The sequence below is a fragment of the Diabrotica undecimpunctata genome, chromosome 6, assembly GCF_040954645.1.
Source record: "Diabrotica undecimpunctata isolate CICGRU chromosome 6, icDiaUnde3, whole genome shotgun sequence".
In the NCBI taxonomy this organism is placed as follows: domain Eukaryota; kingdom Metazoa; phylum Arthropoda; class Insecta; order Coleoptera; family Chrysomelidae; genus Diabrotica; species Diabrotica undecimpunctata.
In genome coordinates, this window is record NC_092808.1 from 82,497,260 (window position 1) to 82,641,438 (window position 144,179).

The 144,179-nt window shown below is 31.4% G+C and overlaps 2 protein-coding genes across 2 annotated transcripts; one reads left to right on the plus strand and one right to left on the minus strand.

The window, feature by feature from the left end:
* Positions 1 to 29,504: 29,504 nt before the first annotated feature.
* On the minus strand, positions 29,505 to 95,337 carry LOC140443514 (facilitated trehalose transporter Tret1-like). The gene is made up of 3 exons (XM_072534826.1): positions 95,135 to 95,337; positions 41,814 to 42,215; positions 29,505 to 30,585 (listed from the first exon to the last, which is right to left on the minus strand). The coding sequence occupies exons 1-3, from the start codon at positions 95,202 to 95,204 to the stop codon at positions 29,591 to 29,593; spliced, it is 1,467 nt and encodes a 488-aa protein (XP_072390927.1). The 5' UTR covers positions 95,205 to 95,337; the 3' UTR covers positions 29,505 to 29,590.
* A 31,434-nt stretch (positions 95,338 to 126,771) lies between these two features.
* LOC140443515 (trehalose transporter 1-like protein) lies at positions 126,772 to 143,145 on the plus strand. The gene is made up of 2 exons (XM_072534827.1): positions 126,772 to 126,935; positions 135,006 to 143,145. Exons 1-2 carry the CDS (start codon positions 126,866 to 126,868, stop codon positions 136,343 to 136,345), a joined length of 1,410 nt encoding a protein of 469 aa, XP_072390928.1. The 5' UTR covers positions 126,772 to 126,865; the 3' UTR covers positions 136,346 to 143,145.
* The last annotated feature ends 1,034 nt before the right edge of the window (positions 143,146 to 144,179 follow it).

A 144,179-nucleotide genomic window follows, 5' to 3' on the forward strand; every position in this document is an offset into this window, starting at 1 on the left:
AATGAAAAGAAGATAATAATCGACATAAACGAAACTAAAATAATGCTTAATATTTCAGATTTATCGTCGGAATCTTTGGAGCAGTCAACTATATCAACGCAAGAGACGACTTAGTCAAGTTTGAAGATGTAACTACATATCCAGGACTCCTACCTTTTAGATTAGGTACCTCCCAAATATTTTCTACACACTGAACATTTATACAAATTTACAATGTAACTTCTGTCATACAAGAATTTTATTTATTGAAAAATGAAGCTCAAAGACTACACACAAGTTTCAAAAATCAAACAAGTTATTATCGAGAATTAGAAAACTTATTTATACCTTTAATTATGTTACAAAATAAAATAGAAGAACAGATATATCAAATTAATCCACCTTTTTATAAGGAAGAAAAAAGAATAAAAAGAGGACTTCTAAATCCTCTAGGAACAATAATAAAATGTATTACAGGAAATATGGACTAAAAAGACGCACAAAGAATAGAAAAGAAAATAAAACAATAAAAAGATAATCAAAATAATCTAAAAGTCAATTCGCTAAGACAAATATCTTTATTGCAAGATTCTATAAATACTTTTAATAATGCTATAAATAATATTTCCCATAATCAATTGATTTTGAAATAAAAAAATAAAGCTATAGAGAATAAATTAGCTTTATTTAAAAAAAGTATGTATACACATATTCAGTCATTTATAGTAATAAAACAAATTACTTTACTTTATCAAACAATTTATGATATTTTTGAGAAAGTAGAAACTGCAATCTCATTTGCCAAAATAAATACCTTGCACAATTCTATAGTAAATCCAATTGAACTTTTAAATGAAATTAAGGAAGCATTAATGCCTTTTGATACTACACCAGGAAAAATAATTCAGTATGAGAAAATAATAAATATTAGGAGCTATTCAGTAAATTCTATAATTACATTTGTATTCGAGATTCCATTAGTTGAATCGGAAATATATGATTATTACCAACTATTCCCTATTCCTATTCCTAGGAATAACTGAAATTATCTTATTCATTTACCTTACAAACCTTTCCTTGTACTTAATGAATTTAGCTATATCTACATGGAAGATATATGCACAGAAATAGACTCAGAAGAGTACATATGTAAAGGAAGTAATAAACTAACGATAACCGAAGAAGCCCCTTGTGCAGTCCAATTAATAAATTTCAAGAAAAAAGCATTGTCATGTGAACATTTCGAAGTAAAGATAAAGAAGATAGAATCTACAAGAAACAGCGACGAAAAATGGATAGTTACAGTTCCAGAAGAAGAATTAGCAATTATCGAGTGCCCAAACTCAAAAGAAAATTTACCAATACATGGAAGCTACGTTTTAGAATCAGTTCCCGAATGTACGGTGAAAACCAAGAATGAAGTCTTCCAAACACAAAAAAATTAGTAAAAATCACTTTGCTCATATCGCACTAATAATACAATAGTGTCGCAACTCAAAATGTTTCGAAATTGACATAACACTATATTCAAACGTAAAATTCAATTCCCTATAAGTCAATAAAACTATCGTTTTAATAGTACAATAAATAAATAAAAGATGGAGCCATAAGACGGTATTCATAACTGACCGACTGTCGTCACCCTCCTCACAATATCGCGTCATCTTTAGTTGCGACCAACAGTGATCGGGAACGCACGTGTTGCTTGGCTCATCATTTCGAGTTTCCACGGTATTGCTGAATCAGGTATGTAATTTTCATAGCTATATTTCGAGTTATTACATTCTTGTTGATTTGAATCTAACCATAACATTGTTATTTTTCTAGTTATTACACTATTACTGGTTTACACCAGCACTTTTTAAATTAATATTTTTACTAACGACACTATTATTGGTTCAGTTGATTATTTTTGACATGCTACATTATTGTTGATTTATCACTTTAAATCATTTTTGTTGTTGTTTGTAAAACATTTATTAATCATTATCTATTTGTCGATCACCGGATAGTAATAACTCATTTACAATATGTAGCAGTGTTATTAACAAAGCTTACCAACAACTTTATTTTATAAATTTAGAGTTACTACACTCTTTGTGGCATTCTTGCATCATTTACTTAATCTAATATTATTACTTGATCCATTTTTAGGTTTAATACCTGAGTCGTGGGCGATTGCTTGTTGCTATGGCAACAAATACTGAGGATTGCGAGCAGAAAATCTCTTCACCGTCGTTATTGTCACTGGAGAGTACAAATAATGAACCTGGTGCTCAAATAGAAAACAGTGACTTTGGGAAACTACAACCACCACCTATACCTTCACCATTTACGAGTCATCAAGTACTTCAAGAAATTGACGCAAACAGTGAAATAGAGAATGAGATTGGGAGTTGTACTCTGTAATATATAGAAAAAATTATACAGGCTAATCCTCGTAGAGAACTGGACTTTATATTTTATTCTAGTAATTGTTGTGGGCAGCAAAAAAATTATTACGTGCTTACAGCATATGCGTACGCAGTACAGAAAATAAATGTCAAAAGCATAAACCATAAATTTCTGATTTGCGGTCACTCTCAAAACGAGGGTGACAATGTGCCTAGCGTCATAGAAAAGCAAGTAAAGCGTTTTGTAAAATCTGGTCCAGTGTATGTCATAAAAATTTTACAATAGGAAAATACTTTAAGAAGAGTAGGTTAACAATTTAAATGTTAACGAGGAGAAAGACAAAATAAAATGGCATGAAAGTGTTTCGTACTTAGCTTACGGAGAACTGAAAATCAGACTTCTTTATTTGCTAATGGTTTGACACGAGAGTACACAAGCGAGATACCTTTAACTCAAAATAAAAAAAGGAACTTGAAGGAATTACTTGACAAAAACGAATACCCAGGAGTTATCGTGAAACTTGCTATAAGGCTTTGACCGATTAAACATTAAAATTGTATTTAATTGTAATCAGTAATCATTTATTTTTAGACTGATTCAAACTAAGTTTAAATAATTTGTTTTTTTTAAGTATGTCTTTTTAATTGACTACAAATTACTTAAATATGACTAGATTTCGTGTTCGTTTTTTGGAAGGTTTATTTTGTTAAATATATAGATTAAGTACATAATGTTCAAGAATACTGTATTTTGTTATCTGTATCTGAATTTGTTTGATTATAATATAAACTTAATTAAAAACAGTCTTGATTTATGTATTAATATCAAAAACAATAGTTCTAGGTAATTATTAACGTGTAATACAATCTCTTTAGATCCAATGTTAAGAAATACCAGGAATTAGTTCCCAAAATTGTTGTTAAGTCCAAAAACTAACGTAAACCGCAGAAAAAAATAGTAAATCAAATTGTAGTAACACAAAATATTGTCACAACTAAAAATAATATTTCATTTCGAACATTTTGCCTAGAGCAATACAGTGTTAACTCAAAATTTTTAAATAACTGCACTGACAGTATTTTTATTTAGCCAAGAGTATAAAAGAAACTTCCTTTAATATTAATTAGAAACATATTATGCATTAATTTTTTTTACCTGCAATAGGAAATGATAAATGAGTTTTTTGTTGATTCTGAAAAATCATCTTTTTTGAGTTACGACACTATCGTATTATTAGTGCGATATAAATCTTCCAAAAGTTATTTCTTCTATTAATATTTTTCAAAATGAAAGTTCAAATTTTTCACCAATAAATCTTAATACAATTAACCTTAGAAAGACTAAATATATTTTAGAAAAGTTAGAAACACAAAAGTATAATTTAAAAGATAATACATAATTCAATTTATTTTAACCAAACAAGTTTTTGGACAATCTGTATATATATAATAATTTTTATTTTAATTTTATATTATTTAACTAAATATTGTAAAACTGTGCGTCAAAGAAAACAAGAAGAAACCCAAGGATTTATTGTGTAAAGAAGTACATCCCAAGGATATGCTTCTTTCTAAGGGCGGAGGAGTTACGTCCCTGGATTATCCAATGTGTGACGACATATAGAAAGACTATATATACCAGTATTTAATTAGATTAAGAGATTTTTGTTTTGTAGTTTTTACCATACTTGTACGTTCTCAATAAATAAATTTTGTTACGAAAATAAATTTTTACAAAATCTGTTTTCGGCTTTGAACTTCGTAACTCTACTAGCGGGTAGGTATTTCCTGGATTTTAGAGAATATAAACAAAACAAAAAAAACTTGCTTCTTGCTAGGGTAAGCAGTACACTCGTTGGCACTCTTATAATGATTGGCACTGCTAGAATAAAATTGTAAAAAATAAGAATTTTACTCGATACGTGAATGTGTTAAAGACGACAAAACGTAGCATGCAATATATATTACACATGCGTAGTGTTGGTTGCGTTTTCTTGTAAACAAGAACAAGATAGCAGGTAATATAGTAATATTGTACTATATAGTCGACCTGTTTCGAGGCTGTCCAATTGTTAGTGGATTTTAAAAAAAATCTTAAGATCTGGTATGTCACACTGGTGTGTGTATTTGATGACTAGAACTACATATTACTTAAAATAAAAGGTTAGTATTGATTAGTATCATTACGAAAACGAAAATTTCGTCAATATGTGTATATTTCGGATTGTTTTAAACGTTTAACCGAAGTATAAATTGGGGTGCTAACTATAAGACCTCCGATTAATTGCAGTTACTTGCATAGGGTGACAATAAATGCAATCATTGTTAAACATGTAAAGTGCATAAGACCTGGTTTAAGGTGCTTAATAATTAATTGTTTTATCTGAATTATACATGTATTACAATGACGTAGTGCCAATAACTGTATTGTACTGGTGCCAATCACTAGGTACTCTAAAAATGTCCATTTTATTTTACAGAAATCATAATTTTGAATTTTGTTCACCGTTTTACGAGACAATATAATTAAAAGTCTAACTGACGCGGAGTAGAAAAGTTTGCTTCAGCTCCATTGTTTACAATATTTCACTCTTATTTCAAGTCGCTTTTAACCTCCTGACCGCAAATGTACTATTGGTAGAACCTTCTAAAAATAATGTATTAAGTTTATTACTATTTAAATGGGAATAAGCCCTTAATTGTGGCTTATTCCCATTTAAATGGTAATTACTTTAACATGCCACAAGAAAATAGCTTTAGAACAATATTAAGTTTATATCCCTGTGTGGCACTCTATTGGAATACAATTTTGAAACTACGAAACCGACAGCACGTGCATAATTTCATTTGTTTTGCGACGATGGCACAAAGCAGTCGTAGTGAGCGTGTTTGGAGAAAAAAGGGTAAGTACTATCTTCAAATATTGATTTAATCATAAATAATTTGCAGCAAATTTTTTATTCACTGTGTTCTTAAAAGGTTGCAAATTAATGTAAATAGTAGAGTTTTTCAAAAAAATAAACAAATAATGAGTAATAACAGATAAAATGTTTATACCCTTTATGTAGACATACGGTGGTAAACACTCTATTTTTTTATGTACTTCGTAAGGGACATTTGTTGGTTGCAGTTTTTATTTTCAGAATTATCAGAGGAGGAATTATTAGAGTTGCTCAATATGTAATTCAGATGCATCGGATGATGACTTTTCAAGTGATGACTGTGACAATGATCCAGATTTCGAAAATAACAACGGCACATCCAGTTCTGATAAAGCAGGAACAAATTCTGAAGATATATCTAAATCTATTTGGCCTATTGTAGACGAAAGTGATTCAGAATATTGCTAACAGTATGGAACCTGTAAAAGATTTTATTACTAATAAACTTATAACACCGATATTAAACTTTGAACAACTAACTGATTTTATTGAAAATGCATTAGGATCTCCAAATTAATTTAGTCTATCTAAAACGTATGCAGAACACATTAGGCTTACTTAATCTGTTAAAAGAAATCTATCCCCACATTATATAAAAACAATGAAATCGCGATGTACTAAAATAATTAATTCAATTACTCGACTACTAAAACCTCAACTCGATAGCGACTCCTCCATAGAACCTTCTACATAAGCTCACGTTCAAGTCTATTCTACAGTGGAATTTGAACGGTTAGTATACCCGTTTAGAAATGTTACAATTAATAATTACTCAAAATTCACCTTCTATAATTTGTCTACAAGATACTCATTTTTAAAAATTTCAAAATTTGAGAAATTATACAAGCGTATCTAAAATTAGGCAAAATCAAAAACATGCCAGTGGTGGAGTTTCAATTTTTATCGAGAATTCCTATGAATATTGCAGTATTCCTCTAATAACAAGTCTAGAGGCTATAGCGGTGTGCTTAGTAGCTCCACTAAAAGTTAACATCTGCTATCTTTACATCGCTTCTAATTCTGATCCAAGTATAGCAGACATTTCTAATCTTTTATGTCAGATTCCTACACCTCGAATTGTACTGAGATATTTTAATGCACATAATTTATTATAGTGCTCAAAAAAATTGACAAAAATGGGGAAGAAAAATAGAAAATATCCTAAATAATCTCAATTTAAATCTAGTTAATGACGGCAGGAATACTCGATATAATGCAGCATCAGGAGAGTTTTCAACCACTGATTTGTCAGTTTGTGAACCAAACTTGCAACCTAGTTTATCGTGGGATACTTTACCTGATATATATGGAAGTGATCACTTTTCCATCTTAGTTAACAATCTGTTGTACCATAAGCACAATACATACATCACCAAATGGTCCTTAAATAAAGCCAACTGGACACTGTTCTCAACATTAATTTCTTCATCAGCTATAAATATTAGAGAAATGTAAGTCTCAGAACAAGCTATTTACGAGAAAACATTATTTTTCAATAAAGTAATTATTGATGCAGCGAATAAATACATTGGAAAAACAGCTTTTCATCCAAAACATTCACCTGTACCGTGGTGGAACGATGCGTGCAAACAGGCAATAAGAAATCTGAATCGGCTTTAAATAGATATAAACGATATATAACTACTGAAGATCATTTGGAATTTAAAAGAATAAGAGCTAAGTGTAGATTATATTCGGCGTCATCTCATAAATAAATAAATTGTAGTACCTCCGCCTCTTTTTTCTGTGATGATTACTAGACACACAGCGCGTAAAATTAATTCGGCAACGAATTACCGGGAAAAACGGAATATAATTTGATCATTAGATCGGAGAAATATACAAAATTGTAAAGTGTCGAAAAGAGATTGGATTTAATTAAAAATCGTTCACGGCGTCATTCATCATATCAAAATTCCCAACACCCAGCTTGAATAGTGATACCCAAACAGAAATTTCAGATAATGAGAACGATGAAAGTGTTTCAAGTGTTGGTTCAAATTGTTGTCTCAGAAGAGAATCAAGATAAAAATATACTATGGTCTGTTTTTTAACCAGGAGGAGTAATTCAAATTTTCCGCGCCGTAATGCTTGTTTGTAATTGGTCCAACCGCAGGCAAGTTTACTCCACTAAATTATAACATTTTGACACTAATGACATTTGTGAAATTTTAAAATTCAAAATTTATATCGACGATTTTTTGTGTTCTCTGCGTTATTCCTTACATTTTTAGATATTTCGTTTGTATTTATATAAAAAGAACTATTTAGCGATATATTAGTGTTATTAAGATAACAATATGGATTCGATGCCAAGTACTAGTGGTAATTATTCCTCTCCACTTAAAAAACGCCGTGTAGATTTGGGTCATTTATCTTCAAATGAGAAACAATGGATTATAACCATGTATAAACAAATCAAAATTGATAATTCTGGAATGAAAATAACAGCCACGGTAGCAAAAATAAAACAGGCAACAGGTTAGTTTTGCAGAATAGTTATTGTTAAAATCAAGACTTACTAAAGTAATGTGCTAATTTTATTAGCACATTACTTTAGCTTGTATTAGAATATAAGCAGACTGGAACAGTAATATTGTAAAATTCCATTGGATTTTAGATATCATTTTATCACGAATATATCGCTTTCGTATACGTTCCGGACGATTTTCTTCTACAATGTGATAAATAAACTCTAAAAATTCTTCAACTTCTTCATAACAGTCCAACATTTTTTTATTGTTATTAGAAATACTAAATAATATATATTGGAAGTTAATTCAAAAAATTATTATTCAAACAAAGTTATGACAAAGAAATGACAAAAACAAAGAATCAACGTGTGAAGGTGTCCGATACTGATTACTGGATTACCGCAAGGCCGAGATAATCAACAAAAAAAGAAGATGTATTTGGTAACTTTTCTAGTAACTTTCTTGGGTGTGAATCTGTCTTTTTAGTTTACTCCTCCTGGTTAAAAAACAGAGTATAGTACATAAGGTAGGTGGTAATAAATTCTATCACAGGGTTGACACCTGACCGAAATATTCACAATTAACATTTGCCTGTGATGACGAATATTAACAATATTGGAATACTTAATAAAAATTTTTAATTGTTCTTCTTTCTCTTTGTAAATTATCCAAATAAATATTTGTTTGTGATGACAAATATCGTCAATAATATAGTTGGTAATACCATATATATAATATTATCACATGTGTAAATAAAAACTTGTTACTAAGAATAACAAATAAACGTACTATAGGTGTTTGTGTTGACACCTGACCGAAATATTCACAATTAACATTTGTCTGTGATGACGAATACTAACAATATTGGAATACTTTATACATTTTTTCTTTATTCACTTTGGAAAGTATCCAAGTAAATATTTGTTTGTGATGACAAATATCGTCAATAATATAGTTGGTAATACCATGTATATAATATTATCACATGTGTAAATAAAAAACTGTTATTAAGAATAACAAATAAACTTACCTACTATAGGTGTTTGTGTTGACACCTGACCGAAATATTCACAATTAATATAATTTGTCTGTGATGACGAATACTGACAATATTGGAATACCTAATAAATTTTTTCATTTTTTTTTCACTTTGGAAAGTATCCAAGTAAATATTTGTTTGTGATGACAAATATCGTCAATAATATAGTTGGTAATACCGTGTATATAATATTATCACAAGTGTAAATAAAACATCGTTATTAAGAATAACGAATAAACTTAGCTATTATAGTTGTTTGTGTTGACACCTGACCGAAATATTCACAATTAAAATTTGTCTGTGATGACGAATATTAACAATAGTGGATTACTTAATAATATTTTTCATGTTTTCTTTTTTTACTTTGGAAATTATCTAAGTAAATATTTGGTTGTGATGACAAATTTACGTCAATAATATAGTTATTAAGACCGTGTATATAATATTATCACATGTGTAAATTAAATATTGTTATTAAAAATAACAAATAAACTTACCTACTATAGGTGTTTGTGTTGACACCTGGGGTCGTATTTTCGAATTCGTTCGAGCATATTTCGCATACGAAATTAGAAGAAATTCGCTCGAAATCCAGTTTTTTGTATTTTCGAATAGTACGTATACGAATTTTTTCGTATAGGGCGACACGAATGGGTATGAACCATTCGAATTTCGATGCTAGTATACGATCAAAGTAATTGTTGTCATTTCAGTTGTCACTGGGCCCGTGTACGTCAGATAAAATTTCAGCTGATAGTTTTTAATCGTTGTTTTAGATTGAACAATACAATAAAATTTACATTAATACCACATTTTTACATTGAACTTTGTTTTTAATGGGTGGTTTAAATAATTTTTTAATAGAAAGAAATAGTTAACGCCCTTGCCGAGGCGATAATATTAGCGGAACGAAGAGGCAAGTTTACCAACCCATTCTTAACCCTCTAGAGGACTATTCGGATGTACAATTTCAAAAATTGTACAGATTAACAAGGCCCCTCACAATGGAGTTGAGAGACTTGATAGAGTTGATAGAATGCCTTTTTTTTGTTCGGCCGACACTAAACCACCATATTTCATGCCCTTTTTTACTTCTTGTTTTAGATAACAAATTCACCATAAACTAGGTTAAGTAAAACTGTCAATTATTCTTCTTTTTTTATTATTTAAGTTTTGGTTGTTCGAATTTGCAGTGTTGCCGGTGCAAATTCTTTTAGTATACGTATAAAATTTCGAAGGACGTTCAAAAATACAGATTCAAATTCGTATACGAAATTTTTCTTTCGAGTTAACTCGTGTACGAAAAAATTCGATTGAATTCGAAAATACGACCCCTGACCGAAATATTCACAATTAATATTTGTCTGTGATAAGGAATATAATCAACAGTAGCTTACTTAATAAATTTTTTCATTTATTCTTCCTTCTCTTTGGAAATTATCCAATTAAATATTTAGTTGTGGTGACAAATATCGGCAATAATATAGTTGTTAATACAATAAAAAAAATATTTGTTTATGATGACAAATATTCAGGACAAAATATTTGTTGGAATAACAAAATTTGTAGAGGAACTATTCGGCGAACTTATCCTGATAATGAATATTGTTTGTGATAAAAATAATAAGGTGAATAATAATACCTACAATACAGTTGTAGTAACAAACTTAAGCATATGGTTTGAAATAAATAGATTTCAGGCCAGATAGAATGTAGTGCCTTTTTGGATTGCAAGAAGACATTTTATCAATTCTGGATGATGATAATAAAGTAAAAATATCAGTTGCAAGCTCCATACAAACAGATATTGCCGCTCGATGAGCTCATATTTTAACTTCCGGACTAGAAGAAGATATCTGCAAGCTAGTGGCTCCTCTAAATATAAATCCGGATGTAAAAATAGCAGTAAGTGACTCCACACTTCGCAAAGATGCTCGTTTGGTACTGCTCCAGTAATAAATGGATGCTAGTATGGCAGCTATAGGAATAGCTATAACAAACATGCTTGGTGAAAAGGAGGGAGGAAATAAAGAGTAAGCGATGCCAGCCGCTTATTGACAAACATTCATTATTCAGAGTCAGTATTGCGAAGAGAACTAATAGCCATTAATTTAAATAAAGAAATGGCAGAGGTATTAAAGGATACACCAATCACTGAATCGCCTTATGGCAACGATCTTAACAATAAGGTCAAGACGGCGAAAGAATTGGAGAAATCAGGGCAACAAAAAGGTATTAATACATAAGAGGTACTTGCAAAGAAACCAAAACAAACAGTTGTAGCGTCTGAAGATAAAAGGTCAACTAAAGAAGTAAAAATTATTACAAACCTTATAAACAAATTAATTCTTAGTGGTGCAATATCTAATGTTGATCATAGTGATGATAAGTATATTTCCAAGATTTTTGCAATTCCAAAATCTTAAAAATTTTAATAAAATTGTTGGAAATGCACATTTTAAGATAGAAGACAATAAAGTGGTCAGACTTATATCTCAAGGTTGTTCATGTCAAAATTGATTTAAAAGATGCTTACCATTTAATAACGATACAAATATCTCATCGTAAATATTTAAGATTTTCATTTAATGGCACTTTATACGAATACAACTGTTTTGCCTTTTGGTTTAAGTTATGTACCTAGAATATTTACAAAGATATTAAAATCTATTGTAGGAATTCTAAGAGAAAAGGGGGAAAAATCTTTTAACAATATATTTGGATGAATTTCTGATTCTAGGGAAATCATATAAAGAGTGTGAACATAATGTAAAATTAACTGTAGAAATACTAACACATTTAGATTTTTAATTAATCATACTAGAAGCAAAATTACTCCTACAAATGTGTGCACATATTTGGGGTTTACTTTTGATTCAAATAATTTGACAGTAACATTACCTAACAGCAAAAAATTGAAGATTCTAAAAACGCTTAATATTTTTTGCAACTACCCAAGTATAAAACTAGAAAATTTGAAAATTTTTTGGGAACTTTTGTATCTGCTTGCACGGTTATAAAATTTTATTTTTTACACACAAAAATTATTTGAACGTCATAAATATTTAACATTGAAACAATCATTTGAAAAAGACAAAAGATTTAAGAGGATCATGCAGAGCTTTATTACTGACTCATAAGAAACCTTTTCATAAGGCCACTCCACAAACCATTGGTAGATGGATCAAATTTATTCTACAACAGAATGGCCTGGATATAAGTCAGTTTAAAGCACATAGCACACGCCACGCCGCAACATCTGCGGCAGCTAAGAAAAGGGTCAGTTTCGACACTATAAGTTGGCGGCAGGTGGGACGAAAAATTCTAAGAAACTTGCGAAATTTTACAATAGGTCCTTAGTTTTTAATAAAGAATTTGCAATACAATTTTAAATAGATAAAAAGAACCTGGATTTTAGAATATTCATTTAGTTAATGTTGGATTGTGTTATGTAATATGTTAACTAATTGCTTTAGGGCATTTTTTAGATACAAACTTTACATTTTAGGAACATATAATATGTTGGGCATTATTATAATAAAGTTGTTGCAACGACTTTAAACATCTACAATTTATTAATTTATGAGATGAGGCCGAATATAATCTTAAGATCAAACGAACTTACCTGAAGTTCAATCTTGATTATATGAGGCCTCATCGAAATAAATAAGTCCCAACCCACCCTAACATTTTGGAAAAATGCCCATAATATGTTGCAACAACAACTTTTAAATAGACTGAAGATTATGGACCGTAGACGATGCGAAAAGGTTTCGTGTGGTTGTGTTTATACTTTAAAGTGTGAGTAATTAGTCAGAGGCGGAGGTACTACAATTTATGTATCCAACAGCCTAGATACTTAAAATTTTTCACTTGTTTAACTAGATTGTTGTTGACTAGTATGTTTATAACTGGTGTGTGTTTTTTTGAAATTACCACTGTCTTGGTTTTTTTACATTCACCTTAAGGCTGTATAGTTCTCCTTCTCGCACTTCTTTGGTTAACAGAATTTGTAGTTCTTCTTCACTGCCCGCAATCAGTACTGTATCATCGGCATACCTGATATTGTTCACGATTTTTCCATTGACTGTTATTCCTTTTTGTGCTTCATCTAGAGCATGTGCAAAGATGTCCTCTGAGTACAAGTTGAATAATAATGGTGATAGTATACAACCTTGTCTAACTCCTCTTTGGATGTTTATGGTTTCAGTATCACCTATTTCAGTTCTGACAGAGGCATTTTGGTTCCAGTAGAGTTCACGTATTGTATTAATGTCGTTTGAATCCAGATTCTTTTTTTGCAAGCATTCGATTAGCTGATCGTGTTTGACTTTGTCAAAAGCCTTTTCATAATCTGTAAAGCACAAGTAGACATCTTTTTTGTTGATCCCGACACTTTTGCATGAGAACAATGAAACTGAACAAAGCTTTTCGAGTTCCCATACCGTTTCGAAAGCCAAATTTTTCCGAACCCATATCTTCTTCGCATTTTTTGTAAATTTTGTTTTTAAATTCTGTAAATTCTGTAAATTTTTAGAGATAGCTTCAGAATATGGGGCATGAGACTTATTAATCGAAAATCGTTACATTTTTTTGCGTAGTTTGATTTAGGTATTTAGGCACAAACGTAGACGTTATCCAATCTTGTGGAATTGTACCAGTCTTGTATATACTATTGAAGAGTCTTGATAATAGTTCTAAATTGTCTTCTTCCAAAAGTTGTATAATTTCACTATAAACGTAGTCAGGTCCAGAGGCTTTTCCGGTTTTCATATTTTTTAGTGCGTATTTTATTTCTGATGTTAAGATGGGCAAGTCGTTATTTTCAATATTTGTTTGTTCAATATGTATTGTTCTATCGTCATAAAATAGATTTTGTATGTATGTTCACCATTCAACGCTTATTTCTTTTATTGTGGTCAGGACTCTATCATCCGTGCTTGTTATTATGCCACACTGCCTAGCGTTTTTGATCCCTCACATTTCTTTAATTTGCTTATGGAGAAGTCTATCATCATGTTTATTCTGTAGGTCTTCTATCTCTTCGCAAATTTCTACAAGCCACTGTGCTTTTGCTTCCACTTTCTTTTTTCTTATTAGTCTTTGTATTTCCCTATATTTATTCCAGTCTTTGTTCTTGTGTTGTCTCACATTCATCATTTCTAATATTTCATTAGTTATCCATAGATCCTTCCATAGATCTTTCCATTTTTGGTTTAAGTCGTCGGATTCTTCTGGTACATCATTTTCCCTTTGTCTGTTTTTAAGTTCTCGACATTCGTGGTTAAGTCCTTGTGATATCTTCTGTCTGGTTTCTATATCCTTGAGTAAGCTCATGTCTGATTTCTGTTCTCTCTTCTTTCTTTTTATGCTTTTTAACGTGTTTTTGGCGACGAGCAAGGTGTGGTCGGAAGGGACATCTGCACTAATACCATTGGAATCAGAAATTCACGAAGCATTTATATGTAATAAAGAATGTTGAGCCATATTCTTTGATGTAAAATAGGCTTTCGATACAGTATGGCGCTACGATATTTTAACTACACTCCACAATTGGAAGATTCACGGTAACATGTTTGCTTTTATTTCAAACTTTCTACGACAACGATATTTCCAAGTTCGAATCAATAACCATTTGTCTAAATCTAAATTACATTATGGAATCGAATCTAATATATAAATATATATCTAATATATCTAATATATAAATCTAATTACAAATGGAATCCCACACGGCTCGAATCTAAGCGTAGCGCTATTTTTAATTGCTATTAACAATATTGTGTCGTACTGCAATGGCACAATTAAAACTTTTTTGTATGCTGATGATCTGGTACTTCTAGCAAGAAATAAAAATATATTATCTGCTCATAATCGTATTGCTGCAGCTCTTAAGTCGATAGAATCGTGGTCTAACAATATTGGGCTCCAGTTTTCCACCACAAAAACAAAAGCTATTCATTTTTTACGAAAATCAAATCGACAAAAGCTCACAAATCTATTTTTAAACAATTCTCCTATAGAATATACAAAAGAAATAAAATTCCTAGGGATGCAACTAGACCCAAAATTAAGTTGGACAAGTCATATACACTCGCTAAGACTATCGTGCCAAACTGGACTAAACATTATGAAATCTGTATCACATAAAAATTGGGGAGCAGGTTTTCCAACTCTAATAAATTTATACAGAGCTTTAATCAGATCAAAACTGGACTACGAATGTGTTGTGTGTAACACCGCAAACCAAGCATTGCTCAAAAACTTTGGATACTCTTCAGAGTTCAGCCGTTAGACTTGCTCTAGGAGCATATTGCACCAATCCTGTGGACAGTCTACTCTGTGAAGCTGGAGAGCCACCCTTAAACCTAGGAAGAAAATGCTTAACTCTATCGTATGTCTCGAGTAACCCAAAAAATCCAGCTCTTCATCATGCTGTTGCTAACAGGTCCCAGGAGGTTTATCAAAAAAGAAATAGCTGTACCTTTTTATGAACGAGCTAATAGATACTTATTCGATTTTAATATTGACATCCTATACATGATTCATTATTTTAAAAGAATAAATTTCTCACGAATAAGATCTGCATTAGTATTCCCTATGCCTATTTCTTGCAGCTTTTAAATAAACTGACTTTATACACCTTTGTCACAGAAAATTTATGTTTTTTTGTATACCAACATAGTATTAGTGTTAATTTACAACTTTCATATTGTAAGTTAAAAAACATTAAACAATTTAAAAGATGCCATCAAAGAAAATAGGCACTAGACACATTTTTTGATTTTCATTAGTAGCTCTTGATATTGATTCTCCATATATTTCTTTAAAATCTTAAAGGACTTTATTTATCATATCTTTCTTAGCAGTGACAGGTTCAGAGAACACCTGATCTTTAACATATCCCCAAATATACTAATCTAACGATGACAATTGTGTGGATTTTGGTGGCCAGAGAAACGGATCTTCATTAGCTATCCATATTTCGCTAAATATTTCATTAAGCAATGTGCCGACTTCTCAAATATTGTAAGTCGATGCACTATTTTGCTCGAAACCAAGCCTCATTAGCCTCATTATTATATAAAGCGTACAGTGCTGTTACTATGACTTTCTATAAAATGTTGCAGTAACGCTCTCCGTTCAAATTTTCGTCTTAAGTTATGAGAGCAAATAACTTATTATTTTTCACAGTACAAAAAATATTAAACGAAAAGGTCGCTTGAAATTTGCAATTACACGTGAGCTATGGATTTTCGTCAATCCAGAAGTGACTGTTTTTCGATTAAAAATACCATTTTTTGTAAACTTCGATTCATCACACCAAATAATTTTTTTTGAATATTTTGACTTTCTTGGCATCTCATTAAAACACATTAAAAAAATTCTACACTTCTCACATAATCTCTAGGATATAAATGTTAATCCAGTGTAAACGAATAAAGCATTCAATAGTGTTTCTTTTTTCAAATTCTGTGAATTGTTCTAGTCGATACCTGTAACAAATTATTGGTTGCATTCCCGTAAATATGAATTTGGATTAGCTGCAAAATTCCCCGAAATTCTATTTGTAAGTCTTTATTATCTACGTGGGTTTTGGTCTTGTTTCTTTTATTTATAAACTGACCAAACTGGGAACAGTTGTTCAACAAACGTCTTACAGTTTTATGATTTGATCGAGGCTTCTCAGGATATTATCTTAGCAAACACACGGCAATTTCTGGATAGTATTATGTTACACTCACCGTAAATTATGATTAAATTTAAAAAATCGTCATTTGTATATCCTAAATTAGTCAGTATTATTTTGTTAAGAACAGGAGGTAAATTATTATTATAACTGTCACCCAACGGCATACAACAAAAATACTATTAAACATTAACAATAGAATAATATAATAATAGAAAACAATATTTAGAATATTCCATAGGATACTTGATATATAAATTTTTTTTGCCAAAAATGTATAAAGTTATTTTATTTGAAAACTGCAAGAGATAGGTATGGATACTTATACAGATCGATACTGAGAAACGCATTCTTCTAAAATAATAAATCGTATACAGGGTGTCCCATTGAAAAAAAAAAAACAATTAGGCGAAAATTTATAATCTCGGTTTTATGCCTATTTTGACAGTACGAATTATGATTAACAAGGCAACTTTACACTGTAAACGATAAAGCTATATCTGTTTAATAAGTTCTTAAGGAATTTATACTTTATTTAAACAACATTAGCGTACATTGAACTTTATATACATGGTAGAATAGTGTAATTTTTATTAAAAACTATTATAACTCAAAAACGGTTTACAAAAACGGGAATAAGGTAAGTAAAAATGTTCAAAATAACGTGAACATTGTCCTATTGAAACCATTAAAACAACCAAGTTATAAGAAACGTCCAGTATAACCGGAAGTAGCAAATAGATAAAAATATTTTCGTTAAACGGTTCATACTTTAAAACCGCTTATATCCAAGTATCATAATTTATTTACCTTTAATTCTCAAGATATTTCTAATTGGCCGTTTATCTGCCATACCCTGGATATATTATAATATTTTTTTCTATACAAAGCAAAGTCAAGTCGTAGGTATGTTTATGTACTATATATACGTTCTTACTTATTTTGCTTTTGGGAGGATATTTTCTGGTCCAGCTTGTATTGGAAGGTAGTTTATTTATTTAGTTTCAGATCCTTGTTTTTTGATTCATATAGTTTTGTTGTCATAACTTCTCTTTGTCGTATACAAGATTGGGATTAAGAATCTAGATCCGACTCAATGATAATTTTCAACTATCCTTCAAAAAAGTCGTTCTGAGAATGGAGCTATTTAATGTCTTTCACGCTAAACTTATAATGACAACTATAAATTGTTAGTATATCACTAATACGAAGGTTTACTAGGTGCAACCATCAACTTCTTAACTTCTCGTAGGAGTTAAATGAATCAAGAACAAACAATATAAGTGCGATGTGGCTCAGTAAAGTTCAAAGTTCCACCTGTCCAACATAAGCGGCTCAGCTAGTAAAAGATTTAAGTACCTGTTGAAGTAAGGGATAGATCCAAAGGAAAATTGAGACCAGTCGTTAAGGTCTATCCGAAAGCTACTAATAGCGTATGCAGTGCATATACAAAATATCGTTCACCTAATAGAGTGGAATATCTACAAGGCCAAATGGTTTCTCTATCTTATATCTACAATGTTCAACGTAATAAAACAAGATAGTTTTGTTAGTTAATTTTTGTTAATAAACAAATTTATAAATATTTCCAATCTGCAAGCAGAAATTTAAATAACGAGCCAAAAAAAAAACAAAATTACAAAAAAAAAAGTGATACCGAATTATCTTTAAAATTAAATTAATTAACGATTATTATAACTCTAAAAATGTTTAACAAATGTTGGCATATAAGGACCAAAATAATTACCTTTCGCATGAATAATCTGAAGTAGGTATTACAAGCAAGAATTATATAGTTTGATGTTCACAATCACTGACATTTGATGTTACTACTGGTTTTCAGAAACAAGCGTTTTAAAACAGAAACGGTAGTTTTTAATTACTGTTTTTAAACAAAATGTTTACTTAATAAAGCCATTAAGTTCATTACTAATTTAAAAAATAATTATTTTTCAAATATTCTATTATGGTAATAATTTAAGTTAGAAGATAGCGAATATAACACCTTCCCTCAAGGTTGCTGCAAGTACCTTAAAACAATTATAGTAACACAAAATATTTATAATTTTGTTCCTGATAGAGTTTGGAAAAACGCAAACCAGTTCGAATTTTCGTTTCAAATTGCAATTTTGTTGTTGCACATTAATTTTTTTAGTTATGACGTCGAAATTATGAGATATACCTGTTTACCTGTTTTGCGAGTCATGCCATTACATATATATATATATATATATATATATATATATATATATATATATATATATATATATATATATATATATATATATAGATATATATATATATACATATATATATATATATATATACATATATATATATATATATATATATATATATATATATATATATATATATATATATATATATATATATTGATATGATATAGGAGAAAGAAAAATAGTGATTAAAAATAATTTTACAAGTTATATATTAGATAATATTAGATATTAAAAGTAGTTGGTTATTTTAATAAGTTATATACTAGAGAATTTTATAAAAATTATTTATGTGAGGGCATTTTTAAGAAATTAGCATATAATAATTGTAAAAAGTTGTATTTTAGTAATTATGATTTTGTAGATATATTTAAGTGAGCCATGTGACTAGGCAACCAAAAATACTCTTTAAATTGACAGACAGGAATTAATAATTTGCGAATTATAAAGTGGGGTTATAATAATATGATGTTTAAAATGTGTAATTTAATGTGTTAAATATGCATATATGTGTTAATGCACATTTATAATTATACACAAATAATTATTGAAGATTAAAAAAGTATATTAGAAGAATATTGGTTGGATATTGGTATATTGAAAAGAAGAATAAATATAAATGCTGTTTGCTGTTTTGCTTGTTGATTTATAAATGCTGGTGAAGAAAAATATTTTAAATTGGTAGAAGCTGATAATTGGAAAAAGTAATTTCACAAAAACAAGGATAACCGAAGAAGACATTGAGTGGTGATTAGAATCTATATAGTGGAAAACAGTTCATTTAGGCATTCAGTGACAGAAAGGTACAAAATTTTGTTAATATAATTTAGTTAGTGTCATAACAATTTCAATTTTGAAGATAGTTTGTTTAAATTTTACATTGTTTATAGAATTTAATTAGTTTCATAAGAATTTCAATTTAAAGATAGTTTATTTTAAATTTACATTGGCTAGGTTAAATATATATGTTTGTTTCATAATAGATATAATAAAGATAATTCAAAAAGTACTTACAAACTAATTCTTTGAGAACCGCGATAAAAACCCTATATTATTAAAAACACTCATTGCTCATCATTCAAACAAACAATACATCATAACAATATATATATATATATATATATATATATATATATATATATATTATATATATATATATATATGCATATATATATATATATATATATATATATATATATATATATATATATATATATATATATATATATATATATATATTGCATCTATGAATCGGCTCGAAGCTTTCGAAATGTGGTGTTATAGGCGCATCTTACGTATATCCTGGGTTGACAGAGTTACTAATGTGGAGGTCCTGCGTAGAATGGGGAAAGAATGTGAAATTCTCATGACTATCAAAACTAAAAACTTGGAATATCTAGGACATGTAATGAGAAATCAAGAACGTTACGGCCTTCTCCAGCTGATTCTCCAAGGGAAAGTAAATGGTAAGAGAGGACCGGGAAGAAGACGCATTTCTTGGATTTAAAATTTACGAAAGTGGTATAACACGACTACCACTGAACTGTTCCGCGCTGCAATAAACAAAGTAAAGATAGCCGTGATGATCGCCAACATCCGGAACGGATAGGCACTTTAAGAAGAAGAAGATATATATATATATATATATATATATATATATATATATATATATATATATATATATATATATAGCTTTGAGGTTTATTGGGATTTGCAGCAGTGAAATAAGTGTACTCTTTTAACTAAGTTTCAAGCTTTCGAAAATGTTTATTTTTATCATCAGGAAAAACTGAAATAAAGTGCTACTGTTAGTAAAGCATCCTCGAAACCTATTAAGAGTGTAAAAGGTTATAAAAACTTACGTTATTGAGATTTGTCTTTCGTGGATGTTCTACTCACATGTGACAATTTTACGCACCACTCATTGATTGAGTCAATAAATAAAAAAATATAAAAATTGCATGGTGTAAAAGACCAAACTTGATAATTATTTTTACTTTTAACACATAAGAAAAAGACAATTACAACGATTTAAAACGGCCACGTGTGCCGACCAACAGTGGAGTGTTAGGTTAAGGGTAGCTGTCATTCCTGGATATGGCAAATGACAGTACTTCTACTTGTTTTCTTTGTCTTATGTAGCACTACTAATATTACACACCAAAATTTAACAAAGATTGTATTTAGGTTGAAAGAACAATTTTTTAAGATGAGAAATATACTAAATGAAGAAACCTGGAAACTTTAAAATGACTTAGTTGTTGAAACATCATTGAAACGTGAATGTGTATCCAAATATAATAGGTAGGAGTAAATGGTGCTTAACTGATTAATGTCACTCCTTTTGTTCATTGCGTTTGAATTTTTGAGCAATGAATGCCATTTCTAAGAAGAGTCTTTTTTTGTAATTGGATTCAGTAGCTAAAACTTTGACTGATTCATAATTCATTATGTGATGTTCTTTATTTACATATTCTGCAAGGGCAGATCTTTCCGGATATAGTCTGATGTCGCTTCGATGATTGATTAAGCGACTACCTAGGCTACGAGTGGTTTGTCCCACATATACCAAATTACAATTGTTGCAAGGATCTGGTAAACTACGTTGGAACAATCTTTGATGTCACTTTTATTTTTGACTTTGGAATATATAGATCTTGCAGTTAATAAAGTTTTAAAGGCTATTTTTAAATTAGTGAAATTTTTAAAAAGTCTTGTCAGTCTGGGTGTTATGCCTTTTATGTATTGTAATGAAGTATATGAGCAATTGGCATTTTGTTCTCCACTTGTGACAATAATTTGCACCTCATCATTTCGACGTGTTCGGGGTCAAACTAAATAAGATCTTGGTGACTAGGTGTTTTGGGTATGAATTGTCGATGAAAAGGTTAGACAATATTTTCAGGTTCTTCTGATGGAAAGAAGGATCACTGATTGCTATGATTCTAGCTTTCATTTGCTTGAGCAAATTGATTTTTATTGAATGTCTATGATAAGACCAATAGTTAAGGAAGCGTCCAGAACTATGAGGTTTTCTATGCCAGTCGATAATCAGGGAGTTGTTCTGGGCTCTGGGAGCAGATAGATATCGATATAATAGCAATAGTCGGTTTTTAATAAGCAATTATGTCAAAGGCACAGGTATAGGAATTCTTTGAATACAAAATAGATACTTGTAAACAAAAAGAAAAGAATTGTTCATGTAATTGGAAATACCAAATGATATAAGGTCATGACGATAGCAAGTTTGTTTACTGAGAAAGTATTGAATATGATTGGTTGGAATTTAAGGTGTTGAGTGTATGATACTGAAATGTATTTGGTAAAAGCTTAAGGTAGAGGGAAACGACGTCAAGCCAATTTTGCCGTACCGGAGATTTTACGGTGTTCTGAAGAAGCTGTTTTTTTTGTTGCTTCATTGTCATCGAATGCCATAGTCTGTGGACTAGTACGCATTTCGATGCGCATCGCCCCGCCTCGAATTTTCCCATTGGCTCTTGACCTGGAAATCCCTATTTATCGCTCGAACAGCACATATAAATATTGGCGATTTTCAGGTCAGTCCCTCACGGGCTCTCCGAGAGCTTAGTGCTCTCGGGGCTCTGCTTCCTGCATTTATTTTCCATACTCTGTGGCTGAGAATTGTTTCAACTTAACTTGGTGTTTTATTTCGACGAAGAAATTGTCATGTAAGAAATATCTTGCCTTTTTCAAGGCAAGACACCGAAGATAAATATTTTCCAAGTCCATAACCCGAAAATGGACTTAAGTAGAGGAGCTCTCGACAGTATATTCGAAGCCCCCTACAGAGCACCCGGAGACAACAGAAGGTGGTTAGACCCTTATTTGTTCCCCCGAGGTGACATCATAGCCTGCAGTAAAAGTGAGTAGAGGTGCTTGTAAATAAAAATTGTGTATAGTGTTTAATGTGTCTGTGGAACAAGCCAAAGGAGTCGTAGCTGTGCAAAGCGGAATTTACGTCCTGTGATAAGAAAAACAGGTGTATCATATATGTAGTGCTAATCGGTGAAGTGAAAATTCTTTCGATTAGTAAGAAAGTGGGTTCCTGAAACTTTTACTTTGTGGTTTTACGTGGTTATGCGTCATGATATTTCAGCAAAACAATACAATTATTTTTTAATTGTTTACTTACAATAATTGAAACATAATGAAGTACCATTACCATTATATTGGCAATATCCCTAGTTTATATATATATATATATATATATATATATATATATATATATATATATATATATATATATATATATATATATATATATATATATATATATATATATATATATATATATATATATATATATATATATAATTATGCACAGATATCAAAGTGAGGTCCTGACAATACACGCACTTAGTGAGGACCGGTAGAAAACGTAGACATAATCGATTCAACTCTTCATAGTGACCTTGACAAGTAAATAGCAATTAAAAAATGAGCAATATACACAAAAAAAATTACGTGTATGTGTCCCGTATTGTTCAAGTATATTGCCACCCAAGTGAGGCCATTATATGCAGCTGTTAAAGTGAGACTGTATATATTTTTTAGTTATGCACACAAAGAGAGGACAACTTTACGTGTATATTTCCTTACAGCTCATCAAGTGAGGACCCTACAGTGTTGTCGATAAATATGAGATTAGTGGTTTCTACCGCCTTTTTCTGTATAACACAGTAAGAATTATTGTTTAGATGTTTCAGTATAACTTGTAGTTATAAGAAGGATTTCGCTTTGTTCTTGCTCGTACTGTTTGTTAATTTTATATTTTAGTACCTAAGCATCAAATCACGGTAGAGTTGTCGGAGACTAGCTCAAAGAAATAGTTTTATATTTTTCAATAATTTACATTAAAGATGGATAGGAAATCAAGAATTTTGAAAATGGCATTAGTTGAGAAAAATAATAATCAAAATGGAGGATACAGTGATAGTTCAGGAATGCGAAATTTATATTGCAATATTATGTGTTACAATGTGGGCCAAGGAAAACAGTCCACTTCGATATTTGGCAGTATTTATTATATTTTAAGGAAATAACGAAACCCCACCGTTCCACTTCCCTCTCCTCTTATTTTTAAATAGAGAATAGGGGTTGTCTGCATTTGCTTTTGTACACTTTTTCATTGTCGCTTTTAATGCTCTATTAAACCGTTATAAAAAATTTTATATTCGACCTTTCGTCTTTTTGAACCCATCATCAACTTTATTGTTAGACAACGTTTCGACTTCATAAAACCATCTTCAGTGAAATTAAATGGAAAAATAATACACAGGGTGAGTCTGTTTTTTTGAAGTATGATTTTACACTAGACCTCATTTAGTGAAAAAAATTTCATATAAACAAAGGTCGTATAATGCTTTGTTTCTGAGATACGGGGTGATAACATATAAATCATTTTTTAGTTTTTCGCAAATATCTCAAAAATAGTATTTACAATTGACTTCTAATTTTACAGTTATTAAAGGGCCATTCATACTTATCGAAAACATAAATAAACTCATAACATTATCAATCAGTGACGTGCACTGAGGTTAATAGTTGCACTATTTTAAATAGAACTCCTAGGCCACTGCATATTTGGCAACATTTCTATAAATCTCCATGAAAAGTTCCTGTTGTTTAAATATCGTATCTTTTTAGTTTTTGAGAAAAACAGCAGTTAATCATTCTTTGCAGTGTTTTTTTTAATGCTAAAATTTATCGTTTTTAATATTGGCTGTTCATAGAAGTTAATAGTAAAAATCATAATATTCTTATGACATATAACATAATATGTTTATGACATCCTGTTTTTGCCGGATAGGCCACAATTGACGAAATGCCCCTGAAGATGATCTAGGGATCGAAAGTACTTGGGCAAGATTTAATTAAACTGTGCTCGATATATGCCTTTTATCTGATCAAAGTTCATTTATTCGAGCATTCAACCTTATATTTATTAATTGTAAAATTGGTCAATTGTAGATACCATTTTTGAGATATATGCAAAAAACTAAAAAAATATTTATACTTTATGACCCTGTATCTCAGAAAAAAAGCATTATACAACCTATGTTTATATAAACTTTTTTTCACTAAATAAGGTCTACTATAAAGTCCTTATAGCCATAAAGTGTTATGGCATCGAAACGTTTTCTATCAATAAAGTTTTATATATCGTTGAATTTCTAATAAAAAGATAATATCAAATCTGCAGAAAACTGAATTTAGTACTAAGGGAAAAAATGAAGTTGATGATGGTTCCAAAAAGACGAAACGTCGAATATAAAAATTTTTATAACGGTTTAATAGAGCATTAGAAGCGACAATGAAAAAGTGTTTTGTTCTTAGTCTGTTAATAACTCCAAAAATAAATAAAAACCGAATTGCAAAATTTTGGTTTTTTGCGAATTTTTTCAAAACGGCTTAAGATATCCTTGATTTTTTAGTGTCAAATTATTGCGCTTTTGATTACGCAACTTTGCCCCAGTTTACCCTTCTCCCTATGTTTTACCGTTTACGAGATCCCCATACTTTGCATCTAATTTGACTCACCCTGTACAATACAATTAACTTTTTGCATAAATATTTTAAAGTTTCTGAAATGCTTAATGTTTATTATTTATCAAAAACATTTTCTGTTTTTACCATTTTTTTAGGTAATGAGATCAAAAGAAAAAAGATTATGTAATAAAAAAGACTATTGATTTTTTTGCGATACAGAAGTTCTTAAATTTTCTCGACATATTACCAGACATCATGAAGCCGAGATTTAAGTTCAAGAAATTTTGTCATGTTCAGTTGGTAATAAAAAAAGAAAAATACTTTTTAATAAACTCAGAAGCAAGGGAAATTTTCTAAAAAGTTGTACCAATGATCGTGTTGTCCCTGTGCGAAAACCTTTATTGGGAGAACTAGAACCAGCAACAATATCATCCTATTTACCTTGCAAATTTTGTAAAGGTTTCTATAAAAGAAAATTTCAGGTGACAGCCATAACTTTGATTTTCTAAATAGGAAAGTACATCATGTGACACCTTATTTAAAAGCTTTTGAAATACTGATTACAAGAATGTATATTATTTTAAGCCTTTCTGAGAACACAGGCGCAAAATTTCGCTCGAAATGTTTTTAAATGCGTTCATTTTTTTCGAATCCTGAGGAAACTATTAAATATTTTTGAAAAATTTAAACGCAGAATGAAATATTACTGTATTATCTATGATCGAAAGTCCCTGAGAACTTCTATAATATTTATTTTAATAAGTCACAGAGGTGAAAAAAATTTTAGTCTGATTTTTTATTTTAAATATATCATTCAAAAGAAACTTTTTGTTTATTATAAGGGACTTTTTGCCCTCGGCAATACTGTAGTCTTTTATTCTGAGTTTAAATTTTTTTAAAATATCTACTTATTAGTTTTCTCACGATTCGAAAAAAATAAATGCGGTTAAAAATAATTCGACCGAAATTTTGCGCCTACGCTCTCAAAAAGGATTAAAGTATTATACATTTTTGTACTATTTGAATTTATTCGACGGTCCACTGTTTTAAAATAGGTTGAACAGATGTTGCCAGCTGTATGGTCCTCACTATGTGTATCGTATGTTATTCAACAGGGCATAGAATATACATGGTTAGAAAATATACGCCAAAGTCAGCGCCTCTATGCGGAAAATCTCTGAACTAAAAATTGATGTGGACCATACAAAATGAGGCCCCACTTTTTTTTGTAAAAAAACAGTTTTTGCCATCAGTACATGTCTACGAAAAAGTCTTACATTGATTGACCAAGTGAGGTCCATATACTGGACCTCACTTTGTACAGGACCTCACTTCAACCGCAGTTTCTTTTGATATGTGGCTCACTTCATACGCTGGGAGAAAATATATATATATATATATATATATATATGTATGTATATATATATGTATATATATATATATATATATATATATATATATATATATATATTACATATATATATATATATATATATATATATATATATATATATATATATATATATATATATATATATATATATACAGTGATGTTAAAAAGTCCTGCATCCCTAAGCACCTTATAGTTTTTGAGTTTTAACACAAGGTTTTTGTATATTTTCGCTAATTCATTTTAAGTTTGTGCTTGTAATTAGCAATATCGGTATACTTACTAATGTTTTTTTAATTAGTAGCTCAAAATTCTACAGAAAAGATTAAAATAATCTGACTGAAGGGATTTCCCATAATCCGAGAAAATTATGAGGTGGTTATTAAGTCGTTAAAGTACTATTAAATTCAATCTGAATGACAAATTTGTCACATATTTTGTACACTGTAGTTACCCTAACACATTTATTTGCTCTTTGATTTTTGATAAAAAGGTCAAAATGTCATTCCGGACTAAACAAATTAAATTATCGGACGAAAAGCGTTTTGAAATTATTTTTCACCATAAAAACGACAAAGCTAGTCGCGAAATAGCATCCGCAGTAAACTGTAATCAATCTATAGTAATAAGAGTCATTAAAAAGTATGCTGAACAAGAAACAATTGACGACAGACCGCGTAGTGGCCGACCAAAGAAAACTTCTGTTCGGGATGACGCTGCGTTAAGAAGAACAAGTCTGGCAGACATAAGCCTTAATTTCATCCAATTGACGAAGCTGTGGTCTGAATCTGCAGGTGTAAGCGTGTGCACTTTCACTGTGAGAAAAAGACTGCTTAGTTTTGGACTTAGAGGATGTAAGGCGCCATAGAAACCACTGCTTTCAGAAAAGTAAAGATTGCACCGTTTGAAATGGGCCAAGAAACATCGAATCTGGACAGCAGAGTAGTGGCAGAGTGTATTGTTTGGTGATGAATCCACTTTTAACATTTAAATTCATGCTGGAAATGCCTACGTCAGAAGATGTCCTGGAGAAGAATTTTCTCCAAAATGTGTTCTTTCCACAATTAAACATCCAACCTCCGTTATGATATGGGGTTGCATGTCCGCTCAAGGAGTTGGTCACCTACACGTTGTCTCTGGGATGGTGAATGCTACCAAATACATTGAGGTACTACAGAATAAGATGCTGCGTAGTGGAAAAGCCCTGTTTGGCGGAGAAAAATTTATTTTTCAGGATGATAATGCTCATTACCATAGAGCAAAATTGCTTAAAGCTTGGATGAGGAGTAATGAAATTGATAGGATGGACTGGCCAATGCAATCCCCAGACCTCAATCCTATCGAAAATTTGTGGCAAAGGGTATCAAACATCATTTCCAAGAGCAAACCCACAAATAAAACGAAATTAATCGAATCTCTAATCCACGCTTGACATTACTGTATTTCCATGGAAGAACTGCAAAAATTAATAAATATCATGTACAAAAGATGTAAACTAGTTCTTAAAAACAAGGGCTTGCCAAATAAATATTAAAATTAGTTTAAATTACTTCAATGTGATGTACAATGTCGTCTTGATGTAAATAGCCTAACTTTTCTAATAATGAATAATTAAATTAATTAAATCTACTATTGAATCATTTTCCGTACTACATTTTTTTAACCCAAATTTTTGCTGTGTTTTCATTTCATAATATTATGTTGAAGTGCTTGTTTGATGTAGATAGTAAATGGTTAAAACATATTTAAGGTAAATGCCTTAAACTTCTATTTTCATGTATTTGGTAAGGTGATGCAGGACTTTTTAACACCACTGTATATTATTAATGCGATAGCGAATGCGATTAATTGAATAATAATATAGGCAAAATATAATGGCATATCTCGCTAAACAGGAAAATAAAAAACAAAACAGGTATGTCGATGGAAGGCAACCGTAAATACGTATTTCTGACTATTTGGTCGGTATCAGTTTGGTCAGAAATAGTCTGCAATACGAAATAGGGCTGCTTTCCATTGATATAACGATGATAAAGGATTACATTTTTTAAGGGAACGTACAATTTCCCAGCTCGAAAAAGGGAACCTTATGCTCTGAGAGGTAATGGTTGTTACATCTCGGGGTTTTTAGGCTTAATTGAAATATTTCACATTTGTTGCCAAAAATCATAACCAAAATTTCATGCTATAGGTTTTTGAAAAGTAGGCGCTAGCAATCTAAATTTCATAAATGTATTACCACTGACACTCCACTGACATTAAAAATCGCAAGTCAATTCAAGTGTTGTTTCTGAGAGTATGGAGATTACCTCAGGCTACAATTTTTATTTAAATTATTTCTAAGACGTTAATATTTTTGGTAAATTGATTTTTTCTGTCCCCCCCTCCTTTCTTTCGAGTAGTGGTGCCCCAAAATTGACATTTTTAGCGCAAAATTCAGCTTGTTTAATTTTTAGAGGGTCAGTCGCATTTTGTCTCTGACGACTGGAATAAACATTGTCTTTTTTATTTCATTTCTGCCTAATTTAATGTCTATTATTTCAGTAATTCTGAAATTAAAATGATCTGAGTTCTGATCATAATTTAAATCTCTACAATATCTTTAAAAATTTGCAAATATCTAATTGGGACTCTTGTTTAATTTCATCTTATTTAATTGTCTCGTTGTGCATTAATTTTTGTTAAACATGTACTCATTTCTACTTTCTGTATATTGTTTGTCTAGATCACATTCATGTCAACAATAACCGAAAAAATGGCTACATTCCACATGCCATACAATTTATCAATTCGATTATATTCGTATTTAGTAAAATATTTTTTCAGAATAAAAAATACACTATGTAAAAACAGAATAAAATAATTTTATTTCTATGTAAATACGTTATATTAATATTTTTAATAGATAAAAAATGCAGTACAAACTTAGTACAGTATTATGGTATAAAACCTTTGTTATTATAAGATTGTTTATCACATTTTTGCTGTTTTAAATTCTCATTAGGTAGTGAAATATTTGATACAACTTCGCCTTTTAATATCATTTGAATTTCTTCCAACGTTTTTCCCTTAGTCTCTGGTATATAACATAAAGTAAAAATTACTGTACAAAAACAAGAACAAGCAAATATAAAGAATGGTACCTGTATACCAAACGCATGCCTTAAACCATGATAAATTTGAAGACTAATGACGCAAAATCCTACGTAGCTAAGATCAGATAACGTCATTCCAAATGCTTTAACTTTAGCCGGAAATAGTTCAGCTGTCATAACTACGGGAACTAAGCCAATACCAAATTTAAAAGATGCTGCGTAAACTAGTACCATTGCGAGTGGTAACCAACTGAAGGATTTAGTATCTACCCCAGAATTCTTAAGTGTGAAGTAGATTCCTATAATTATAAGAGTAGTGCCAGCCATTACGCCAGAGATACAAAGTAACATTCTTCTACCAAAATTATCAATAGCTAACGAAGCGGACATTGCTGCTATAAACATAGTTGCAGAAAAAAGTATAGCTCCTGTATATGCTGGAAGGTACGTAGAACCTGCTTCTTCCAAAATAGATTGAAGATTCATTAGCATTACGCTGATACTACTCATGTGTTGAGAACTATTTAGCATTACCATTATAATTAATGCTTTTCTATTGCTGGGTATTAAAATTAAATCTTGAAATCTACCCTTTTCACTTTTTTGACGTTCAATGGCTACAGTTATATCTCGTAATTCATCTTCAATATCGTCTCTTTTTCGAAGTTTTCTAAGCGACTGCTTAGCTTCTTCATATTTATTTTTGTATAAAAGATAATATGGCGATTCTGGCTGAAATAGGAAAATGGTTAATCCGATAAGATTTATTAGGATTCCTAATAAGCATGGAACCCATATAGGTACGAATGGTCCAACGCAGTAGACAATTAGTATTCCTAAAATAAAAAAAAATAACTTTAATTACAACTAAACTTAAAGCTAATACACACACACATATATATATATATATATATATATATATATATATATAATATATATATATATATATATATATATATATATATAAATAAAGATATTTAGTTTCATAAGAATTTTAATTTAAAGATAGTTTATTTTAAATTTACATTAGCTAGTTTAGATATATATATGTGTGTTTCATAGTAGATCTAATAAAGATAATTTAAAAAAGTACTTACAAACTAATTCTTTGAGAACCGCGATAAAAACCCTATATATTATATTATTAAAAATACTCACTGCTCATCATTCAAACAAACAATACATCATAACAATATATATATACATATATATATATATATATATATATATATATATATATATATATATATATATATATATATATATATATATTGTTATGATATGTAAAATCGAGAAAAATATTGGTTTGTTTAAAAATATTTCAAAATTCAATAGCATTAAAATAATTCAGATAAGTAGGATAATATCCAACAAACATTTCGAAGAAGGAGAGTTATTAATTTCTTGAATTACCTGTACCAAACAAAAAGTAAGCTTTGCATAAATTATTTCTTTGTTATACTTGAGTGACCCGCATAATTTTAAGTGAAAACAAAAAGACAATTGAACGGGGTTTTCCAAAATACATTAATGCAGTGATTAGGGACAAATAGAAGAGATTTTAGATAGAGGTTTTTGTTAGTTTTTAAGAATTATAGAAAATATTATTTGTAAATAAGTTTTAGGAAATTTTATAATTATAGGTAAAAATTTGTTTGTTATCGAAATGAAAAATGGGGGAATTGTGACGAGTTTTGATTGGCGGAGATTGAAAAAGGTGGGATAAGTATGTAGGAAAAAGTTTAGAGAGATTGAGGAGGAGAGAGAAAAAGATCAGTGGGTTTCCAAGTCTGTGAGAGGAACGGTGATTGTTCTCTGGCGGTTCCTGAAATGTAGCAAGCAGTAGTGGAATGTTAGTGAGTTTTTGTGGAGTTAGTGTATCTGACAGAGGCTGAAGCAGCAAAATATTGTAAGTCATATTTCTCTACTTATATTCCAAGAGTCACTGTTCAGGCCAACGAGAGATTCAGTTTATCGTAAAGAGAAGATATTCCAAGAGTCATTGTTCAGGCCAACGAGAGATTCAGTTTATCGTAAAGAGAAGATATTCCAAGAGTCATTTTTCACTCGGGCCAATGAGAGCTTCAGTTTATCGAGAGGAGAAAGGCTATCATAATTTGAATGACTGTTGCTTTTGAAGGAGATCATTAAGGACGATATATTTGCAACAATCTGTTGTAAGATTGCTGATTACATAGGGAGCGGTTGAGAGGAGATAATACAGTCTACAAGGAACAAGGATTTGGACCACTCATCATCAGAGAGAGATATTTTTGTTTTCTGCAGTTTTTTTTTCTTTTATTGATAACAAAATTTTTACACGTAATTGAGAAAGGATATAAATATTTTGATTAGGAGAGTTAGAATAGTTTGGGATTTTGAGATTTCAATTAATATTGTTTGTACCATTAATTTTGATTGTTCACGTACGGAGAACAAAATTTTGAGAATCCTTATATGAGATTTGTTTATTGAAAACCTTTGAGTGTGAATTGTTTCATTATTTTTATTTCAATATATAGTGTTAGATCATATGTGTTTTTTATTATTCCGGTATTCTCTGGACCTTACCTTTCACATGTAATAGCCTAGATATTGAAGCACGAATTTAACCCTGAGATAAAAGAATTAAAAATTGTGATAGAGTCATAATCATATCATTTAAATAATTTTAATTAATCAAAAAAATTAATTAGCTAATTATTGCTTGGCGCACCAAGACTTTAAATATCACAATAACTGGCTTCCAAAACGTGGGGCTTGAAAATATCGCAGCTTTACATTTGAAGGAAGGGAAAGAGATCTGGAATAAGTACAGGTGATCCAGAGATAAAAACATATAACATTGAGGGAATTTGAATTTGAAAGTATTTTGACAATTTTTCCAGAGAATATAAATTTGATTTATTGATTGATCGTAGTTAGTGGATATTTACTGCTATTGAATTATTTGATTTAATTTCTTTACCAATCGTACATTTGATATTTATTTTGAATTATTTGAATTTTACTGATTGCATATTTGATATTTGTCGTGAAAATTTAATACATTTGGGGAGAAATATTGTCGTGTTCTGAAACATATAGAGTGTTGTAAAATTTCACATTTGGTGGGGACAAAAACAGTAACGAAAAGAAACAACATGTCGACCACAAGGAGTCAAAGCAAAATGCAAGAAAGGAAGGAGGATAACAGAGAAGAGGAAACAATTGTTGAAGAAGGATCGGATAATGAAGGAAATGTTACAATAGTTGAGGAAAAAAAAGAATTATCAGGAATAGAGAAATTATTAGCAATGATGCAAATACAGACACAAACAATGAATGAAACATCAAAGAAAATGGATAGAAATCAACAAGAAACAAAACAAACAATGGAAGAAAACCAACGGGAAACAAGACAAGCAATAGAACTAAATAACAGGAATATAGAGCAGCGTTTGGAAAACTATGAACAAGAAATTAAAGGATGTGTTGAGGGGATAAAGAAAGAACTGATACAACAGATAGAAGAAATAACCATAAAGAATGCAAAACAAGAGACAGAGATAAAAGATATCCAAAATACGATGAAGGAAATAAAGATTGTCCAGAAAAAGGAATTAGAACAGTTAGAAGAAAAATTTGAAATGGCGCTACAAGAAGACAGGAAGGACGTAGAAAGAAGATTAAAGCAAAATGAAAAACAAATGGCAGAAATTGAACTAAGAGGGGTAGAGAGAAAAGAAGTTATCATCCATGGAACAAGCGAGGCGAAAATACAATTTGGCGGGGATATTCGGAAAACACACCCAGTACCGTTTGTTAAAAATCTGAAAACCAAATTACAACATATTAGATATTTTGACGATTGCAAAGAAACAACTAGAAACCATTTGAAAGAAGGAGCAGCGTTATGGTATGAAAGCAAGGAAGATGAGTTTGAAAATTGGACAGATTTTGAAAATAAATTTCTCAACTATTTCTGGGGGAAAAATAAACAGAGAGAAATCAACCAAGAGCTACAGAATGGAAAATATCACGAAAAAATGGGAATATCTGAAGAAAGATATGCTTTGCAGATATATAACAATTCAAAATATCTAGAATACAAATATTCTACCGAACAGCTGGTAGAAATGATCAGCAGACATTTTGAGGAAACGTTGGAAGATCACGTGATTTTGAGAAACTATCAAGATATTGATAGTTTGTGCCAATTCCTTCAATTAAAAGAAGCGAAAAGAAAAGAAATGAGAAATAGAAGACAACATGACCAATATAATGGAGCGAAAAGAAGGTATTCATCAAATTATGACCAGAGAAACCGACATCCCAGATCAACAAACGAATATAGGCCGAGAAATTACAATAATTACAATAGACAACAAAATTACGATAACAGGAATGACACACAACAGAGAACATATGAAAATCACAACAGGAATAGAGATGCACAAAATCCTCCAAATAGGAATACTAACGAACAAAGGGACGATAGAAATAACCAGAGCTTCCAACAACAAAATAGAAGGGAGATGAATCATGTAGCAATAGGAAACGACAGACAAATTTCTAATTCTAATCTAATATTTTTAGATGCATTTATAAAACATAAAGCGATTAAAATTGTGATTGATTCTGGATCGGAGATATCGCTAATCAATAAAAAACTAGTAAAAGAATTAAATTTGGACAGATTTGTGTATAAGATTCCTAGGGTTGATTTAGTGGGTGCAAACAATAAAAATTTGACGACAGTAAACGAAGGCTTGGGAGTACAGATAAGAGTGGGAAACAAATTCCATATTATGAAATGTGTGGTGATTGAAGATTTAAATCATGATATGATAGCGGGAATTGATGAATTGAGGAAAAAAGATATCACCATAAATTTTTCGGAAAATAAACTGGAAATCAGAGCAGAACCAGACAACACAGGAGAAGAAAAGCAAACAGATAGGAAAACAAATTCTGGAAGGATCAATGCACAGGAAAAACGCAAAGAAATCGATATGACTGTAGAGGATAAACCGAAAGTACAAGAACAAGATCTAACAGAAAAGAAAAAAAAAAGGAAGAAAAAGAAGAAGAGTTCGAAAAGAAAGCAGGAAATAAGATGGAGACCAGAGAAAAACAGGAAATAGAAGGTACAGAAGAATTGTTGGCAACCGACGATAAAACAGAATGGAAGCAGGAAGAAAAAGAAGGTATTATCAGAGAAGTGAAAGGAATAGAAACATGGTGCTCGGAATACCAAAGGGAATTAGAGGATAAAAAGAAAACAGAAGAAAAAATGGCACTGATGGACGAGAATCCAGAATTTTGTGAAGAAGTATTATGGACAGTGAACACATGTGAACAAAAGGTGGATGAAAGAAAAATAAATTGTGGAAAAAACATGGAGAAGGAAATAGAGAAGATTTTAGGAAACCATGGAGATTTTGTTAATAAAGTAAATCAAGTGGTTAAAAATTATGAACTTTCTTTTAAGGGAAAATACTTGGAAAAATTTAAAACGAAAATATATCCAATCCCGTATAAAGACAGGCAATATACGGGGTATTTTAACATTCACGACATTTGTCAGTATCATAAGTAGATTTTAATAACATAGTGAATAATTTGATCCTAGAAAACTTTTGTCATTTTTAAAATTTAACAAAGAGTTTTCGGCAGATCAAATGGCGGGGATTTGTTATGATATGTAAAATCGAGAAAAATATTGGTTTGTTTAAAAATATTTCAAAATTCAATAGCATTAAAATAATTCAGATAAGTAGGATAATATCCAACAAACATTTCGAAGAAGGAGAGTTATTAATTTCTTGAATTACCTGTACCAAACAAAAAGTAAGCTTTGCATAAATTATTTCTTTGTTATACTTGAGTGACCCGCATAATTTTAAGTGAAAACAAAAAGACAATTGAACGGGGTTTTCCAAAATACATTAATGCAGTGATTAGGGACAAATAGAAGAGATTTTAGATAGAGGTTTTTGTTAGTTTTTAAGAATTATAGAAAATATTATTTGTAAATAAGTTTTAGGAAATTTTATAATTATAGGTAAAAATTTGTTTGTTATCGAAATGAAAAATGGGGGAATTGTGACGAGTTTTGATTGGCGGAGATTGAAAAAGGTGGGATAAGTATGTAGGAAAAAGTTTAGCGAGATTGAGGAGGAGAGAGAAAAAGATCAGTGGGTTTCCAAGTCTGTGAGAGGAACGGTGATTGTTCTCTGGCGGTTCCTGAAATGTAGCAAGCAGTAGTGGAATGTTAGTGAGTTTTTGTGGAGTTAGTGTATCTGACAGAAGCTGAAGCAGCAAAATATTGTAAGTCATATTTCTCTACTTATATTCCAAGAGTCACTGTTCAGGCCAACGAGAGATTCAGTTTATCGTAAAGAGAAGATATTCCAAGAGTCATTGTTCAGGCCAACGAGAGATTCAGTTTATCGTAAAGAGAAGATATTCCAAGAGTCATTTTTCACTCGGGCCAATGAGAGCTTCAGTTTATCGAGAGGAGAAAGGCTATCATAATTTGAATGACTGTTGCTTTTGAAGGAGATCATTAAGGACGATATATTTGCAACAATCTGTTGTAAGATTGCTGATTACATAGGGAGCGGTTGAGAGGAGATAATACAGTCTACAAGGAACAAGGATTTGGACCACTCATCATCAGAGAGAGATATTTTTGTTTTCTGCAGTTTTTTTTCTTTTATTGATAACAAAATTTTTACACGTAATTGAGAAAGGATATAAATATTTTGATTAGGAGAGTTAGAATAGTTTGGGATTTTGAGATTTCAATTAATATTGTTTGTACCATTAATTTTGATTGTTCACGTACGGAGAACAAAATTTTGAGAATCCTTATATGAGATTTGTTTATTGAAAACCTTTGAGTGTGAATTGTTTCATTATTTTTATTTCAATATATAGTGTTAGATCATATGTGTTTTTTATTATTCCGGTATTCTCTGGACCTTACCTTTCACATGTAATAGCCTAGATATTGAAGCACGAATTTAACCCTGAGATAAAAGAATTAAAAATTGTGATAGAGTCATAATCATATCATTTAAATAATTTTAATTAATCAAAAAAATGAATTAGCTAATTATTGCTTGGCGCACCAAGACTTTAAATATCACAATAATATATATATATGTATATATATATATATATATATATATATATATATATATATATATATATATATATATATATATATATATATATATATATATATATATAAGTAAAAAGTAATGGCATGTCTCGCAAAACAGAAAATCAAAAATGGTATATCGATGGAAGGCAACCGTATATACGTATTTCTGACTATTGGTCGTCTTCAGTACGGTGCAGCCAAGTTAGAAAAGGAGCATATTAACTTGGGAAAGGATCACTACAGGAGCAATGCAACCAATTTGTGGCATTAGAGTTAGAAGACCCTGATGGTTTCCAGGGCAACAACTAACACCAACCACGGAGGAAGCTACAGCTACCTGGGGAAAGAAATGCCAAACGTTGAAACGTTTAAAACAAATGAAAAAGGATAATGCGAGTGAATAATAAAAGTAAAAAGTAATGGCATGTCTCGCAAAACAGAAAACCAAAAATGGTATATCGATGGAAGGCAACCGTATATACGTATTTCTGACTATTGGTCGTCTTCAGTACGGTGCAGCCAAGTTAGAAAAGGAGCATATTAACTTGGGAAAGGATCATTACAGGAGCAATGCAACCAATTTGTGGCATTAGAGTTAGAAGACCCTGATGGTTTCCAGGGCAACAACTAACACCAACCACGGAGGAAGCTACAGCTACCTGGGGAAAGGAATGCCAAACGTTGAAACGTTTAAAACAAATGGAAAAGGATAATGCGAGTGAATAATAAAAGTAAAAAGTAATGGCATGTCTCGCAAAACAGAAAACCAAAAATGGTATATCGATGGAAGGCAACCGTATATACGTATTTCTGACTATTGGTCGTCTTCAGTACGGTGCAGCTAAGTTAGAAAAGGAGCATATTAACTTGGGAAAGGATCACTACAGGAGCAATGCAACCAATTTGTGGCATTAGAGTTAGAAGACCCTGATGGTTTCCTAGGCAACAACTAACACCAACAACGGAGGAAGCTACAGCTACCTGGGAATAACTTTCCTTTTCTAACTTGGCTGCACCGTACTGAAGACGACCAATAGTCAGAAATACGTATATACGGTTGCCTTCCATCGATATACCATTGTTGGTTTTCTGTTTTGCGAGACATGCCATTACTTTTTACTTTTATTATTCACTCGCATTATCCTTTTTCATTTGTTTTAAACGTTTCAACGTTTGGCATTCCTTTCCCCAGGTAGCTGTAGCTTCCTCCGTGGTTGGTGTTAGTTGTTGCCCTGGAAACCATCAGGGTCTTCTAACTCTAATGCCACAAATTGGTTGCATTGCTCCTGTAGTGATCCTTTCCCAAGTTAATATGCTCCTTTTATAACTTGGCTGCACCGTACTGAAGACGACCAATAGTCAGAAATACGTATATACGGTTGCCTTCCATCGATATACCATTTTTGGTTTTCTGTTTTGCGAGACATGCCATTACTTTTTACTTTTATTATTCACTCGCATTATCCTTTTCCATTTGTTTTAAACGTTTCAACGTTTGGCATTCCTTTCCCCAGGTAGCTGTAGCTTCCTCCGTGGTTGGTGTTAGTTGTTGCCCTGGAAACCATCAGGGTCTTCTAGCTCTAATGCCACAAATTGGTTGCATTGCTCCTGTAGTGATCCTCTCCCAAGTTAATATGCTCCTTTTCTAACTTGGCTGCACCGTACTGAAGACGACCAATAGTCAGAAATACGTATATACGGTTGCCTTCCATCGATATACCATTTTTGGTTTTCTGTTTTGCGAGACATGCCATTACTTTTTACTTTTATTATTCACTCGCATTATCCTTTTCCATTTATACATATATATATATATATATATATATATATATATATATATATATATATATATATAATTATATATATAAATACATATATAACTACATATGTAGTTATATATGTACATAACTACATATGTATATATTGTTACGAAAGATTTATCCCACATAGGAAAAGTCCATTGACGAAAAAGAAGAAGTAGTTCGATGTCATCTTGAATGTTTTCGAACTACTTCTTCTTTTTCGTCAATGGACTTTTCCTATGTGGGATAAATCTTAAATCTCTCGTAACAATATACATACAGGGTGGTCCTTAAGTAATTGTACAAACAGAAACCGTAGATTCGGCACTTCATAAAATAATATGATTTAAGCCAACTTGTTTTAATAAAATGTTAATATTAAGAAAGATACATGGTGTTAAAATGGAAATTTAAAATTTTGTTTTTTGTTATAACTTTTACGTTTGTAAATATTTTTAAACAAAAATTTACAACTAGATGCTTTTGAGTAGCATAAATTATATTGTTACACATACTTTAATGTAACTGATAGAGGGCGCCACATATGTCACATGTGTGGCATAAATTTGTGCTAAACTTTTTTGCTCTTTAAGTTAGCTCTATTTGTGTTAAAAAATATTAAAGATACATTATTTTTACAAAGAAAAGGTATACTTATTAGTAACCTCAAATTTCAACCGTTTTCGAGATAATCGCATTTTTTAAGTCAGCTGCATAATAATATTTGTGCGGTAAAGCACTGAATATCTGTAGATAAGCATAATTCATAGTTTATTCCTATTAAAACAACTCAAAGATAATAATGTTATATCACAAAATGCTTTGTTATGGCTGCTAAATGTCTTATTGGAGAAAAGATTCTTCATCTTCTTCTTTAGGTGCCGTGTCCGTATTCAGGCGTTGGCCGTCATTATGTTTACAATTTCCCTTTTCTATCGCTTCTTAAGTTTCTATTCTGGCGTTGTATTACTTTTTCTCTATTGTAAAATGCTGAAAACTTAAAATATGTGGTTTATGCAAGATGATATACCTTCACATTCTATTGAGAAGGCAGTGAGAACATACTTAAATACAACTTTTCTGAACTTTGAATTGGTCGTGGTAGTCATATGCCTTGGCAATGTGATATGATATTCATATAATTATTTAATTCATGAAAGTTTAATACATTATTTAACTGTTTAATACATTATTTAACCTCTGCGACAAATAAGATGTAGTTCCACATTATACCATAAGATTTGGATATGTAGCCAAAATAATATATTCATCCATTATAAACTATAGCCACAACATAGCCCAGAATTTAATCCTCTTAATTTTAGTGTATGGGACGCACTAAATTAACGTGTTTAAAAGAATCTCATAAACATCGCAACCAACTATTGGCAAAAAATAAATACTGCAGCAGTTTTTTAAGAACCAATGATGCTATTTAATATGAGACGTAAACGACAAAATATAATGGTATGATATGTATGTTGTCTTAGTGTTGCATTATAAAATTTGGGCTAAAAGGAATTAAGCTACACAAGGATATGTAATATTATGAAAAAAGTATATCACTTTTTATTTATCCTAGTGTTACACTCAACAGAAGGGTTTATTTCGAATCATTTGACATGAATACCACAAAAGTCATTTTTTTTACATATCCTACTGTTGGTTTGAGGCGACGATATAATTTGAAAGATGTGCGCTTAGAAAATTAATTTTTATTTATTTCTAATATTAATGAATTATAATAAACAACTTGAAAGTAATCCAGTAATTAATACACCACTTTATCTTAAATGTTCGAATTGTAGCCCTTGTTATATTTGACAGTAACCCAAACGTTGTAGAAATTCTTGTTGCACCTTGTTTATGGTTTCTTGAGAAATATTGTTTATTTCTTTACGAATTCTTGTTTTTAAGTCTTCAATACTTGCAGGTTTCGTTTTATAAACAGCATTCTTTAAATGAACCCACATAAAATAATCCAAAGGATTGATGTCTGGCGACCTCGCTGGCCATTCAATATGGTTTAGGTCGAACATCTACAGCATAATGCGGAGGTTGACGTACACCATTATGTTGAAACTATAAACTTTCATCAAAACCTCCACGATTAATTGTACTGGAGAATAAATTAACTAAAGTAGGTACGAGATACCACCTTAAAAACTTAAGGTATGCTGGTCCGTTTAAATTACCTTCGAAAAAGTTTACCTTTAGCGGGTACTGTATATGATGTTTCCGCATCCAGTTGAGGTTTTCTTTTGCCCAGTATCTACAATTCTGACAGTTGACCTCGCCATTTAATGTGAATGTAGCCTTATCAGAAAAAATAATATTTTGAACCAAGAGAGGGTTTCGGTGGCAGTTATCCATCATTGTTTCGCAAAATTATATTCTTTTATCTTGATCATCCTTGTTTAACTCCTGTACAAGTTTGCATCTAAAGAGGTGCCATTTTTCAACTTTTATTACTTTTTGTACCGTTGTTTTGCAAATATCGAGATCACGACTAACCTTATGAACAGAAGTGTGCGCATCTTCTTCGAGAGCAAGTAGAACATCTACTGTTGTATCATAATTTACAGAGGGACGACCTGATTTGGTATGTCTCCATACCCAATCATCATGAGTATTTCAATTATTTGCTTTACACTCAAATTCACTTCTACTTCAAATTAATTCTAAGCAATAATACAGAACACTCACGAATTAATACAATTATCGTACTACTTAATTGTTATTGAACGTTACTAAAAATAATTACATTTCACTAAAAACTAGTAGTAGGCTACTTTTTTATTTTCTAAGCACATATCTTTCAAATTATATCCATTAGACCCCGAGTATTATACTTTTTTGGAATCAGCTCATTTTTTTCGATCTAAAATAGTCATAAACTATTAGGTGTTACATTTAAAAAAAGAGCCGATGACGTCATCACCTTAATGTGTATCACCTTTTATAATGAAATTTTGTTGTAGAATGTAAAACATTGAATCTAAAAATCGACGTGTTTTAGATTTTTTTAAAAAGGCTTTTCATTTAGGAAATATCGAATTTAGATATAAAAAATAAAAATAAACATTTATATTTTCTTAGTTAATCCTACCTGTCAACATCATGATATATATAAGACTTGCCAAAAATCCTCTAATTTTTTGATCAGCAATTTCGGCAATGTACATGGGAGCTGCAACGAATGCCATATCACCAGCCATTCCAGCACAAAATCTGGCAACATAAATATATTCAATTTTAGGTGCTGTTGCCATTACAATCCAAGCCAACGCAGTCCCAGTAATTGACGTAATAAGAGATTTTTTTCTGCCTATTTTATCTACTAAGTACATTGTAGCTGGCAGACCACAGCACGCTCCAATCATTAGAACAGACTCTAGCCATTCAGCCTGCTCAGGTGTTACCTTCAGAGGCGTGTCCTCAGAGAGAAGAACTGGAATTGTTGGGGACGTCCAGCCATATTGCATGCCATCGGATATGGCCGAAATTGTTCCTATAAATGTAAATAAGTAAATTAAATATTTAAAATGTTTTAAGTATTATTTGTAAAGAAATATTAGGAATGTGTAATACATGGTATATACTAATGTATATGGGTAGTACACATTGTTTTATAACGTTTGCTGATGGCATATTATGTCGAAAATAATACCATTTTTGATAATAAATTTGTGTGCACACTATGACCCAACAAACTTATTTCACTAAATAAAGTCTCACTGTGTTCTGATAAAAATTACGAAATAAACTGATATAAATGTACTTATTTTATGTTGTCTTTAATAATTTATTTCTGGAAAAATTATTATTTTTGGGTACAAGTTTAATTGTCTCATTTCTTGAGGGCAGGTTCATTGGTAACTTGACACATTGACTGAATTTGAAAATTTTGGGTTTAAAAAAATTCTGCAAATTTTGACTTAAAATCATCATTTTTTCATCCGTAGAACAAACAGTATTAGTAGCTATATTGATGGCAGTAATTTATAAATTACCATCAAATTGGTCTGTCATCAGGTATCATCCCCTGCATCATCATCTTCATTACCACTGTATGAGATTTTTCTTCATTAAGATTTTTTATATGTATTGGACTAATTGGATCTTCTTCCTGTGCCATGCTCGAGTATCGTGAGTTGACTATCAAGTTCACTATACTAACTTTGTTAACGGCAGCTTGGGAAAGAGACGAAGAAGATCTGTTAAACCATTCCCTCAGGTTTCAAAGCCATGACGTTTTTCTTCGACCTGCCCTCTTCTTCCGTTTATCTTGCTTAAATATTATTAAATAAGTATATTACTTGATCATATATATTTCAATACTAATTGGGTAGGTCTACAAAAACTATATTTTTGAAAAAATAGAAACATTCAGATATAGCTTATTTATATTGAGACATAATATATACAAATGGTAACACAAAGACTTATACAGACCATGATTCCTAACAAATCTCATAATATGTAAAATTATGGAAAAAATGATAATCCTTAGACTCCTCTAGTATCTTGAGCAAAATAAAGTACCAGTTCTTATACAAAATGATTGTAGTAAACATAGGTGTGGCATATTTTATACCGATAATCTAATTGACTTTAAATCAATTTTTTTTTTTATTTCTTAAAAGAAGTATTGACACATGCAGATTGCTTGATGGCTGCTTTGTTAGAAATTTGAGAGCAATCGTCATTTTTTTGGGAACAAAGAACATTGAGGCCCTTTTTTATAGTGCTAGGAAGAGAGAAATAAAATTTATTAAACTTCTTGCAAATAGCTATAATTCAAAGAGAACCTTTCCCTAAATATAGTACAGTTATTTGCCTTTTTGCTTCCCTTTTTAAAAAATACCGTTATGTTTATATGTTTCCACCAAAAATAAAAATAAGTCGGTTCTTGTTAAGAGGAAGTTCTTTAAGTGGGGATAATCCTGTTCTAGGCGATAATTTGTGAAATTTGAGAAAAAGAGGATCACTTTTAGTTTCGTAGTCTAAGCCATTAAACTGACTTTTGGTTGCGTCGTCTAAGAGTTTGGACGTATTTCTTTCTCTGGGAATTTATCTATAAATGTGTATATACACTTCTATTGTATCTTAAATAGTTTGATCTAACACCCGAGTAAATCAAATATATATTATAAATTAACATCAGTGTTTGATACTAAAGTTGAGTACAGTTTAAATTCAGTGCGATTTAAGAGGCAATATCATCTAGAGTTACTGTAAGTGGTCTTACGGGCTATCTGCGACAACATTTTCCTGATCGGTGGTTAAAGCTAACTACCATTGCAATAAATTCCTCTAAAGAACAACGATTTCATCAATTGCGTTTTTCTGAACTTTCATTAACTTTCATGTCTTTTCATTATAAGCAATATTAATTACAAACATTTATTATTTAACTAACAGCTGTGCGACTAGCTTCTCGTAAACCATGTGCGATTTGGTCCTTATTTTAATTTTTGGTAAAACCGATCTTTATAATATTGTCCCTGTACTTCTGCAACTTTATTGTAAATTAATTTATTACTATTTTGAACTTGCTATAAATTATTACTTTTATGGCCAATTATCTCTAGATAAGCTTAAAACATTAGAGAGAGATATTTATATGATATGATTTATATGATGATTTATTTATATGTGCATGTGTCTATGTCTATAACATTGAAAGATTTTGAATTTTTTACATGTTATGGTAGATTTATTTGTATTTCTTGTTTTTGGGATTCACCCGTTTGCTGATTTAGTTATTGAATATATTTTGTTTTGTTTACCAACTGAATTTTATTTATCTACTCCCAAGTTTCCTGATAATAGAGTATCTCTGAATATTTACTAATAAAAATATTTAACTATCACGATATCTACGACCAGGAGAAAGATCAGGCTGTATATGTTTGTAGTTAAGTAGTTGGACGAAGTCCACCGAACATATTATTTATTATTTGTTTATGTAGTGTGTTGACCGCCTTTATTTATTAATTAACTGTTAATATCTTTTCTTGTATTTGCTCTCAGAACCTAATTATCTCTCCTTATCTCTTTTCGTTTCTAAGGTTTCTTAATTTTTCCCTTTGTAACCCCAAAAAGTTAAGTGGCGCCCTTTTTCTTATCTTCTCTTATCTTTGATAATTTTACCTATCACTCTTGTTATCTACTTCTCTATCTTTTCTAATCCATTTTATCTTGTCTTATCCTTATTATTTATTCTCAATATACGCTATACATACGTTACGCAGATGATACTATCATCATCAAAAGTACTAAGTATATAGTTATCTCTATAAACAAAATTATACCTGAACAAGTGTTAATTAACCAACAACCAATACAACGGGTCACCAATTACTGCTATCTAGGCACAACTTTGAATGAGCAATGGGAACTCTCGACGGCGATAAAAGTAAGGTTGCGAAGGCAAGATCCGTATTTATCAAAATGAAAACGATTTTCAGTAATCACGATCTACAACTCTCAATCAAGGTCCGCTTGCTAAGATGTGAAGTTTTATCTGGCCTTTTGTACGAAGTGGAATTCTAGACCTTGTACGAGGTATTTATGGAGTGTCTTAAAGCATTTGGAACGTGGTGCTACAGACTCATACTGAGAGTCTTGGATATACAGAGCTAATAATAGCGAGGTCTCCTAACGAATGAAGATGGATCGCGAATTAAGCATAGTTATATCAACGACTACAGAACGCTTAGATCAGCAATGATTAAAGTTAATGTAACCAGTGTACAAAAGAATGCTCCCTACGTTGAACGACTAGTGGGAGGATATTAATGCAGCTTCCTGATTAATATATCAACAACCGACTAAATATTTACAGTGTGGCAGACTGTTGAAAAAAACCCTTAATTTGACATCGACACCTAGCACATCTTTGTGGATTTTAAAGTCGAACATGACTTAGTTAATAGATATAAACTTCTCCTGGCTATGGTGGAATTCCAAATACCACTTCATCTTATTCAACTCATTGAACTTACACTCACAGGAGCAGCAAGCATGATTAGAATCCAGACCAATATTTCAAGATCCTTTCATTTAAAAAATGGACTAAGACAGTATGATGGGCTATCGTGTCTTTTATTTAACCTTCCTCTATTTAACTCTAGATAAGGTAATTATAGAGTCCCAGAAAAACACAGATCCACACTATAAGGTTTGGACACATTCATATACCTACGCAATAAGTATCCCAATGGCTGGAGAGACAGATGGTCTCAAAAGTACTCAAAAAAATTTAAATGATCGCCTCTAAAACACTAATAAGACGTATAATAAGACCAGTGATAGCATATGGGGCAGAAACGTGGTTACTTACACAGAACGACCAAGAACGGCTTAAACGTTTCTAATGAAAAATCCTAAGAAGAATATATGGAGGAATAAAGGAGCAAGGTTTGTAGTGAGGGCGTTGCAACTTTGAATTGTACAGAAGTTTCGGGGAACCTGACGTTGTACAATAGATCGATAGGGCATGTAATCAGGTGAGAGAAAGGTGCATCAGTCAGAACAGTTTTTGAGCAAAGAGCAACAGCATTAAAAGAGAAATTATTAAGAAATAGTTTAAATAGGAGTATAAGCACAGTGTATTACTAAAGAATTCTTTTAAACATTAAACTCTGGTATAGGGTTGTAGGGTGGTTCGGTAGCTCAGCGGGATGTTAATAGTCACTTTATTGTGATCGATATAGTGGTACTGGCACCGATAAATGAGTAATGTGATGAGGAATATCTACTAATAGTTCGATAACATTATTCCATTATGACGCTAGAAGCTAACGGCTGATATCATTTCTGTATTATAAAAAGAATTTTATTTAAAAAAGTTAGTAGTATGCACAGTAGTGTTAGTAGTAGAAATCGGGAGCACCGATTTGAATATTAGTGAGAGTTGGATAAGTAATCGGAAATATTGATACCAAAAATTTGGAAATAAAACAAAGTAACATAGATACGGGATAAAACCATATCGAATAATTACAAAACAACAAAAAAAAAGGAAGGGCAATGAGGTCAAAAATAGAAAAGAAAATGATACCAGACATTTGTTATCAGTAATTAGTAATTTAGTATTAACTACTTATTATTAAGTGTCATGACGAATACCTTATTATACTGTAATACCTACTGGTTTTGACTTAAAAAGTTTAGAATTCTTCATCAATCAAATTAGAATGAGGCAATTATGGTATCGATTATTATCTGAAATTTTCAAGTTTTATTTTGTCGTTGTTTCTTACGGATGCACTTATTTAAACCGGATGTAGATAATTTAACAGATCTTATAACGAAAGTTCAATAATCCGTAGAGAACGCATTTGCATCATTCTAAAACGGATTTAGTTAATTCCACCAAACATTTTCAAAACAATATTTTAAATTGTATACCGAACTAGTTAATTATACTAAAAATAAAAATAATGGTGTAGTGAATAATAAATAATGTAGTATATTTAGGGTGGAAATCACTTATGGAATAAAATTATTTCTGCCCTTGTTCTAAAAAGTCATAAAAAACGCTGGGACCCGTCGACTTTTATCCATACATATGCCCTTTTTAAACGTAAATTTAAATGTACAGGGTGATTCATGCAAGCCTAGCATAGTCCCAAAGTTTTATTTTCAATGCAATATCCTGAATATTTTTGAAGCGAAGCTTTGATACTGGTATTGGAGGGTATTGCACTACTTTTAAATAACCTATTTTGTGGCGCTATTAAATAGTTTATTTTGTGGCGCTAATTCTACTGCAGAAGCGCCGTGGTAAGGCGCTGTAAACAGTTAGAAGAGTCCATTTACGCAATTAGGGAAGTTCGATATACAACATGTCAACGTAAACTTTTTTAATTTAAATAAAATCTATAAAGAGGATAGGTATTAACCAATAGGGGTTTTATGTAATTCTTTAATAATATTTTTTTCGTTTCTTTGAAGCACCTATTACTTTAAATCATGTATAGATTCACCACGTGTTTATTAAAAGAACACGTGTAGTTAAAATAATATATAAATAATGAAATCACTTTATTATTCTTAAAAAACACTTTGTTTGTGCAAGATAAAGCTTACCTTGCATTTTACAAAGTTTCGTATACAATATTGAGGTGTTAAAAGGCTCACACCACGGTCAAAAGACTTTATTTTGCCATCGGCGGTGGAGACCGTGGAAACTATGTTTGGAGGTAATTTTGCCCAACAATTGCAATCCAACCTTTGTCAAATGATACTGTTACCCGCAAAATTGTTGATATAGCCGAAGATGTAAAGAACCAGCTTCTTGAAGAGTTCCTGCCAATCTTTATTGCATTCGCTTGACGAGGCAACAGACAGCACTTAAGTCGCCAATTCGAGAAATTAAATACTTGGAATCTACAACTCCGATGAGCAAACAAACATTATATTGGATACCAGCTATGGAGTTAGTGCTTTTCATAGAAAGATAGAGCTGTGGAACAGAAACGTGAAACAAAAAAAAAGTAAAAATGTTTGCAAATTTAAAGGAGTGTCAAAACTGTTAGCGCAGTCTGACTATTTTGAGAAAAAGCGCATATACAAATTTCTGTCGTAATACTTGTATCTAATTATACCATGTAAAAGTTTATTTCATTTCATACATAAAATTTTTTTCATCGTCACAAAAGTATTAGTTTTTGTTACTTAATTGATACAATACGTCTTGTATAACAATTTTATTTCATTAGATTTTGTCCAATAAATTTATTTTTATTATTATTTTGTTAATTATAACCGACCATCGGTATTTCTTCTTAGAGTGCCGTCTCCCTACGGAGGTTGGCAATAATAATGGCTAATTTTAATTTTGAACTTGCTGCTCTAAAACCTCAATCTTATCAAGTGGCCTAGGTATTCCAATTTTCTTATTTATATAGTAGTGATTAGTTCTGTTTCTTTACTTCTTTATTTGTAATTCTACAGTCCATCAGCCCAGAAGTGGTTAAATATTTTATTTTATTTTGTTTACCTAATTAATATACTCATTCTTATAAAATTATTTAATTTATTTTAATTTATTACTTTATCTTATTTCTTTATTACTGCACTTATTGTGCAGTTTCGGCTGTAATTGATAAACTCAACAACGTCCCCATTACAAACAATCCAAAAATTGCGACCATCAAACACAAAATCTGATAACAAGTGTAATAAACAATTTAACTAGAAGAATGTTTACTACTAAATCCAGTCATAAGTCAACATTAAGCGCCTCACCAAACCGTAAGCAACAATAAGATTCTCTTCTGATTTAAAAGTACTGGAAACTGATCAGTACCCATTGACAATCAGTAGATATAGGGAAGAAGAATTTCAAAATCTCTGCAAAAGGTTTAAGCTTAACAAAACTAAAATAACAAACTGCTTTTGAGATTATATCGAGGACAATTCACCTTCAAGAGTACCAAAAGATTTCATTCCGTTGTTGAACTGCTCTAAACTGATTCCATGTAGTTCGTTAGAATGTGAACGAGGTTTTAGTCTCATGAACCAGATAATAACTGATTTGCGAACTAGACTCTTAACCAGACATATTTCAACCTTATATTTGTAAAACTACATGGATCGAGTATAAACGAGTGGAATGTGGAACCCTATGTCAACACCTGGTTGAGGAGACAGCGCACTGCAGACGACACTAGGACACGCACGGCAAAACCTTCTCCGGAAGAAAAAAATTCATTTGTTCAGTTTTTGTAAATTAAATTACTTTTTAAACTCAATTTCTTAAAGTTAAAAAAAATTATTATGTTCAGATATTGTAATTTTGACCGAATGTGAAACACTTTCCTTTGTATATTAAATACCACCTTTCGTTCTTATGTTATATTGTCATGTAAATAATAAAACTGGTTCATTATAACTTTGTGGTTTAATTGTACAATAAATGGTTACATTTGTGTCTCCAAAACATTTAAATTATTCTATGTTGTCTTCCTTTTTCACAATTAAAATAAAATAAAAAAGCAACCAATCCATAATTTAATATTTTTGAATTAAGCAAATGCATATACATTTTAAAATCTGCAGTCGTAACTTATATTAAAAAAAAACATAGAGTAATATTTTACTTGTAAAAAAGTTAAGAAAAGTACCTTGCGGCACTACTAATTTTGCCATGACACCACTGTTTGCTTTATGAAGATCCTTCTAATAATCAACATTAACAAAACGATAACTCTGAACTGTATCTTAGACTTACTCTAATATATATTCTTGACTTGCGCCTGTATAAAGATATTAACATGAAGAAAGTATTCCCGTTATAAAGATTATTTAGTGAGTACATTATCTTTTTTTCTCACATAGTCTAAATCTAATGTAACCGATATAATTAGATTAAATGTAGGTATAACTAAGTATGTTGTAAAATAATACTTTTGTTTTCGATCAAGGCCGAAGTGCCTGGTTTTATATATCACTTGGAATAAGCATTTTGTAATCTATTCTATTCCTATTTAATCTGAATAAGTACATAATTGGTATAAATATTTATAACATATAAATTTATATGCATTAATTGTTACCGTATATCTTACTTAACAAAATTAGCATTTGTTTAATAAGTGGCTTTACTTTTAACAAGATAACAAAGGTGCGACTAGATTAAAAAAAGGACACAACACTATAAAGTATCTTGATAGAATACACACATATGTAAAAAGGCCTCATAGCAACGAATGTATTCTACAAATACCCATTTTTGACAACTTTTTTCCGTCGAAACATCAATAAAGGTACGGTTTCGTTGCTGCGGCTTGCGACTGCGATGGACTTTAGATAGTTTTCATGTTCGTAATAAAAAATCAACATATATATCTAAACTACTTTTACCAATATCTCGTCCTTATTTGCAATGAATTTCGCCATTTTTACTGAACGACTGCAATTTGACTGGTTTATCTGCAGCCCAGTACTGATCGTACTGGCCTGCAAATGAACGGCGACTAGCAAAACCTATACGCGTAAATTATATAAAACCAGTGCTGCGACTGTAGTTGCAGTTGCTATTGCGACTCAATCGCAATCGAGAGCCGCACCGACTCAACCTTACCTTTAACAAAGAGTTTATTTTACAATTTGTAATTTATACCAAAAAGATATTTTTAATTTAAAGATTCCACAAACAGTTAGAATAATAGTTGTATTTATGTATTGGTTATTAACGAGAAATTTAAATATAAATTCACCTTAATTATCTTCGTCTTCTTTCGTTCTGTTTTACAAGATCAGTTTCATTATTGCATTTATTTATTGATTTCTTTCTTCTTCTGTTCTCATGGCGCTGTCTCCTGTCCAAGGTTGGCGATCCAAATGGCAATTGTAGTTTTGGAAACTGCTGCGCGAAAGATCTCTGTGGATCAGCGGTGAAACCATCTCCTCAGGTCTTTCAGCCACGAGTTCTGGCGTCTTCCTACTGATCTTTTGCCCTGTACTTTTTCTTCCAGTATATCTTGAAGTAATTCATATCTTTTGCCTCTCAACACATGACCCAAGTATTGCATTTTTCTCTCTTTGATTATTCTTAGTAATTCTTTTTGTTTACACATGCGACGAAGTACCTCAACATTAGTAACTCTTTGTACCCATGGAATTCTCAACATTCGTCTGTATATATACATCTCAAAGGCATCTATTCTTTTTTTATTTCAGAGTCCATTGTCGAACTTTCACAGCGATACAGTAAAACGCAACATCTGATCATTCGGATTCTAAGCTGTAGACTAAGGTCTGATCTTATAAAAAATATTTTTATGCTCATGAATGTTTTTCTTGCTTGTTCGATTCTTGATAGGATTTCTTTTTTTGGATTACACTGACTATTGATATTTTACCAAATATTTTATGGAATTTACCTGTTCTATTATTTGACCCTTGGCCTACACCAGTACGTTTATTGGTGTCTTTGAAAATACTAATGTTTTAGTTTTGGAAACGTTTAGATGTAAACCGAACATTTCGCTGTGGTGAACTACCGCATTTATTCTATTTTGTAGTTCTTGTGCGTTACTTGCTATTAAGACGGTATCATCAGCATATCTGATGTTGTCTATGCTGATTCCGTTAATCTTAATTCCGCCTTGGACCTCGTCTAATGCTTCTCTGAATATAGACTCTGAATACAAATTAAACAGTAGCGATGATAAGACGCAACCCTGTCTCACTCCTTATCGGGTTTGTATTATTCTTTCTTGGGCTATACCAATATTAATTCACATCTTTCACACGTTTCATCTAACTATAATTTTTTTATGTATTCTTGGGTTTTGGTTTATCTTTACTTCTATAGTTCTTTACTTCTTATAGAAACTTGTCAGTCAACGGTTTTTTGGCATAGGAAATTTATTATTCCTGCACCGTATAAATACATGCTCCTATATTGGGGCATTAATTAAATTTTTCTATAATACTGCCTTTAATATATTTTAAATTTTACCCTTTTTTGTTTACTCCATTACTTCATCTATGCAGAAATTTTCATTTCTGTATCAGGCACTATTTGTTTATTTGTATCATTTTTCAGTTGTATTGAGTCATTTGTTTCTACATATTTTATTTATTATGCTCTAATTTTACTGCACTTATCTATTCTTATTTTCTACCATTGCACCGATGCTAGATATCTGAAAATTTTCAAAAGTTGAATTATTGTATGTTAGCATCCAAAATTACTAATTAGTTTGTGGACTAATTTTTTTTTTTAATGAACATTCGTGATTTTTTGTTTGTTTTTTCTACTAAGTTTTAATTTTTGTTTTTCGAGAGGCTGTTTTGATTGTTGCAATCTTATTTTCTTTCCGTACTTTTACTTACAACATCTTATCAACATATCATTATTCATGTAAAATTAATTCGTATATATAAAAATATACCAATAAAACAACCAGCCAACCAATAACACAAAGGACCAATAAAAACGTGGAACAGCGATATAGCAGAGATCAAAATCTTGGCAAGAAGTAACACTGATGGAAAGGGTAAACTTTGTTGCCAAACTATCCACATTTAAGAGAGGCGTATTTGAACACCTAATTGCTTCAAAATATTTATAAAGGACCACTGAAGCAATAAAACAATTAAGAGGTATTTTCCTTCGATTTATTTACACAATAGACTTAAGGGCTGGTTCAAACATTGACAATTATCGCAATTCTGACAGTTACATAAAGAGTTATACAAATATTAGCTTTACAGTGAGTGCGGGGAGGCAGTAACAGATATACATGAAATGATAAAATTGAGAGAGACCAACTATATACGTTTTAACACAAAACACCGGGTTTACAAGCGCATTTATCGCTTACGCACCATGCACATTTTCGAGATCACACACACACACGGCCTTTTCTTGCCGAGAGGCAAATTGGCACTGTCTGTCTTAAGTTACATATCGAGGGGAGGACGGGTCCCTTATGAAGGGCATCAGTCGCACACACGTTAACACGAGAGCTGCCGACCTGAGCTCACAATTTGATAAAATAACTATACTACGATTACAATATTATACAGGTTGTTTTTACAACATACTGCCCCCAGTTGAAGCACTAGCTTTAACATTATAAAAAGCATTAAAAAGAAAAGAGTACATAAAAAAAAAACAATATGAGTAATAGTATACAAACAACATATGAGTAAAAGTACTAAACCTAATAACATTAACATAATCCTTCACTAGGAAGGGGACACAATTTTGTTATCGTGCGTTTGAAAATCCCATCCTTAGTTTTAACAGATGCAATTCTCACTCGGCCATCTTTACCCGGAAAGACATCCATCACTCGTGCCAATGACCAGTAGAGAGGAGGGAGATTATCTTCTTTAACTAACACAAGGTCATTGGGTTCTAAATTTTTGAATGGGAGAAACCATTTTGGACGATTTTGAAGTCGATTCAGATAATCAGTCGACCACCTTTTCCAAAAAAGTTGCTGGAGCTTAGAGAGATTTTGCCAGATGCTAAGTCGATTTTCCGGGATAGATGTATACTCCTGGTCGGGTAGCGAGGTGAGAGACCTTCCAATCAGGAAGTGACCAGGGGTAAGATATGTGAAATCGGAGGGATCATTAGAGAGGGCACAAATGGGCCGAGAATTAAGTACGGCTTCAATTTGGGTAAGCACGGTACTGAATTCCTCGAATGTAATTTTGAGATTGCCCAACAATCTATAGATATGATGTTTAGCGCTCTTTATAGCGCTCTCCCAGAGTCCTCCATGATGAGGAGATCGAGGTGGTATTGTTTTCCACCGAATTTGAGAGGAGGCTAAAAATGCCTGAATAGAAGAGTTAGGTTCCTTATTTTTCAAGAAATTATAGAGTTCGAATAACTGATTTTTAGCCCCAAGAAAGTTTGTCGCATTATCAGAGAATATAGTCTGAGGGTGACCTCTTCGACTGATAAAGCGCTTGAGAGTAAGAAGAAACGCTTCTGTTGTGAGCCCACTGACTAATTCTATATGAACCGCACGTGTGGACATACAGACAAATAGAGCTATGTATGACTTTATCAAGGGACTTTTACGAAGTTTAGAGGCCTTTATTAGAAAGGGACCACCAAAATCCAAACCTACATGAGCAAAAACTTGAGCAGAGCATAAGCGTTCCTTAGGTAAATCAGACATGATTTGAGCTAAGGGTTTGGCATTAAACTTGAAACAAACATGACATTCGTGGACTATCCTCTTAATCTCACGTAGACCATTCAAGGGCCAATATCTGAGGCGAACTTGAGAGAGAGTATTCTGAGGACCTGCATGATGGAGCCTGAGATGTTCTTTTTTGAGAATTAGACGAACAACATGATTTTTCGAGGGGAGGAGGAGAGGATATTTTTGATCAAAGGTAACTTCGGAATACCTAAGACGTCCACCTACACGGAGCATTTCATTTTTGTCAAGAAAAGGAGCAAATTGTAAGAGAGACTTATTAGAAATAATCTTATTGCCTTTGAGATCAGCAATTTCTGAGGAAAAACATGAGTTTTGCAATAATTTTATAATTTTCATTTCGGCATTTTGAAGTTCAGATACTTCAAGTGCACCGGATAATTTTTGAGTGCCAGACTTTGCGTTATTACCAAATCTGAGTACATAAGCTATAGTCCTTACATATTTCGTGAAACTGGAGAACCTTTCAGAAAGCATGACAAAGAAATCAAATTGAGCACTTCGAGTGTGAAGAACAACTTTTCTTTCTTCAGGTAATTTATTAGAATTAAACTTCGGACTATATTCAGACAAATTTAGGTCAAATGTTTGCAAAAACTGAGGACCGTGAAACCAAAGAGTGGAGTTGAGTATGTTAGAGGGCATCATTCCTCTGGAGAGGATGTCAGCAGGGTTGTCTTTAGACTTTACGTGTCTCCAATGAGAGTGAGAAGAATTTTCTTGAATTTGAGCTACCCTGTTGGCGACAAATTGATTCCATCTGGAGTGATGTGATCTGAGCCACGCCAAAACTATCTCAGAATCGCTCCACATGTTTATAGAGGTAACAGAGGGCAATTTATCCTTTATGATATCAACCACCTTTGTGGTGAGCTTGCTAGCCAATAAAGCACCCATAAGTTCCAGCCTTGGAAGCGTTATGGTCTTTAAAGGAGCAATACGACTTTTCGAAGCAATGAGAGAGCACGAGACATTTTTTGATTTGGAGATAACCCGTATATAACAACAAGCAGCATATGCTTTCAAACTTGCGTCAGAAAAAGAGTGAATTTCAATAGAAGAAATTTCATGACATGAGAAAAGACATCTGGGTATGCTTATGTCTTTGAGAGCAGCGAGATCAGTTATAAACTTCAACCATTCATTTAAAATATTTGAATCCACGGAGTCATTCCAATTAATTTTAGAAATCCAAATTTTTTGCATAATAATTTTAGCAAGAACAGTTACGGGATTAATGAGCCCTTGTGGATCAAAAATTTGAGCGATAATAGAGAGTACTTCCCTTTTTGTGTAATTATCCTTTATTGATAATTGAGGTACAGAAATTGAAAATGTATCAGTACTGGGGTTCCAACAGAGACCTAAAACCTTATTAGAAGCATTCTCTGGTGAAATAATATACGCAGAGTTTGTAGAGAGAGTAGAAACATTTTCCAAAAACATTTTTGAGTTAGAGCACCATTTATGAAGAGAAATGCATGCCTTGTTGAGTAGGTCAGTTATCTCATTATGAGCCTTAAGAAGAGTTTGCGTGTCATTGGCCCCATATAGAATGTCATCTACATAGCAGCCTGTTAAGAGAGCATCGGAAGCCAATGGGGAGTTGTTTTGATGAGTTTTAGCTAATTCCATCAAACAACGAGTACTTTGAAAGCTTGCGCTTTTTGTTCCATAAGTTACGGTTTGAAGCTCAAGACATTCGATGTCCTGTTCTGGAGAATCCCGCCAGAGGATATTCTGGAGGAATGTGTGATCAGGATGAATTTGTACCTGCCTGTACATTTTTTGTATGTCGGAAGTGAAGACATAGGTATACAATCTAAACCGAAGGAGAATGTCGAAAAGTTCAGGCTGAAGAGTTTTTCCTTTCAACAGGATGTCATTAAGAGAATAGCCACTGTAACTTTTCATGGAGCCATCAAAAACCACCCGTAATTTGGTAGTTAATGATTCTTCTTTTATGACAGAGTGATGAGGTAAAAAGTATTTATTTTCTAAGTGCACATTTGTGAGAGAAAGAGGAACCTTTTTGGCATGTCCAAGAGAAACATATTCATTGATGAATGCTTTATATTGAGAGTATACATTTTCGTGTTTTAAGAGTTTATTTTCTAAACTAATAAACCTTTTCCTAGCCATATTGTAAGAATTGCCCAGCATTTTATGTGCTGTTTCAGAAATGAGAGGAAGCTTTACCTGAAACCGACCAGAAGGTAGAATTTGAGTTGTTTCAGTAAATATTTGTTCAGCCAGATCCTCAGAGGAGGAGATTTTAACAGAGGGGGTCACTTCTTCGACTTCGAAGAATTGTCGAATTATATTATCGAGCTTATCTTCCTCAGATGTGGACTGGACAAATAAAGCGACATTTGACTGTGTAGGGGACAACTGTGAGCTATAAATTCCTTTGTGAAGTGCGTAAGGAGGTAAAGAACCAAACATAATGTACCCTAAGTGTGTGTTCTGGAGAACAGGGAGTCCTTTACCTAAACGTATTAAACCATCCGATAACAATTCGCTATATATGTCACTGGCAAGAAGAAGATCTATATTTCCAGGGACAGAGTAGGTGGGATCTGCGAGAGTGACTGTAGAGGGGATATTAAATTTACTTCTGTTTATGGATACCTGGGGGAGTCTACAAGTTATGTTGTCTAAAATAGCACAGGAGATTTTGAAACCATTACCATTTCTTTTGTATGGAAAAATTTCTAGATCGACCATTTTGTTCGAGAATGAACTATGTTCAGAGATAGTAGAGATTTGTAACCTTTTGCTGTAAGGAGAGAGATTTAATTTTTGAACCAAATCTTTAGAGACAAATGACGACTGAGATCCACTATCTAAAATACATCTAGCGTGTATGGGTACGCCATGCTTTGAATAAATAGTGACTAGAGCGGTTGCCAGCAGAACATCCTGCTTTATTGACAGAGCAGAAAGAGAAGTCATTACATTTGACACCTGAGAGGTTTGAGATTCAGAGAGAGAGACAGAATTACTTGGACCGGCTTCACCATCAGACCAAGTGTTTTGTACATTGCGAGAGGTTGCGTGATTTTGTCGTTGAAAAGATCTACTAGAAGAAGAGCTATTTTCATGGTCATTGTGCAAGAGTGTGTGATGCCTTTTCTTGCATATACCACATAAACGTTGAGACGAACAATTTTGTGAAAAGTGTTTAGTTCCTAAACAGTTGCGACATAGTTTGTTTTCATTAACAAATTTATACTTATCCTGTAAGAAAAGATTAGCAAATTTTGTGCATGCATAAATAGTGTGTGTAGTATTATTACAAAATACGCATGTTTTGGAGTACGAGTTAGTTTTGTTATTTGCCGAAGAGAAGAGAACCGTTTTAGAGTGAGTTTTGATAACTTTTTTATCGTTATTATCTGAGGAGTTTAACTTTTCCATAATGTCACACTTTTTTTCTAAAAAATCAAAGAATTGATTTAGCGTGGGAATATCTTTTGACCCTAACTCGTATTCGAAAGACCGGTGAGTGGTAAAGTCCACTTTTTGCAAAAATATTTCTATTAATAAGAGATCCCAATGCTCGATGGGTACATTCATATTTTTTAGCGCGAGTAAGGTCTGTTTTGCGGTGACCAAAAATTCACGTAAGGCCTTTGCATTAGTTTTGACTAAGGATGGAACTTTCAAAAGACGCTGTATAAGCAAACTAATTACGCGCGATTTGTTTTCGTAGCGATTTCGAAGAGTCTCTAACGCGATTTGGAAGTTTTCTTCTAAAACTTGGATGTTTTCTACCAACTGGAGAGGTTCGTTGCGTAGAAAAGATTTGAGATAAACAAAGCGCTGGACGTTGTTGAGTTCCGGGTTATTAATAATTAACGTCTCGAAGAGCTGATAGAATGCACTCCATTCTGAGAAGCATCCTGAGAAAGTTTGAATTTTAATTTCTGGAAGAGTCACTTTAGCACTAGCTAAACGTGGAGAAGTGGAACTGGACTGGTGTGAAAGAGGTTGGAGCATCTCCATTCTATGTTGAAGACCTGCTAGAGTTGAGAAGTACTTTTCTTCAATTTCTTCCCTATCGCGTTCTTCAGTGTTTGCTTCGTCCAGTTCCTCAATCTGATCCATGAGGTCATCATATTTGGCGTAACAATTCGTTAGTTCAGTATGACGGAGTTGGAACTGCAAGGGATCCGTTTCTTGAGCAGAGTTATCTCTTAACCAATTAGAGATACGAGAGATTTTTGATTTCAACGGTTTGCGTTGTTTCTTCAATTGATCCATTGCGGTTAGAGATGTATCAAAAGCTTTGCGAGATATTTATCTATGAGAGATACACGAGAAATAAAAAATTTTAGAGTCTAAAACACAGCTTAGTCCACCCCGTATAATAAACAAGAGTCTCAGAAAATAATGTCTGTACGAATCCTGCGAAATATAAACTCGTCCTGTATACTAATAATATGCGTTCGAACTTTTGAATGTCCCTGTACCGTGATTATAAAAATATATTTTGGAACGAACTCACCAAATAGACATGAATCTAAAAAATCCATAAAAATCCATAGTCACATCACATGTTTCTTGTTAGCAATTTCACTTGAGATGCACCTCGAAGAGCGATAAATCTAACATCTAAGATTGTTGGGTGGAAACACTTCAAACACTTGCGTGGTGACGTAATGTTCCATGTGCCGTGAGATTGTTTATCTTATACGTTTTATTTTGTGAAGGGCACTCAGTAACGATATTTATTTTAATTTTTACGGGAAGAGAATTAAATAAGAGAAAATTAATTTGATTTATGAAGATAAATCGGAAGAGGAATTGCGATAAACAATATGCGGTTCGAAGAGACCACAAGATGGATGGAAAGGGTAAACTTTGTTGCCAAACTATCCACATTTAAGAGAGGCGTATTTGAACACCTAATTGCTTCAAAATATTTATAAAGGACCACTGAAGCAATAAAACAATTAAGAGGTATTTTCCTTCGATTTATTTACACAATAGACTTAAGGGCTGGTTCAAACATTGACAATTATCGCAATTCTGACAGTTACATAAAGAGTTATACAAATATTAGCTTTACAGTGAGTGCGGGGAGGCAGTAACAGATATACATGAAATGATAAAATTGAGAGAGACCAACTATATACGTTTTAACACAAAACACCGGGTTTACAAGCGCATTTATCGCTTACGCACCATGCACATTTTCGAGATCACACACACACACGGCCTTTTCTTGCCGAGAGGCAAATTGGCACTGTCTGTCTTAAGTTACATATCGAGGGGAGGACGGGTCCCTTATGAAGGGCATCAGTCGCACACACGTTAACACGAGAGCTGCCGACCTGAGCTCACAATTTGATAAAATAACTATACTACGATTACAATATTATACAGGTTGTTTTTACAACAAACACAATTGACAAAAAACAGAAAAAAATGGGAAACAATCATCAAAAGCTAGAATTATTTTCCGCGACACTTTTAAAATATTCAGATAGTTCCCCTTGGATTCATACTTTACATTCAACTTTTTTAAGAATTTTGTTAAACTTATTATCTGATTTGGTAGTCCTAGTTCTTTCATTGCTCTGAACATTTCTCTTTTATTTACAGAGTCGTAGGTTGTCTTATAGTCTATAAATATGTGACGGTATTGACGTTAAAGTTGAAATTAAATGTGGACTTACAGAAAAATATTACAAACATAAAATGTCAGCAAAAGTAAATCAGTCCTACCAAGAGCTAAAAAAACTGATTATATATATATATATATATATATATATATATATATATATATATATATATATATATATATATATATATATATATATATATATATATATATATATATATATATATATATATATATATATATAACGAGTTCATTGCAACTGTCGCCGTTTCTCGCATCCTAGCTTCCGACGCATGCAATCGTTTCAGTCACAGATAGGGGTCTACGAGCAGTCTTCTGTTCGTAGCCCCCTATATTCCGTTGGAACATTTACTTCTTGTCTCCCCGATCTTCTTGGTCTTCCCATTTTCCTGCAGTTTGTGGAAATCTACTATAACATTCTCTTTAGCCATCTTTGGTCATTCATTTTTGCATTCTATATTTTCCAGGATGTCAATGTCTATGCCCATGCGCTCCCTGATTTTAATATTCCTTACTTTATATCATCTAGTGACTTTGCAACATCTATGTTAATAATTAATCTTTATTGCATTTTGGGTACGTCTTTTTATTTATTACTCAAAGGTCTAAAGCATGTGTAGCAATACTTTTTATGATGCATCCTTATTTTTGTGATCTTTTTTATAAAAAACTGATCATCGAAGGTAAAATCAATGATAAACAATAGCGAGGAAGTTCAGTCAGATGATTGGTAGATCAAATCAGAGAAATTATTGACTATGGTCTACACGAAACTTCCCTATTAACCCAAAACAAAGAAGAATAGATATATAGGATCCCATCTATTTAGACATGATGTCAACATACTTTCTCGAGAGTCAACGGATAAAAGAAAAAGTTCATCAACGTACACTTATCGAAAAATACCTCGTAATTATTTTCCGGTTTGGTTCAACACTCATAAAAATAACTAATAAGAATTAAGAATGTATAGTTAATAATAGATAATTAAAAAAAGTATTATATTTGGTATAAAACTTGAAGTTTATTTTTTTAGAAATATTTTTTTTTTGTTTTAAATATTCTCATTTTAGATTATATGCGTGCTTAAGTGAACAGGTTGTTAAAAATTGTTTATGAAATATCTCACCGCTTTAAATAAATCGTGTAAACGAGAACTATGTCTAATAACCTTGATTATTTGTACATAGGAAAGTGCATGTCAATTTATAATTCCGGAACAACTACATAATAAAAATAACGGTTCAATTAAATAAAAACTAATTTGAATTAAGTATCTAAGTTAAGTTATATGAGCCATTAACGATCCTTGATATTTTATCCTGCCAAATTTTTTTGATTATTAAAGTCATCTTTTTTTTTTAACATAATATGTCGGTAACTCTTAAACACATATGTAAATACTAACCTGCTGTTTGTGTTAAAAAAATTTAACGTATATTTTACAGAGTCAACCCCTCAAGTTAAAATATTCAAAATCTAAAAACCATTATTTTTATATAAAAAAAGACGATGGATTAGTTAGGTACATGTATAATAAAACGACCAGATTTTTAAAAACATCTCATCATTTTTGTGCATAGTAAACAAAAGTGCTGCTGTTTTCCTAATCTAGTATGTGCACTTCGATTCTAATACGCGCTAATTCTTATAGTAATAAATTGGCTTACTAGCTTCTATACAATAAAATTATTTCTTACTGAAATTTGTTTCTGTGAATGCGACTAATATTACATCCTGTTTGGATGCATTAAAAATAAAGCTCTCCCATCTACATTGTATGTAAACCTGGTTTAAAGTAATGTGCATCTTCCAGTAAACATAACCCAGCTACTGTCACTGAATCGGAAATCAATATACGAACTCATATTAAATATGAGTTAAATATGATTAAATTTTAATCACTTATATGCATCCGGATATATAATATAAATTTGTTACAATCAAGTTTTAATTCATAAATATAACATAAATCATTCAAAAATATGTGGCAAACGGACTAGTTTCCATGCCAAATACACTATCCTCATTATCATCATCGAATGCGACTGATATTATTAAAGGCAATGCGGTAACAGTTGCAGCTATATTCCGGCGCATCACTGACCTTGTAGGCTGTGTGTATATTTAGGAGATGCTCTGCGTTCAGTCGGTCTGGGTATTGGTAATTTAGAGCTTGAGGATATGATTTGCATTCCTTATTGTTTTGATGTACATCTTAAGTAGATGCAGATAATTTTATTTAAAATTAATGTTAAATGGATGTTTTATGATATCTACGGCCTCTCTAAATATCTCTAGACAGTGGTATCTGGTCTATTACATTATGTGGTATCTGTGTGTGTAAAATTGCAAAAATGACTTCGATCTATATAGATCAAGAATATAAAAAACATTTGTGTTATGAATACTTTTATTCAAGAAAATAACCAACAGTTAACACTAATATAGATTGTACTATAAACTGACGAACATCGTTTGTCACAGACCGTTACTTAAACAAATAGTGCTATTATGTAAAAAGAAAAGAAAAATAAAAAAAATTTCACGGGTCTTGCTCTCGAACTATCTAAACACTACAATATTTCGGACTAAACTAAAAGCGTTTATCCCCTGTATGGTTACTTTTAATATAAAATTAAACGAATTATATGATTGAGAAAAGCAAACTATAATATCTACCAACTTTTCGAGACATGTGACGACGAGTTAATTGAAAAACCAACGAAGAAAACCTAGGAAATCATGAGATGGGCCAAGGTAAAATAAAGCATTCTACAAAGTGAGACACGAATAATTAGTCCAAATCCTAAAGACAAAACTAAAGATAAAAGCGACTTTCTAATAATAACAAACTTTTATTGGAATTAAAAAGTATAAATTATAGCCGATAACAAATCCGGAATCCAGAAATTGAAATCTGGAGTGCAGTGGGGCAAGGATGCATTATTTCTCTATTTTATATTCCATGTATATAGAAAATCTATTTTTAAAGTAGCACTATTATTTAAAAGTGATAAAATAATAATTAGGGGTAAAAATTTTAATAACAGAAGAGATGTAGATGACACCGTAATTATGGAAAGCTTTGCTCAGAATAGAAGTAACAAGAACTGCTTATATAAAAATAAAAACAATTTCCTACAACAAAAAAATTAACTTCGATTAGAATTGAGAGTAAGTGGTCTAATAATTTAGCTTTTTTCGATACTAAAATATGGATTTTAAAGCTGGACACGTAAATAAATTACAGTTATTAGAAATGTGGTGTTCCAAAAGTGTGCTTAGAATAGCATGAACGCAAAAAAAAGCACTAAAGTATTACGAGGGATGTAAAGAACATGAAATAATAACACGAAATAAAAATAAAAAAGTTAGCTATGTGAATTCTTTGTTAGCTATTATCAGGCACGCCCCTTGCGACTGAGGGATGCTCTCTGGGTATTCTAAGCTAGAGAGTACCAGGGATACCTGCCGTGGAACAAAAACTGACACCTGACAGTAGGTATAGAATGAATACCCAGGAAGATTAAGAATGGTAATTTATGTTTTAGGTAACTGTCTGCGAATTTATGTTCAGAGATGGCGCTGGACGTGATAGCATGCCGAACATCGGTGGCAGGATGCTGAAGAGGCAGGCGTCTCCTATGCAACTATCTATAAACCAACAATCACAAGTGAACAACACGAGCTCCACTCGCTAAAGGTGCTGAGCTGAAAATGGACTGTGTTTGCGAATAAAAATATAGTGCGCTTCTATTATAAGGTGATGACTATAGGTCAAAAAACAATTGTCTACTGGCAACAACTGTATGCCAAATTTTGCAAGGAAATACCCATAAATTCAAGTACCTGAACAACGAGTACCAGATTAATACCGGGTAATTATAAGAAACAATCTTATTCCAGAGACTAGACGCGATACCATCATAAGCAAAGTCGAACGGGAGGTATACAACCAAGAGGCTGTTGTAGATCAAGACATCAATGAAATGCATGAACATATTCCTTATTTTGCCACATAAGAAACTTAACATCATAATACACAGGAGGATAACAACGAGTTGCACAATAATTTCGAAAGCGAAATGACACTTACCGTACAAGAGTTTAACGTAACAAACCACTAAGCAGACCACATCTCCAAGAATAGACTCTTGTAAGAAACTAGGTGCGCTGTTACAAATTCTAAAAAGTGAAATCATATCCAATTATGCCGTAGATACCCATACATTGAAATATTTGCATATGCTGACTGTGCAGCAGCAGCAATTCCTAATGTTGGGGGCATTTAAATCAAACACGATATGGGATTTTAATAATGGAAGGAGTGATAACAGAATTGCACCCTGCGAAAAGTAACTGCTAAAGAAGATTAAGTTATTACCAAGGGATATTGGACAAATACATTCGATCAATGAGAAGTAGAGAAGTAATCAAAAGAGCTGAAGAAATAATTCTGAATACTTTTGAATTTGCATTCAGAGAAGACGTTCTTCAAAAAACTCATTTCCAATGTAGAAAATGAAAATAAATCGTACTCAAGCCAAAAAAAATATATAAGTTTTGGGGAAAACAACTTTCAACGCCAGCTAATAGCCAAGTCGATGATAATATTTTTTTAAAGCATATACTGATGGAGTGGAACACTTAAATTCACTTTCAAATATCTGGTAAAAACAATATAAAAACTGAAGATATTCCAATTAACCGGGGCCTTTTCCAATAGGACTCGTTGAGTCCACTGTGGTTTTGTCCAGCGATGAACCCACTGTATAGCAACTAAACAGCACATACTTAAGTTTTAGCATCAAAAATAACAGTACTCTTGTGGCGAAGCTTAATCATCTGTTGAATATGGATGATTTAAAACTAGAAAATTGTATGTACAAATAATTGGGAGTAAATCAAGCGCAAAAAATTGACTATAAACAAATGAAAACCGAACTAATTTTCGAGTTCGTACGAAGAATAATAATTTATTCAAGGCGTTAAATTCGTACGCCTGTTTCGTGATTAGCTATCTGAGTATTATAAAGTTGTTATTCACGCAGTGCAGTAGAAACAACAACATTATAGCAGTATCATGAGTGTGCCACTGGATAATTAAATTGCTGATTTAAGAACCTATTTTAGGACGCCCGCTGAGTCATCAACTTTACATCGCACTGTAGATGACACAACGCCGCTTTAACTGGGAAAACGAGAAATGTGCTTAAACTACCTGTCTAAGCAAGAAAAAAGGTCGACAATACAGCGTCGAACTGTTGGTTGACATCAGAATGGGTGTTTCCCGAGACAGAAGGTTTCCTATCTCGTTCAGGACCAGGTTATTTCAACTGGAAATTACCTGAAATTTATCGTCAATTACCCTCTGATCCCAAACAAGGACAAGAAACTATACAACTTCTTACCGGGAGCTACCAGGCGTTTATCCGAACTGATTATAAAGAACGCCATGACTCAGTACTCACGCCATACTCACATACCAGCCAGTGGCACATAATAGACCAGATATCATACTAGTTAATAAGCTTGCTAATAAACTTACTACATTAATAGATGTAATTAATAGATGTGACTATAATAACTAACAATAATAATTTGCGTATTAAATACACCGGAAAGATTACCAAGCACAGAGATGTAAAGGGGACTCTTAGAGGGAACGTGAGCCTTATGGCTGAATCTGGAAAAAGAGACAATATCTGAGACTTTTAATAAAGTGGAAGCAATATCAAGATAGAAATGATCAGATTGATAATACATGAAAAGATAAATAAAGGAATAAATATTGAGAAAAAGAGGGTGTAATGGTTAAAAAATTTAAGGGACTGGTTTAAGTATATGTAAATGTTTAAACGTATTTTAATAAAACTTTACCAAGCAACGGTAGAGTGAAGATAGTGATAATGAGATTCAACCACCAACTGGGGGATGACAGTTTAAGAAAAACAACAAAAAGAAGTATACAAAACTATTTTGACAGAAAAGAAAAGCAATTGCCACCATAATCATTGTGAAAGCCATTGCAGAACACACCGTCACACAGAAGAGCTATGGAATTTTATATTAAGAAACTGACATATTTGTGTCAAATCAAATTGCGATTCACATATTTATAAAGAAAATTAAAATCAAATTTAGAATTTAAAGCTATCGTATTTAATTCAAGAAAAATACATATTTAGTATAACACTAAATGTTATTACCATTTCTGTAGTATTAAATGTGTCCATTTAATGAATGTTATGGAAGAGGGTCTCATACGCACAATCGGTGTTAAATTGTTATATTTATTTACTAAGACAATAAATATTGTCGACCGGTTTCACTGTTTGCAAGTTATACAACATCATCAGGCTCTCAAGAAACTAAAGGCTAAAATAGATGATATACGTAAGCCAATGTTTATACAACCAAAAATCAATTAAAGTGGTACTAAGAATATATGGGACTTAGTTAATAATCAATTATATAGAAAAATAAAAGGTATTCAGCGATATTAAATATTAATTAATATAAAAGTGGTAGGTACAAAAGTCTAAAATTGATACAAAAATAGTTAACTATATATAACGTAAAATGTGTTTCAAAACAACCAGCTTCAGTTTGATGTTAACTGGTGTATTCGTTGCATAGTTATTTTAAATTTAATACAAAAAATATATAATGATACTTACATATCAGTACAAGGAATTATCTCAGTTTATCATTAGTTAGATAATATTTATATTTATTTCGGAGCATACCCATACTTTCAGACTAGTTGGATTGAGCTACTGTAAATAACCTCAGCTGTTTGTTGAGAGGGCTGAGTTTTTTGTGTCCATTTAAACTCAGACGTAGAGTAGAGGGTGTGAGGAGAGTAGAGGATTTAGACTAAAATGCTACCGAACAAAACTTTTTATAGATATGCTTAAAATTTTTTAATAGTGATTGAAACCACCCAACAGACTCCAGTGCTCAGACGAAGGCCCGAATGTACACTTGTACACGTCCTTTACAATCGTGATCAATCAGAAATCAGCCGTCCGAAAGTCACTCGGAAAGGGACTAAAAAACATTGCCGTGTGACTTTTTTGTTTAGTTCGGCTGAAGCCGAAAAAAATGCACCAGAAAAAAGTAATTTCAGACCACAGCTTAGAAGCCTGAAAAAGAATGTATCATTAGGACAAATATGAGTTTCTCTTATAGTGAGCCATGTCACCCAAACGGAAGATAAAAAATTATTCATTTAAGAAGTTGGTGGTTATAAAGAGTGCTAAAAGTAACTCAAGATAAATATTTGATAAATAAACTCGATTGCTCTATTGATATCTTCTTCTTCTTCTTGTGCCACTCCTATCGGAGATTGGAAATCATCAAGGCTATCCTGATCTTGTTTACAGCTGACCTAAAGAGTTCATTAGTGATACAGCCAAACCACTCTCTCAAATTACGCAGCCATGACATTCTTCTACGGCCTGGATTCCGTTTTCCTTCTATTTTTCCTTGCATTATATTTTGAAGTAATGCGTATTTATGTCCTCTCATCAGGTGACCCAAATATTCGAGTTTTCTTCGTTTGATCGTTGACAAAATTTCTGGGTCTTTTCCTATCCTTCGCATTACTTCAAAGTTGGTAACTCTTTCAACCCAACTTATCTTCAGCTATTGATTGATATCATATCTTGCTTATTATAAAACTTTTTTTTAATTGTAATGAAATTACTATCAGAATTATGTTCTAGTAATAATTATGTATAGTTTTGCTAATAAGTAATTTGTATTTGTTAGTATGTATTTCATGAAAATAAATAAGACCTTGTAAAACACTTTATTTATAATTGCTATATTATAAACTTTTATTTTTTGTAGGTTTTCTTTTGGACAAATTATGATAACACGTCTTTATTATTACTTTAGACTTCATTATGTAAAATGATGAGATAAAAAATATTTAGTTAGTTATTTTATACTTAATAAATTGTGTAGAATAATAAAAAGTCAAAATACTATATTATAGTCTTTGGTATAAACATATTTTTTAATACAAACATAATAGACAAAAATATAATAACCAGACAAATTTTTATCACTGTGCCTTCTACAACTGGCAAAGCAAACAGCTTGATGAATTACTCGACAAAGGAATCTAAAATATGCATTCCACCTGACGTTCATATATATATATATATATATATATATATATATATATATATATATATATATATATATATATATATATATATATATATATATATATATATATAATATAAAGTACATGTTAGATGGTGTTAGTGCTTAGAATAAGCCTTTGTGTTTGAATAGTGACATATTGGTAAACAATAATAATATTAGCAATGAAAAAATATATAAGCAAACTGTTAAATAGCGATAAAGAACTAGCTACGATGTACACTACTGAATGAAAAGCAGGTAAAAACCAAGAAGAATAACAAATGCATTATGTACGAAGGCATTTTCCCAATATTGAAAAAATTGTTCAAAAACCAGAACTTTCTCGCCAAAACATTATATTATACAAGTTTTACTATTCAACCATATTATAAAAGTTGCATAATATTAAGATAATTGCAGACAACGAGAAAAACTTTTAAAAATCCAACAAACAATTTTTTTAAACTTCGTTATAATATATATATATATATATATATATATATACATCTAGCGGTTAATGTAAGCTCCGTTCTAAAACGGTATTATACTAACTCCAGTAGAATATACACCGTGTATTTTATTATCTAAGTAGCGCTTTATGTAGACTCCGACTAACACGTAGGATTAAGTGGACTCCACAAAAGGATAAACCATTTTTGGGATCCGTATTTACGATATTGCATATACTTCTAAACTCCTGCGATGTTGCCAATAATTGTATTAGTAGTAGGTTTTCAAATTTTACAGCAGATACATTCTGGAACTTGAAATTTATTTAAATATCCATCAATTTAATCATGGAGGAATTTAAGGACTATTTGGGTAATTTATGTAGTTAAATATAAATTGTTAACCGCCATATACCTTTATTTTACTTTTTAGTTTTAATAAGCAAGGTGGTAATTTATATTACTTTTATATATTTTCAAACATAAGAAAGTGTGTATTATAAACTTGGAAAAGCGAAAATTTCCGTTTTTATTAATAAGTATTTTTTATTAAAATGCATTGGCACTAAAACATTTAGTACATAAATGTACGTATATCAAATAGAGTAATCGTGTAACAGTTTCTGAAATTAGAAGCCCCTTCGGTAAGATTATAAAGTTTGTTACCACAAAAAATCTACTAGCATGCACAGAGATGAGAGAGACCTACACAGAAGAAGATTTATTTTTAGCGAATGACAGGGCCATTTATGTAGCCAACCATTGGAAATACAAAATTTAAAGCTGTTGGTGTTTCGGACACGGAAAGTAAACTAAGTACAAAAAGAGGTGAAAGTAAAATGAAAAAAAAAACTAAAATACTTATATAATATGTAGACCTGAAAGTACGCCGGAGGGTTTAAAATAAGAATTTACCTAAGGAATGAAATAAGAATTTACCTAATATAAAACAGATCTGAAAGAGAATAAAAAACAGATCAAAGAATTAATAGAGATTAAGTACATCCTTAAGTAACATATCTCAAATCCGCCTGCCGTTTTTTTGGGTAGATCGAGTAGCTCGACAGAACTGTTACCGGTTCCAAGCCCAAATAAAGGAGGAGGGGGTCTACAGCCAGTTTAGCACCCTACTAATAGACTTTAAAACCATACAGCTCATAGAAACAGAATTATGCCTCGGGACAGGAATAATTTCATTACGACGACTAACGGGAGAAAGAGGACAACGAATTTGTGGTAAACGAGAAATACACTTCGCATCGGTGCTTTGAACGTAAAGTCTCTACAAGAGAGCAGAAAATTACAAAAGAGCTTGTAGAAAAAAAAATATAGACATGTGTGCGTTAAAAGATACAAAGAAAAAAGGAAAAGGGTCAAATTATTATAGATGACCATCTCATGATTTACAGTGGTGTTGCCAAAGAAAACAGAGCCAAAGAAGGAGTCGCTCTGTTTGTACACAAAAATTTTTTACACCAAGTATAAAAATAGTAAGTGTAAAAATTATACTGGATGTTAAACCTCTGAATGTGGTAGCAATTCACTTCCAGAGAACAACAAAGATACCACCACAAGGGAAAACTTCTAGGAACACCTTCAGACTGTAATGAACGAGACCCCAAATGATAAATATATAATCATTATGGGTGATTTTAACGCCCGTGTTGGCAATGATTTAGTTCCAGCGATAAAACAGCGATATAACGAAAATATCAGAAATGAAAACGGAAACCTTCTAACGGACCTCTGCAGCAAAAACCAGATACGTAATAATAATACATTTTTCCCTCACAAAGAACAATACAAATACATTTTTGAAAACAGTAGAGGACAAAGATCTATTATAGACTATATTCTGTTGAATAGAGAGCACTAACATCAGCAGAAATAGGAAGCGATCACAAATTGGTATTGTGCCGAATGAAAACACATATATGTGATAACAAAACACCGAAATACACCACAAAGATAAAAGTCGAAAGCTTACAGGATGACTCGACAAGATACCTATTCCAGAAAAGAAGAACCGAAAAAAACAGAAATACATATATCACAGAAAGTGATGGAGTCGAAGAAAGCTGAACAATACTTAAGTCTAATATCTTAGCCTCGGCCAAGAAAGTTCTCGGTAAAAGAAATATAAGTAAAGTGAAGGAAAAATGTAAAGAAAACAAAAAAGCTTACCTGAAATACATGTCAACCAAAACACAAGAGGCATAACATAATTACAAGACAATTAGAAACGAAACACATGCACTTATAAGAAAAATAAAAAATGCTCACTGGGAACGTTTTTCAAAAGAAATGGAACATAATTTTTCTCGTCTGCAAAAGGAAATATAGCGCTTCATCAGACGTCAAAGAACGAAGGTAAAGTAACTAATAGAACTAAAATACATGGAAAATGATACGTGGATTGACTACCTAAAAAAGCTATATACAGGAGAAGAACAAACGACGCTAGAACCGGAAACATCAGAAATTACAACATATAAAGAACTTAATATAAATGTACAGGAAGTTCGGAAAATACTTGAAAACCTGAGGAACAGAAAAGCAGCAGGTCAAGACGAGATACCAAACGAATACTGAAATATTGTGGAGCAGCAATGACAGAACAATTAACAATATTAATTAATAAAATTATAAAACACAATAAAATGCCGGAAGAATGGAGAAGGAGCGAACTAACTCTACTATATAAAAAAGGAGATAAAAACAGACAAAAAACTACAGAGGTATAAACTTGTTAAATACTACGCTAAAACTTACAACTAAAATTTTACAAGTGCTAATTAATCACAATATAAGTTTAGCAGATGAACAACCGGGTTTTTTAAGTGGTAGATCGTGTACAGATGCAAAATTCGTTATAAAGCAAATTACTGAGAAATCACTGAAGTATAATAGACTAGCATTTCTGTGTCTGATTGACCTAAAGAAAGCGTTTGACAGAGTAAGACTGAAAGATGTAATCCATCTTCTGCATAATAGAAAAGCTCTCCTAAATATTATAAAAACTATCGAAAACATCGACCAAAACAACAAAATTGAAGTCAGAATAGAGGGACAACTTACAGGACCTATAGAAATAGGCAGCAGAATAAGACAAGGGGATTCGTTGAGATTGAGCCCCATGCTCTTCAATTTGATCATGGATCAAATCATCAAAAGCGTTAACAAACGAAGAAGATACAGAATGGGAAACAAAGAAATTAAAGTACTCCGTTACGCAGATGACGCAATATTAATAGCCCAAGATGAAGATAGTCTGCAAAGATTTGTCCACAAATTTAACATAAGAGCAAAAGAATTTAATATGACAATCTCATCTCACAAAACTAAAACAATAGTAGTCAGCAAAGGACCACAGATGTAAAATAGAAATTGATAGCATTAGCAGAAACAAGACCCGACACAGCCACAACGCAAAGAATAATGGACGCGGCAGAGATGAGAGTAGTGAGAAGAATTACAGGAAATACTCTGAGAAATCGAAAAGAAAATGTAACGTATAGTGTATAAATGAATGGATACAAAATAGAAAAAAAGAATGTAATAACCACATAGGTAATGGAAATAAAATACCTGGCATTATGAATTTATTATGACAATTTCATCTCAGAAAACTAAAACAATAGTAGTCAGCAAAGAACCAACTAGATGTAAAATAAAAATTGATGGCATCAGTATTGAACAAATAATGAAAATAATATACTTGAACTTTATTTTACTGTCGTTTTGAAATTTTAAACTTTCTAGTGGGTATCTTTATGTCTTTATTACCAATTGTTATTAACATGCGTTTACACAACGTTATAACGTTGTGTATTATAAAAGTATTCTATTTCTTTTTATCGTAGTAAGTCATTACTCAGACAAAATATTTTGGTGTCTTATGGTATTGGTAACTTGATTCTGTAATAAAATTCATGGCAGACGACAAGCGGTTTCATAACCACTAAACATATCTATTTCTTTATTGTTTCCGTATATACTATGTTTTACAGTTATGATATTATGTTCGGTCTAATTGTTTTAAAAACTTTGTCGCTTGTATAAGCTTTAACTTTAATAATAATTTTATAGACCTTAATCATTTAGAAGTAAATATATATATAATTTTTTTTCTGTCACTTGGTTTAAATATAGTTCTTATTATATATATATATGAGCAGAAAATAACACTTATTTCAGTTCGTACGATTTGCGGTAATTTATTTAATGTTAATTTTGGAATTTCACGTTTATACTCAGTTTCTGTTGTTCCGCTTATTTATCTGAGAGATGTTACTTTTTTTTTCTTGTTATTATTTCTCTTTATAAGCAATTTTACTTGTTCATTGGTGGAATAATACCTCTATGGAAGGTTATCACTTCATTTTTTGCGCGATCGTCCGATACTTCTTCTGCCGATTCGTGACTTATCTCTTCCAATTTTGACGTCACGGGTCTCCTCCATTCTGCTTATGTGATTATTCCATTCTTTTTTTCTATTTTGTGTAAATTCATTTATACACTTTACGTTACATTTTCTTCTAATGTCTTCTTTCTGTTTGAGGTCAATGTACATTTGAAAATAAGTCGATAATTTTCCTTGAAATATTACTTTACTTGTACGTTACTCCTTGTTAAATTAAGCCTAGTTATGCCATAGTATTCCATAGTTTTATTCTTATTATTATATCATGTGTTTGTTCAAAATCTATAAATAACTAGTTTAATGTTTTTTTGTATTCCCAACATTTCTCATTAACTGCCTAATTGTGAATAATTGATCAATGATTTATTTCTAATTCCACACTAATAGTCTCCTATTTGATAGTTTACCTATTCACTCAATCGTTATAGGTTTATTAGAAAAAAATCTGTATATCCTAATAATTAATATATAGCTTATACTGCTATAGTTTGTGCAGTACATTTTATCATCCCTTTTGTGTATGGGTATGCTTTTCAGCAAGTTGGTACTTGCTCTTACTTATAAATTGACAGGTTAGCTGTTTAACTGCCTATACTGAACTTTCTTCTTCATGTTGCAAATATATATAAAAATTAATAAAAACCACTCTGACATACCGTTGACTGAAATATTGGAGACCCTATATTATTCAATCAGTGGAAATACTAAGATCACACGGGCGGAATATTATGGGTTATTTCTTGTTTCGTCATAATTTACACTAGTAAGTAAGTAAGTTCGTGTAACCTTCTGGCTAAGGTCTAGTGTTAGGGTTTTCAGGTCGCGCAAGCGCCCCTAACATGACTTAACGACTACTTTCGTAGCCGGGACCGACGGCTTTACGTATCCTCCGAAGCACGGTGGCAGCGCAGTTAAATTAGAAATTGAAAATTTTGTCGGTGCCAGGATTCGAACCCGGGCCCTCCAGCTTGTTAAGCCAGTAACACAGCCACTGAGCTACGGCTGCCACATAGTTTACACTGAAAATACTAACAAGGGAGTGCTCTCACTTCCACATGTTAAAATTGATATATAGTACCAACAGATGCTAGTTATATACCATCAGTACTAATAAAATGGAAACTATTAAATTAATGTCAATTTCATTTAATCAAACGTACTAACCTTAAACATGGTCATTTAAGGAAACACCTCAAAAATATTGACAAAAAATTAAAAATAGCTTAAGCGTTATACAAGTAACAGAGCAGCAAAGCTCACAGCATGAGAATATTGCCTCGTACTTTTATATAGCAATTTGTTCTCACAATTTTATAGCTTTTCGAAAAATGAACTCCGATTAGAAGATTAAAACGTCAAACAAAATGTAAAAGCCTATTCATATTTTGTGATACAAAATCTTCAATTTCGATATTGAATATTCTTAATAAATGTATAATCTAATATTTAAGCCTGTTTATGTTTTACAGACTTGGAAAACACTAAACAGACAAATATTTATTCCTTTATGTACTAGGTTCTAAAAAAAGTGTACTCAAAACAAATAAATATTATCTACCAAGTGTTTTATTCCAGTTTCATATAAAAGCACCAGATATTAGATATGTATTATAAATTTCGTCATAGGTGCAAATTTGAGATAAAAACCAAATGATAGAGCATATAGTGAAATATAAATATCTTAGAATAGCTGTATCGAGCGAGGATAAGATAAGGTTATTGATGAGGAAAAAAAGACCTATCGCTGAGGAAGTGAAAAAGTAATTGGCAAACGCAAATGAAATATGCATTACAATCTATCATGATACACATATATTCGTACTGCAGAAACAAGACAATTAATAAACACGTTAAGGGAATCTTAATAATAAGCAAAATTTAACTTTTAATACACAGAAGAAATAATGATATGCAGAAGAAACACAAATTAAAAAACGTTATCCACTTATTGTACGCAAGAGAGATACCTCTAGGAAAAATCAAAACGACCGAAAATATATACCAAAATAACACAATAAAAGTAAAAGCAGAAGAAGAACCAACCGACCCTAATAAAGCTGACAATGAGATAAGACAGGGATATTTCCTGAGTCCTCTATTGTTCAACCTGATTATGGATGAAATAATAAAAAAGTAAGAATTAAAAAAAGATACCAAATGGAAGAAAAACAAATTAAAATTGCTGTGCAAACGACGCAATACTACTCTTTCAAAATGAAGATGATTTACAGCGTGTGCTGTACCAATTCCATATAACTGCCAGAAAATTTAACATGTTAATTTCCCCAAAAGAGACAAAATTCATGGATACAACAGCAAATTTACTAAGATGTTAATTGGAGCTGAAAGGTCAGATAATAGAACAAGTGATGGAGTTTAAATATCTAGCCATCACATTATCTAGCTACGGAAAGCTCGAAACTGAAGTGGAAGATCCAGTGAATAGAGCAAACAGAGCCACAGGCTGACTAAATGAAACAATATGAAGCAATAAAACTATCGGGAAAGAAACGAAAGGCAGAATTTACAAAACAGTCATCAGACCAATGACATACGCGGCAGAAACAAAACCTGACACAGAGAGAACAAAAAGGATATTAGAAACAGCAGAGATGAAAACACTTAGAAAAATTGATGGTAAGACACTATGGGACAGAGCTAGAAGTACAGATATACGACGTAGATGCAAGATGGAGAAGATCAAGAACTGGTTAAGAAATAGAAGAGTAGAATGGAACGATCATATAAGCCGAATGACAACAAATAGAGTAGTAAAGACGGCAAGACGGTCAACCCGTAGGAAGACGATCAGTAGGAAGATCACGAAAACGATGGAACGGCAACTTACTGGAGGCACATTGAAAAATTAAAGTCATGTCTATATAAATAGAAGAAGAAGAAGATACACAGGATAAACATTAAAATTGCTGCAAGAAAGATAAAATAAATCAGTCATATTAATGTAGAATAGCAGAGGACAGAGTGTTTAGAGAAAATAATGAATCAGTCATATTAATGTAGAATAGTAGAGGACAGAGTATTTGTCATAGCTTTGGACAAGTGCCCAATTAAAAAAAGAACACAGGTCGTTCAAAAAAGACGGAACTCTAAAAAGAAAATAGAATAAATTTAAAAAAATAAAAGCATAAACATGTCTTTTCCTACTTTTTTAATATTGAAAATACGTAAATAGAACATTGAATTAAAATGTAATCTTTGATAATCTGTGATAAACCCATCACCTGAACAGTGGCACCGATATATGTAGTTGAAATTGTTTACACTTATTTTAACTGTTTATTTTGTTATTATCTAGATATGAGTTGCGACCGATATCACAAACTTATTTATTTTTCACAAAGAGGCTCTTTAATACCTAAAATTATTACTATACAAATCTGATTCGAAATATCGTCAAAAAGTAATACACGGCATGTAGAATTTAAATTTTTAATAAAAAGTAAAAGATTAGGCATTACTTATGGGATTCAAAGAACGCGCGTTAAGGAAGATTGAAGTACTAATAAGATCACCGCAATCGGGCATACCCCGGGTAATGATTAATTAATTAATCGGCTAATTCTTCAGTCACCCCTTTAATATGATTTTGTCAAATTGGTCCTTTTTAGAACCAACTGTTCTAATAACATATGTCTATAACTGTTAAGGGTATATCTAGAGATCAAGAAACTATACTTAAACTTATCAGACATATGAGCTAAACACGAATGTAACTTATCTCTAGTGCAGGAAACACATATAGGGCCTAACCTAGGGTATTTGGTATATAGCTGATCGCTGAAAACCACATCATAGATATAGACATGCTATTTCTGTCGCAAAAGAAGCAAAGAATAACTTAAAGTAAGAAAGGACAAAACCAGTCAGCCGAGAGAACCTTTTAACGATGTTGAGCTTGGATCCACCATCTACATATTTAATGAAAAATAATACAACTACCGACATTGAGGATCTGAGCACAAAGCTTATTACGAAATCTGGACCAAAAACACTCTACAATGGCTTATCCGCATGATGAACAACTGTATTCAAATTATGGAGATAGCCAAAATTTAGAGACAAGCCAAAGTTGTTACCTTGCTTAAACCTGGCAAAAAAAAGACGGGTACGAAAAATATCCGGTATCAGGGGTGGTATTTTTCAATCTAAATGCCGCTTACGACACCTTAAATTACAGAATATTTCTCCAAAAACTATATGATATCCCCTTAGATAACAAGCTCACTTACATTGTCTGCGTATGCCAACATAAGAAAATATTTTTTGTATCACTCACTGGTAAGAGTAGCAGATGAAGAACGGTCTCGCTTGGGGTAGCATAAAGGCACCTACACTGTATAACATTTACACAAACAAACGATCCATACCGGTAGATACTAGGACGTCTATTATATAGACGAGACACCTATTATTGCACAATAAAAATAAACTATGAATAAATTTTCAGCCAAAACCCCTGAAAAACTCGTGGGTGCTCCTTCAATTTCCTCAACATAGACGTTTTCAAAATAGTTTGTATCACACCGGGTCAGTCATAGATTATTGTTTAAAACTAAAAGGTAAATTGAGGACCAGAAATATTATTCTTCGCAAGCTTGTCAGCTAAAAATGAGGCGCACGTCCTTCCGCCCTTAAAACATAGACGCTTGTACTATATGCTTGTGCTGCCGAATATACCTTGTTAGACAAATTAACCATTCTTTCTTTTTGTGCACACTACTACCCATTTTAACACAAAAATATCTATTGTAGCACTTAACCATATTTATTTTGAGATAACCTTCTATCGAGATATCACATGTAGTACACAAATAAGACCAGAACTAAAATATTAAAAAAGCTTTATACAATATATCGCAATAGATTGAATAAAATAAAAGTAGTTTTTATTAATCAGATGCTTACATAAAATGTACAAAGACACTCACGTAAACAAAATATATTATGAAATTTCTGTAATTAAAAAAAACATCAAGTTCGGCATTGAACTAATAAAATTATATTAAATGAAAAAACAGCATCTTTAAAAATACAGAAAAAATAAAATTTTCTATGCAAGCGAACATTCCATTCAATAATAAGCCCAAATCCTTTTGTATCTTCATACCTGTTTTTTAAAGAACCAGTTACATTTTAGTACGTAGTTATACCAGGTAATATGATATCCTCTGTTACACAGTGTTATGCGTATGACATTCCACTGTCTACAAACAGTAGATAAAAATAAGGAGCCCATATAAACCGTTCAGGGTATATGTTGAAAATATACGGTATAATCGCACAGTTGCCAAACTCTCAGAGCTTAGTTAAACCGATAAACGTATGGTTCAAATATACAATGAAGAAGATCTGAACGACCCCTATAATATATACACGTGAACTAAGCGATATACATTTATGATACAGGGGTATTTACGGGCTCCAAAAATTTTTTATAAATTATTAAACTCTACATGCTGATGAATCGACTGAACCAATATTACGGAATTGTCAAGTGAGCTCCGTATATCGGTATCCACTTGACCACGGAGCTTAATTGAACCTGAATTTTAACATGGGCGGAGTTCACTTAATGCCGTAGATATATATATATATATATATATATATATATATATATATATATATATATATATATATTTATATATATAATATATATATATATATATATATATAATATATTTTTAGAATAAAAAATATGTAAAAAACTTAAGTAAAAAACATTAATTTTCAGGGAACTAAAAAGATCATAAGATGCACTTTCAACAGTATATTATTAGTTAAATTTAATTTTAACTTTAGGTAACATTATTAAATTGATTAAGGTTGAATTATAGTGATATTTAAAAATATAATGAAGTTACCACTCTTAAGCTTCTTAGTTGCTGTCGGTGAAATGAGAGCAACAGGTACAAACCACGCCAACCAACGAGAAAAGACAGTGGCCTTGAGGTCAAAATATGACAGAACAGCAAGGCGTATTTAAATAGTCTACGTTGTAGCTGAATAGCCAGCCAACAGGTGAATATTGATTCAACTTCCAACTTTCTTTATTTTTCCAAGGTCCAAAGTCCAAGGTTTTTTATATACATGTACAATGACCACATGGTCTTTTGCTGTGCTAAGTTTGAGTTAATTTGTAAACTGTATTTAGTTCCAATTAATTGTTTATACAACATAATCTTATAAGGTCCGTTGTCGTAAGCTTCGTTACATATTTAATATCATTGACTGCTACATATTTTTTTGAGGTAACACACTTTTAATAACTTTTCTATGGATGTTTGGTTTTCTATGAACGAATTAAGAACGGCTATGAATAACTATTCTGATGAGCTTTATTAAAGCGAAATACGTATCAATAGATACATAGACGCTTTGAACGTGAAATAAAATCTTTTCTGTCTTTTTCATTTTCTTCGGATCTACTCTGTATGAGTACGAGAAACAAATTCGTTAGGATTTCTGCCTAGATGAATAGACATGTCGTGGAATGCAAATTTTAGATTCCCCATGTCTTCTTTAACATCTTTATCATCGTCTGGTCATGTCTTGCAATTTTTAGAAGGCTCCAGATTAAAGCAGAAATCTGAATTTGTTTCGAAACTATCTTACCGATTTTTCTATCAGATGTCGCTATTGCGTCCATAACGAAGTCATGTTATTGTTACTTCTAATAAGACAGAGAATTTTATTTTTCACGTTAAGAACGGCTATGAATAACTATTCTGATGAGCTTTATTAAAGCGAAATACGTATCAATAGATACATAGACGCTTTGAACGTGAAATAAAATCTTTTCTGTCTTTTTCATTTTCTTCGGATCTACTCTGTATGAGTACGAGAAACAAATTCGTTAGGATTTCTGCCTAGATGAATAGACATGTCGTGGAATGCAAATTTTAGATTCCCCATGTCTTCTTTAACATCTTTATCATCGTCTGGTCATGTCTTGCAATTTTTAGAAGGCTCCAGATTAAAGCAGAAATCTGAATTTGTTTCGAAACTATCTTACCGATTTTTCTATCAGATGTCGCTATTGCGTCCATAACGAAGTCATGTTATTGTTACTTCTAATAAGACAGAGAATTTTATTTTTCACGTTAAGAACGGCTATGAATAACTATTCTGATGAGCTTTATTAAAGCGAAATACGTATCAATAGATACATAGACGCTTTGAACGTGAAATAAAATCTTTTCTGTCTTTTTCATTTTCTTCGGATCTACTCTGTATGAGTACGAGAAACAAATTCGTTAGGATTTCTGCCTAGATGAATAGACATGTCGTGGAATGCAAATTTTAGATTCCCCATGTCTTCTTTAACATCTTTATCATCGTCTGGTCATGTCTTGCAATTTTTAGAAGGCTCCAGATTAAAGCAGAAATCTGAATTTGTTTCGAAACTATCTTACCGATTTTTCTATCAGATGTCGCTATTGCGTCCATAACGAAGTCATGTTATTGTTACTTCTAATAAGACAGAGAATTTTATTTTTCACGTTAAGAACGGCTATGAATAACTATTCTGATGAGCTTTATTAAAGCGAAATACGTATCAATAGATACATAGACGCTTTGAACGTGAAATAAAATCTTTTCTGTCTTTTTCATTTTCTTCGGATCTACTCTGTATGAGTACGAGAAACAAATTCGTTAGGATTTCTGCCTAGATGAATAGACATGTCGTGGAATGCAAATTTTAGATTCCCCATGTCTTCTTTAACATCTTTATCATCGTCTGGTCATGTCTTGCAATTTTTAGAAGGCTCCGGATTAAAGCAGAAATCTGAATTTGTTTCGAAACTATCTTACCGATTTTTCTATCAGATGTCGCTATTGCGTCCATAACGAAGTCATGTTATTGTTACTTCTAATAAGACAGAGAATTTTATTTTTCACGTTAAGAACGGCTATGAATAACTATTCTGATGAGCTTTATTAAAGCGAAATACGTATCAATAGATACATAGACGCTTTGAACGTGAAATAAAATCTTTTCTGTCTTTTTCATTTTCTTCGGATCTACTCTGTATGAGTACGAGAAACAAATTCGTTAGGATTTCTGCCTAGATGAATAGACATGTCGTGGAATGCAAATTTTAGATTCCCCATGTCTTCTTTAACATCTTTATCATCGTCTGGTCATGTCTTGCAATTTTTAGAAGGCTCCAGATTAAAGCAGAAATCTGAATTTGTTTCGAAACTATCTTACCGATTTTTCTATCAGATGTCGCTATTGCGTCCATAACGAAGTCATGTTATTGTTACTTCTAATAAGACAGAGAATTTTATTTTTCACGTTAAGAACGGCTATGAATAACTATTCTGATGAGCTTTATTAAAGCGAAATACGTATCAATAGATACATAGACGCTTTGAACGTGAAATAAAATCTTTTCTGTCTTTTTCATTTTCTTCGGATCTACTCTGTATGAGTACGAGAAACAAATTCGTTAGGATTTCTGCCTAGATGAATAGACATGTCGTGGAATGCAAATTTTAGATTCCCCATGTCTTCTTTAACATCTTTATCATCGTCTGGTCATGTCTTGCAATTTTTAGAAGGCTCCAGATTAAAGCAGAAATCTGAATTTGTTTCGAAACTATCTTACCGATTTTTCTATCAGATGTCGCTATTGCGTCCATAACGAAGTCATGTTATTGTTACTTCTAATAAGACAGAGAATTTTATTTTTCACGTTAAGAACGGCTATGAATAACTATTCTGATGAGCTTTATTAAAGCGAAATACGTATCAATAGATACATAGACGCTTTGAACGTGAAATAAAATCTTTTCTGTCTTTTTCATTTTCTTCGGATCTACTCTGTATGAGTACGAGAAACAAATTCGTTAGGATTTCTGCCTAGATGAATAGACATGTCGTGGAATGCAAATTTTAGATTCCCCATGTCTTCTTTAACATCTTTATCATCGTCTGGTCATGTCTTGCAATTTTTAGAAGGCTCCAGATTAAAGCAGAAATCTGAATTTGTTTCGAAACTATCTTACCGATTTTTCTATCAGATGTCGCTATTGCGTCCATAACGAAGTCATGTTATTGTTACTTCTAATAAGACAGAGAATTTTATTTTTCACGTTAAGAACGGCTATGAATAACTATTCTGATGAGCTTTATTAAAGCGAAATACGTATCAATAGATACATAGACGCTTTGAACGTGAAATAAAATCTTTTCTGTCTTTTTCATTTTCTTCGGATCTACTCTGTATGAGTACGAGAAACAAATTCGTTAGTATTTCTGCCTAGATGAATAGACATGTCGTGGAATGCAAATTTTAGATTCCCCATGTCTTCTTTAACATCTTTATCATCGTCTGGTCATGTCTTGCAATTTTTAGAAGGCTCCAGATTAAAGCAGAAATCTGAATTTGTTTCGAAACTATCTTACCGATTTTTCTATCAGATGTCGCTATTGCGTCCATAACGAAGTCATGTTATTGTTACTTCTAATAAGACAGAGAATTTTATTTTTCGCGTTAAGAACGGCTATGAATAACTATTCTGATGAGCTTTATTAAAGCGAAATACGTATCAATAGATACATAGACGCTTTGAACGTGAAATAAAATCTTTTCTGTCTTTTTCATCTTCTTCGGATCTACTCTGTATGAGTACGAGAAACAAATTCGTTAGGATTTCTGCCTAGATGAATAGACATGTCGTGGAATGCAAATTTTAGATTCCCCATGTCTTCTTTAACATCTTTATCATCGTCTGGTCATGTCTTGCAATTTTTAGAAGGCTCCAGATTAAAGCAGAAATCTGAATTTGTTTCGAAACTATCTTACCGATTTTTCTATCAGATGTCGCTATTGCGTCCATAACGAAGTCATGTTATTGTTACTTCTAATAAGACAGAGAATTTTATTTTTCACGTTAAGACCGGCTATGAATAACTATTCTGATGAGCTTTATTAAAGCGAAATACGTATCAATAGATACATAGACGCTTTGAACGTGAAATAAAATCTTTTCTGTCTTTTTCATTTTCTTCGGATCTACTCTGTATGAGTACGAGAAACAAATTCGTTAGGATTTCTGCCTAGATGAATAGACATGTCGTGGAATGCAAATTTTAGATTCCCCATGTCTTCTTTAACATCTTTATCATCGTCTGGTCATGTCTTGCAATTTTTAGAAGGCTCCAGATTAAAGCAGAAATCTGAATTTGTTTCGAAACTATCTTACCGATTTTTCTATCAGATGTCGCTATTGCGTCCATAACGAAGTCATGTTATTGTTACTTCTAATAAGACAGAGAATTTTATTTTTCACGTTAAGAACGGCTATGAATAACTATTCTGATGAGCTTTATTAAAGCGAAATACGTATCAATAGATACATAGACGCTTTGAACGTGAAATAAAATCTTTTCTGTCTTTTTCATTTTCTTCGGATCTACTCTGTATGAGTACGAGAAACAAATTCGTTAGGATTTCTGCCGAGATAAATAGACATGTCGTGGAATGCAAATTTTAGATTCCCCATGTCTTCTTTAACATCTTTATCATCGTCTGGTCATGTCTTGCAATTTTTAGAAGGCTCCAGATTAAAGCAGAAATCTGAATTTGTTTCGAAACTATCTTACCGATTTTTCTATCAGATGTCGCTATTGCGTCCATAACGAAGTCATGTTATTGTTACTTCTAATAAGACAGAGAATTTTATTTTTCACGTTAAGAACGGCTATGAATAACTATTCTGATGAGCTTTATTAAAGCGAAATACGTATCAATAGATACATAGACGCTTTGAACGTGAAATAAAATCTTTTCTGTCTTTTTCATTTTCTTCGGATCTACTCTGTATGAGTACGAGAAACAAATTCGTTAGGATTTCTGCCTAGATGAATAGACATGTCGTGGAATGCAAATTTTAGATTCCCCATGTCTTCTTTAACATCTTTATCATCGTCTGGTCATGTCTTGCAATTTTTAGAAGGCTCCAGATTAAAGCAGAAATCTGAATTTGTTTCGAAACTATCTTACCGATTTTTCTATCAGATGTCGCTATTGCGTCCATAACGAAGTCATGTTATTGTTACTTCTAATAAGACAGAGAATTTTATTTTTCACGTTAAGAACGGCTATGAATAACTATTCTGATGAGCTTTATTAAAGCGAAATACGTATCAATAGATACATAGACGCTTTGAACGTGAAATAAAATCTTTTCTGTCTTTTTCATTTTCTTCGGATCTACTCTGTATGAGTACGAGAAACAAATTCGTTAGGATTTCTGCCTAGATGAATAGACATGTCGTGGAATGCAAATTTTAGATTCCCCATGTCTTCTTTAACATCTTTATCATCGTCTGGTCATGTCTTGCAATTTTTAGAAGGCTCCAGATTAAAGCAGAAATCTGAATTTGTTTCGAAACTATCTTACCGATTTTTCTATCAGATGTCGCTATTGCGTCCATAACGAAGTCATGTTATTGTTACTTCTAATAAGACAGAGAATTTTATTTTTCACGTTAAGAACGGCTATGAATAACTATTCTGATGAGCTTTATTAAAGCGAAATACGTATCAATAGATACATAGACGCTTTGAACGTGAAATAAAATCTTTTCTGTCTTTTTCATTTTCTTCGGATCTACTCTGTATGAGTACGAGAAACAAATTCGTTAGGATTTCTGCCTAGATGAATAGAAATGTCGTGGAATGCAAATTTTAGATTCCCCATGTCTTCTTTAACATCTTTATCATCGTCTGGTCATGTCTTGCAATTTTTAGAAGGCTCCAGATTAAAGCAGAAATCTGAATTTGTTTCGAAACTATCTTACCGATTTTTCTATCAGATGTCGCTATTGCGTCCATAACGAAGTCATGTTATTGTTACTTCTAATAAGACAGAGAATTTTATTTTTCACGTTAAGAACGGCTATGAATAACTATTCTGATGAGCTTTATTAAAGCGAAATACGTATCAATAGATACATAGACGCTTTGAACGTGAAATAAAATCTTTTCTGTCTTTTTCATTTTCTTCGGATCTACTCTGTATGAGTACGAGAAACAAATTCGTTAGGATTTCTGCCTAGATGAATAGACATGTCGTGGAATGCAAATTTTAGATTCCCCATGTCTTCTTTAACATCTTTATCATCGTCTGGTCATGTCTTGCAATTTTTAGAAGGCTCCAGATTAAAGCAGAAATCTGAATTTGTTTCGAAACTATCTTACCGATTTTTCTATCAGATGTCGCTATTGCGTCCATAACGAAGTCATGTTATTGTTACTTCTAATAAGACAGAGAATTTTATTTTTCACGTTAAGAACGGCTATGAATAACTATTCTGATGAGCTTTATTAAAGCGAAATACGTATCAATAGATACATAGACGCTTTGAACGTGAAATAAAATCTTTTCTGTCTTTTTCATTTTCTTCGGATCTACTCTGTATGAGTACGAGAAACAAATTCGTTAGTATTTCTGCCTAGATGAATAGACATGTCGTGGAATGCAAATTTTAGATTCCCCATGTCTTCTTTAACATCTTTATCATCGTCTGGTCATGTCTTGCAATTTTTAGAAGGCTCCAGATTAAAGCAGAAATCTGAATTTGTTTCGAAACTATCTTACCGATTTTTCTATCAGATGTCGCTATTGCGTCCATAACGAAGTCATGTTATTGTTACTTCTAATAAGACAGAGAATTTTATTTTTCACGTTAAGAACGGCTATGAATAACTATTCTGATGAGCTTTATTAAAGCGAAATACGTATCAATGGATACATAGACGCTTTGAACGTGAAATAAAATCTTTTCTGTCTTTTTCATTTTCTTCGGATCTACTCTGTATGAGTACGAGAAACAAATTCGTTAGGATTTCTGCCTAGATGAATAGACATGTCGTGGAATGCAAATTTTAGATTCCCCATGTCTTCTTTAACATCTTTATCATCGTCTGGTCATGTCTTGCAATTTTTAGAAGGCTCCAGATTAAAGCAGAAATCTGAATTTGTTTCGAAACTATCTTACCGATTTTTCTATCAGATGTCGCTATTGCGTCCATAACGAAGTCATGTTATTGTTACTTCTAATAAGACAGAGAATTTTATTTTTCACGTTAAGAACGGCTATGAATAACTATTCTGATGAGCTTTATTAAAGCGAAATACGTATCAATAGATACATAGACGCTTTGAACGTGAAATAAAATCTTTTCTGTCTTTTTCATTTTCTTCGGATCTACTCTGTATGAGTACGAGAAACAAATTCGTTAGGATTTCTGCCTAGATGAATAGACATGTCGTGGAATGCAAATTTTAGATTCCCCATGTCTTCTTTAACATCTTTATCATCGTCTGGTCATGTCTTGCAATTTTTAGAAGGCTCCAGATTAAAGCAGAAATCTGAATTTGTTTCGAAACTATCTTACCGATTTTTCTATCAGATGTCGCTATTGCGTCCATAACGAAGTCATGTTATTGTTACTTCTAATAAGACAGAGAATTTTATTTTTCACGTTAAGAACGGCTATGAATAACTATTCTGATGAGCTTTATTAAAGCGAAATACGTATCAATAGATACATAGACGCTTTGAACGTGAAATAAAATCTTTTCTGTCTTTTTCATTTTCTTCGGATCTACTCTGTATGAGTACGAGAAACAAATTCGTTAGGATTTCTGCCTAGATGAATAGACATGTCGTGGAATGCAAATTTTAGATTCCCCATGTCTTCTTTAACATCTTTATCATCGTCTGGTCATGTCTTGCAATTTTTAGAAGGCTCCAGATTAAAGCAGAAATCTGAATTTGTTTCGAAACTATCTTACCGATTTTTCTATCAGATGTCGCTATTGCGTCCATAACGAAGTCATGTTATTGTTACTTCTAATAAGACAGAGAATTTTATTTTTCACGTTAAGAACGGCTATGAATAACTATTCTGATGAGCTTTATTAAAGCGAAATACGTATCAATAGATACATAGACGCTTTGAACGTGAAATAAAATCTTTTCTGTCTTTTTCATTTTCTTCGGATCTACTCTGTATGAGTACGAGAAACAAATTCGTTAAGATTTCTGCCTAGATGAATAGACATGTCGTGGAATGCAAATTTTAGATTCCCCATGTCTTCTTTAACATCTTTATCATCGTCTGGTCATGTCTTGCAATTTTTAGAAGGCTCCAGATTAAAGCAGAAATCTGAATTTGTTTCGAAACTATCTTACCGATTTTTCTATCAGATGTCGCTATTGCGTCCATAACGAAGTCATGTTATTGTTACTTCTAATAAGACAGAGAATTTTATTTTTCACGTTAAGAACGGCTATGAATAACTATTCTGATGAGCTTTATTAAAGCGAAATACGTATCAATAGATACATAGACGCTTTGAACGTGAAATAAAATCTTTTCTGTCTTTTTCATTTTCTTCGGATCTACTCTGTATGAGTACGAGAAACAAATTCGTTAGGATTTCTGCCTAGATGAATAGACATGTCGTGGAATGCAAATTTTAGATTCCCCATGTCTTCTTTAACATCTTTATCATCGTCTGGTCATGTCTTGCAATTTTTAGAAGGCTCCAGATTAAAGCAGAAATCTGAATTTGTTTCGAAACTATCTTACCGATTTTTCTATCAGATGTCGCTATTGCGTCCATAACGAAGTCATGTTATTGTTACTTCTAATAAGACAGAGAATTTTATTTTTCACGTTAAGAACGGCTATGAATAACTATTCTGATGAGCTTTATTAAAGCGAAATACGTATCAATAGATACATAGACGCTTTGAACGTGAAATAAAATCTTTTCTGTCTTTTTCATTTTCTTCGGATCTACTCTGTATGAGTACGAGAAACAAATTCGTTAGGATTTCTGCCTAGATGAATAGACATGTCGTGGAATGCAAATTTTAGATTCCCCATGTCTTCTTTAACATCTTTATCATCGTCTGGTCATGTCTTGCAATTTTTAGAAGGCTCCAGATTAAAGCAGAAATCTGAATTTGTTTCGAAACTATCTTACCGATTTTTCTATCAGATGTCGCTATTGCGTCCATAACGAAGTCATGTTATTGTTACTTCTAATAAGACAGAGAATTTTATTTTTCACGTTAAGAACGGCTATGAATAACTATTCTGATGAGCTTTATTAAAGCGAAATACGTATCAATAGATACATAGACGCTTTGAACGTGAAATAAAATCTTTTCTGTCTTTTTCATTTTCTTCGGATCTACTCTGTATGAGTACGAGAAACAAATTCGTTAGGATTTCTGCCTAGATGAATAGACATGTCGTGGAATGCAAATTTTAGATTCCCCATGTCTTCTTTAACATCTTTATCATCGTCTGGTCATGTCTTGCAATTTTTAGAAGGCTCCAGATTAAAGCAGAAATCTGAATTTGTTTCGAAACTATCTTACCGATTTTTCTATCAGATGTCGCTATTGCGTCCATAACGAAGTCATGTTATTGTTACTTCTAATAAGACAGAGAATTTTATTTTTCACGTTAAGAACGGCTATGAATAACTATTCTGATGAGCTTTATTAAAGCGAAATACGTATCAATAGATACATAGACGCTTTGAACGTGAAATAAAATCTTTTCTGTCTTTTTCATTTTCTTCGGATCTACTCTGTATGAGTACGAGAAACAAATTCGTTAGGATTTCTGCCTAGATGAATAGACATGTCGTGGAATGCAAATTTTAGATTCCCCATGTCTTCTTTAACATCTTTATCATCGTCTGGTCATGTCTTGCAATTTTTAGAAGGCTCCAGATTAAAGCAGAAATCTGAATTTGTTTCGAAACTATCTTACCGATTTTTCTATCAGATGTCGCTATTGCGTCCATAACGAAGTCATGTTATTGTTACTTCTAATAAGACAGAGAATTTTATTTTTCACGTTAAGAACGGCTATGAATAACTATTCTGATGAGCTTTATTAAAGCGAAATACGTATCAATAGATACATAGACGCTTTGAACGTGAAATAAAATCTTTTCTGTCTTTTTCATTTTCTTCGGATCTACTCTGTATGAGTACGAGAAACAAATTCGTTAGGATTTCTGCCTAGATGAATAGACATGTCGTGGAATGCAAATTTTAGATTCCCCATGTCTTCTTTAACATCTTTATCATCGTCTGGTCATGTCTTGCAATTTTTAGAAGGCTCCAGATTAAAGCAGAAATCTGAATTTGTTTCGAAACTATCTTACCGATTTTTCTATCAGATGTCGCTATTGCGTCCATAACGAAGTCATGTTATTGTTACTTCTAATAAGACAGAGAATTTTATTTTTCACGTTAAGAACGGCTATGAATAACTATTCTGATGAGCTTTATTAAAGCGAAATACGTATCAATAGATACATAGACGCTTTGAACGTGAAATAAAATCTTTTCTGTCTTTTTCATAAATTTTTAGTCTTTATTTCTAACATACATCCAGTTGAAGAGCTTCAATTGGAGTCCAAGTTTAAAAAGTTCACAAAATTACATATTTGATAACTGTCATAACAGACCATCTAGATTCAGACATAGAAATAAAATAGTATAGCTATGACTAAAACTACGTCTATGAAAGTGAAGACATTTCTTTGCAATAATCATCTCAGTTTAAAACTAAGACAAAGAATGGTAAAGTGCTATATTTGCTCTATACTTTTGTATGGAACAGAAGTGTGGACACTAAAAGTATCAAATATGAACGGAATTGCAGCATTGGAAATGTAGATTTATAGACAGATGCTGAAGATACCTTGGACAACAAAAGAAACAACTAATGAAGAAGTACTAGGGAGAGTCAACAAGGAGAATTACCGAAGACTGTTAAACACCGGAAAATTCCTGGCAATCCTTAATGGTAATATAGAAGGTCGTACAGGTGTAAGCAAAAAACAGATTTCTTGGTTAAAAACATTCGTGAATGGTGTTCGCCAACGTTGGATAAGAAGAAGAAGGAATTAAACTTAGTAAGTGATAATAATATTAAAGAGAAAGTAAAGGAACAAGAGGCAAATGAAAGCAGAGCACCTGTTTGCCTTAACGACACAATATGGAGAAATATACACTTAAAACAAAAACAAAAGCGCAAATATACAAGTCTAATCTATCTATCTAATTTACCATAACATATACAACAGAAATAAGATTAGATATAAGCACGACAAGAAGATATTTTAAAAACAAATAAAATCGGAATCCTAAGAAGAATAACCGAAAACACACTAATAGATAAAACAAGGAGTTAAGAGATCTATACTGAATAAAAAACATTAATGAATGTGGGCCAGGAAGCAAAACAGACGATCCATAACAGTCGAATGGCAGAGAACAGAGTAATTAGGATAGTTAATTGGCATTACCAGGCAAGTTGTTTAAATAAAAAAGAAGCAGACAATGAAAGAATTTTGATGGTTATTTCTGGTGTACTTCTGTTTGTTATTTGATACAGTTTTTATATTTGAATCGGTCATTTCGAAAACAACGTAAGTCCATATTTGGGGTAAAATGACTTTTCGACGCCTTGATGATTTCAAGACTGAAATCAACCATGCCGCGCAAAAACTGTTTACTGTTCAAAAGAATATATGGCAGGTCGGTATGTTTTTCGGTCAGTTCGAAAACAACGCATGTCATTTACTTGTGTAGTTTTCATTATGGAGTGTGAAAACGTCGTTGCACTGAAAAGAGTAAAATGTATTAGAAATTCAGAAGATTATATCGAAAATGTGATTAAAATAGCTAGAGTTGGAGGCGTGCAAAACACTAACAATCTTAAAAAGTTTGTTCCAAAACGAGTAACTGGTAAAAACTGCAGGATAGTTTATTGTGTGTCATGTTTTTATGTTTTCTGTTGCTTGTTTATGTTATGTTGATCGAAGATGCAAAAAAATGCTTCATCCGCATCTGTGAGCAAAATCAGTTAAATATAATTAAGTATATGAGCAAATTGGATACCAAAAATAAACAAGACACGTATCTTCAAGGTCAAATTAATTTCAAACCGATTTTAAAATGGCGATCATACAAAATCACTAATAATTGTATAATCATACCTTTTTGTATTTCGCGCTAGTGTATGGTATGTGACATCAAGTTTTTAAAAAAGTATTCGCAAGTATACATGATAGTGTTACCATATACAGCACACCTCATCCCGATGGTACAGGTCATGGTGGCTTGGCGATAATCATCCGCAGCTGCATATCACATCATGTATTGCCGAAATATGCAACAAAAAATACAAGCAGCAATAGTTCAAGTCAATGCACTTTAACATATCTGCAATGTATAGTCCACCTCGTCACGCAATCTACACAGATGATTACAAAGCCTTCTTTCAATTCCTTGGCAGCAAATTCGTAGCCGAAGGAGACTGGAATGCGAAACACATACACTGGGGCTCAAGACTCACAACAACAAAAGGTCGTAATTTTCTAAAAGCAATGACCGACAACAACTATGATCCCTACGTACTGGCCGAGTGACCCCAGAAAACTTCCAGATCTGCTGGACTACTACATAAGCAAAGGAGTGCCCAGAAACAACTGCCTAATAGAATTCAGCCATGATATCTCATCGAATCATACACCGGTTATTATGAGCCTGAGTACAACAGTTATAAACAGCCCAACACCTCCTCGACTCACGTCAAAAAACACCAACTGGGAAGATTTTGAATCATACCTAGAAGAAAACACCAATCTTAATCTGCGGCTCAAATCTACACATGACATAGATACTGCAGCTCAATACTTCACCACACTTGAACGCAAACAAACACATACCACAAATGTTCCCCTGCACATTCGCCAACTCATTGCTGATAAACGTCGTGCGAGGAGAACCTGACAAAGATCTAGAAACAACATAGATCTACGTATATTTAATACACTATGTAGGCAACTTAAAGTAGCCATCAAACAACGAAATCTACGACCATTACATTACAAACCTTACAGCAAATGACCAGACATGATGAAAGGCGACTAAGAAGCTTCACACACGACTATTCCTCCCATCCATAAACCAAATGGCGGGTGGGCCTGTTTCAACAAAGAAAAAGCGGATGTCTATGCTGAACATCTTACAAACGAATTTCAAACAGAGCCAGCAGACCCTGATGAAGAAGTGGACGAACTAATTAGCGCAGCATGTCAAATGTCCCTCCCAATTAAAAGTTTTACTCCTGTAGAAGCCAGGAAAGAAATAAACAAACTCAATTCACGAAACGCCCCAAGTTATGATTTAATCTCGGCACAAGTACTAAAACAACTTCCTCGCAAGAGCATTACTTTGCTAACAGTTATTATTTAACCACATGCTAAGCGTATCATACTTTCCAATAATATGGAAATTTACAGAGGTTATTATGATCCTCAGGCCAGGAAAGAGCCCAATGAAGTAACATTTTATCGACCCATCAGACTACTCCCAACCGTAAGCAAAGTTTTGGAAAGATTCCTGCTACAAAGAATATACGCAGATATCGTGAATTCCTAACACTAATTCCAAAATATCAGTTTGATTTTCGGGAAAATCACTCCACTAGTCCATCTAAGGATAAATGAAATATCTAGATAGACTAATAATACTACAATCGCTTTCTTTGCTGACGACGTAGCAATAATAGCTGTAAATGAAGATCCCATACAAGTATCACAAAATCTTCAACATCATCTGAACATACTCAGTGATTGGTATACGAAATAAAGAACAAAAGTAATTAAAACAAAATCAACTCAAATAACATTTACCAACTGTCACAACATATGCCCACCTGTAAGGATAGAAAATATAAGAATACCAACAGTAACAGACGCTAGATAACTTGGCGTCCATCTTGACCAACGTTTCACTTAAAAGAAATATATTGAGACTAAAAGAAGGCAGCTCGACTTAAAATTTCGGCAAATGTATTGGCTCTTTAGACGTAAATCAAAACTTAACATCATGCACCATGGTACGTAAGTAATCAAACACTTCACTCCGACTTAAAGATTTCTTTCATCAGAGAAGAAATCCATCGAGCCACGGAGTCACAAAATGAACGTACCATTCACCATGAAAATGAGCTAGTAAGGGAATTATTTAACAATGGCCCAGCTATAAAACCTGACCCCAATATCTACTTCAAAACTAAACTAAACATTAGATGTCTCCTTCACGCGCAAAACCTGTAACACATTTACTTAATACTCTGTAATGAGATAGATTGTAAATAAACTTAATTACATATATATATATATATATATATATATATATATATATATATATATATATATATATATATATATATATATAAGTATACATGCTATTCATATGGAACGGATTCGCTGATTGTGCAATTTGAAAAAAATATCTAAAGCGCCCAAGGATATGTGGGGGTGTATGGAAGGTTCAAGAAGCAATAAAATATCTTCAGAACACGTGCTTAAAATTCGTCAGCACATTAAATCTCTTATTTTGTGAATCATTATTGTTGATTTTTAGGAGAAATTTGAAATCCTGCTCTGAACGAAAACGCAGAACCTGCAATTAACGTAGAACTTTAAATTTATAAAAGAAGGACACAGAAATTTTATAGAAAACTAAATGCCATTGAGTAGCTCTCCAGAAAACCAAACTGATGTGGTTGGCATTTGCTTTAATTAGAGGCAGAATGTGCAAAATTTAGCAAAATATCCAGGAAATTCGAGATTGCAAAAGTTGGTGGCCTATATGGTACAAAAAGGTAAAATCAGCAAAAATAAAGATACCAAAGGCTCAAAAGACTCAATTAGTTCATTTTCTCGAAATTTAATATGCTTATATTTTCTTCAGAATATGCTGGCAATTGCAAAGCGTACAATTTGCTAGATCGTTTTATTTTGCATATTTTCGTTGTTAGAAGTTCATCTCAACTATCTGCTAAGCTGCAAAGCCCTGCATATTCAGCAAACAGAATTCCAATAAATAAAACAAATTATTAACATTAAGAAGATGAATTTATTTGCAATCTTTTAGAATGATTTGTGTAACTGGCCCACAACTAGTTCAGATGCAGATGCGTTGTGAGTTCTTTGTTTGTTTCAGTATCAAATATGAATGTGTAAGTTTATAAGTTTAAAACATAGAAATTTTGTGTAGTATTTTAATAATATAAAATACGTACATAATATATCAAGTTTATATGAATTTTGACTGTTTCTTACTTAAAATAAAGAAAATTTGAGTACACATATTAAAAATTATTGTTTATTTCGAACATAACATGAAGTCCGCAAAATTAAAAACTTAATATCAAAGGAACTAAGTAATATTTAGTCTTTTTTTGTCTTTCAGATATATGCTTTTGTAACCAATAATCCCTATATAAAATATAGTATTTTCTTAAAATAACCAACTATTAATGAAAAGATTTTTACGTTTCCTGAAAAATTTACATATTGTGACATCTTTTGTTTTCGAATATATTCAATAAAATTTGTGGTGAAAATTTAAAGATTTTCTATTTCTATTTGAAAAGATATTTAAAACAATATTGAAGTGCTTCAATACACAAGTTTAGAATAAAGTTAATTTTTTGGGAGAGTTATAACGGAAAAATGCTAGTAGAAAATGATTTAAAAAATATTCTTTTGGAATATTTACTAACAGACTTCTAAACTTCCATTCTTCTAATATATTATATATTTCTTCTAATATGTTATAATATTTAATTACTACTCGTTTCGTAAATAAAAATGCATAAGATCTTAAGAAATTAATTGTTTAAAAGTGTAAAATTAAAACACATTGATGCAATAACATAAATAAAATGTAATTTTGAATGCCATGAATAAATATCGTGAGAAGGAAAAAATGTATCCTTTAAAAATCACTGTGAAACTGGGTACTTTGAACACTTCCATAAAAAACTAAAAGTTAAAGACTTACCCGAAAATATTGTATCACTTTTATACTCATTCACATTTACCACATTAGAGTTACACAATTTAATTGATATACTATAAAAATTTATTATCAATACAAACCTGACACTGCTGCCAAAATTTGCGGAAATGTCCCGTGGAATTTATCGGTTACACTCCCTGGCAGCAGCATTGTTGAAGAAAGATTACAAAGAAGTATGACTCTCTATAGGTACTACTTGAAGTAGCTATTATTGACGCAATAGCCTTGACTCTGCTGAAAACTGCAAGACTGAAACCAATTTTGTCGAAGTATCTACACTGCAATTTAAATAATTGGTTCTAACAGTATTACTTACTTTAAAGTAATAATATTTTTTGCACGTGTTTTATTTATCATATTTATATATGTAACTTTTTATATATTATATTATTAAAATGTTTAAAAATACAATTTAATGTAAATCGTATGAAACACAACCAGACTAATTTATTAAAAGTACATGCATAATTAAGCAAGTAAAAATTTTCTGATATGTAATTGGAAATAAGTAAATAATTCTAATTATAAATATGTGGTATTACATAAGTAAAAAGGACAATTTTATTACTCCCGCTTACCTATGAACTTATATGAATTATATAATTTGTACTATTCCTTATGCTAGTCTTCTCAAAACCCACTTTGGGTTTTTGCCACGTCAGTATTTTTTTCATTCGGTTTTTATAGCGTGATGGCCTTTCTATTCCTATTTTATATTCTCGCCTATCATTCCAATCTCCAGCCAGCTTTAGTTTTCTTTTTTTCTTCTTTAACTCGGTACCCTTCTCCCATATTAGCGGGCGAGACTCTCGTATTTGGTCGTATTTGGTCGGATATTTGTTTCAGTTTTGAATTTTTTACAGATGTTCTCCAGAAATCAATCAATAAGAAAAATAAGCGGCGTTCTAAATATTTGTTTAGTTGTCACGATTCGCATATGGTATAATACTTTTAAATATTGAGATAAAGAGGAAGTAGTTGTTTCTTTTCTTTAACATAAGACGAGAACCAAAACTTATATATTAGTTAATTATAAAAGACTCCGATAAATTAATCTTCGTCGAAGCATGGTATAGTTCGATGTTGATGTAATAGTAGACTGCGAGTTAAGTATTTTTATTTTATTTGAGCACAGATGATTTTTACAAACATTTTTATTACAATGATTCTTGAAAATTTAGTTTAAACAGTACTATGTTGACTGAAGTATTTTATTGTGTACGATAACTAAGGGAGATATGAGATAATATGCGTGTAATTGAGGAATTGGGAGTATGAGATAATTCTGATCTTTTACGGGCAAAAACTAGTCCTATATAGAGATTTTATGCGAGGAGAGAATTTTTACTGTCTTTTTATGGCTTTGTATTTAGTCAATTTTTAGTCGACAAGAATTGATGCTTGCCTCTCAGAAATAGCAGAGAAAACGAACAGCTGAAACTTAAAATCCAGAAAATAGAATCTGCTTATGCAGAAAATATCCCCATAGAGCTTGCTCATATGAAACGTAGGGAAAAATGGTTTTTATTGGGTGTTCCGAAAAATAATACAGAATTTGATGACGTTGGGGTAAAAGAGATTTAAACCAGGTAGCTCACAACTTAAAAATAGCTTCGCATCTCCCGCTTGGCTATCCTCGTCCAGATATAAAACTAAGGCCACTGAAAATTACTAAGACGTTGAGTGAAGATGCCTTTTTTGTTTTACAAAATAAATCTAAACCAAATCAGAACTCAAACTCAAACATATACATGAAATAAGATTTGGCACCTTGTCAGTCAAAATATCTGGCTGAATTACGAACAGAGCTTGAAGTCGTGTAGATAATGGGGATAAAAAATTAAGTGTGTGTGTATTTAAAAGATATGGCACGGAAACAGGTCCATCAGCCACAGAATGTTTGATTTATGTTTATAGATATTTTTCTTGTTCTTGTTTGTTAGTTTTTTTACATATATGTATAAATCACTGAAGTTATACTAATTTATATTTCTACTCTTACATCTTTAATAAAATTTATTAGCAATTCTAAGGTTTTTCTATTAGCAGTTGACAAAATGTATGATAGACTTAACTGAAGCAAATTATTCATTTCAATAGGAGTTTGAATTGATTTATTAGATTTTTCTAAATATTTGTTGCATCCAAAGAAAATATGGTTAAGATCTCCGTAAGAACATATATCACAACTGCAGGATGGTGCCGGTAGTCTGCCAATCATAAATAATTGCGACGGGAATCGACCATGATTCGTTTTTAAGCGAAATACACTTGATGAGAAGAATTTGGTAGTCGAGTTTGGTAGTTAAATACGTATTGCGCTGGGAGTGGTATGTATCTGGAAACACGTATTTTGCGAGTTTTTAACAATGTTTTTAAATTGCTGTTCCCATTTCAGCTTTATTTTATTTTTTTATTTAGTTAAATATATCCCTTACTGTATAAATATTGCAAAAGGCTCCATTTTTTACTGCTTCCTTAGCTAGAGTATTAGCTTCTTCATTCCCTGGTATACCTACACGACCTCTCTCCCAAATAAATGTTATATTTAAATTTGCAATCATATTTTATTCAACAATATAGCGTAGGACACTTTATTTCTTTAAATTTTGTATTTTTTATAGAGTCTTATGCAAATTTAGAATCTGTTAATATCACTCCTTCAAATATGTTATTAAATGTTAACCAAGTAACACTTTTATAATTGCAAAAAGCTCGGCAGTATAAATGCTACAAACAGGTGGTAATTAATGTGTCAATGATTGGTTTGTATTTTGGATAAATACACCACAACCAACACCTTCTTTGTCTTAGATCCATCTGTAAATAGAACAGTTTTGTTATAGAAATCGCCTAGTATGGATTTTAGGAGGATGTGATTTATTTGACGAGATTCAGTATACTTGGTAATTATAATTGTGTGTTTTTATTAAAGATTTAAAAGGTATGGTGTACATGTATTGTAATTTGTTACTACCAAACAAATTTTGGACTCCACTTATCTCAGTAAATGCTTTTGCGAGCGGGAAAGAATTTTTTAGTTCCCACTACTGGTTTGTTAAGTTTTTTTTCACAATATGACTTAAGGTATTGATTATGTTTGACTCACGTTTTAGTTTTAACAAATATTTTTGCGATAATAACTGACGGCCTAAATCCAAAGGAAATTCGTTACATTCTGCCAGTATTAATTGCATTTACTGATCCCACCGATAGAAGTTCTAAGAGATTACATTAAACTCTGTCTATTTTTTTAAGGTTGGTATTGAAGATCGGTATAAACAACATCCTTAGTCAATGATGCATCGCACATAGGCTCTATAGAACATTAAAGCTATAATAGGGATTGCGCCCCAACTTCGATTTGTGGTGCATTTAAATAAATTAAAACCTTTCTCGCATTTACTTATTAGGTAACGTATATGACTAGACCATAGTAATTTTTTGTCAAGTATGATACACAAATATTTATATTCCTTACCTACCGACAGGGTACGCCCACACAGGGTAAGGTTCCCCGGTGAACGTAGTCTACGCCGGATAAAAAACATAATAGAACACTTTTCTACTTTTCTGTAGAGAGGGACATATTGATTTCTTCTGTATATGCAACCACTGTATTCATAACGTTCTCTAGAGCTCCAATTCAAGCATCATAAGTATCTTGAATGGAGTATATACAGATATCGTCTGCATATTGGATAAATTTGATGGAATTAGAAAAAAGTGAATAAATATTGGCAGAATATATATTAAAAATGTAGGACTAAGTACCGATCCCTGAGGCAACACATGGTAAACAATTTTTGGACCGTGCAATACATCTATATGGTTTTTGATGTATATATATATATATATATATATATATATATATATATATATATATATATATATATATAATATATATATATTGAAATGATATTGTTTAAAAAATTAATTTATAAGTTATATACTAGATAATTTTAGATATAACAAGTATTTGGTTATTTTAAGAAGTTAAATACTAGAGAATTTAATAAAAATATATTTATGTGAGGGCATTTTTAATAAATTAGCATATAGTAATTGTAAAAAGTTGTATTTTAATGTTGTAAATATATTTAAGTGAGCCATGTGCATAGGCAACCAACTATACAGTGAGTGATAGACAGATATACTTACTCTCCAAGTGACATTTTAGGAAATAATTGGGAATATAAAGTGGGGTTATAATAATATATTGTTTGAAATGTGTATTTTATTAAATTAGAGTGTTAGTTACTAATTTGAATGTTTATTCTGATCTGAAAAGCCTAAATGTCAACAAAATTATCAATGGAACATTAACGAATTCTCCAGAGTGCAGAGTCTGACCATTGTTTACGGTCGAACATTCTGGAATAATGATTATGTCGGTGGATGGAACAGATATTTTTTTTCGAGAACATCCATATCGAAGAAATAGAACGAAATGGAACATGATCTCTTACCAGATGATTCTAGAATATCCAAAAAGATATAAATACCCGTGATTTGGATTCAAGATGGCAGTTTTTAGTCAGAAGTCAGGCCAGTTTATTATGAAAGTTAGTAGACACATTTAGTTAGTGAAGTAAATTGTTCAGAATTTTCAAGAAGTCAGTCAGAAAAGTTTAGTAAGAAATATGAAAGTTAGTTGGAGTCAGTGAATCAGTTACAAATAGTCAAATTGTTTAATATAGTGAGTTAAATGAAGATTAAAAATTATGCCTATATGTAATGCACATTTATAATTATACACAAATAATTATTGAAGATTATAAAAGTATATTAGAAGAATATTGGATGGACATTGGAAGGAATTAAAATTATATTATGATTGGAGATTAGTATAAATCAACTTATAATAATTGGATATTGGTATATTGAAAAGAAGAATAAATATAAATGGTGTTTGCTGGTTTGCTTGGTGGTGTATAAATGCTGGTGAAGAAAACTATATCTTAAATTGGTAGAAGCTGATAATTGGAAAAAGTAATTTCACAAAAACAAGGATAACCGAAGTACGAAGACATTCAGTGATGATTAGAATCTATATAGTGGAAAACAGTTCATTTAGGCATTCAGTGAAAGAAAGGTACAAAATTTTGTTAATATAATTTAGTTAGTGTCATAACAATTTCAATTTTGAAGATAGTTTGTTTAAATTTTACATTGTCTATAGAATTTAATTAGTTTTATAAGAATATCAATTTAAAGATAGTTTATTTTAAATTTACATTGGTTAGGTTAGATATATATGTGTGTTTCATAATAGTTATAATAAAGATAATTTAAAAAAGTACTTACAAGCTAATTCTTTGAGAACCGCGATAAAAACCCTATATATTATATTATTAAAAATACTCATTGCTCATCATTCAAACAAAACAACACATCATAACAATTTGGCACCCAACGTGGGGCTCTCTATTTAAAAGAATTAGTTTGGGAAGATAAGTGCTCTCATATAATTAAATTAATTATCAGTAGAAAGGAAAAATTATAGATTTTATTTTTAATTATATTTGAACAAGTAAAGTCTCAAAATGTCTCAAGGAAAGAAAGGTACAAGAAGCAAAAAGAATGAAGAAGATGTGGAAGTAGAAACACAACCTATACAAGAGGAGAGTTTAGTTCAAGTTCCACAAGATACTGCAGAAATGAATCCAGAAAGAGAGGAAAATGTCAATATGGCAGCTTTGATGTCATTAATGATGCAGATGAACAAGACGATGGAAGAGAATTCAAAAGAAATCAAAGAAGACATGAAAAAAATGGAACAGAAAATGGAAGAGAATTCAAAAGAAATCAAAGAAGACATAAAAAAATTGGAACAGAATTCAAAAGAAGTCAAAGAAGACATGAAAAAAATGGAACAGAAATTGGAAGAGAATTATAGAAAATTAGAAAAGAAAATAGAAGATAATAATAATAAAATTGTAAAACAAATGGATAAAAAACTTGAAGCTGCAGAGAAAAAAGTAGCAAATGAAATAAAAAGTATACGGAATGACTACAAGAAAAGGATAGACAATGAGAGGACAGAAGTAAAGAGGATTATTCAAGATAATAAGATAGATATAGAACAGAAAATAGAGTTGCAAAAATGTAACTTAGAAGTAAAAATTAACGAAGACAGGAGAAACACAGAACAAAAATTAGACGATATACAACAAAATATCCAAATAAATTGTAATCAAATAAGAAATGTGGAACAGAGAATATATGATATTTCACAAATGAGAGACATAGGGAGACCTTACTTAAATTTAACAAATGAGACTGGGATTAAATTCTCTGGTAATATAAAAAATTTGCATCCTAGAGTATACATAAATAGTTTAAAACATAAATTAAGATTTGTGAATAATATTAATGATATTAAAGATTATATTAGAATGACATTAAATGACAATGCAGCAACTTGGTTTGCTAGTATTGAGAATGATTTAGATAATTTTCAAACATTTGAAAATAAAATTTTAAATTATTATTGGGGTGAATTAGAGCAAGCCAAGTTTAGAGAAATTCTATATTTTGGAAAGTATAATTACAATTTAAAATCAAATATGGTAGATTATGCATTGAAACTGATAACAGTTGCAAAATATTTAGAACCACCACTTAGAGAGGAAGAAACAGTCTTAAATGTATCTAGACATTTTGATGCTGATGTTGTCCAAACAGTAACTGTACAAAATATTCAAACAATAGATAGTTTTATTAATTTTATTCAAAGAATACAAAGGGGCAATATGACAAGTAATAATAACAACAGAAAAAACAATAATAACTTTTAATATAATAAAAATGATAATCAACAATATAGACAATCATATAACAATAACACTAGGTATGGTGATAATTTACAAAATTTTAATAATAATAACAGTAATCAAAATAGACAGAATTTTAATAACAATACTAGTTATAATAGACAACATTTTAATAACAGTACTAATAATAATAGACAAGATTTTAACAATAGAAGAAATACAGAACGACCTAATTATAACAGACAGATAAATTGTGTTCGAAGGAATAGGAGCTGCGAAGACAGGGAACGAAATAGTACAAGGCAAGAAAATGTGAGTAGAAGTCATAGTAGGGAAAGACATAGGACATCAGATCCAAGTGGTCAGATACAATCTGATAATTCTAATAATCAAAATTTTGTTCAGTAAACTTTCTGAATTACAAGTTAGGCCATTGCTATTATGAAAAACCTTCTGAATTTATTTCTCTAGATGAAGAGAAAATTATTGAATCTATTAATTTAATTTATATAAATGCTTTGGCCAAAAATAATATGATTAAAATTATGATAGATACTGGTTCAGAAAGTACTTTAGTCTCGGAGAATTTTATTTTTAATACATTAAAATTATCAGATATAATAAAGATTCCAAAAATTAAAATTGTTGGTGCAAATAATAAGAAGTTGGGTGAAATTGATAAACTAGCCAATTTTAAAATTATTATTCTTAATAAAGAAATTAATATGCAAGGATTTATTGTCAAGGATTTATGTGTTGATATATTAATGGGAAATGATGAATTGAAAAAGAAGAAAGTAAAGATAGATTTTGAAGAAAAAATGGTAACTTTGGAAGGGCAAATAATTAAATTTATGCAGAAAGATGAGGTGGAAGAAGGAATAAGAGTTGATAGGATATTATTAAAAGAAAATAATGATGTTTATGAAGAAGAAATGTATTTTGATGATAGGGAAATGTCCCAAAAGAATGTAAAGAATAATTGTAGTGAATATTTAAGGAATGGAAATTTTAAGCAGATGGATGCCTACGAGGCGGAGTGCGTAAAATTGGAAGCAAGGAATAATGAGTACATAATGAAGAATAATGTTATTTGTAAAGAAGAAGATATGATGAAAGTTTTAAATTGCCCTGAAGAATATAAATCAATAGTCATTTCCATATTGCAGCAACACAAGGGACTTGTCAATAAAGAAAATAGAATTGCACAAAATTATATCCATAGTATAAAAGTTAAAGAAGAAAAAGATTTTAAAACAAAATCATACCCAATACCATATAAATACAAAGAAGAAGTAAACAAAACAATTAATAATATGTTAGAAGATGGAATACTAGGAAGAATTACAGAAATGTCATTTTTCACTAAAATCGATTTACAGCATAGTTTTTGGTTAATACCTCTAGAAAGAAAAAGTAGACAGTATACAGGATTTCAGATAGATGGAGTAGTATATCAATTCAAAGTAGTACCATTTGGACTTCAATCATTTTGCAGTGCTCTATGTAGATGTCTTCATGATATTTTGGATCAATATGAACATTTTGTAATTCACTACATTGATGATATATTAATTTTTTCTAAAACGGCTGAAGATCATGAGAAACACCTAAAAATTATAATAAATAGATTAGACAAAGTTGGACTAAAAATAAATCAAGAAAAATGTACATTTTTTCAAAAAGAAGTCATATATCTAGGTTATAAACTTAACGCTAAGGGAATCGAAATGGATCCAGAACGGACACAAGTCATTCAGGAATATAAAACACCACACAATTTAAGAACTTTAAGAGGATTTATTGGAATAATTAATTATTATAAAAGGATGATACCAGATCTAAGTATAAAAGAAATTCCATTACTTGAACTACTGAGAAAAGGTGTAAAATGGAGATGGGATCAGAGAAGAGAACTAGCATTCCAAGAAATTAAAAACATTTTTCTGTCAAATTTGAAAATATACTATCCTGACTACACACAGCCATTCATATTAAGAACAGATGCATCAATAGAGAGATTATCAGGGGTATTATTACAAATACATGATGGGGTCGAATACCCAATACAATTCATTTCAAGAATTACAAAGCCACATGAAAAGGGTTACTCAGTTTCAGAATTAGAACTAGCAAGTATAATACACTGTGTCACAAAATTAAGATTTTATTTGTTGGGTAATGAATTTACAATAAAAACAGATCACCAAGCTTTAACGTCTATATTAAATAACAAATATGGAAATAGTAGAATACATCGGTGGAGTCTAATACTTAGTGAATACTGCTTTGAAATCAAATACATTTCTGGAAAATCCAATATAGTGGCAGATGCTTTATCAAGGTTAGAAAATACACCACAAAAAGGGCAGCGAACAATAAAAATTGGATTAAATCAATTAGTAGAAAGTACTGGATTATATTCTAAAGAAGAAATTATAAGAGATCAGATCAATTTGAGTGAAAAACAAAAAGTCCTTAGGAAAGATGGGGTATATTATAAAATAATAAATGGCATAGAAGTATATGTAATAACTAGAACTTTAGCAAAGAAAATATTGAAAAATTTACATAACAATTATATGCATATTGGTTCAAGAAAGCTATGGATGCTATTTAGGGACAATTATTTTGCAAAGAATGACATAAGTATAGCAAAAGAAATTACTACCCAATGCCCAATATGTCAACTAAACAAAGAAAAGAATTTCAAAAACCAGAACACATATAAATCTAATGTTGTATATGAAAAACTAAATACAGTTTCCATGGATTTTATTTCAAATTTAGTTCTCAGTCCAACAGGAAAAAAGCATATACTAGTGATAGTTGATTTATATACAAAATTTATTAAACTATATCCCTGCTCTAGAACAAATGTTAAAACATTAAAATTATATATTAATCAATTTTTCGAAGAAATAGGACCATTTAGAAATTGCATAATAGATAATGCTACATATTTTAACAACCAAAAATTTCGGACATTTTGTGAGAAAAAGGGAATCAGCATTCATTTTACAAGTATCAGACATCCTCAGGCAAATCCTGCAGAAAGATATATTAAAGAAGTTATAAAATATTTAAGGATACTGTGCCAAAATCAACACGAAACTTGGCAGCAACATATACCACAAGTAGAGTATTTTTTAAATAATACACATAATTTGAATACAGAGGAAGTACCAGAATATTTAATGTTTGGCCATATAGGAAACAGAAAGTGGATTAGTGAATATAATCAGGATATGTTAGAACAAGTAATGCAGAAAGTGAATAACCGAATTAGGAGGAAAGCTGAAAAATATATTAGAAGACAAAATCGAAATATAAAAAAACCAATCACATTTCAAAAAGGAGACCTAGTGTTAATTCGTTCACTTAGAAAAAGTAATGTTAAAGAAAATCGCTGTAAGAAATTACAACCAATGTTTGAAGGTCCATATACAATTGAAAATCAGAATGGACTAAATAGTTATGTGTTAATAGATGCAGAGAACAGACTAAGAGGCATATTTCATATCAACGACATTTTTCAATATCATGAAGAGATTGAATAATGTTTTCTATACCTTTAACACAAATATAATAACACTAATAACTTACTGATAGATCCATTTCATAGATAGATGGTAGATTTCTTTGTTGTGAATAAATTTGACATCATACTTGTTGAATTTTGTACATATGGAAATTGTTTGGTACCCTAAAAATCATAATTTGGGGTTAGATACAGAATTGATTGTGTAAATGTCTTTATAAAAAGTGTAAAACTTACCAATTCATATGGATAAAAGCCTGTTGAATGGAAATAATTCCTAGATTTTGTCTATAAATAAACAGAACACAATATAGATAATATTTTTAATTAAGGTTATATTTTATTCTCTGATATAATACCCATTGCTTCATTTGACATGACAGTTTGACCATAGAATAGCCGAACTGTGCTCCGTTGTTCTCTGTTTTGACATAGACAGCGAACAGGGATGTATTTGATAGAACAATTAAAATAGGAAATTAAATTATTTCATTTATTATAATTACTAAGGTATGTGGATAAGAAAATTAATATTTAAAAAAATAATAAGTAAATTATTTATTTTAAATTTAATTTTGGGGTGTTGAAATGATATTGTTTAAAAAATTAATGTATAAGTTATATACTAGATAATTTTAGATATAACAAGTATTTGGTTATTTTAAGAAGTTAAATACTAGAGAATTTAATAAAAATATATTTATGTGAGGGCATTTTTAATAAATTAGCATATAATAATTGTAAAAAGTTGTATTTTAATGTTGTAAATATATTTAAGTGAGCCATGTGCATAGGCAACCAACTATACAGTGAGTGATAGACAGATATACTTACTCTCCAAGTGACATTTTAGGAAATAATTGAGAATATAAAGTGGGGTTATAATAATATATTGTTTGAAATGTGTATTTTATTAAATTAGAGTGTTAGTTACTAATTTGAATGTTTATTCTGATCTGAAAAGCCTAAATGTCAACAAAATTATCAATGGAACATTAACGAATTCTCCAGAGTGCAGAGTGTGACCATTGTTTACGGTCGAACATTCTGGAATAATGATTATGTCGGTGGATGGAACAGATATTTTTTTTCGAGAACATCCATATCGAAGAAATAGAACGAAATGGAACATGATCTCTTACCAGATGATTCTAGAATATCCAAAAAGATATAAATACCCGTGATTTGGATTCAAGATGGCAGTTTTTAGTCAGAAGTCAGGCCAGTTTATTATGAAAGTTAGTAGACACATTTAGTTAGTGAAGTAAATTGTTCAGAATTTTCAAGAAGTCAGTCAGAAAAGTTTAGTAAGAAATATGAAAGTTAGTTGGAGTCAGTGAATCAGTTACAAATAGTCAAATTGTTTAATATAGTGAGTTAAATGAAGGTTAAAAATTATGCCTATATTTAATGCACATTTATAATTATACACAAATAATTATTGAAGATTATAAAAGTATATTAGAAGAATATTGGATGGACATTGGAAGGAATTAAAATTATATTATGATTGGAGATTAGTATAAATCAACTTATAATAATTGGATATTGGTATATTGAAAAGAAGAATAAATATAAATGGTGTTTGCTGGTTTGCTTGGTGGTGTATAAATGCTGGTGAAGAAAACTATATCTTAAATTGGTAGAAGCTGATAATTGGAAAAAGTAATTTCACAAAAACAAGGATAACCGAAGTACGAAGACATTCAGTGATGATTAGAATCTATATAGTGGAAAACAGTTCATTTAGGCATTCAGTGAAAGAAAGGTACAAAATTTTGTTAATATAATTTAGTTAGTGTCATAACAATTTCAATTTTGAAGATAGTTTGTTTAAATTTTACATTGTCTATAGAATTTAATTAGTTTTATAAGAATATCAATTTAAAGATAGTTTATTTTAAATTTACATTGGCTAGGTTAGATATATATGTGTGTTTCATAATAGTTATAATAAAGATAATTTAAAAAAGTACTTACAAGCTAATTCTTTGAGAACCGCGATAAAAACCCTATATATTATATTATTAAAAATACTCATTGCTCATCATTCAAACAAAACAACACATCATAACAATATATATATATATATATATATATATATATATATATATATATATATATATATCAAGAGAAATATAATTGTAATATATTTAGAGCAATCATTTCACTCAAACCACTATCAACCATTTTTTATTTAAGTATACTTAGGTTAACAGGGTCGTAAGCCGCTTTTATATTAAGAAGTATACAAGATACTTATTAGAAGACAATAGATATCACTGTAGACTTGTTATATCATTCTTTCCAATTGTTTCAGTTATACACGATAGTAAGGATATAGGACGATAGGAAGAAGCTATCTTTATTAGGTTTTATTATTAAAGAAATGGTGACTTGTTTAAACTGTTTAACATATTTTCCATTTATACACCAATTGTAGTATATTTTTATTCTGTATTAGAGAGCAACCTCGGGTAGATTTTTAATCATATCGTATATAATAATCGTCAATGCTAAAATGCGTAGCCATATAGTGATTTTACAGTATTGAGCTTAGATCCTTTAAGCATATTTGGTACAAAGCTAGGTGCTACAATATCAAAAATTTGGTTTATTTGGGGTATTTTTATTTAATTTATTAATAAAATTCTTCCAACATAGCTGATGCTTTTACTAGAAAATCAATTTAGCTTGAGCTTGAATATGTTTAAATTTTAAATAATTTTTGAAGTTTGTGTTATTTTTATATAGATATCTTATAGGCGTCTTTTGTGTTTTTAACAATTATAGTACATTCATTATCCCACCAGATGGGATTTGATCTTTTTTTACAACTATTTGACCGAGATTTGATTGACTTCGAGGCTGTGTCATTTATTGAATTCATTAAGAATTCAAAGGAATTATTGTGATTATAATTTTTATCAAATTGTGATTCCATGATGTTTCGGAAAAGAATCCAGTCAGCTGAAGATTTAATTCATTTTATGGCAAGTATAATATTAGTGGGTGTGTATTCTCGAGATAGTGTGATATGAAGAGGAAAATATTAGATCCAATGGTATCGTTAATGGGATTCCATTCTGAAAGGCTAACGAGACTTGGAAAAACTAAAGTGAGGTTAATAATGAAAGGTGTTACATTCGGTCTGCGTATCTTGGTCGGTCATCCGTCATTTAAAATAATCTTGTTAGTATTGTCATTCTGTGAAACAAGTTAAGTCCAGTCATTTTTAGTTACTTGTATTTTGGAAGGTTTATAAATACAGACTAAGGAAATTTTAAGGTCGTATATCACTGCACAAAGTTTTATTTGAAAATGGAAATTCTTGCGAATTGGAATTTCATTTAAAACTAGATAATCTTTTAAAGTATACCAATGCCTCCGTATCAATCTGATATATCTACACGTATTATATTAAAAACTGGTAAATTGAATATTGTATTTTGGGATAGCCAAGTTTCATTTAGAAATATTATGTCAAACTTAGCTGTTGATGTTTGTGTCTCTTGTAGTATTTCTTGATTTGGGATTACTAAATTAAATTTTTTTAACACATTTTTCACATTCCCTGTAGGGATTACGAATAATAGGATTTAAATTTATATTTTTATTTCGAAACGGGGGAAATTTATTTACGGAAACGATAGAGACTGCTTTTCGCTTTTTAGGTTTTTGGGTAGAGGGATGTGGTACCCAGTTTTTACTACTTGTGTTATGATAGTCGTTAGGGTTGATATTACCATTTAATTCTGGAAAATTTTCGGAGTTACATATTTAAAATTTTGAATTTATTATTTGTACCAATTTTGGAGTAATATGGATTCTTTATTAAAACTTCGACTTCCTTAAAAGATACACTTTGTTCAGACATAATCTTTTTAATCTTAAATTGTTCCTGATATTTTGGACATTCTTTTGATACAGATTTATGGTCATGTTTTTCACAATATATAAAATAATCGTTATACATAAGTGTATTCGGCATCTTCTTTGTCATCATGGATTTGTCCACATTTTTTACATTTAAATATTGTGCTTTTGCAATATTTATCTGTATGATCACACCGGAGAAACACTGCACGACCAGGTAAATGTAAGGTTCAACAATAAATCTTACTAAATTAATCTTAACAAATATGCATAATAGCCACCACGGTGTAATATGCAGATACCACTGTTTGCTCTGCTCATGGACTTCTTCAAAGCAGAAATACTTGTAACGTTATAGGATGACAAAACAATTGGCAAATGATTGCACTCATTAAGTATCCATGTTCCAATAAGACATAAAACCCAACAATTAGTATAATCTTTAACAAATTCCTCCAGATTGCCAAATCCTTAATAATTCCAAAATAGAATTTTGACTGATTACTATTTTAGGTACAGATGAGATTGCTCCATGTGCAGCAGGCTTTGAAGTCTTGAGTCCCATTTCACGCCTGGATGATTCCTCTTCCTCGCTACCACGTTTAGTTTTTCTTCTTGTAGTAATTCTAGTTATATTATTTATGTATTTAATCCTTAAATTTTTCTCAAATGTTCTTTTAGTTTAATATCACATGTTCAAAATTAATTTTCAAAGTTCCCTACGAACTTTTACGATTTAAATAGTACTAAACACACAAATTCTATTCAGTTCTATACTAAACGTATTTAAGAGCGGTTGTCTTTTGTGGTGTGTGAATCTAATTAAAAAATTAGTCAGATATTTAGGTACTGTATATGGTATACATTAAATACGGTAAGTACATTGGAAAATCATTATGAATAATACTTCGGACTGGGACAATTTCCCGTCTGTGAAGGATCCCCAAGATAGAGATGTTATAGAGAAAAACATGGATACAGGTAACAAATCTTATAATTTAAATAATAAATATAATTCTACAGACATTGGACCATACTGTTATTGTATAACCTTGTTATTCAAATAGTCGATTACAGCAGTGAAAGTTGGTCATTATTTATTTAAAAACTCAATCTTCAAAAAAGACATTATTGTTTTTGTGGATGGTTTGTATAAACAAAGTAAAAATTATATTTAAAACTTATATTATTGCAAATTCCATTATAGGACATCAATTAATTAAAGATAATAATTTAGTTTCTTACATTCCTAACTTCTTTAATTATAAAAAAGCTAGATGAAGCTAGAAGCTAGAAAAATTAGAGAAATGGAGACCATTTTGGACGAAAAATACATATTAGAAAATATAGAAAGCTACAAAAAAGTTGTTGTTAAAAGAATGAAACCTAAAATTATTGATTCTGAAAATAAGGTACAGTTTATACCAAGACAAATGGTCGTTTTAACATTCATAGGAAATAACCTGCCACAATTTGTTAAGATTAATTTAGTAAGATTTATTGTTGATCCTTACATTTACCTGGTCGTGCAGTGTTTCTCCGGTATGATCATACAGCTAAATATTCCAAAAGCACAATATTTAAATGTAAAAAATGTGGATAAATCCATGATGACAAAGAAGATGCCGAATACATTTATGTATAACGATTATTGTATATATTGTGAAAAACATAACCATAAATCTGTATCAAAAGAATGTCCAAAATATCAGGAACAATTTAAGATTAAAAAGATTATGTCTGAACAAAGTGTATCTTTTAAGGAAGTCGAAGTTTTAATAAAGAATCCGTATTACTCCAAAATTGGTACAAATAATAAATTCAAAATTTTAAATATGTAACTCGGAAAATTTTCCAGAATTAAATGGTAATACCAACCCTAACGACTATCATAACACAAGTAGTAAACTGGGTACCACATCCCTCTACGCAAAAACCTAAAAAGCGAAAAGCAGTCTCTATCGTTTCCGTAAATAAATTTCCCTCCTTTCAAAATAAAAATATAAATTTAAATCCTATTATTCGTAATCCCTACAGGAAATCTTCTCAATCATATAAAGAAAAATTAGCAATACAAATCTTACAAAAACTTAGAGATTATCTAGGTTTAACTGAAATTCCAATCCGCAAGAATTTCCATTTTCAAATAAAACTTTGTGCGACCTATAATATATAGTAATATACGACCTTAAAATTTCCTTAGTCTGTATTTATAAACCTTCCAAAATACAAGTAACTAAAAATGACTGGACTTAACTTGTTTCACAGCTGCAGGGTGATGCTATATGTGGCGATTTGAATTGTCATCACTCTCGTTGGGGCTCCATTATAGATAGCACTTAAGGAAATCGATTGGTAGATGCCATCGACAATACTAACAAGATTATTTTAAATGACGGATGACCGACCAAGATAGGCAGACCGAATGTTTTTCATTCTTTCAATATTAACTTCACTTTAGTTTTTTCCAAGTCTCGTTAGCCTTTCAGAATGGAATCCTATTAACGATAACATTGGATCTAATATTTTCCTCTTCATATCAAACTATCTCGAGAATACACACCCACTAATATCATACTTGCCATAAAATAAATTAAATCTTCAGCTGACTGGATTCTTTTCCGAAACATCATGGAATCACAATTTGATAAAAATTATAATCACAATAATTCCTTTGAATTCTTAATGAATTCAATAAATGACACAGCCTCGAAGTCGATCAAATCTCGGTCAAATAGTTGTAAAAAAAGATCAAATCCCATGTGGTGGGATAATGAATGTGCTATAATTGTTAAAAACACAAAAGAGGCCTATAAGATATCTATATAAAAATAACACAAACTTTAAAAATTATTTTAAATTTAAACATATTCAAGCCCAAGCTAAATTGATTTTCTAGTAAAAGCATCAGCTATGTTGGAAGAATTTTATTAATAAATTAAATATAAATACCCCAAATAAACCAAATTTTTGATATTGTAGCACCTAGCTTTGTACCAAATATGCTTAAAGGATCTAAGCTCAATACTGTAAAATCACTATATGGCTACGCATTTTAGCATTGACGATTATTATATACGATATGACTAAAAATCTACCCTAAGTTGCTCTCGAATATATAACAAAAATATACTACAATTGGTGGATAAATGGAAAATATGTTAAACAGTTTAAACAAGTCACCATTTCTTTAATAATAAAACCTAATAAAGATAGCTTCTTCCTATCGTCCTATATCCTTACTATCGTGTATAACTGAAACAATTCGAAAGAATGATAAGTAGTATCTTGCTTGTATACTTCTTAATATAAAAGCGGCTTATGACCCTGTTAACCTAATTATACTTAAATAAAAAATGGTTGATAGTGGTTTGAGTGAAATAATTGCTCTAAATATATTGCAATTATATTTCTTTTGATATATATATATATATATATATATATATATATATATATATATATATATATATATATATATATATATATATATGTATATATATATATATATATATATATGTATATATATAAATATATATATATATATGTATATATATATATATATATATATATATATATATATATATATATATATATATTGATACGATTAGGGTTTATAGAAAATAATTTATAAGTTATATACTACATAATATTAGTTATTTGGTTGTTTAAAATAAGTTATATACTAGAGAATTTAATACAAATTATTTATGTGAGGGCATTTTTAAGAAATTATCATATAATAATTGTAAAAAGTTGTATTTTAATGTTGTAAATAGATTTAAGTGAGCCATGTGACTAGGCAACCAACTATACAGTAAGTAATTGACAGATAGAAATTAATCATAATACGAATATAAGTGGGGTTATAATAATATATTGTTTGAAATGTGTATTTTATTAAATTAGAGTGTTAGTTACTAATTTGAATGTTTATTCTGATCTGAAAAGCCTAAATGTCAACAAAATTATCAATGGAACATTAACAAATTCTCCAGAGTGCAGAGTGTGACCATTGTTTACGGTCGAACATTCTGGAATAATGATTATGTCGGTGGATAGAACAGATATTTTTTTCGAGAACATCGATATCGAAGAAATAGAACAAATTGGAACATGATATCTTACCAGATGGTTCTGGAATATCCAAAAGGATATAAATACCCGTGATTTGGATTCAAGATGGGAGTTTTTAGTCAGAAGTCAAGCAGTTTATTATGAAAGTTAGTAGATTAGTTAGTGAAGTCAATTGTTCACAGTTTTAGTAAGTCAGTCAAGCAGTTTAATAAGAAATATGAAAGTTAGTTAAAGATTGTCCAATTGTTTAATATAGTGAGTTAAATGAAGATTAAAAATTATGCATATATTTAATGCACATTTATAATTATACACAAATAATTATTGAAGATTATAAAAGTATATTAGAAGAATATTGGATGGACATTGGAAGGAATTAAAATTATATTATGATTGGAGATTAGTATAAATCAACTTATAATAATTGGATATTGGTATATTGAAAAGAAGAATAAATATAAATGGTGTTTGCTGGTTTGCTTGGTGGTGTATAAATGCTGGTGAAGAAAACTATATCTTAAATTGGTAGAAGCTGATAATTGAAAAAAGTAATTTCACAAAAACAAGGATAACCGAAGTACGAAGACATTCAGTGGTGATTAGAATATATATAGTGGAAAACAGTTCATTTAGGCATTCAGTGAAAGAAAGGTACAAAATTTTGTTAATATAATTTAGTTAGTGTTATAACAATTTCAATTTTGAAGATAGTTTGTTTAAATTTTAGATTGTCTATAGAATTTAATTAGTTTTATAAGAATATCAATTTAAAGATAGTTTATTTTAAGTTTACATTGGCTAGGTTAGATATATATATGTGTTTCATAATAGTTATAATAAAGATAATTTAAAAAAGTACTTACAAGCTAATTCTTTGAGAACCGCGATAAAAACCCTATATTATTAAAAATACTCATTGCTCATCATTCAAACAAAAAACACATCATAACAATATATATATATATATATATATATATATATATATATATATATATATATATATATATATATATATATATATATATATATATACATCAAAGACCATAGGGATGTATTGCACGGTCCAAAAATTGTTTATCATGAGTTGCCTCAGGGATCGGTACTTAGTCCTACATTTTTAATATATATTCTGCCAATATTCATTCACTTTTTTCTAATTCCATCAAATGTATCCAATATGCAGACGATATCTGTATATACTCCATTCACGATACTTATGATGCTTGAATTGGGGCTCTAGAGAACGTTATGAATACAGTGGTTGCATATACAGAAGAAATCTGTATGACACTCTCTACAGAAAAGTGTTCTATTATGTTTTTTATCCGTCGTAGACTACGTTCACCGGGGAACCTTACCCTGTGTGGGCGTAGATGTGGGCCGAGTGTGGACGCAGATGTCGAGAAATGAGCCATTAGCTCACCCGTGACTAACGACGTGACAATTTTGGAAAGCTACAGAGCAATTTTTGTTGGGTTTTTTTATTGACTTTGTGTTTTAAATCATATAACTTTAAAATATTATTGTGTAATGGATCCTAAAGAAGAGGCCAGACTGTTAAAAATATATGAAGAATTGGAGCAAGAGGATTTGTTACTTGAACAGATGCAAGAGCAAAATTTGGACGATGAAAAAAGCGACATAGATTCAGTAGAAGTCAGTTCTAATCATGAGACATACTCAGAGTTTTCGGCCGATGATACGACAAATACTATTTCAACGTTTTGGTCTGAAGATGGTCCCAAATATATCGGCAGAGACAAAAAAACCATTTGGAAAGTTCACCGTGAGCGAAAAACTAGCCGTATGCGACAGCACAATATTATTAGCAAACGACCGGGAGTGAAACATGCGGCAAAGGATGCTAAAACTCCATATGAAAGTTAAAACCTGCTCATAACACATGATATCATTGAAGAAATTGTGACGTGCACAAATTTGTACCTAGAGAAAATTAGAGGCAACTATACACGCGAACGAGATGTTTTAGATACTGACTGTGACGAAATAAAAGCATTGTTTGCATTGTTGTACATGGCAGGAGTTTTGAAATCCCGGCACACCAACCTAAATGACCTATGGAGCAACGATTCTACAGCACCAGACTTATTCAAAATGGTAATACCCCTGAAACGTTTCTATTTGTTGCTCCGAGCACTACGTTTTGATAATATTTACACAAGAGCTGAACGCAAATTAATTGATAAGCTAGCTCCAATAAGAAATATATTTGAGAAATTTATAGAAAGATGCCAAGCCTGCTACACGCCTGGTGAGAACTGTACTATTGACGAAATGCTGGAGGGTTTCCGTGGAAGGTGCAGCTTCAGGCAATATATCCCGAGTAAACCAAACAAATACGGGATAAAAATATTTGCCTTGGCTGAGAATTGTGTATTTTATACTGTGAAAATGGAGATTTACGCAGGAAAGCAGCCTGATGGTCCATTTTGTATTGACAACAGTCCAGCCAGTGTGGTGAAAACATTGTGTGCACCCATTATGAATTCAGGACGAAATTTAACCTGTGATAACTGGTTCACGTTAGTTCCTTTGGCTGAAGAATTAAAAAAGAAAATAATAACTTTAGTTGGGACAATTAGAAAAAACAAACGTGAAATTCCTGAAATATTTGTTGCAACTAAAGAAAGGCCAATTCGTAGCAGTTTCTTTGCTTTTGGTCGTGAATGTTTATTAGTTTTGTACGTCCTAAAAAAATAAGAATGTCCTGCTTTTGTCAACCCTCCATGAATATGACGAAATTGACGAGAAAGGTGGTGAAGCTTGCAAACCAGCAGTAGTTACTTTTTACAATCAAACAAAATCGGGAGTAGATTTAGTGGGCCAACTGAAGAGTCTTTATTCAGTGGCAAGAATCACATGTAGGTGGCCATTGACTGTTTTTTTACTATGCTAAACATCGCTGGAATAAATGGAAACATTATATTTATGACAAATGTATTAGATTCCTGCCAACCAAGACGTGAGTATCTGAAAATTTTAGCCGGACAACTCATTACCCCACATATGCAAAAAAGAGCGGCCCAAAACTTGCCATTTCTGCTAACTTTGCAAATTAAAAAATATCTGAATCTTCCTTTGACACAGAAACAAGATGTTCCTGAGGAAAATCAAGCAGGTGCAAGGCCAAAATGCTCCTATTGCCCCAAGAAAAAAAATCGAAAAACAGCGTCAAAATGCGCCAAGTGTTTCAGAGCAATTTGTAAAGAACATACAATCACCATTTGCACAGAGTGTGAACGCGACGAAGTTCCTGAATGTGAGTAATTTTTTTTATTATTCTAGTTGCTGTTTTAGAATTATGCTTACTTATGTAGATGTACCAAACTTTATATTTTATGTTTTATTCCTTTTTGTATTTTGTTAAAAATATTGCCTTTTTTTAGCTTTGATAAATAGATCATTATATTTATGCCTTTTGTTTTTTTGACTCATAAAAGTCAAAATAAGTCATATACATGACAAGTGAGCTTCACGCTCACCTGCGACTAATGGTGGTTCATTTAACTATGCGACCAACGCAGGGTTAATACATTATTCAAGATTTATGTGTAATGAACCATAACAGACTTTCTAATTACGTTAACTGGTAACTTGTGTTACCGACTTTTTTCGAGAAAGTCTTAAGTTTAAAAAAGGCAATTCCAATACATAAAAAACTATTTATCAATGAAATACTGATCTTACCTTTATCTATAAAATTGCTACGCAACATTCAAAAAAACATCGCTTTCAATAAATCTAGATGTACAAGATCTATATAATAATATATTATCAGCAATTAAAGAAACCGCTTCGCAATTACAATTTAGTACAGAAAAATCTTTTCGGTCGTGTATCAGGCAAAGGCCCGCATGATTTGATTATGAATGTACCTTAGCTAAAAATTATATGAAACAAAGTCTCAAAATTACTAAAACAAATAATTTCTGCTACCCCTACAAAACAAATTTTGTAACATAAAAAAATCCTATAAACAAGTAATTTAAAGTAAACCACATGTATACTTTTATACTTATATTCTCAACTTGCATATAGCAGGGACACAATAACATTTTTTCAGTGATTAAGAAATTTCGGAAAAATCGCAATATTTCTTTTTTTGTTGCCGACGTAAGGGAACAATTTTATTCGAATATGAATCCCCCAAAAGTATATCCCAATCAAAGTTTATTCATGCAATACATCTCATTTTCGACGCTATTATAACCAGTGACAAAATATATAGAGTTTTAAATAAGTGCCTTGATTGTAAAACTGACCATATTTCTTATAATTTTTTTAAAAATCTTCCAAACAATTGGATGGTCTATTTAACGGGCATATTTTACAGAATATTGAATATTGACCAAGGTCACTGATGTAATCCACAAAATTAAATCTTTAAAATGGCAGTGGTCGAAACATTTAGCGAGAAGAACTGACAATAGATGGTCCACTAGAATTACACTGTGGTATCTAAGACGCGTCAGGAGACCAAGAAGACATTCAAATATCAGATGGGGCTATGACATAAGGAAACAAGCTTTTAGGAACACGAATTTTAGAAAATCGTACATAAATGAAGAATTACTATGTAAGGGAGGCTGCACCACAATCGGTATAATATGCTGAGAATGATGATATTCTCCGAACTATGATATTCTAAAGACGGACATATTGACATAATGTACGTCTTTAGAATCTAATACAAATGGCTAATATAAATTACTTCCAATTACATAAAACAACGTGTCTATCTAGCAGTGCAAATAAAATAAATTTGCTATATATATATATATATATATATATATATATATATATATATATATATATATATATATATATATATATATATATATATATATATATATATATATATATGTAAATACTTTTTTCTTTTTGGGTGTGGTAGTCAATAAAAAATAGAGCTTTGCTAAGGCGTACTATTTATTCTGAATCCAAGCTTTCGGTGGTTTTTTGCCACCTTTATCAAGGTCCGAATGTAAGATTCGTGGCATAAACAACAACGTTAAATAACATGATAAAACTGAGGTTGCAACTAAACTTAAAAATGTTACTGTTAAAAAACACTTTAAAAATTACTAAAAACGTTAAAAGTTAAAAACAAAATGTAGGACGACATGTTGAAAACAGTCGTCGTTGCAGGCTTGATTTCAGTCACATTTCACGAGCAGAAAGAGGGCTTTCTTTCTGCTCGTGAAATGTGACTGAAATCAAGCCTGCAACGACGACTGTTTTCAACATGTCGTCCTACATTTTGTTTTTAACTTTTAACGTTTTTAGTAATTTTTAAAGTGTTTTTTAACAGTAACATTTTTAAGTTTAGTTGCAACCTCAGTTTTATCATGTTATTTAACGTTGTTGTTTATGCCACGAATCTTACATTCGGACCTTGATAAAGGTGGCAAAAAACCACCGAAAGCTTGGATTCAGAATAAATAGTACGCCTTAGCAAAGCTCTATTTTTTATTGACTACCACACCCAAAAAGAAAAAAGTATTTACATATATTTTTTCCAAACTAGTCAAAAAACTTTGGACTACTTTTTCTATATATATATATATATATATATATATAGCAAATTTATTTTATTTGCACTGCTAGATAGACACGTTGTTTTATGTAATTGGAAGTAATTTATATTAGCCATTTGTATTAGATTCTAAAGACGTACATTATGTCAATATGTCCGTCTTTAGAATATCATAGTTCGGAGAAATAGGAGATTCTAAATACTCCTATTATATCCTATTTTAGATGCTCTAAAACTAATTGAGCGATGGCACTGGATATGCCCATAGCACATCCATCTGTTTGTGACAACACTTTCAAATCGCGACTGCATAAATTTTACAATAACAATAATAACAATGAAACCAACACGGTAAAGAAAAACTATATGTCTCTGCCATATATAAAAGGATTATCAGAACAAATTGCAAATCTTCTGTTCAAACATAATATTACGGTTGCTCATAAAGGGCACAATCTTTTGAAAAAGAATTTTACAAGATTAAAAACAAAAACCCCTCTATTAAAAAGATCGCATGTTGTATATGAAATTCCCAGCTCGAATTGTGATGGAGTTTATATTGGACAAACCAGTCAGCTACTTAACTCAAGAATACGTTCCCACAAATATGACAAAAAAAACTCAACCGCCCTCACAAAACTTGAAAACGAAAAAAAAACATAAATTTGATTTTGAGAAAACCAAGATCCTAAAAAGTGAACCCAACAGGAAGAAGAGAGAGCTTCTAGAGTCTATACAAATAAAAAAAAATAATAATGCAATAAATGATAAAAAAGATGTCAAAAATTTGAACAAAATATATTTTAGCTTAATTTAAAAACACATAAAAAGACAATCTCAGAACGCCTATGATGTTAAAATAACTGATTTTTTAAACGATAAACTAACATCAATAAACAACACATTAGATTTAAAATACATTTTACATGTAGTGACTTAGTGGGTATGTCCTATGTTTTTAATATTATTTTAATTGTGACGTCTACTTGTTAGTACCGAATTTTTTCATGCTTGGTAAGTCAAAAGTTTAACTTTTAAACCGTATTATGTCTGTAATAAAATGTTTTTTTAGTCAATATTACTTCTTGAAAAAGGCATGGATTTCCTGCCGAAACGTCGAAAAAATATATGAAAATGTCTTAGTATCAAATCAAATTTTTTTTATGAACCTAAGCCCAAGAAAATCCACTAAAAATATATATATGTATATATATATATATATATATATATATATATATATATATATATATATATATGTATATATATATATATATATATATATATATATATATATATATATATTGCTGTTCCGGAATAAGAATTGTTTAGGATATAATAGGAGTATTTAGAATCTCCTATTTCTCCGAACTATGATATTCTAAAGACGGACATATTGACATAATGTACTACAAATGGCTAATATAAATTACTTCCAATTACATAAAACAACGTGTCTATGTAGCAGTGCAAATTAAATAAATTTGCTATACAATAAAACAAATCTCATCAAATATCCTCTCCGGACAAACATAAAAAAATTATATAACCTTTTGTGTACTCAGCAGTATAAATAAAATCCATGTAAATTGAGGCAATTTTAAAATAAACAACCTTTGTAAATTAAATCTTAAATTAAAGCAGATAATATACAGCTGGTTCCTAAAAAAACTGATACGACTCTTAGTAACATTTGATCATTTTGAACAGTTTTTGATTGGTCTGACAGTATATTATATTTATTTTGACAGACAATAATAAAATAAACAAACAAACGACAAATAGTTATTATTATTTTGAATTCTTGCATTTTCTAAAAAGTATATAAATGATAGTTTTTACATAAAATAGGGTTGTTGTTATTATTTTTATTATTATTATGGAATAAAACAAACGACTTATCTCAACAATATATTAAAACAAGAATTGTAACCAAATTAAAAGATTACTGGGCACTATCAGAGGTAGCAAAACATTTTAATATACTACTACAAAACTATACTAAATTTAGGTATGTAAAAATAAAATTAATATTTTGTGATATCTCTATCAGCATTGATAACAGCTTATAGTTTTCGGTCCATCTGCGTGAAAGGAACTATGAAATTGTCTTCTTCAAAGAGCTCTTCCCAAACCTGTTATATACCGATATAAAATTCAGCATTTTGAGATATAAAATTACGCCAATACAACTGTTTTATAATAATCCCCCGCATATTCTCGATGAGGTTTAAATCTGGACTGTAGCTGGGCCATGGTAAGGTTTCGATGTTGTTATTCTGGAGCCACTGGTTTATTATATTTGCAGTGTAAACAGAACAATTATCTTGTTGGAGAATAAAATTATTTTCTGGATACAACTGTTATACACCGGGAAACAATAATGTTTTGTAGAATATTCAGATAAGTCTGCCCAACCAACCTGCCATCAATACGCCATACCATTCCCATTCTTCTAGATGAAATCCATACAGTGGCGCTAAAATAACCAGCTGCTTGATATCTATCAACATATACAATCTATTATTATCAGGTCTATGTATACACCCCAATTTTGCCCTTTTTAGAAAATTAAAAAATTTTCTCGTCTGTAAATATTAGCCTGTAGCTGATGGTTTAAAGCAAATATAAGTATTAATTGCTTCTGTTTAGGTGTAAGAGCTTGTTTATTTGCTGCAGTTCGGTACCTAAGACGCTATGCTTAAATTCTGCGATAACTTGTTGTCTTTCTTCCCGGAAACTGTGACATAATTCTTACAGTTTTCGCATCTTCAAGTTTCTAACATGTGGAGCCATTTTTTGAGGTTGAACAGAATAAGATATTTGACAAATTTTAAGATTTGGCAATTACAGTGATAGTATGTAAATAATAAGTATTTATCCTTCAAAATACAGCGCTCAATTTTCTACCAGCTGTACATATAATATAAAGTCGGATCATTTTATACCAAGAAATTTGCGTTTGACTGACCAGATGCGTGCAATACACCATGATGAGAAAAACAGTACCTACTCTAGTAGCAATCCTGATGAAAACAAGCCATGTAATACATTAATTTCTTGCAATGATAGATTAGTTGAAAAATCGTGTACAGAAAAAGAATTCTAATAATACGAACTAAAATAATAATACAAAAATAATTAACACTTTAGTCATGATATTTGCTTGGAGTACAAAGGAACGTTGGGATATTCGGGTAAGGGTTAGGGTAAGCATGTCTGGCAGAACAGTAAAACAAAAACCAAATACAGTCGGTTCACAATTTGTTGATAGCTCACTACAAGTTTAACCCTAATTAGAAAACTGAAATACAGAGAGGATAGGTAATACGATATAATAGTAAAAACCAACCTAAAACTGACGGTTTAAGACGTTTTCGACTAACCCACCTTATATCTGAAGGAATACAATACCTTATAATCCTATTACGGGGGTATTTTGAATGGTTAGAGATGAACGACCAGTGTCGTAGAGTATATGATTGAAACATTTATTTGAACTAAATAAATATATTTTTTAAATTGTACTTATGTAAATTGTATTTTTTAATAAAACTTATTTATTTTATTCAAAAATAAAAAGATTCTTGCCATTTGTAAAAGATATATTTATTTAATTAAGGAAAAAGGCGCCAAATGTCGCCAGGCAAAATTTCCAATGTGTTTTAAATGTATCCATTATTTTCGAATCCGGAGAAAACTAATAAATATTTTTGAAAAATTTAAACGCAGAATGAAAGATTACATTATTACTCAGGGCAGAAAGTCCCTGAAAACTTCTGCAATGTTTATTTTAATATGTTATGTAACCGGGGTGAAAATAAAAGAGAAAATATAGTATAATTTTTAATTGAAAATATTGCATGCAAAAGAAACTTTTTATTTATTCTAAAAAATATTTCATTCTGCCTTTAAATTTTTCAAAAATGCTGTTTAGTTTTCTCAGGATTTGAAAAAAAAATGGATACATTTAAAACACATTGAATATTTTGACAGGCGACATTTTGCGCCTTTCCCCTTTAATACCTTACGATTACAACTATTATTACTTACCTTATATAATTACGATTAGAAAACTATTCAAATTCAAAATAAATAGGATCAACTTCGGAATCCGAGTCATCTTGAGGGTTAATAATTAGCGGTTGTGTCTCTACGGTCGCATCAATTATGTTATCAAGATCCCGCATTTTTTGTTCTTCTTCTATAACATGCCTTACTGCATCTTTCCAGTTTTGTTCTGTAATATGTTGTAAAGACTCGTATAACAATTCACGTACAGCTTGTATTTTATATAACGTATTTTTTCTAGCCACATAACTTTTCATTTGTGCCCAAATGAGTTCAATTGGATTTATTTCGCAGTGGTAGGGTGAAAGTCTAAGGACTGTAATGTTTCGCCTTTCCGCCATTTTGTCAACTACGTATTCCTTGAACTTAGATTTGTGTTGCCGGGCAATTTTTAGAAGTTCTGCTTTTACCATTTCATCTTCGTAAGGCAGATACTTATTCCGCAGCCAGTCAAGAATATCCTGTTTCTTCCACGCAGTTGTTGGAAGTCTTTCTACTAGTCGTGAATGATAAGGTGCATTATCTAATACTATAATTGAATTTGGTGGGATATGTTCAATCATCTGCTCAAAATACTCTTCGAAAACATCAGCTGTCATCTCCTCGTGATAGTCTTTTGTGCTTTTGGACTGAAATTCCAACAAACCATGCTTAACAAATCCTTTTTCACTGCCAATGTGAGAAACTATTAATCTACTGCCTTTACCAGAAGGTGGGGAGATACCAGTAGACCAACCTTCCATAAAGGCTTGCCTAAAGCTTAATATATTTTTATCTGACCAATTTTTTTTTTAGAGTATGACCTGAGTTTACCCACGTTTCATCCTGGTAGAAGATGGGCCTTCCTTCAGCCCGGAATTTTCGTATGGATCTTAGATAATTTCTTCTCCAACATATTATCTCCTCCCGGTCAATCAAAAGTGATTTTCGGTCTGATTTCTCCCACCGGAAATTTAATTCTCTTAAAACTTGCCACAATTTAGTTCGTTCGATATGAGGCAAATCCGGGTCGTCTCTAACTTCTTGTAAAATTTTGTTTAGGTTTGGTATATTTTTTTTGAAAAAAAATCCATGAATTTTCCTTCGAATACCATTGTTGGCAAATTCATCAATTTCAATAGGCTTTTTCTTTCTCTTTAAGTGTTCGTTTGTGTTTGGGTTAGCTATACCGTGTTTTTTTCTTTCTGATAGGAACCTATATATAGTTGACTCTCCTACGCCAGTCATGTTGGCACAACTTTCGACTATGTTGAGAACAGTGTTTGTGGGATTCTGAGAAACCAGAGCATCGTGAACATTCAGGACAATAGTCTTCTCTCTTGGTGAATAGACAGACTTACTGACTGTACGCAACAGTACCGGTGTAAAACTTGATGATGTTGATGATGAAGCCATCACAAACAATCCAACAAAACGAGTACGAGCGAAAGGTACGTATATGTTCGTAGGTATATGGAATAAAAAATCACTCACGCACTGCATATAATTCGCAAAAGAAATATTCGAGACGCTAATTACTGCCGTAGACGCGGACACACCGACGAGCCGTAAATTATATGCGATCAAAAACGTACTTAACAAAAAAATTGTTTTCGTTCGTAATAACTTCACCCTTTTAAGTTAAGTTTTGAATATAAACTAAACAAACGAGGCACGTGGCCAAAGCATACCCATTATATTATTAAAAATCTGGGGAATTCTATCCTAATTATCTTGCAACGAATAGTACCTTCGGATATGAATTCCAGGTTTTCTAGTAAAGTGATTAAACGCGAAGATTAGTATTGAAATATCCAAAGAGATAAGGTATTCTTATTTACAAAATTGTTAATGGTTAAATTCTTATTTTTATTAATATAATATAATTACATAACATTAGCCGTGAAAGTTTTAATTGTTTTTTTGCTAAATATATTCGTATTAAAATATTATTAATATTATATAATTATAACAGTATTAAAAAATATTATATTATTATTTAATGAATAAACACCTCAGGAACGCCTATGGTTTACGACCGTTTTATGAGTTTTAGGCACATTTCGTGCTCTCAACAATTTATAAACGGAGAATAGGTATATCGATGGAAGGCACTTATACGTATTTCTGACTATTGGTCGTTTTCAGTACGGTGCAGCCATGTTATAAAAGGAGCATGTTAACATGGGAAGGATCACTACAGGAGCAAACCTTTTAGCAAGCAAGTAATTTACAAGAGTTAAACTGGGATTAGTGAACCGAATATACATACTATTTTGATTTTATTAAAATTATGCCATTTGTTATTTTAAATATTATTAATAACATTACGCAAATTTAAATTAAGTTTTGTGTATTATTTACTTTTACTTCAGTTTACGTTCAGTGGTAATTTTTAGGTAACGTTTATTGACAGATTACATTATCAGACAGATATTAACATTATCAGACAACCGATGGACAAAACGTATTTTAGAGTGGAGACCAAGGCAAGAAGCAATACGGAGCAGAGTACGCCCACCACCTAGTTGGACTGACGACCTGAGGCGTGTTGGTGTTGGTATAATTAATTAAAAATTGTTTCTACTTACAAACTTAACGAGGTTGTATCAACGAAGATGTGTTATAATGTTGATAAAATTTATCATAGTCTCTCATCTTTTTTAATGTATAAAAACTATTTTTATAAATATAAGGTTGAATGCTCGAATAAATGAACTTAGATCAGATAAAAGGCATATATCGAGCACAGTTTAATTAAATCTTGCCCAAGTACTTTCGATCCCTAGATCATCTTCAGGGGCATTTCGTCAATTGTGGCCTATCCGGCAAGAACAAGATGTCATAAACATAAAATTGTACATTACACTACACTACAAATAGACAAACAAACACTTTAAAATAATTTAAGGGAGGCTACATTGCTTGAAGAAGTCAGAGACAGAATGTCACTGAACATTCTGTCTCTGACTTCTTCAAGCAATGTAGCCTCCCTTAAATTATTTTAAAGTGTTTGTTTGTCTATTTGTAGTGTAGTGTAATGTACAATTTTATGTTTATGACATCTTGTTCTTGCCGGATAGGCCACAATTGACGAAATGCCCCTGAAGATGATCTAGGGATCGAAAGTACTTGGGCAAGATTTAATTAAACTGTGCTCGATATATGCCTTTTATCTGATCAAAGTTTAACTATTTTTATGTTTAAAAATTAAAAAAAATTACTGTAAATACAAAAACACTTAATTATTCTAAATAAATACGTGACATTATTTTGACAAAATTCTTTCAAATGTCAATTGATAAATTATTGTTTGTGTTATTATTGCATTTATCTAGTAGTAACAAATAGGAGAACATTTCATTTAGATGGCCTTTATATAGATATATATATATATATATATATATATATATATATATATATATATATATATATATATATATATATATATATATATATATATATATATAAGCATAGACACTCAACATTATTAACACACATATAAAATAATATTTTATATGTGTGTTAATAATGTTGAGTGTCTATGCTTTTATAAATAATCTCAACGAATACGAATAGTAAGTTATATATATATATATATATATATATATATATATATATATATATATATATATATATATATATATATATATATATGTATATATATATATATATATATATTATATACATATTTTAAGATTTAAAAAATACAAGGCTGCAGTGTGAAACCAAACACAATTTAAATTGTAAAAACTTAAATTGCAAGATCAGCTATGTCAACATAATAATGTCTTAACTAGGTTCATATATAAAATTAATGATCCTAAATTATCACCGTATAGTGTATTGCGTATTACTATTATATTCTTACTTACATGATTTGTAGCAAAGTTGATACTATGTTATGTAAAATTGGTCCTAATCCCTAAATTATTTGAAGATGACTGTTTCGCCGAAATTCAACAATATGTTTAAAGGAACATTACCTCAATTATTAGCCGTATTAACAGGTTTGTACAATAGTTTCAGCTTTAACTTATTTTGCAGGAAAGTTTTACTATTATTAGAAATTAGAAAATTATTATTCTCTAAAAACTAAGTTATTGCAGTATATATTAGGAAAGTGCCATCGCGCTACTTGTATGGGCTAAAGTCAGACACCATGATAAGAATTATAGGGTAATTCTATTTTTTTTAAAAGGTGGATTTCTTATTCTTATTATTTTTATATCCATTGCATCTAGATTTTTCACTTGGTTTTTAACTATAATTTTAGATTTTATCACCTGCTTTGTTATACCAATCGTATTTTGAACTTTTGATATTCCGTTTTCCTATTTAGGTCATTTTTAGTATTTTTTTATTTATATATAAGGTTGAATGCTCGAATAAATGAACTTTGATAAAATGAAAGGCAGATATCGAGCACACTTTTCTTAATTTAATCTTGCCCAAGTACTTTCGCTATCTTAAGCTAAATCATCAGAGACATTTCGTCAATTTTGAGCTATTGAACAAGTGCAGAATGTAATAAACATAACATTAAACATAAAACTGTACAAACACTACACTTAACAAGGACAAACAGTTTAAAATAATTTAAAAATTGGTCGAAGCTACATTCTTGTCGGCAACCCGAGGGAGAATGAATTTTATTCTCTCTCCGGTAACGATGACAATGTCAAAAGTTACAGGTAAAATGCAAAATCGCTACTCTATAAAAGTAGGCACAAACAGAAGACTAAGGCAGGAGGATGCAATGGCATATGTCTTCTTTTTAACATTGCTGTTAAGTTATAAGATATGCACAACTAAACAAACGATGATCAACATTTAATAAATCTACTTAAATCACGTGAAGATGACTTGGACCTTTTCCTACACAAGGCAAATTCAGGGAGAAGTTTACTACATTTTTCAATATAGTGGAGGATATGATTTGGTGGATAACGAAAACAATACCAATCGCAAAGCATCATAGAAGCAACTTTTTCTGTAATTTTATTACCAAATGATCTCTCCTGGTAGTGATACTTAAATATTTGACCATAGTTCTGAAAATCTTTGTAAGCCGAAAGCGTTAAGTTATTAATTAAAACTGTTTACACACTTTAAAAATAATTTTCTGTTTACATCTTTTTATTTAAATAATAAAGTTATATATTGGAAATATTTTTGTTAGTAACCTAGTAAAAAATAAATAATAATACTTTCCGCTTTATGTAGGATACATTTAGACAAGGCGCAAAGCTCGGGTCCGATCGGAAAAATATTCCCATGAGATTTTTTGCATAATCACTTTTCGGACCAGACAATTTTTTAGTCCATCTTAAATAAATAAATCTTGTGTAGTTTTTCTGTCAATATAATCGTTTTCCAGTTATAAATAATTTCAAACTGAGAAAAAAGCAAAGTTACGATTTTCAAGGTTCAAAAACAAAAGTAAAAAACATTATTTTTGAATTCACCAAGGACTTACATTCAAACCTTGTTCTATCATTTCCTGATAAATATTCTAGGTATATCTCATTTTAAAACATTGTTTTTTAATCGTGAATGAAGCGCTTATGACAGGGCGGACTGGTTTAAATTCTCATTACACAAATGAGCGCTCGCCCTGTCATATGAACTTTATTGTAATTTTAAAAACAATGGTTTAATAGTTATTTATGAACTAAGCGTGTTATTAAGATGATTACGCCCGGAGAGCAACATAATCCAGCCATAGGGCCTCTGGCTTCAGGGATAAATGTTGCTTGATGGACACAACCATCCGGTAATACCAGTGGTTATTCGGAACTTTAGATACAGAGTTGGATATAAAAGCTGTCATGTCGCTATCACTCTAATAAAAAAATCCACTTATCTCAGATACTAAAGGTATTAAGAATTTAATGTTAAAGCTATTTAATATTATCTGGGAGATTCTGCTAAATGACAGCATAGGGTAATAGATATCGTGTGTGTAATTTCCATGTCCATTGATTTATTATCTAGATTTATGCTATACAGCTCTCACTCCCTCTAAGAAGAAAATATACCGATCCAAGATGGCTACGGTATTAAAAGGATTGAGCTCTGGTGGGATTCTTTCCCTGTTATCGATCCTAGATAACCCGGTACGCTGCGCTGAAGTATCTCGTACGAATTGCGAGTATTGCTTTCTGCACGTTCTTATATATTCTTCGTAGACGAAGAATATCCTGGCTTAAGAACTTAAGGGAATGGTTTGAATGCAGTAGTGCAGAACTTTTTAGAGCGGCTGTCAACAGAGTCTGCATAGCCATGATGATTTCCAATCTTCGATAGGAGATGAAACTTAAAGAAAAAGAATGGTCTTATAGAGATGTAATTAAGATCCATCTGTTTTGTTACTCACTCAAAAAGGTTCTTTAAAATTACTTCAATAGTAGACGGAATAATATGTATCATCTAGGAGCTTTCCATTCTCCATTGTCTTCTTAGTTGTATCTCAAGAACTCTATATTTGGCGGTCTTCTTGTTGTATTTATTACGCAATTTATTGCTGTTAGGTATCGCCATATCAGTTAGTGTAGTTAGTTTATTAACAGTGTAAAATCCAGTCTATTGTGTGTAACTGGTTAATCTGTGAGCACAGGACCGTTTCAGTATAGCTTTTAGTTGTCTCTTCAATAATTTTGTTAGGAACGTTGATAATAAGCGAGATGGTTAGTTTGGAGAAGTTCTTGGCGAATAATATTTCCTATTGAGTCATGGCGTTTTTTATAACCAGTTTCTTGGGCTTAACGTCCATATTGGCATTTGTCGTTTTGGACCTGAGTGTTTTATAATTGTTAATGGTATTATTATTAATATTTTATGTTATCGATAAACAGTCAAAAATAATTTTAAAAATAATAAAATATTTAAGAGAATTGAAAAGTCAAAACTATACAAATTAAAGAGTTCTATTTCCTTTAAATCGACCTATAATATTATAAAGAACATGACAAACACCAAAACCTTTTGTGAAATGCAGGCATTTTAGCTATGAATCTCTTTACGTTCATCCCTCCTAAGAAAAAATTGGATACCTAATTCTTTCTTGGCCCAATATGTTAGGTGCCTGATTAGCGATTACTTTTTGTTAGTCTGAAAGTATTTTTAGAAAGCCGAGTTATAAGAATTCTAATGGAAAGTAAATAATCAGAGTTAATCAGTGTAAAAAATAAACTTGAAAGCTATAGACAGAGATTTACACAAAAATTCCACACAAGCCGTTTTAGATAATTCGATGATTACATTGAAGTGAAGATGTACCACCAGTGTTCGATGTCGTACGATTCAAGCCAAAATTTCAAGTGATTTAGCCGGCCCTTTTTCTATAAGTCTAGCTTTCTAAAACCAGCACCTTTTTAACTCTTGTGATAGGAAATTTCTAGCATCTTTTAGTAACGAAAACGTCAGGTGTTTTTAGGTCAACACAAAACTTGATTAACGAAGTAATGATTCGTTCGTTTTTAAAAAACATGGTTCTTTCAAGGGGGTAGCGGGTGGGTACTTTTCACGATCCCGGTGGAAACAGACCTACTTCAGGGATTAGCGACCCTGCCCACGCTAGCTCATGATATTCCACCATCCCACACCGTGGAATCTCATGTCCCATAACCTTTATCCTACACCCTCCATATTTATCCCTCCTAGTCCTCAACCCTGGTGAAGGGCAGCAGCGATCACCAGTACCAACGCAAGGCGCAAAAGAAATTATCTTGGACCGGCTTGTTATTGGAATTCCACAGGCATGACTAGGACAGTTTGAATGGCTGTGGTACTGCGGTGTTGAAAGTAACGGGATACCACAACACTACCTTTTCCCCAGGATAACTCATCTCATTATGGCAGAACAAAACAAAACAATGGCCCTCAGTCCCGGACAGGCCTTAGATGGTCAGAGGGTGCGAAGAATCTCCCGCTGCCAAATAGATGATATCCAACGAATTTCAACATGGAATGTTAATAGTCTTTACGAACCAGGAAAACTACACAACCTTATAAAGGAAATGAATCGGCTAAAAATAAATATAATGGGAGTCAGTGAAGTCCGATGGACTGGATCTGGACAGTTTACGAAAGATAAGATTACTATGTATTACTCGTGTAGTGACCCAACAGATAGACATCACCGACATGGAGTGGCTATTGCTCTTGACAGGAAGATCAGTAAATCGGTGACAGATTTTGTTCCAATTTCCGAACGAGTCATGTTGATCAAAATGACAGGCAAACCAGTAAACATAAATGTGACACAAGCATATGCACCAACAGCAGATAAGTCAGAAGAAGAAATAACTAAGTTCTATAAAGATCTGGAAAAAGCAATAAGACTAACAAAGAAAGAGGACATAAACATAATAATGGGCGACTTTAACGCCAAGGTGGGTAAAGGAAGATATGAAGACATAATTGGAGAGTACGGCCTTGGAGTTAGAAATGAAAGAGGCGACCTGCTGTGTGAATTCTGCCAGGAGAACGGTTTTGTCGTCATAAACACATGGTTTCAGCTCCCACCTCGTAAGTTATATACTTGGAAATCACCAGGAGACCGTCCAAATCGAATAATTAGAAACCAAATTGACTACGTTTTAATAAACAGAAGATTTCGTAACGCTATCAAAAGAATCGCAGCATATCCAGGTGCTGATATTGTATCCGATCATAATCCGCTAATAGCAGATGTGAGGTTAAAACTAGCAAAAATAAAGAGAACAAATACAAACACCAGCACGCCTATAAATACAAGAGAACTGATGAGAGACGAAAATCTGAAGAAGAGTTATGCAAATCGAATTAATGAAAGAATGCAAATAATAGAACAAAATGATGATATCGAAGAGATAGTCAATGATATTAAAGGAACGATTCTGGCAGTAAACAGGGAAGTTAAAACACAGATCAGAAAGAGAAAGCATAACGAATGGATGACGGACGAAATTATGGATCTAATGGAAAAGCGAAGGCAACATAAACAACAACGTAATCAAGACAAATACAAACAGATACACAAAGAAATTCGCCAGAAAATTAAGAAAGCAAAAGAACGTTGGATGGTGGAAAGGTGCAACGAAATAGAACAATTGCAGGAAAAAGGAGATAGTTTTGGACTACATAAGAAGATCAAAGAAATATCGAATATACACAAAAGCCACCACAGAACAAGAATACGCAACGACAGAAACGAATACATAGAGTCAGAAGAGGAGATAGCAATGGCGTGGAAAGAATACGCAGAAAGACTTTTTATTGAGGAAAGACCAACACAACCAACGCGCAAACTTCCTTCCGAAAACTTATCAGGGCCATCAATAATGCGAAGTGAAATAGAATATGCAGTTAGAACCACAAAGATGCATAAAGCAACAGGTCCAGATGAAATTAATATAGAAGCAATAAAACTACTAGACGAGGAGAATATCGAAATCTTGGTAAAGCTGTTCAATAGAATTTATGATACTGGTTACATTCCGCGAGAATGGCTGCAGTCATCCTTTGTGATGATCCCAAAAACAGCTAATGCCACAAAATGCAATGAACACCGCTTAATCAGTTTAATGAGTCACTTGCTGAAACTCTTCCTTAGGATATTACACTCAAGAATGTACAAGATACTAGTAGAACTTAGCGGGTCAACACAATTCGGTTTTAAGGGAGGACTAGGAACAAGAGAGGCAATTTTATGTTTGAACACCTTAATACAAAACTGTTTAGATCAACGAAAAGATGTCTACCTCACCTTCATCGACTACGAGAAGGCATTTGACAATGTTAAACATGATATCATGATGGAACTACTACATAGGGCCAACATGGACCAGAAGGAGATCAGAATTATTCAGAATCTATACTGGAACCAAATGGCAAAGGTGAGGATTGATCAAGACCAATATACGGATGAATTTGAAATCCGGAAAGGTGTCCGCCAAGGCTGCATACTCTCTCCGATGCTTTTTAATTTATATGTTGAAAATATATTTGCGGAAGCATTAGAAGACACGGAATTAGGCATTAAGGTGAACGGCATACCAATTAGCAACCTACGCTATGCGGACGACACAGTGATTATAACTGATAATTTGGAAGATCAGCAGTTATTACTTGATAGGGTGAATAGCATAGGTAAAAAATATGGCCTCAAAATCAACATTTTGAAAACGAAATATATGGTCATTAGCAGAAACCCTCCAGAAAACCCGATAATATGCATAGGTGACGATCGCATAAAACGCGTGAAAACTTTTAAATACCTTGGCACTACAATCAATGACCAATCGGATCCACAACAAGAGATAAAAACCCGAATACAAATGGCAAGACAAGCTTTTGTGAAATTCAGACCGCTCCTATGTAATCAAAACCTAAATTTCGAAATACGCTACAGAATGGTCAAGTGCTACATATGGTCCATCTTGCTTTATGGCATGGAAACGTGGACTTTGAAAAAAACATCTATCAACAAACTTGAAGCATTTGAAATGTGGTCATTGAGAAAAATGATGCGCATACCTTGGGTGGATAGAGTTCGAAACGATGACGTCCTTAAGAGAGCCGGCGTGGAAAGAGAACTCTTTGAATTAATAAAAAAACGCAAGATTGGTTACCTTGGGCACATATTGAGAGGAGCAAAATATGAAATACCACAGTTAATCTTACAAGGGAAGATCAAAGGTAGGAGAGGAGCCGGCCGCAAACAATTATCCTGGTTAAGGAATATTAAAGAATGGGCAGGAATACACAATACAGGCGAGCTATGTCACGCCGCCAAGAACAGAATTCTAGTAATGAGATAGTCGCCTACGCACTTTGGTGTATGGCATGTTAAGAAGAAGAAGGTTCTTTCAAATTTAAGCAACACATGGTCAATTTTATATCATTCCCTCGTATTCTTCGGATTATCTTCTAATCCAACTTTTTCAACCTATGGCTTATATTTGGTAAAGATAATTTTCTAATATTGTAATTGCATATACACAGTTTGTCTGAAACGAGTTAATTTGTGCCATATGTTCACGTAGCTGGTTGACCTTAAGAGAAATCTTTGATTCTCACAAGGTGAGACGGGCTATTAAAACTTTTAAACTATATAAAACTGCGGAATCCGATAGTTTATCTCCTAGTCTCTTCCAAAAGACTATGATTATGATTAGAGTCCCCTAATCCAAATATTTAAAGCTTGTCACGCTCCGCGGTACATTTCCAAATCTTGGAAAAAAGCGAGAATGGCGTTTATTCCTAAAGCAAGAAAAATAGATTACACCTTAGCAAACTCATAGAGGCAAACAACTATTCAATTCTAAAATGTATAAACCGTACCTATTTAAATAGCTGTATACAGTACTAAAATAAAGCTAGTAGTAGTAATATTATTTAGATCAGAATAGAATGTAAAAAAGGTACCTAAACTAAAAATTATACTTCTACCTTGAACTAAAAAAATTGAAGAGACACGTGAGGGGTATATTTCTCTTGGTTTTCTACAATACCTACAATCAAAGCTACCTAGAATTTTTTAGTTGTATCCATCTAACCCTCACATATTCTCAATACGTACCTTAATGTTTTGGTGATATTGTATATGTTGAATTAATATGTGAATGTGACGAGTTTGCGATGAGTTTACTTTAAACATATTTGCAACGAACAGTTCCAGAGTAATCGCGAACTGTTCGACTCGCGTATGTCTAACCACCATTATATAATTATAGTGATTATTAAAAAGCAAATAAAGCAAAGAAAAGAAAATATTATGAAGTAAAGAAAATATAATATAAATATATATATATATATATATATATATATATATATATATATATATATATATATATATATATAATATATATATATATATATATATATATATATATATATATATATATATATATATATAATATATATATATATATATATATATATATATATATATATATATATATATATATATATATATATTTATATTATATTTTCTTTGCTTCATATTTTCTATTTATATTTTATATGTATATAAAACACTGTTATTAATATTCTAAATATTTTATACATATTTTAGTTTCTATTAACTTTTGCAGGTAGTCTCTGTGCTTTAAGCGACGGCATGCATTATGGTTGGAGTGCTCCAGTAGTTCCGATACTTATGAGTCCAAGTTCTCCAATACCTATTACAAAAGAGGAAGGGGAATGGTTGGAAAATGTATTTGTAATTGGAGGAGTTATGGGACTTTGGCCAACAATGTATTTAGCAGATAAAATAGGTCGGAAGAAATCAATTTTATTAGCAGCCTTTTTATCACCGGTGGTCTGGATTACTATTGCTCTGGCCCCTAGCGTGGAATATATACTTGTCGCAAGAGGAATCGCTGGAGCAGTAGCAAATATAACATTTGTAGCAGCTCCAATGTATATTGCTGAAATAGCTGATCAGAAAATACGAGGATTTTTAAGTAGCTTAATTTATTTAATGATGCTTGTTGGAATTCTATTAGTCTACTCTATTACTCCATTTTGTCCTTTTTATGTTCATTGCTTATTAGGTGCAATAGTAGTCGTTATAGAACTTATAGCCTTTTCGTTTATGCCAGAAAGTCCTTATTATTTATTAATCAAGGATCAATCAGAGTCTGCTCAGAAATCACTAAGAAGATTACGAGGTAATGAAGCAGATGTAGATGAAGAAATTAAACAAATTAAATCAGCAGTTGATCGCCAAAGAACCGAAAGATCACGAATTTTAGATCTATTTCTGATCGCAAGTAATAGAAAAGCATTGCTGATAATGGTGTTTCTTAATTTTGCGCAACATTTTAGTAGTGTGAGCGTACTCTTAATGAATATGCATATTATTTTGGAGCAAGCTGGATCCATTTATATGGATCCTCGCGTAACAGCAATTTTATTTTCAGTAATTATGTTAGTAGCCGCATCTAAAGGATCATTTTTAATAGACAAATTTGGCAGAAAGATACTAATCATGAGTTCAGTCTTTTTATCAGGATTTACGTTGCTAATACTGGCGATATATTTTAACTTGAAGAATGATGGATATGATACTGCTAGTTTTAGCTGGATTCCTATTGTCTGTGTAATGGTCTATGCTTTTACTTTTAAGTTTGGTTTAGGTATGGTTCCGATAGTTATCACAGCTGAAATATTTTCTACTACAGTAAAAGCTTCTGGTATGGCATTAGCAGATGGTTCATATGTAGTTGCATCACTTTTATCGTTGCAAGTATATCAGAGACTAACCGATTCATTTGGATTACAATATCCCTTTTATATTTTTACTTTATGCTGTTTCTCTACTGTATGTTTTACATACTTTATAATTCCAGAAACCAGAGGTAAAACTTTGGATGAAATTCAACTAATACTAAAGGGAGAGTATAATAAAAATAAAACAGAAAAGTTATAAAAACGCACTGAAGTATTTATTTAGTTATATCTTGATTTTTAATGTGGAGAAAAGTAATTACATACTTTAAAGTAGAACGAAATACTTTATACAAGAAATTTTAGATAAATATAATACTGGCAGAACATTAAATATATGTTGTAATAACAGCAATATTAGAAGAAGAATCAGTCATCCTTATACTCCAGTCGTCAGAGATAAAAATGACACTAAAAATTTGGCTAAGAATGTCAAGTTTGGGACCCAAAATAATATGCAAAAAAGTTTAACCGGTATCCCCTAAAACCTCCCTCTATAGGGGCGAAAACTTTTTAAGAAGTTAAGCTGTTAAATTTAGCTGAAATAATTTTGAACAAAAATGTGTATTAGCTTTTTTATGTAGAATGAACCATTCCCTCCACGTCCACGCCCAAACAACGCTCAAAACGACCGGCGTCGGGGATTACGAAGGTCGGTTACGTACGCGAAATCTATCTGTATTAATAAAAATAAATCGGCGAAATGTTTGTACATGCAATACTTCAGAACTACTGCACCAAATTAGATAATTCTTTTTTTGTTGTGTTTGTTACTATCAGGAGAAGGTTTCTGTAGAAGAAATTTTTTAAAAAATTGTACGAAAAGACTTCAAAAACAGTTTTGCTCTTATTTTAAATCGCAATATAACTAAAGGATGGCATCATACTATGACTAACAAAGGAAGCTAGGATTAACAAAATAAATGTCAGTATTGATAGATTGGACAGACATACCACACTGAATAAATCGGTTTTAGTTCGATCGCCGAAATCAAGCAGTGTCGGTTGCGGTTAGCACTTGAGCGCTTGTGACCGCTTGGGAACACCGCACGTTGTTGCCATTTGAAACCTTTTTTCTCCGAATCGGCTGGACCGATTTTGATTTTGCATGTGTGTGCTGTATGTCTGAGAATTAGTTATTATCCATTTTTCATACCCCTAAGTGGTAAGAGTAAGTAGTTCACACCAAACATTTTTTTATTTTTTAATAATTACTTAATTTTTTTTATTTTTATGTTGTGATGATATAGCATTAGAAAATACATACAGCCCTTAATTTTCACCCCTCTATTACCAACACCTCTTTTTTAATAAACATATTAGTGTCACAGAATTCACTTCTCCAAAATGGCTGCACCGACTTTTATGAAATTTTACAGTGTATTCTGTAGGTCTCAGAATAGGTTGTTATATATTTTTCATACCCCTTAGTGGTAAGGGTGGTTAACCCCAAAAATGTTTTTATTTGTTAAGCAAAATTTTTTATTTTTACGTTTTTATGATGTGACAATGTAAAATACATACAACCTTTAATTTTTACTCTTCTATTATTAACTTATTTGTTTAAATAGCCATATAAGTGTCACAGAGATATTTTTATAAAATTTTACTTATCTATTCGGTAGTGAGAATAGGTCGTAATATATTTTTCATATTCCTAAGGGGTAAGGATGGTTCACCCCAAAATCTTTTTTTATGTTTTAGACAAAGTTTTTGATTTCAATTTTTTGGTTGTCGTACTCCTCCGAAATGTCTGCATTACGAAATTTTATATATATATATATATATATATATATATATATATATATATATATATATATATATATATATATTCGGTCGGTCTGAGAATAGGTTATTATCTATTTTTTATACCCCTGATACATATTAGACCCCTGTTAAATAGCGAAATTAGTGTGACAGAGTTTTATTAGTGTCACAGAGTTAGCTGCCACTCTCCTTCGAAACGGCTTTACCGATTTTTCTGAAATATTTTTTGTATATTCGGTAGAATATACTAGTCTGAATTTTCTTTTGGGAAAGTTTTTTTTATTCAAATCAGTTGACACAGTTATAAATTAGAATGACGTAGTCCACATTCCTAGAGAGCTTTTGAATTGGAATTCCCTGAACAATTTACAATTAAAAGTAGGATCAGTTGTCAATATGCTGCGTAACAATAATTAACATCAACTGTGCAACGTAGTGATACTAACTGTGAAAAGGTTAATGCCTAATGTCACTGCGATAGCGATCATTAAGGATATTTGATTTAAACCGTTTACAATTTCCCGTGCTTTTGGCTTCTTTAATGACAATAAACCAATCACAAAGCAAACCTTTGAAAGTTTGCGGAATTACCTTAAAATTTTTGCATTTCCCACATGGGCAATTACTCGCGGGTCCAAAAACCGTCATTGATGTATATTCTTTATCTTTCCTTGCATAATTAGTTGGAGCAAGATGTATTTCTCTTCACGTGTGATATGTCCGAGATATTCCAATTTTCTTGTTTTAATTGTATTTATAAATTTCTATTACTTTATTTATCCTTCTCAGAACCTCTTTGTTTATGACGTGTTCTGTCCACGATATTTTCAGAATTTTTCTATACACCCACAGCTCGAATGATTCCAGTTTTTTCATTGCTGTCGCATTCAAGGTCCAAGATTCGATTCCATAAAAGAAAGTCAAAAAAACATGGCACCTCGCCAACCTAACTCGTAGTTCCAATTTTAAATCCCTTGTATAGAGTACATAGCACTCTTCTCATTTTATTGAAATTTGCTCTAGACTTTGCTATTCTGATTTTGATTTCCTGAATGTAATCATTTGTGGAGTTAATCATTGTTCCCAGATATGAATATTTGTCCACTTGTTCGATGTTGGTTCCGTTTAGTAGAAGATTCTCGTTATTTCTTTTAGTTTTCGATATTCTCATAAATTTCGTCTCCTTGACGTTCATTTTTAGACCGTAGTCTTTTCCATACTCCGCTATTCTCGTCACGAGTCTCTGAAGATCTTCAATTTTTTCGTCTATCACAGTGTCGTCTGCATATTTAATGTTGTTAATGGAAACTCCATTTACCTTTATTCCAGCTGTTTCATCCTCAAGGTTCATCATTTTTAGGATTTCTTCGGAGTAGGCATTAAAAGGAATTGGCGACAATACGCATACCTGTCTCACTTCACGTCTAATTTCTTTTGACAGCTGTTCGTTAACACGTACTTTTACTCGCTGTTTATAGTTTAAATTTAATACGATCCTGAGGTCGTTGTACTCAATCTTTTTTGATATCAGGACATTCATTAATTGTTCATGCCGTACTTTATCGAATGCTTTATTACAGTCGTCAATAAAACATGCGTATATATCTTGACGTATCATTAATGTTTGTGATATATTCGGTTATGGATGTCTTTTAGTAGTAACTTAAGCATATGAAACATTAAGCTAATGGTGCGGTAATCGCTGCATTCTCTTGAGTTTTTCTTTTTGGGGAGACAAATAAAAATCGTCGTTAACCACTCTTTGGGTAATACGTCTGAACTATAAATTTGGTTCAAGAGTGTCACTTAACATCAATGTGCTTTTCATCTAGAATTTTTAGGATTTCTATAGAAAGCATGCCAGGTCCAGGGCTTTTCCCACTCTTCATTGGTTTTAATGTGTGGAATATATCTTCTTTTCGAAATATATGGACCTATTTCTTTTGACGTAAGTTATATGTGCTTCAGATCTCCTCTTTCATCATGGAACAGTTAGTTGGTATATTCTTCGATCTCTTTGCATTTCTCTTCAAAGTATTTCTTTTGCCTGCTTTATCATCTTCCTGATCTCGTGGTTTATCTCTCTGTATTTATGGTTGTCTTTGTTTTTAAACTGTCTCCGTTGTTCCATCATATTGATTATCCCGTTATTCATTCATTCTTCTTTTCTCCTTGCGGAATTATTTAGTATTTCTTTACAGGGTTTCAGTAGACAATGTTTTAGTCGATCCCAGTACTCGTCAATATCATTGGTGTTTGTGTTCAATTTGCTGAAGTTCACATGCAGTTCATGTTGGGGGCATTCTCTTACGTTAGGTTCATTAAGTTTTCTTGTGTCTATTGTAGGGATTCTTTGATATCTTTTAATATTCTTTAGGGTGAGTGTAATCTTGGCGATAAATGGATTGTGATCTGAGACCACGTCTGATCCAGGATATGCTTTCACGGCTTTAACACCATTACGGTATCTTTCATTGATCATAATGTAGTCTATCTGGTTCCTGACTACTTTCTCCGATGTATCTGCGGGCGATCGCCATGTATACAGTTGTCTGTTTGGTAACTTGAAAAATGTGTTTGTAATAATTAAGTTCTGCTCTTGACAGAATTGTAACAGACAATCTGATATTTTTATCAGAAAGCATTAAATTGATTCAACTTTTTTTCATGCCTTTTATGTTTGAGTGTTGTTTTGGTTTAATTTTCTGTTAAATTGTTAGGAACATTATTTAATTCTAACAGGTTGGCTAGTTTTAAATAAAATTTGTATTAACTCGACAATGAAAATTAGATACCTTTTGATCATAGTGTCCTATCAACAAAAATCAAAATGCGTTTTAAAAGTAAAGAGAGCTGCTTTCGTATGAAATTTTTGTGTGAAAAAGTTAGTTTTAATAAAGTTGTTAAATGTATTCTCAGCAAAATTTAGCTTGTTCATATGATTTTTGAAGGTCAAATCTCTGATAATTGGACTATTATAGATTATTTACATAAAATCGAATATGTCATACATAATAATAAGCTTTATCAATATAATAATTCCAAAACACTATAAAAACTTGGTTCAATGAGAATGGTGTTTAATTTATTGTTAAACATTTCATTTTGTCATCATTTGTCTTACGTTTTGTACTGGATGGAAGTTGATTAAGAATTTTTGTGCCAACATAATCAAGACTCCGTCCAAACACAGAGGTGTGATGTATGGGAACCCCAATTAAACATTTTGCCTAAGAGGATAATTATGAATATCCGAGTTTATTGTCAACCGATTTTAGCTTATTTATACACATAGCAATAGTTAAAATAGTTAGCTTTTGATAATTTTTGAAATTTGATTTGTGTGTGTCTCTAAGATAAATTAAAAATTCAAAATGGAAACATGCCTCAAACACTTTTGTGACATATGTTACACTTCCCCATGTTGTAAAACATATAACAATAGATCGCAGTATAATCAATATTTAGTTTTTGCTAAGTTGCGAATAAGTATTTGAGTTAAAAAACTGCATAATGTACCAAATAATCTTCTTGCAGACATGAATAATATGGTACTCCCAGCTCATATTACTGTTAAAATGAAGTCAAATGAATACAAATTTTATAGTGCCGCTTAGAAAGATTAAATCGTTATTAATTTTAACGAAATAATTTCCGTTAATTTGAGTTCTTCTATAGATTTGGTTAGAAATAGTTTTACCTGAATTTAATATTAAGGGTTTTTTACAGTAAGAGGTTAATTCGTAAGATATGGAATTTATATTGATATGGTATTAAGGTCAATTCATCTGGATTTTTCGCGGATGTCGCCCGAGTTGTATCATCTGTATAAAAAATAAATATATTTTCTTTACTCCAATATTCAAGAACTTGTAAAACTCCAAGATTAATGTCTTATAATTTTATTCAGACTAGCACTCAACAGTTTTCACATAAAGAAACTCGGCACTTTTCTTATGTAAAAGTGGTTTTAGTTAAACTGGCTGAAACTGTGCAGACTGCCGCCTGTCTGCACAGTTTCATGATCAGCCTGTTTGATCATGCTGATCAAACGTTTTTATTGCCTTAAGTCTCAGAAATCAATTTCTTCTGAGTTGCAGAGGTTCAAAGTGTCGATTTTGAATAATACGTATTTTTATAATATACATGGAATGTATTCACTTAATAAGTGCAACAAATTTGCATAAAAAAATTATGACATTTTGCTATATAAAAATGTTTCCTTCATGCTACATATATGCAAAGTTAAGGTCAATTTAACTAAAGCACTTTTTCATAAGTAAATAAGAAATACACCATAAATAATACGTCACCCAACGAGGCGAAGAGTTTTTTTTTGTGACTTTGCACCTATTTAAAATTTTATTGGTAGTACTTTATGTTATTGTTATGGTTTAATATTATTGTTAAATATTAGATAGTTCCTGAGAATGTTTTAAAGAAATGTTAAGATATTTTATTTTTTTGCATAAAAACGGCGCCTCGCATAAAAAAAAGAACAAAGATTTTTTTCAGAAATTAAACAAAGAATTTAAAAATTATTCTTAATTGGAAATATCTCAGAGGTGCACCATTTTTTCTTTAAAACAATTAAGACTTAAATTCTTAGTTGTATAAAAAAATACGCAGTTACTGCTTCTTAAACCTCACCAAATTTTATTTGCATATCTGAACCGGTTTCAGAGCAATAAATAGTAAATAATCTGTTTGTAAGAAAAATTTTGATACCCGGTATCTCGGAAACGAAGCAAAATGTATATACATAAATTTCTATATGTAGCAAAATGCGATTATTTTTTTATGTAGAGTCACTCATTGAAATTTTTTGAACTTATTTTCTAACACTTTATATTATATAAATATGTATTATTTAAATAAACCAAAAACCGACATTTTGAACCTTTGTTACTCATAAAAAATTGGTTTCTGAGTCTTTGAGCAATGAGGACCAAACCTTACATCTCTGCAAAATTTCAGTCAATTTAATTAAAACCACTTTTACATAAGAAAAGTGCCGAGGTCATTTGTCTATATTCTAGATAAAACTACAACTATATCAAAAAATGTTGGATGCACTTTAGGTTTACCCTTCAATTTATTATGCTGTGTTTAAAGACACGAAGAAAAGACGTTTCTTAATGAATACATTTTTTTAAACTTTGCACAAACTGTTATATCGTAGTAGGCATATAATCTTCTAATAAAGTTTTTTTTCCCAAATGTGGGGGAAACTAGTTTAATTTTTTATTTCTGTAGGAGAAACGTCTAATTTTACAGATTTATTTAATAAATTAATTAATGGTTAACCTAAATATACATTCATGTCCTAAATTGACTCTGTGGAAATGCAATTAAAACTTATGTTTTTATACAAGGGGTGATAACATACCCACAGAAAGATATTAATATAGTCTCAATACTATTATTGTTAGTTTATCTGTTAGTAACTGGAATGTTTTATTAAACTAACTCGTAGTGAACTCCTAAGATTCTATATTATATCGCTACATATAGTTTGAAATGCTTTTTTTTGCACTGGATAAAAAAATAAACTGAATTCATTTGCAAACTCTTGTTAATTACTCTGCCCAAGTATTCTATTTTTTCCAGCATTTGAAAAAGAAAGTTTTGCTTCTTGTTTATTTTGAGTATATTTTTTGCATTCTGATTGCATATCAAAACTTGGAGAATTTTTGGTCAACTAAAGAAGCTTTTGCAAATCAAAACCCATCTTATAAATTGGTTAGTAAAATTGAAAAATTGTAAAACTATGAGAAAGTTTCAAATAGTTAACTTTTAAATCACCCATAACCATGACATGTTGAAAATAATTATAACTATAGTTTGAATAAGAATAATTTGATGAAAATATATTACCATTGTTTATTAAAAATTTCTTAATTTTGTTTAGATTAAATGTTACAAAATACTTGCAATTCTCCATAGGAGCAAAACGCCTGATGACGCCCAAGTATGAAATATAATAATAAAACTATAATTTATGACATAAGAATTACTTTGGTAATATATCAGACATATTTAAATACAGATAAACAGTGCTGGAAATAAAATAAAGCTTCTTCATGTTTTTTTTTTTCAACATCTAGAATGGCAGTTTCATCAATAAACGTTGAAATAATATTATATTCGAGGTGAATAATCTCACTGGTGTATATTAGGTCAGGTACTAGCCCTAGTACACTTCTTCTTCTTCAGGTGCCATCTCCGCTACGGAGGTTGGCAATCATCATAGCTATTTTAATTTTTGT

Excerpts from the sequence above, each read along its gene's own strand:
- LOC140443514 (XM_072534826.1), bottom strand. The coding sequence starts at position 95,204 with ATGCTGCTGCCAGGGAGTGTAACCGATAAATTCCACGGGACATTTCCG. Across the intron at positions 42,216-95,134 it reads AATTTTGGCAGCAGTGTCAG|GAACAATTTCGGCCATATCC; the intron begins GTTTGTATTGAT and ends TTACATTTATAG. Across the intron at positions 30,586-41,813 it reads ATATATCATGATGTTGACAG|GAATACTAATTGTCTACTGC; the intron begins GTAGGATTAACT and ends TTTTTATTTTAG.
- LOC140443515 (XM_072534827.1), top strand. The coding sequence starts at position 126,866 with ATGACTGTTTCGCCGAAATTCAACAATATGTTTAAAGGAACATTACCT. Across the intron at positions 126,936-135,005 it reads ATTATTAGCCGTATTAACAG|GTAGTCTCTGTGCTTTAAGC; the intron begins GTTTGTACAATA and ends TAACTTTTGCAG.